Source organism: Platichthys flesus, chromosome 15 (assembly GCF_949316205.1).
Source record: "Platichthys flesus chromosome 15, fPlaFle2.1, whole genome shotgun sequence".
In the NCBI taxonomy this organism is placed as follows: domain Eukaryota; kingdom Metazoa; phylum Chordata; class Actinopteri; order Pleuronectiformes; family Pleuronectidae; genus Platichthys; species Platichthys flesus.
This window is the reverse complement of record NC_084959.1, coordinates 7882490-8026668: the sequence shown is the minus strand read 5'-3', so window position 1 is coordinate 8026668 and position 144179 is coordinate 7882490. Positions and strand designations below refer to the sequence as shown.

General features: G+C 42.2%; 1 protein-coding gene and 1 long non-coding RNA gene across 2 annotated transcripts; both read right to left on the bottom strand.

Annotated features, from left to right (window-relative positions):
* Positions 1 to 43129: 43129 nt before the first annotated feature.
* On the bottom strand, positions 43130 to 44272 carry LOC133969819 (uncharacterized). Its single transcript, XR_009924248.1, has 2 exons — positions 43897 to 44272; positions 43130 to 43308 (listed from the first exon to the last, which is right to left on the bottom strand). It is a non-coding gene; the product is annotated as an uncharacterized LOC133969819 (long non-coding RNA).
* Positions 44273 to 73364: 29092 nt separating this feature from the next.
* kctd16b (potassium channel tetramerization domain containing 16b) lies at positions 73365 to 143857 on the bottom strand. The gene is made up of 2 exons (XM_062405459.1): positions 142266 to 143857; positions 73365 to 79232 (listed from the first exon to the last, which is right to left on the bottom strand). Exons 1-2 carry the CDS (start codon positions 143101 to 143103, stop codon positions 78769 to 78771), a joined length of 1302 nt encoding a protein of 433 aa, XP_062261443.1. The 5' UTR covers positions 143104 to 143857; the 3' UTR covers positions 73365 to 78768.
* Between the last annotated feature and the right edge of the window lie 322 nt (positions 143858 to 144179).

The following is a 144179-nucleotide window of genomic DNA, read 5'->3' as shown; positions in this document are numbered from 1 at the left end:
GAGCTTTGTGCTCGACATCGCACCATTAATTACGCCTCACAGGTGTCTCCTCCACCTGTTTTTCACGTGCTGGTACACCAAGGCTTTCTTGTATCACGTTTTTTTCCTCACATTTGGTATTTAGAATGCATCCACCGACTGACTGTCTGTTCCTTCTGAAAGGTAGAACTCTATCTGTCCTCCATCTTTGGTCGTCTCGGTTTTGAAATATTTTTCAAAACAAATGAAAATAAATGTTTTTGTCAGTGAAGAATTCTCTCAAAGTATCAAGGAAACAGGAATGGACACAAGATCTGACTGAGCCGTGTAAACCCTTCTCATTGGGATTGAAGGTAATGATGGGAACGTTCATTCTGGTCACAATAATGTAACTAATTTCAGGTGTGGGAGGCAGACTTGATTATAAACGACTGTCAACGATGAATTTAATGGTTTCACTCAAATTAATTTGATGGTTGAAAGTCTAACCAAAAACTACTTAAGTCAGTTTTAATGTTGTTTCCATAGCACACAGCCACTATTCTCCTCTGTTTCCTTATTCATTATTAACTGTCTGGTTGTTTTACTTAGAAACTGTTTAAGTCAAATCTGTGCTTTAAAAAAAAGGAAGCCCTGTTCCTCGAAACCCTCGAGACCTGTGCAACAACACAAAGCCACTGACAACAAACAGAGGGATCAGTCTCTTTCCCTGTTCACCAGTCAAGTCATTCACACGAGACAAATAAAACACTTGCACTCATGGCTTCCCTTTGGGGAATACATCCAATAGAAATCGATAGTTCCCTTCACAGAGGCATACGCAACAGTTTGCTTGGGAGTCTTCAGAGACCGTCTCTCTGTGCACATCCCACTTCTCTGGCACGGAGATCGACGAGGTTCCTCCCACAGCGAAGCCGGAGGTTAATAATGTAAATTCCGGACTTCTGCTGCTGTCTCCGTTTACCAACATCTGTCCCTCCACAAACAAAAGTATTAGCAGACAACAGTGGCAACAATATATGGAAATTACCAGATTTTTGTTTGTAGCTGGACGCCCAGTTTTCAGTAGAGTAACCACAGAAATTAAATATCTCCCTTTATAGACAATTTGTTTGACTATTTGTCGGTTTATGTGGTTGTTTGCTCGTTGGCAGGATTATACAAAGGAAACTGAACGGATTCCCAGGAAACTCAAGGATGAGATGTTTTTCTGTTCACTTCAGTACATGACTTTTTTATATAGTAGCTCTGCTGTTTTCTAAACTGACAGAAGGATACCATGATTTGTTTGTTATTAATATAGATTGTGTTATTGTCATATTTTTTTCGATGCAGATCTGATAACATTTTTTTGACGAATTTGTACATGCCCCTCCCCCCTCACTGTCCCCAACCACTATCCCATGCTTACCTACACACTGGTGTGTTTCTGTGCATTTGTTTCAGTTTGTGTGTGTACCCATAGTCAGGGATGTTGTCCTTTTGCCTCGGTTTAGCTAATTACCAAATCGTAAACAGATTTTTTTCTGTATTCTTATGCACATTATCTCATTTTCTCAAGCAATACATTTATATTTTCTTAAGGTCAATTAGAACAAAGATGGGATATCCGCTTTGAGCGTAACTTGATTCAAGCCATGAGGCTTCTCAAGAGAAAGGAGAACAGCTTTTGTGCAAGTCTTGGCACAGCCCGTACTTTTTCATCCATGAGAATAACTCAGAGGCTCAGGCAGTCCAAGTGTTCTCTCGCAGATAATCTGTCTTTTCAGCTCACTCCAATAACCAAAGTGTTTTGCGACCACAGCGGTGACTGAACTCTTTCACTTGCTGATGAACCAATCGCCTGCTCAGGAAGCACACAGAGCCCGAGTGCCATTGTCAAGTCACAGAGATTCATCTCCTTTAAATCGTTTCTGTGGAGCAATGTGCTGAAGTGTCAATGGACATGGAATCAGCACCGGCTGCTTTGCATGCAAATGTAGATGAGGTCATATTTTACCTACTTAAATGCCATTTTCAAGAAGACAAAATTAGGACTGCCAGACCCGCCAGCGAAATGGCCATGAACTGAATTGACAATAATTTGAAATGTCCTTAATCATGATTAAATGTGATATTTGAAATACTAGGGAGTTGATGGGTCGTCATATCTCTGTTGCTGCTGATCCTGTTTTTCCATCCAGCCCTGACCAAGTTGAAAGGGCATGGTGTTCTTTTAATTTGCCCCATTGGTCACTTTCTTCAATGCGTCCTCTCGACTGTACAGGGGGATGTATCTGGGGTGTGTGAACATTGGAACTTTGAAGTCTAAGATCATACAGCAGTCCGTGTCTTTTCAAAGGCTGAAGAGAAATCCTTGGACGCCGGCTCTGCTGAGTGATTTGGTGCTTTCAACTAAATTCCCAACACAACAGGACAAGTCGCAGCTGTGATGTGGCGAATTCTGAAGAATGCATAGATAGAATGATCAAAAACTGTGATCATCAATGATTAATTCTTTTTTCAGTCATCCCTCCGTCTGACCTTTCATTCACCGATCCATGGAGCGATGGCAGCAAACAAATCAACATATTCCAGAAATCCTACAGATGCATTCTCCTTAAAATGTTCGGGAGTCAAGGTCAATAAGTGTGTAGCTCTTCCAGCAGGTCATCCCTATGTCCCCTCTCAGGGGGACATAGGTGAATATACTCTGAAATAACCAGGAGTCCCCCTGATGCCAGCAGGTGCTATTATTAAAGTATATGAGTTTAAACCCTCCACGAGTGTGACCTTCGTGAGCCGGTGTGTGCAGGGCGAATATCTCCCCGTAAGCAGCCCTTAATGCAAAGTGATACGTGAATGACCATTACCGAGACATCAATCTCCCTTCAATACCTTCTGGGGAGTATAGCTTGGTAATAAGACGAGGAAATGACTGCTTTTGGTAGCTGATGGTAATTCGGTATGTATGCAAGCTGTCAAATGCGTAGACGGAGGTCTTTGATCAAAGCTTAAGGGTTTGATGGGGTTCAGTAAAGGAAGGGGAGAGGGCGGGGCAGATGTGGGTGGGTGGGTGTGTGCAGGGTGAGTCACATGTTCCAGACATGTGCACACTGTATAAAATATACAAAAATGTATTCCTTTAGTTTGGAAATGCTTCACTTTATAGACTGAACGAAGTTGTTTCTACCCCAATTAATGGCAGAAGAGATTATAATAATCAAATACAATGACATAATAAAGCACCCACATTTGTAATGTTCACACACATAGCATGTGCATGTCTGTAACTTTTCTTTAAGTGTCAGGGTCATGGAAATATGAAAAAACAATCAAATCAAAATTCATATTAACCCTGGTGGACTAGTGGCAGACAGTGCGACTATGGGAGAAAATCTGACGGTGGTCTCTGGTTCGAATCCACGGAGTGACAACAAAAACAACATACCTGGATGGACATCACCTGGATCTGTTCCACACTGTCAAAGGGCCTACCCCACCCCACTGTCTAAGTGCCACTGAGCAAGGCACCTTACTCCACTGACACCTGCTCCCCGGGACGCCGTGCATGGCTGCCCAATGCTCTGTGTGTCCTCCTGTGTACATCAGATGGGTCATAGCAGAAAACAAATTTCCCCCCATGCATGTCGTGTGTGTGTGCATGTGTGTGGGACCAATAAAGTGTATCTGTATCTCAAGGGTAACAGTGCAATTCTTCTTAAATTCTTCTTCTTAAAACCTGTACAGGAGCAGCAAATTGAAGGAAATTAAACTAAAGATTTGAGGAGAACTTCTGCCTCACATTTGTTTGTGTTTGTTATATTTGTTTTTGGCCTATAGAGAGTTCCCCTTGGCCTGGTGGCCTGTCACACCTGCACTATTGTAGGGGGAGAATTCATATAATTATTTAAGTTTATTTTGGCAAAATTAGTGTGTAAATGATTGTGTTATACCCAAAACATGTTCTGTGTAGTCACAATAACCTTGACCTTAACTTTAAAAAAGCGTGATGCCTTTATCCTTGTGTCCTAATGGACATTTTTGCCGGATTTAATGAAATTCCCTCAGGGCTTCCTGGGATATTGCTTTCATCAGAATTGGATTGATGGACAAACAGAAGAACAGCACAAATACATGATGCCTTCAGCCAAATGGACATAATCATACATCCATAATTTATACTTCCCAGGGTTCAGGAAACTCCAGATTCATCATCATCGTCCAGATTTGAATATAATAGTTTAAGAGGAAAGTTTTCCTCTGTTTACGTCTCTAATCACACCAGGAAGTGTTAAATGAAAAAAAGCAGTCCATATTTTTGTATATATTTCTCATATTTTGGCCCATGTACTACAGTCAGTTACATTTTACAACGCTTTCACACAGCAATGATGTAACTTCACACGAAAAACTGACATGGAATAAGGCTTTTTAGGCAGACATTTGAGCTTTGTTGGAAAAGCACTTTTTAGGGCCCGAGCACCGAATGGTGAGAGGCCCTATTGAATCTGTAAGGATTTTTATTATTAGGGCCCGAGCACCGAATGGTGAGAGGCCCTATTGAATCTGTAAGGATTTTTATTATTAGGGCCCGAGCACCGAATGGTGAGAGGCCCTATTGAATCTGTAAGGATTTTTATTATTATTATTATTATTATTATTATTATTATTATTATTATTTCCCTTTGGGGGGCTTTTTCAGGGTCTAGACATGCTCAAAAAGTTATGAAACTTTGCAGGAAATTCAAGGTCTGCGGATATTTTAGTATTCTGGAGTAATTGGAATTGGGCGTGGCAAAATGGCTCTACAGCGCCCCCTGGAACCAGCCCCTAGATTTCCACATAACGGATTTTCATCAAAATCTGGATATAGGTGTATCGTGACCAGTCATGAAAAAAAGTCTCATGGAGCATTATGAAAAACGCAACAGGAAGTCCGCCATTTTGCTTTTAGTGGCCATTTTGGCAATATCCCACATTTTTACTTTTACGTACTTGTCCCAGGGCTTTCATCAGATCAACTTCAAATTCAGATGAGTGTCATCACAACAAGATGGAGATAAAAAATGATTGAGGGATTTTTTTTTTATCACACCGTGTGACCGTGGCATGGCGTTAAAAATTGGTTACACGCCATCAAAACACGGGCATCTGTATCTCGGACATACATGTTCCAATCAAGTCCAAACTAGACATGTAAGACAATAGTCCCCGCCTGATGACATCTATGCATAAATGATGACTTAAAACCTCAGCGCCCCCTGGTGGCAACAGGAAATGTCTTGTTTTTTGCTTGTCTTACACTTGGATGCATTTCTCCTCATCCACTGACCTCAACCATGTCAAACTGTATCAAATGGGTCCCAAGACATTGACAATGAAGACATAAGATTACCGTGACTTTTCGTCAAACGCCATATGAATGGCGTGGCATTAAAGTTCATCAACTCGCCGTGAAACACGAAATTGCTGTAACTTCAGTGTTCATGATTCTATCTCTCTCAAACTACATGTGTGTAACAACAGCCCCCCCCTGAAGATATTCATATGGTTTTAAGAAATGGGCGTGGCAAAAAAACTGACCAGCGCCCCCTATAGGGCAACCCCGGCACTACGATGGCCGACATTTATACAAATCTATCGGGACATGTGTCGTTTCATAACAAACAAAAAAATATCTTGGATAGGTATGCTTGACCAAACAGGGAGGCCGCCATTTTGGATTAAGTGGCCATTTTTTTTCCATATTCCACATTTTTACTTGATGCACTTGTCCCAGGGCTTTCATCAGATTAACTTCAAATTAAGATCAGTGCCATCACAACAAGATGGAGATAAAAAGTGATTAAGAGATTGACCTTTCGTCACACCGTGTGACCGTGGCGTGGCGTCTTGAGTTTGATTAAACGCCATCAAAACACGAGGTTCTGTATCTCGGACATACATTGTCCAATCGAGTCCAAACTAGACATGTAAGACAAGGGTGCCATCCTGATGACATCTACACAGAAATTATGACTTGAAATTACAGCGCCCCCTGGTGGCTACAGGAAGTGACATGTTTTATACTTTGATGAACTGCTCCTGGCTGATTTACAATATACAGCTCAAATCAGATCAGTCAAGTCATTAGTTAGATCATGGTCGGAATTGTGACGTTTCCTCAAACCGTGTAAACATTGATGTGCGGCGAAGGATTTTCCTTCGCCAAAGGACACGATGTTATCATAACTCCACTGTGCATTGTCCTATCACTACAAAACTTCTGTCACATGGTCAGAGTCCAAGCCTGAACAGCTCTATGTGTCAATATTTCCTTAGTGTCATAGCGCCACCTACTGATTCGCCAGGAAACAGGAAGTACTTTGTTAATCCACTCTGCATTATCCAACCGGCTCCAAACTACTGACCTATGATCACAATACTGATCTGAACAGCTCCACATATAAATATTAGTTCAGGGTCATAGCGCCACCTACTGATCAGTGTGAAAATTAAGTTGTGTTAACATTGTCCAATTGACACAAAATTGCTCACGCTACATCAGAGCGCCTACATGAACAGATATATATGTTTGTGCGTAATAATAGTGATGGCGCCACCTACTGGCAAACCTACTGCCGCAGAGAGCAAAACGCATGCAACGTGGAGAAGTGCATGCTCGATCGATGATGTGCGCTTGGTCATCGATCGCTCTCTCCACCGACCGCAACAGGCTTCAACGTGCGGGTGCTCGGGCCCGCAAGTGCTACAACGTAGCCCTAGTTATTATTAGGGCCCGAGCACCGAATGGTGAGAGGCCCTATTGAATCTGTAAGGATTTTTATTATTATTATTATTATTATTATTATTATTTCCCTTTGGGGGGCTTTTTCAGGGTTTAGACATGCTCAAAAAGTTATGAAACTTTGCAGGAAATTCAAGGTCTGCGGATATTTTAGTATTCTGGAGTAATTGGAATTGGGCGTGGCAAAATGGCTCTACAGCGCCCCCTGGAACCAGCCCCTAGGTTTCCACATAACGGATTTTCATCAAAATCTGGATATAGGTGTATCGTGACCAGTCATGAAAAAAAGTCTCATGGAGCATTATGAAAAACGCAACAGGAAGTCCGCCATTTTGCTTTTAGTGGCCATTTTGGCAATATCCCACATTTTTACTTTTACGTACTTGTCCCAGGGCTTTCATCAGATCAACTTCAAATTCAGATGAGTGTCATCACAACAAGATGGAGATAAAAAATGATTGAGGGATTTTTTTTTTATCACACCGTGTGACCGTGGCATGGCGTTAAAAATTGGTTACACGCCATCAAAACACGGGCATCTGTATCTCGGACATACATGTTCCAATCAAGTCCAAACTAGACATGTAAGACAATAGTCCCCGCCTGATGACATCTATGCATAAATGATGACTTAAAACCGCAGCGCCCCCTGGTGGCAACAGGAAATGTCTTGTTTTTTGCTTGTCTTACACTTGGATGAATTTCTCCTCATCCACTGACCTCAACCATGTCAAACTGTATCAAATGGGTCCCAAGACATTGACAATGAAGACATAAGATTACCGTGACTTTTCGTCAAACGCCATATGAATGGCGTGGCATTAAAGTTCATCAACTCGCCGTGAAACACGAAATTGCTGTAACTTCAGTGTTCATGATTCTATCTCTCTCAAACTACATGTGTGTAACAACAGCCCCCCCCTGAAGATATTCATATGGTTTTAAGAAATGGGCGTGGCAAAAAAACTGACCAGCGCCCCCTATAGGGCAACCCCGGCACTACGATGGCCGACATTTATACAAATCTATCGGGACATGTGTCGTTTCATAACAAACAAAAAAATATCTTGGATAGGTATGCTTGACCAAACAGGGAGGCCGCCATTTTGGATTAAGTGGCCATTTTTTTTCCATATTCCACATTTTTACTTGATGCACTTGTCCCAGGGCTTTCATCAGATTAACTTCAAATTAAGATCAGTGCCATCACAACAAGATGGAGATAAAAAGTGATTAAGAGATTGACCTTTCGTCACACCGTGTGACCGTGGCGTGGCGTCTTGAGTTTGATTAAACGCCATCAAAACACGAGGTTCTGTATCTCGGACATACATTGTCCAATCGAGTCCAAACTAGACATGTAAGACAAGGGTGCCATCCTGATGACATCTACACAGAAATTATGACTTGAAATTACAGCGCCCCCTGGTGGCTACAGGAAGTGTCATGTTTTATACTTTGATGAACTGCTCCTGGCTGATTTACAATATACAGCTCAAATCAGATCAGTCAAGTCATTAGATCATGGTCAGAATTGTGACGTTTCCTCAAACCGTGTAATCATTGATGTGCGGCGAAGGATTTTCCTTCGCCAAAGGACACGATGTTATCATAACTCCACTGTGCATTGTCCTATCACTACAAAACTTCTGTCACATGGTCAGAGTCCAAGCCTGAACAGCTCTATGTGTCAATATTTCCTCAGTGTCATAGCGCCACCTACTGATTCGCCAGGAAACAGGAAGTACTTTGTTAATCCACTCTGCATTATCCAACCGGCTCCAAACTACTGACCTATGATCACAATACTGATCTGAACAGCTCCACATATAAATATTAGTTCAGGGTTATAGCGCCACCTACTGATCAGTGTGAAAATGAAGTTGTGTTAACATTGTCCAATTGACACAAAATTGCTCACGCTACATCAGAGCGCCTACATGAACAGATATATATGTCTGTGCGTAATAATAGTGATGGCGCCACCTACTGGCAAACCTACTGCCGCAGAGCGCAAAACGCATGCAACGTGGAGAAGTGCATGCTCGATCGATGATGTGCGCTTGGTCATCGATCGCTCTCTCCACCGACCGCAACAGGCTTCAACGTGCGGGTGCTCGGGCCCGCAAGTGCTACAACGTAGCCCTAGTTATTAGGGCCCGAGCACCGAAATCGGTGAGAGGACCTATTGAAATTGAAAAGATTATTATTAGGGCCCGAGCACCGAAATCGGTGGGAGGCCCTATTGAAATTGAAATGATTATTATTATTAGGGCCCGAGCACCGAAATCGGTGGGAGGCCCTATTGAAATTGAAATGATTATTATTATTATTATTATTATTTTTCTTAGCTTAAATGAATTGGCTTTTTGAGGGCTTTAATGTGCTCAAAAAGTTGTAGGAGTTTGCAGTAAATTCGAAGGCGGCGTAAAATTACGTATTCTGGAGTATTTTGAAAAGGGCGTGGCAAAATGGCTCAAGAGCGCCACCTACGGAAAAGCCCCTCATTTAGCATTCACCGATCCTCAAAAAAAACAAAGATTATTGTGTATCATGACTAGATGCACAAAAAAGTCCATCAGTGCATTATGAATAACGCAACAGGAAGCCCGCCAGTTTGACTTTAGTGGCCATTTTGGTCATATTCCATATTTTTTCTTTGATGTACTTGTCGTACAGCTTTCATCAGATCAACTTCAAATTTAGACGATCGTCATCACAACAAATTGGAGATCTAAAGTTATTGAAGGATTACGTTTTAGCAAAACCGTCTGACCGTGGTGTGGCGTTAAAGTTTGATGAAACGCCATCAAAACACAAGCTTCCATATTTCAGACATATTTTGTCCAATTGAGTCCAAACTAGACACATTCGACAAGAGTCGCCACCAGAAGACATGGGTGCAGAAATTGTGACTTACAATCACAGCGCCCCCTGGTGGTAACGCGAAATGTCTTGTTTTGGTACGTGTTATGTTTTTATGTACTACTCAGACAGCTTTCATCAGATCAACTTAAAAATTAGATGAGACTCTACAAAACAAGATGAAGATCTAAAGTTATCAGAATTTAAACTTTTCATCATACCGTGTGACCGTGGTGAGGTCTTAAAGTTCGACTAAACGCCAATATAAGCGAGCTTCTGTAACTTAGACATATTTTGTCCAATCGACTCCAAACTACACATATAAGACAAGAGTCGCGACCGGAAGACATCTACCTAGAAATCATGACTTAAAAGGAAAGCGCCCCCTGGTGGCATCAGGAAATGTCTTGTTTTGGTCATCTTACTCTTTGATGTATTTCCCTCCAGCCACTTTACTAAACCATGTCAAACTGTGTCAAATTGGTCTCAAGATATTGATAATGTAGGCATAACATTATTGTGACTTTTCATCATGCAGATTGTTAATGGCGTGGCATCAAAGTTCATCAGCTCACCATGACCAATGAATCCCATTTTAACAGAGTTACCCTGAACGCAGCATGAGACCGCTTTCGGTTTGTTACGTCTCACACTTGGATGAATTTCTCCTCATTCACTTTGCTAAACCATGTCAAACTGTGTCACATGGGTCTCAATATATTGATAATGTAGGCATAACATTGCTGTGAGTTTTCATCATGCGGATTATTCATAGCTTTGCAGCAGACTTCTTCAACTCGCCATGACAAACGAAGCTGCATTTAACACAGCTGCAAGTGAACGCCTCATGAGACTCTGAAAGAAGTTACGTCGTCACAAGCTGCGGAGCTGTGTATCACGAAGAACCGGAGAACGGTTGGCGAGTCTGGATGAGAGGACGGCGGCGGAGTCACTGTGGACGTTGTTCGCTCAGCAGGTTAGAGTGTGGGACTCAAAGGTTTTTGTCCCCTCTCCCGTTGTGTCTTTTCCTGTGTGAACTCTGCCGCTCTCAACAGCAGCACTGGCTATGAGCTAGCTCCTGCTACCTCCAACGAAGCATCTCTCAACTGCTACGTAAGTTAAACGGACACTTCTGACTGACTGTGATGATAAGCAAAAGAGACACTGTGGATGTGTGATGTGTTGTACTGCATTTGTTTGATCTGTTTACTAATACTAGCTCTAATAAATACTGTATAAATTATATTTTGCTCCTGAATTGAACTGTTTTAAAGGGGTTCACATGGAAAATATATGTTCAATTATGTAAAGGGTGATTTTTGTTACTATTATACTAATGGAGATTTAGCACTTGCTACACATTGTAAGAGCAGCTGTTCAAAGGAGCACTACGTCTTTTAAGGCTCTTTATTCAGAGTCACGGTGTTGATGTCCTGTCACGTGTTACAGTGAAAAATAACCGTGTCTCCCACCTTCAGTATTTAAATCGTTAATCTCAGACAGACTTCACTGAATTCTTTTGTTAAATATGAGTAAGTCATAGCCTTGTAACTTTACTAGAACAGACAGTGTCATACAGAGTTGTGGGCTTATATGCACTACCTATTTCCTAATCTGAAATGATTATGCTCTGATTAACTTTGAACTAATATTTTATTTTTACCATTTAAAAGTCTGTTAATTACTTAACCTGGCCCATGTATGACTTTACATATCTGTGTATTGGTTTCATGTTCCTCTAGAAGGTCCAACTTGACACACAACTTGAATCCAACCAGACTGAACACTGACTCCAGGTACAGACCTGATTTCATTACTTAAAAACAATCAAAGTATTGCACATAATACATAATGTATTAAATTATAATGCAATACTTTTAATGTGAAATAGCTCCATTAAAAACATTCATTGTCATGGTAGTGCACGTTTTAATCCAAAAGCATATTCAAATACACAGTTGAATATCCACAGAAAATAAGATTACACACTTTGTTCATATGTAACTCTTCCTCTACAATAATGACGATCACTTTCATGTTTCCTATCATTTTATTAGGGACAGACGAGCCTGAAGGACACAGCTGTGATGACCATGTTCTGTCTCTTATGGCAAAGCAGAAATATAAAACACTGGGTTCTTATCTAAAGTGTATCAAATCAGATCTCCACCATGTTGCTGCTGAGGACATCAGGTGCTGCAGTTCTTCATCTATGAAGAGAAAAAACGCACTGTTAAAGAATGTTTTGTGTTGTGTATAAAGCACAACAGATTTCAGATAGAACTGTTGTACTGTGGTCTTGGTTTATATCCTCATGGTGAAATGTACATATTTTAAGTCCCTTCTGATAAAAGTGCTGAAAGAAATACAACATTGTACAAATACATAAAATGTCTTTCTACCTCATCAGTACTATTCAAGGTGATAATCTCCCACAGACCTATTGATAACAGTCCAAATCAAGTCTTTCCACTTCTCTCAGTGTGAAAACATAATTCTATAATTAATTTGAGAACTGTTTACAACACTGATGTGTGGAGATTAAAATCATACCTAAACTGTCTAATTCACTGTAAAACTCCATGACATTCGCAGGCCATCTGTAGTTAAGGGAGCAACGCATGGAGTGATGTGTAGATTACTAGTTTGATGATGCATGAGGAGAGGCGGTGGTCGAGTGGCAGAAACTTGGACTATGGGCAGAGAAGGTCTCTGGTTCGTCTTTGGTTCGACTCCATGGAGAGACAACAAAAGTCGAACCTGGATTGATCTGTCCAAAAATCCAAGAGTCTCCCTACCCTCTCTAGTGCCCATGAGCAAGGCACCTCACTCCCCCAACATCTGCTCCCCCGAGCGCCGTACATGGTCGCTCACTGCTCTGTGTGTCCTGCACCAGATGGGTAAAAAGCAGCGATGAAATTTCCCTACCTGCATGAGTGTGCCTTTGCATGTCTGTGCATGTGTTTGGGATGAATAAATGGATTTTAATCTTAATCTTTTAATCTTAATCAGTTGTCTTCCAGTTGACCAGCATGAAGCTGCAGATCTCCACCATGTTGCTGCTGGGGACATCAGGAGCTGCATTAATGAGGAGCAGAAGCGTACTGTTATGAATGTTTTGTGTTGTTTATGAAGCACTACTTATTTCAGCTAGAACCGATGTACTAGGGTCTGGGTTTGTATCCTAATGGTTAAATGCACATACTTTAAATCGCTTTTGATAAAACGTGACAAAGAAATACAACATTGTACACATAGATAAAATGTCTTTCTACCTCATCTGTAATATTCAAGGTGATGATCTCCCACAGAGCTGTTGATAACAGTCCACATCAAGTCTCTCCACTTCCCTCAGTGTGAAAACATAATTATATAATTAATTGGAGAAGTGTTTACAACACTGATGTGTGGACATTATAATGTTATCACTACTGTCTAATTCACTCTACAACTCCATGACAGACTAAATAAACGATGTGAAAATAGTAATGGCGGATATACCATCCTGTATCAGAATATTGGTGAAACAGTTACTATCACATGAAACGTACACGTGTAGCGTATTGATAGTAACTCATTAAAAAAAATAATGTCACAACCAAAACAAGACTGTCGAGTTATCTTGCTTCAATCTGTTCATTAGACGTGATAAATAAACGGTAACTTTTATAACAATTACATATTACAAAAAACTTGAGGCATGTAAGCATATGATGATAGATAAAGCAATAGGTTATGTTGGATAGTTTCAAGGTTACTTACCTCTAGTTCAGCACCAGCGGCTGGCCAGAAGAAGTGGAGCGATCTTCCTTGCCGCACAGGGCAAACGCAGGCAATGTGGAGACGAGCGCTTGGTCATCGAACGTTCTCTCTTCCCCGACCGCAACAGACTTGAAATTGCCTGTGCTCGGGCCCGTTAGTGCTACAACGTAGCCCTAGTTATTATTATTATTATTAGGGCCCGAGCACCGAATGGTGAGAGGCCCTATTGAATCTGTAAGGATTTTTATTATTATTATTATTATTATTATTATTATTATTATTATTATTATTTCCCTTTGGGGGGCTTTTTCAGGGTCTAGACATGCTCAAAAAGTTATGAAACTTTGCAGGAAATTCAAGGTCTGCGGATATTTTAGTATTCTGGAGTAATTGGAATTGGGCGTGGCAAAATGGCTCTACAGCGCCCCCTGGAACCAGCCCCTAGGTTTCCACATAACGGATTTTCATCAAAATCTGGATATAGGTGTATCGTGACCAGTCATGAAAAAAAGTCTCATGGAGCATTATGAAAAACGCAACAGGAAGTCCGCCATTTTGCTTTTAGTGGCCATTTTGGCAATATCCCACATTTTTACTTTTACGTACTTGTCCCAGGGCTTTCATCAGATCAACTTCAAATTCAGATGAGTGTCATCACAACAAGATGGAGATAAAAAATGATTGAGGGATTTTTTTTTTATCACACCGTGTGACCGTGGCATGGCGTTAAAAATTGGTTACACGCCATCAAAACACGGGCATCTGTATCTCGGACATACATGTTCCAATCAAGTCCAAACTAGACATGTAAGACAATAGTCCCCGCCTGATGACATCTATGCATAAATGATGACTTAAAACCACAGCGCCCCCTGGTGGCAACAGGAAATGTCTTGTTTTTTGCTTGTCTTACACTTGGATGAATTTCTCCTCATCCACTGACCTCAACCATGTCAAACTGTATCAAATGGGTCCCAAGACATTGACAATGAAGACATAAGATTACCGTGACTTTTCGTCAAACGCCATATGAATGGCGTGGCATTAAAGTTCATCAACTCGCCGTGAAACACGAAATTGCTGTAACTTCAGTGTTCATGATTCTATCTCTCTCAAACTACATGTGTGTAACAACAGCCCCCCCCTGAAGATATTCATATGGTTTTAAGAAATGGGCGTGGCAAAAAAACTGACCAGCGCCCCCTATAGGGCAACCCCGGCACTACGATGGCCGACATTTATACAAATCTATCGGGACATGTGTCGTTTCATAACAAACAAAAAAATATCTTGGATAGGTATGCTTGACCAAACAGGGAGGCCGCCATTTTGGATTAAGTGGCCATTTTTTTTCCATATTCCACATTTTTACTTGATGCACTTGTCCCAGGGCTTTCATCAGATTAACTTCAAATTAAGATCAGTGCCATCACAACAAGATGGAGATAAAAAGTGATTAAGAGATTGACCTTTCGTCACACCGTGTGACCGTGGCGTGGCGTCTTGAGTTTGATTAAACGCCATCAAAACACGAGGTTCTGTATCTCGGACATACATTGTCCAATCGAGTCCAAACTAGACATGTAAGACAAGGGTGCCATCCTGATGACATCTACACAGAAATTATGACTTGAAATTACAGCGCCCCCTGGTGGTTACAGGAAGTGACATGTTTTATACTTTGATGAACTGCTCCTGGCTGATTTACAATATACAGCTCAAATCAGATCAGTCAAGTCATTAGATCATGGTCAGAATTGTGACGTTTCCTCAAACCGTGTAAACATTGATGTGCGGCAAAGGATTTTCCTTCGCCAAAGGACACGATGTTATCATAACTCCACTGTGCATTGTCCTATCACTACAAAACTTCTGTCACATGGTCAGAGTCCAAGCCTGAACAGCTCTATGTGTCAATATTTCCTCAGTGTCATAGCGCCACCTACTGATTCGCCAGGAAACAGGAAGTACTTTGTTAATCCACTCTGCATTATCCAACCGGCTCCAAACTACTGACCTATGATCACAATACTGATCTGAACAGCTCCACATATAAATATTAGTTCAGGGTCATAGCGCCACCTACTGATCAGTGTGAAAATTAAGTTGTGTTAACATTGTCCAATTGACACAAAATTGCTCACGCTACATCAGAGCGCCTACATGAACAGATATATATGTCTGTGCGTAATAATAGTGATGGCGCCACCTACTGGCAAACCTACTGCCGCAGAGCGCAAAACGCATGCAACGTGGAGAAGTGCATGCTCGATCGATGATGTGCGCTTGGTCATCGATCGCTCTCTCCACCGACCGCAACAGGCTTCAACGTGCGGGTGCTCGGGCCCGCAAGTGCTACAACGTAGCCCTAGTTAGGGCCCGAGCACCGAATGGTGAGAGGCCCTATTGAATCTGTAAGGATTTTTATTATTATTATTATTATTATTATTTCCCTTTGGGGGGCTTTTTCAGGGTCTAGACATGCTCAAAAAGTTATGAAACTTTGCAGGAAATTCAAGGTCTGCGGATATTTTAGTATTCTGGAGTAATTGGAATTGGGCGTGGCAAAATGGCTCTACAGCGCCCCCTGGAACCAGCCCCTAGGTTTCCACATAACGGATTTTCATCAAAATCTGGATATAGGTGTATCGTGACCAGTCATGAAAAAAAGTCTCATGGAGCATTATGAAAAACGCAACAGGAAGTCCGCCATTTTGCTTTTAGTGGCCATTTTGGCAATATCCCACATTTTTACTTTTATGTACTTGTCCCAGGGCTTTCATCAGATCAACTTCAAATTCAGATGAGTGTCATCACAACAAGATGGAGATAAAAAATGATTGAGGGATTTTTTTTTTATCACACCGTGTGACCGTGGCATGGCGTTAAAAATTGGTTACACGCCATCAAAACACGGGCATCTGTATCTCGGACATACATGTTCCAATCAAGTCCAAACTAGACATGTAAGACAATAGTCCCCGCCTGATGACATCTATGCATAAATGATGACTTAAAACCGCAGCGCCCCCTGGTGGCAACAGGAAATGTCTTGTTTTTTGCTTGTCTTACACTTGGATGAATTTCTCCTCATCCACTGACCTCAACCATGTCAAACTGTATCAAATGGGTCCCAAGACATTGACAATGAAGACATAAGATTACCGTGACTTTTCGTCAAACGCCATATGAATGGCGTGGCATTAAAGTTCATCAACTCGCCGTGAAACACGACATTGCTGTAACTTCAGTGTTCATGATTCTATCTCTCTCAAACTACATGTGTGTAACAACAGCCCCCCCCTGAAGATATTCATATGGTTTTAAGAAATGGGCGTGGCAAAAAAACTGACCAGCGCCCCCTATAGGGCAACCCCGGCACTACGATGGCCGACATTTATACAAATCTATCGGGACATGTGTCGTTTCATAACAAACAAAAAAATATCTTGGATAGGTATGCTTGACCAAACAGGGAGGCCGCCATTTTGGATTAAGTGGCCATTTTTTTTCCATATTCCACATTTTTACTTGATGCACTTGTCCCAGGGCTTTCATCAGATTAACTTCAAATTAAGATCAGTGCCATCACAACAAGATGGAGATAAAAAATGATTAAGAGATTGACCTTTCGTCACACCGTGTGACCGTGGCGTGGCGTCTTGAGTTTGATTAAACGCCATCAAAACACGAGGTTCTGTATCTCGGACATACATTGTCCAATCGAGTCCAAACTAGACATGTAAGACAAGGGTGCCATCCTGATGACATCTACACAGAAATTATGACTTGAAATTACAGCGCCCCCTGGTGGCTACAGGAAGTGACATGTTTTATACTTTGATGAACTGCTCCTGGCTGATTTACAATATACAGCTCAAATCAGATCAGTCAAGTCATTAGATCATGGTCAGAATTGTGACGTTTCCTCAAACCGTGTAAACATTGATGTGCGGCGAAGGATTTTCCTTCGCCAAAGGACACGATGTTATCATAACTCCACTGTGCATTGTCCTATCACTACAAAACTTCTGTCACATGGTCAGAGTCCAAGCCTGAACAGCTCTATGTGTCAATATTTCCTCAGTGTCATAGCGCCACCTACTGATTCGCCAGGAAACAGGAAGTACTTTGTTAATCCACTCTGCATTATCCAACCGGCTCCAAACTACTGACCTATGATCACAATCCTGAATAGAACAGCTCCATATATGAATATTAGTTCAGGATCATAGCGCCACCTATTGATCAGTGTGAAAATTAAGTTGCGGAAACATTGTCCAATTGACACAAAATTTCTCACGCTACATCAGAGCGCCTACTTGAACAGATCTATATGTCTGTGCGTAATAATAGTGATGGCGCCACCTACTGGCAAACCTACTGCCGCAGAGCGCAAAACGCATGCAACGTGGAGAAGTGCATGCTCGATCGATGATGTGCGCTTGGTCATCGATCGCTCTCTCCACCGACCGCAACAGGCTTCAACGTGCGGGTGCTCGGGCCCGCAAGTGCTACAACGTAGCCCTAGTTATTAGGGCCCGAGCACCGAAATCGGTGAGAGGACCTATTGAAATTGAAAAGATTATTAGGGCCCGAGCACCGAAATCGGTGGGAGGCCCTATTGAAATTGAAATGATTATTATTATTATTATTATTATTTTTCTTAGCTTAAATGAATTGGCTTTTTGAGGGCTTTAATGTGCTCAAAAAGTTGTAGGAGTTTGCAGTAAATTCGAAGGCGGCGTAAAATTACGTATTCTGGAGTATTTTGAAAAGGGCGTGGCAAAATGGCTCAAGAGCGCCACCTACGGAAAAGCCCCTCATTTAGCATTCACCGATCCTCAAAAAAAACAAAGATTATTGTGTATCATGACTAGATGCACAAAAAAGTCCATCAGTGCATTATGAATAACGCAACAGGAAGCCCGCCAGTTTGACTTTAGTGGCCATTTTGGTCATATTCCATATTTTTTCTTTGATGTACTTGTCGTACAGCTTTCATTAGATCAACTTCAAATTTAGACGATCGTCATCACAACAAATTGGAGATCTAAAGTTATTGAAGGATTACGTTTTAGCAAAACCGTCTGACCGTGGTGTGGCGTTAAAGTTTGATGAAACGCCATCAAAACACAAGCTTCCATATTTCAGACATATTTTGTCCAATTGAGTCCAAACTAGACACATTCGACAAGAGTCGCCACCAGAAGACATGGGTGCAGAAATTGTGACTTACAATCACAGCGCCCCCTGGTGGTAACGCGAAATGTCTTGTTTTGGTACGTGTTATGTTTTTATGTACTACTCAGACAGCTTTCATCAGATCAACTTAAAAATTAGATGAGACTCTACAAAACAAGATGAAGATCTAAAGTTATCAGAATTTAAACTTTTCATCATACCGTGTGACCGTGGTGAGGTCTTAAAGTTCGACTAAACGCCAATATAAGCGAGCTTCTGTAACTTAGACATATTTTGTCCAATCGACTCCAAACTACACATATAAGACAAGAGTCGCGACCGGAAGACATCTACCTAGAAATCATGACTTAAAAGGAAAGCGCCCCCTGGTGGCATCAGGAAATGTCTTGTTTTGGTCATCTTACTCTTTGATGTATTTCCCTCCAGCCACTTTACTAAACCATGTCAAACTGTGTCAAATTGGTCTCAAGATATTGATAATGTAGGCATAACATTATTGTGACTTTTCATCATGCAGATTGTTAATGGCGTGGCATCAAAGTTCATCAGCTCACCATGACCAATGAATCCCATTTTAACAGAGTTACCCTGAACGCAGCATGAGACCGCTTTCGGTTTGTTACGTCTCACACTTGGATGAATTTCTCCTCATTCACTTTGCTAAACCATGTCAAACTGTGTCACATGGGTCTCAATATATTGATAATGTAGGCATAACATTGCTGTGAGTTTTCATCATGCGGATTATTCATAGCTTTGCAGCAGACTTCTTCAACTCGCCATGACAAACGAAGCTGCATTTAACACAGCTGCAAGTGAACGCCTCATGAGACTCTGAAAGAAGTTACGTCGTCACAAGCTGCGGAGCTGTGTATCACGAAGAACCGGAGAACGGTTGGCGAGTCTGGATGAGAGGACGGCGGCGGAGTCACTGTGGACGTTGTTCGCTCAGCAGGTTAGAGTGTGGGACTCAAAGGTTTTTGTCCCCTCTCCCGTTGTGTCTTTTCCTGTGTGAACTCTGCCGCTCTCAACAGCAGCACTGGCTATGAGCTAGCTCCTGCTAGCTCCGACGAAGCATCTCTCAACTGCTACGTAAGTTAAACGGACACTTCTGACTGACTGTGATGATAAGCAAAAGAGACACTGTGGATGTGTGATGTGTTGTACTGCATTTGTTTGATCTGTTTACTAATACTAGCTCTAATAAATACTGTATAAATTATATTTTGCTCCTGAATTGAACTGTGTTAAAGGGGTTCACATGGAAAATATATGTTCAATTATGTAAAGGGTGATTTTTGTTACTATTATACTAATGGAGATTTAGCACTTGCTACACATTGTAAGAGCAGCTGTTCAAAGGAGCACTACGTCTTTTAAGGCTCTTTATTCAGAGTCACGGTGTTGATGTCCTGTCACGTGTTACAGTGAACAATAACCGTGTCTCCCACCTTCAGTATTTAAATCGTTAATCTCAGACTGACTTCACTGAATTCTTTTGTTAAATATGAGTAAGTCATAGCCTTGTACCTTTACTAGAACAGACAGTGTCATACAGAGTTGTGGGCTTATATGCACTACCTATTTCCTAATCTGAAATGATTATGCTCTGATTAACTTTGAACTAATATTTTATTTTTACCATTTAAAAGTCTGTTAATTACTTAACCTGGCCCATGTATGACTTTACATATCTGTGTATTGGTTTCATGTTCCTCTAGAAGGTCCAACTTGACACACAACTTGAATCCAACCAGACTGAACACTGACTCCAGGTACAGACCTGATTTCATTACTTAAAAACAATCAAAGTATTGCACATAATACATAATGTATTAAATTATAATGCAATACTTTTAATGTGAAATAGCTCCATTAAAAACATTCATTGTCATGGTAGTGCACGTTTTAATCCAAAAGCATATTCAAATACACAGTTGAATATCCACAGAAAATAAGATTACACACTTTGTTCATATGTAACTCTTCCTCTACAATAATGACGATCACTTTCATGTTTCCTATCATTTTATTAGGGACAGACGAGCCTGAAGGACACAGCTGTGATGACCATGTTCTGTCTCTTATGGCAAAGCAGAAATATAAAACACTGGGTTCTTATCTAAAGTGTTTCAAATCAGATCTCCACCATGTTGCTGCTGAGGACATCAGGTGCTGCAGTTCTTCATCTATGAAGAGAAAAAACGCACTGTTAAAGAATGTTTTGTGTTGTGTATAAAGCACAACAGATTTCAGATAGAACTGTTGTACTGTGGTCTTGGTTTATATCCTCATGGTGAAATGTACATATTTTAAGTCCCTTCTGATAAAAGTGCTGAAAGAAATACAACATTGTACAAATACATAAAATGTCTTTCTACCTCATCAGTACTATTCAAGGTGATAATCTCCCACAGACCTATTGATAACAGTCCAAATCAAGTCTTTCCACTTCTCTCAGTGTGAAAACATAATTCTATAATTAATTTGAGAACTGTTTACAACACTGATGTGTGGAGATTAAAATCATACCTAAACTGTCTAATTCACTGTAAAACTCCATGACATTCGCAGGCCATCTGTAGTTAAGGGAGCAACGCATGGAGTGATGTGTAGATTACTAGTTTGATGATGCATGAGGAGAGGCGGTGGTCGAGTGGCAGAAACTTGGACTATGGGCAGAGAAGGTCTCTGGTTCGTCTTTGGTTCGACTCCATGGAGAGACAACAAAAGTCGAACCTGGATTGATCTGTCCAAAAATCCAAGAGTCTCCCCACCCTCTCTAGTGCCCATGAGCAAGGCACCTCACTCCCCCAACATCTGCTCCCCCGAGCGCCGTACATGGTCGCTCACTGCTCTGTGTGTCCTGCACCAGATGGGTAAAAAGCAGCGATTAAATTTCCCTACCTGCATGAGTGTGCCTTTGCATGTCTGTGCATGTGTTTGGGATGAATAAATGGATTTTAATCTTAATCTTTTAATCTTAATCAGTTGTCTTCCAGTTGACCAGCATGAAGCTGCAGATCTCCACCATGTTGCTGCTGGGGACATCAGGAGCTGCATTAATGAGGAGCAGACGCGTACTGTTATGAATGTTTTGTGTTGTTTATGAAGCACTACTTATTTCAGCTAGAACCGATGTACTAGGGTCTGGGTTTGTATCCTAATGGTTAAATGCACATACTTTAAATCGCTTTTGATAAAACGTGACAAAGAAATACAACATTGTACACATAGATAAAATGTCTTTCTACCTCATCTGTAATATTCAAGGTGATGATCTCCCACAGAGCTGTTGATAACAGTCCACATCAAGTCTCTCCACTTCCCTCAGTGTGAAAACATAATTATATAATTAATTGGAGAAGTGTTTACAACACTGATGTGTGGACATTATAATGTTATCACTACTGTCTAATTCACTCTACAACTCCATGACAGACTAAATAAACAATGTGAAAATAGTAATGGCGGATATACCATCCTGTATCAGAATATTGGTGAAACAGTTACTATCACATGAAACGTACACGTGTAGCGTATTGATAGTAACTCATTAAAAAAAATAATGTCACAACCAAAACAAGACTGTCGAGTTATCTTGCTTCAATCTGTTCATTAGACGTGATAAATAAACGGTAACTTTTATAACAATTACATATTACAAAAAACTTGAGGCATGTAAGCATATGATGATAGATAAAGCAATAGGTTATGTTGGATAGTTTCAAGGTTACTTACCTCTAGTTCAGCACCAGCGGCTGGCCAGAAGAAGTGGAGCGATCTTCCTTGCCGCACAGGGCAAACGCAGGCAATGTGGAGACGAGCGCTTGGTCATCGAACGTTCTCTCTTCCCCGACCGCAACAGACTTGAAATTGCCTGTGCTCGGGCCCGTTAGTGCTACAACGTAGCCCTAGTTATTATTATTATTTTTCTTCGCTCAGTGAATTGGCTTTTTGAGGGCTTTAACGTGCTCAAAAAGTTTCTAAAGTGTACAGTAAATTACAAATGTGCGCAAGTTTACGTTTTCTGAAGTATTTTGAAAAGGGCGTGGCAAAATGGCTCAAGAGCGCCACCTACGGAAAAGCCCCTCATTTAGCATTCACCGATCCTCAAAAAAAACATAGACTATTGTGTCTCATGACAAGATGCACAAAAAAGTCCATCAGTGCATTATGAATAACGCAGCAGGAAGCCCGCCAGTTTGACTTTAGTGGCCATTTCGGTCATATTCCATATTTTTTCTTTGATGTACTTGTCGTACAGCTTTCATCAGATCAACTTCAAATTTAGACGATCGTCATCACAACAAATTGGAGATCTAAAGTTATTGAAGGATTACGTTTTAGCAAAACCGTCTGACCGTGGTGTGGCGTTAAAGTTTGATGAAACGCCATCAAAACACAAGCTTCCATATTTCAGACATATTTTGTCCAATTGAGTCCAAACTAGACACATACGACAAGAATCGCGACCAGAAGACATCGGTGCAGAAATTGTGACTTACAATCACAGCGCCCCCTGGGGGCAACAGGAAATGTCTTGTTTTTAAGACGTGTTATGTTTTTATGTACTACTCGGAGAGCTTTCATCAGATCAACTTAAAAATTAGATGAGACTCTACAAAACAAGAAGAAGATCTAAAGTTATCAATATTTAAACTTTTCATCACACCGTGTGACCGTGGTGAGGTCTCAAAGTTCGACTAAACGCCAATATAAGCAAGCTTCTGTAACTTAGACATATTTTGTCCAATCGACTCCAAACTACACATATAAGACAAGAGTCGCAACCGGAAGACATCTACCTAGAAATCATGACTTAAAAGGAAAGCGCCCCCTGGTGGCATCAGGAAATGTCTTGTTTTTGTACATCGTGCGCTTTGATTTATTTGTCGAAGAGCTTTCATCACATCAATTTAAAATTTAGACGGGTGGCATCACAACAAGATGGAGATCTAAAGTTATCAAAGAAACAACTTTTCGACACACCGTCTGACTGTGGCGGGGCGTCAAATCAGCTCACCATGACACACGAAACCGCTTAAAGGGGACATATTCGCTTTAAAGGGGACATATTATTTCCATTTCAACACAGTTGATATGGTTCCTTGGGGTCTTAATGAAATGTCTGTAAAATATTTTGGTAAAAATACCCCAAGGATAATTTAAAACAGCACCTTTTTACTCTGTCTAAAACAGACCTCCTCAGATCAACCCGCCCCCATCTTACCCCACCCCCTTTCACCCCTCTCATCCCTCCCCCTTCTCACCCCTCCCCCCTCTCATGGAGGTGTAGGACATGTGCTTGAATGTGTTCTCACTACAGAATGCATTCAACATCTATAGGGCAGATTATGGGCCGCGTGAAAATTTACGTAATCTGGGGTATTTGGAAATGGGTGTGGCAAAATGGCTCAACAGCGCCACCAACGGTGCTTTCCCTCATTTACGGAGAAACACCTCATTTAGCATTCACTGATCCGCACGAAATTGAAGACAGTTGTGTATCATCACCAGATGCACAAAAAACGCGCTCGGAGCAATATGAAAAACGCAACAGGAAGCACGCCATTTTCGATTTCGTGGCCATTTTGGTCATATTCCATAATCTTTTACTTTGATATACTTCTCGTACAGCTTTCATCACATCAACTGAAAATTTAGACGAGCGTCATCACAACAAGATGGAGATCTAAAGTTATCAAAGACACAACTTTTCGTCACACTGTCTGACTGTGGCGGGGCGTCACATCAGCTCGCCATGACACACGAAAACGCTTTAACTTCCGTGTTCATGGGTCCATCTCCCTCAAACTACATGTGTGTATCATCAGCCCCCCTCCCTTGAAGATATTCAGATGGTTTTAAAGAATGGGCGTGGCAAAATGGCTCAACAGCGCAACCAACGGAGCTTCCCCTCATTTATGGAGAAACACCTCATTTAGAATTCACTGATCCTCACGAAATTGAAGACAGTTGTGTATCATCACCAGATGCACAAAAAACGCGCTCGGAGCAATTTGAAAAACGCAACAGGAACCCCGCCATTTTCTATTTGGACCATATTCCATGTTTTTTATTTTCAAGTACTTCTTGGAGAGCTTTCATCAGATCAACTGAAAATTTAGATGAGTGTCATCACAACAAGATGGAGATCTAAAGTTATTGAAAGATCAATTTTTCGCCACACCGTGTGACCGTGGCGAGGCGTCAAAATGTGACTAAACGCCATCAAAACACAAGCTTCTGTATCTTGGACATATTTGGTCCAATCGAGTTCAAACTACACATGTAAGACAAGAAGCGCGACCTGATGACATCAACAAAGACACCATGACTTAAAATCATAGCGCCACCTGCTGGCTACAGGAAGTGAAGCGTTTATATCGCAGCAGTGCGCAAATGCATGCAACGCTGAGACGAGCGCTTGGTCATCGAACGTTCTCTCTTCCCCGACCGCAACAGACTTGAAATTGCCTGTGCTCGGGCCCGTTAGTGCTACAACGTAGCCCTAGTTAGGGCCCGAGCACCGAATGGTGAGAGGCCCTATTGAATCTGTAAGGATTTTTATTATTATTATTATTATTATTATTATTTCCCTTTGGGGGGCTTTTTCAGGGTCTAGACATGCTCAAAAAGTTATGAAACTTTGCAGGAAATTCAAGGTCTGCGGATATTTTAGTATTCTGGAGTAATTGGAATTGGGCGTGGCAAAATGGCTCTACAGCGCCCCCTGGAACCAGCCCCTAGGTTTCCACATAACGGATTTTCATCAAAATCTGGATATAGGTGTATCGTGACCAGTCATGAAAAAAAGTCTCATGGAGCATTATGAAAAACGCAACAGGAAGTCCGCCATTTTGCTTTTAGTGGCCATTTTGGCAATATCCCACATTTTTACTTTTACGTACTTGTCCCAGGGCTTTCATCAGATCAACTTCAAATTCAGATGAGTGTCATCACAACAAGATGGAGATAAAAAATGATTGAGGGATTTTTTTTTTATCACACCGTGTGACCGTGGCATGGCGTTAAAAATTGGTTACACGCCATCAAAACACGGGCATCTGTATCTCGGACATACATGTTCCAATCAAGTCCAAACTAGACATGTAAGACAATAGTCCCCGCCTGATGACATCTATGCATAAATGATGACTTAAAACCGCAGCGCCCCCTGGTGGCAACAGGAAATGTCTTGTTTTTTGCTTGTCTTACACTTGGATGAATTTCTCCTCATCCACTGACCTCAACCATGTCAAACTGTATCAAATGGGTCCCAAGACATTGACAATGAAGACATAAGATTACCGTGACTTTTCGTCAAACGCCATATGAATGGCGTGGCATTAAAGTTCATCAACTCGCCGTGAAACACGAAATTGCTGTAACTTCAGTGTTCATGATTCTATCTCTCTCAAACTACATGTGTGTAACAACAGCCCCCCCCTGAAGATATTCATATGGTTTTAAGAAATGGGCGTGGCAAAAAAACTGACCAGCGCCCCCTATAGGGCAACCCCGGCACTACGATGGCCGACATTTATACAAATCTATCGGGACATGTGTCGTTTCATAACAAACAAAAAAATATCTTGGATAGGTATGCTTGACCAAACAGGGAGGCCGCCATTTTGGATTAAGTGGCCATTTTTTTCCCATATTCCACATTTTTACTTGATGCACTTGTCCCAGGGCTTTCATCAGATTAACTTCAAATTAAGATCAGTGCCATCACAACAAGATGGAGATAAAAAGTGATTAAGAGATTGACCTTTCGTCACACCGTGTGACCGTGGCGTGGCGTCTTGAGTTTGATTAAACGCCATCAAAACACGAGGTTCTGTATCTCGGACATACATTGTCCAATCGAGTCCAAACTAGACATGTAAGACAAGGGTGCCATCCTGATGACATCTACACAGAAATTATGACTTGAAATCACAGCGCCCCCTGGTAGCAACATGAAGTGACATGTTTTATACTTTGATGAACTGCTCCTGGCTGATTTACAATATACAGCTCAAATCAGCTCAGTCAAGTCATTAGATCATGGTCAGAATTGTGACGTTTCCTCAAACCGTGTAAACATTGATGTGCGGCGAAGGATTTTCCTTCGCCAAAGGAAGTTATGTTATCATAACTCCACTGTGCATTGTCCTATCACTACAAAACTTCTGTCACATGGTCAGAGTCCAAGCCTGAACAGCTCTATGTGTCAATATTTCCTCAGTGTCATAGCGCCACCTACTGATTCGCCAGGAAACAGGAAGTACTTTGTTAATCCACTCTGCATTATCCAACCGGCTCCAAACTACTGACCTATGATCACAATCCTGAATAGAACAGCTCCATATATGAATATTAGTTCAGGATCATAGCGCCACCTATTGATCAGTGTGAAAATTAAGTTGCGGAAACATTGTCCAATTGACACAAAATTTCTCAGGCTACATCAGAGCGCCTACTTGAACAGATCTATATGTCTGTGCGTAATAATAGTGATGGCGCCACCTACTGGCAAACCTACTGCCGCAGAGCGCAAAACGCATGCAACGTGGAGAAGTGCATGCTCGATCGATGATGTGCGCTTGGTCATCGATCGCTCTCTCCACCGACCGCAACAGGCTTCAACGTGCGGGTGCTCGGGCCCGCAAGTGCTACAACGTAGCCCTAGTTAGGGCCCGAGCACCGAAATCGGTGGGAGGCCCTATTGAAATTGAAATGATTATTATTATTATTATTATTATTTTTCTTAGCTTAAATGAATTGGCTTTTTGAGGGCTTTAATGTGCTCAAAAAGTTGTAGGAGTTTGCAGTAAATTCGAAGGCGGCGTAAAATTACGTATTCTGGAGTATTTTGAAAAGGGCGTGGCAAAATGGCTCAAGAGCGCCACCTACGGAAAAGCCCCTCATTTAGCATTCACCGATCCTCAAAAAAAACAAAGATTATTGTGTATCATGACTAGATGCACAAAAAAGTCCATCAGTGCATTATGAATAACGCAACAGGAAGCCCGCCAGTTTGACTTTAGTGGCCATTTTGGTCATATTCCATATTTTTTCTTTGATGTACTTGTCGTACAGCTTTCATCAGATCAACTTCAAATTTAGACGATCGTCATCACAACAAATTGGAGATCTAAAGTTATTGAAGGATTACGTTTTAGCAAAACCGTCTGACCGTGGTGTGGCGTTAAAGTTTGATGAAACGCCATCAAAACACAAGCTTCCATATTTCAGACATATTTTGTCCAATTGAGTCCAAACTAGACACATTCGACCAGAGTCGCCACCAGAAGACATGGGTGCAGAAATTGTGACTTACAATCACAGCGCCCCCTGATGGTAACACGAAATGTCTTGTTTTGGTACGTGTTATGTTTTTATGTACTACTCAGACAGCTTTCATCAGATCAACTTAAAAATTAGACGAGACTCTACAAAACAAGATGAAGATCTAAAGTTATCAGAATTTAAACTTTTCATCATACCGTGTGCCCGTGGTGAGGTCTCAAAGTTCGACTAAACGCCAATATAAGCGAGCTTCTGTAACTTAGACATATTTTGTCCAATCGACTCCAAACTACACATATAAGACAAGAGTCGCGACCGGAAGACATCTACCTAGAAATCATGACTTAAAAGGAAAGCACCCCCTGGTGGCATCAGGAAATGTCTTGTTTTGGTCATCTTACTCTTTGATGTATTTCCCTCCAGCCACTTTACTAAACCATGTCAAACTGTGTCAAATTGGTCTCAAGATATTGATAATGTAGGCATAACATTATTGTGACTTTTCATCATGCAGATTGTTAATGGCGTGGCATCAAAGTTCATCAGCTCACCATGACCAATGAAACCCATTTTAACAGAGTTACCCTGAACGCAGCATGAGACCGCTTTCGGTTTGTTACGTCTCACACTTGGATGTATTTCTCCTCATTCACTTTGCTAAACCATGTCAAACTGTGTCACATGGGTCTCAATATATTGATAATGTAGGCATAACATTGCTGTGAGTTTTCATCATGCGGATTATTCATAGCTTTGCAGCAGACTTCTTCAACTCGCCATGACAAACGAAGCTGCATTTAACACAGCTGCAAGTGAACGCCTCATGAGACTCTGAAAGAAGTGACGTCGTCACAAGCTGCGGAGCTGTGTATCACGAAGAACCGGAGAACGGTTGGCGAGTCTGGATGAGAGGACGGCGGCGGAGTCACTGTGGACGTTGTTAGCTCAGCAGGTTAGAGTGTGGGACGCACTCAAAGCTTTTTTCCCCCGTCCGTCGTGTCTTTTCCTGTGTGAACTCTGCCGCTCTCAACAGCAGCACTGGCTATGAGCTAGCTCCTGCTAGCGCCAACGAAGCATCTCTCAACTGCTACGTAAGTTAAACGGACACTTCTGACTGACTGTGATGATAAGCAAAAGAGACACTGTGGATGTGTGATGTGTTGTACTGCATTTGTTTGATCTGTTTACTAATACTAGCTCTAATAAATACTGTATAAATTATATTTTGCTCCTGAATTGAACTGTGTTAAAGGGGTTCACATGGAAAATATATGTTCAATTATGTAAAGGGTGATTTTTGTTACTATTATACTAATGGAGATTTAGCACTTGCTACACATTGTAAGAGCAGCTGTTCAAAGGAGCACTACGTCTTTTAAGGCTCTTTATTCAGAGTCACGGTGTTGATGTCCTGTCACGTGTTACAGTGAAAAATAACCGTGTCTCCCACCTTCAGTATTTAAATCGTTAATCTCAGACAGACTTCACTGAATTCTTTTGTTAAATATGAGTAAGTCATAGCCTTGTAACTTTACTAGAACAGACAGTGTCATACAGAGTTGTGGGCTTATATGCACTACCTATTTCCTAATCTGAAATGATTATGCTCTGATTAACTTTGAACTAATATTTTATTTTTACCATTTAAAAGTCTGTTAATTACTTAACCTGGCCCATGTATGACTTTACATATCTGTGTATTGGTTTCATGTTCCTCTAGAAGGTCCAACTTGACACACAACTTGAATCCAACCAGACTGAACACTGACTCCAGGTACAGACCTGATTTCATTACTTAAAAACAATCAAAGTATTGCACATAATACATAATGTATTAAATTATAATGCAATACTTTTAATGTGAAATAGCTCCATTAAAAACATTCATTGTCATGGTAGTGCACGTTTTAATCCAAAAGCATATTCAAATACACAGTTGAATATCCACAGAAAATAAGATTACACACTTTGTTCATATGTAACTCTTCCTCTACAATAATGACGATCACTTTCATGTTTCCTATCATTTTATTAGGGACAGACGAGCCTGAAGGACACAGCTGTGATGACCATGTTCTGTCTCTTATGGCAAAGCAGAAATATAAAACACTGGGTTCTTATCTAAAGTGTATCAAATCAGATCTCCACCATGTTGCTGCTGAGGACATCAGGTGCTGCAGTTCTTCATCTATGAAGAGAAAAAACGCACTGTTAAAGAATGTTTTGTGTTGTGTATAAAGCACAACAGATTTCAGATAGAACTGTTGTACTGTGGTCTTGGTTTATATCCTCATGGTGAAATGTACATATTTTAAGTCCCTTCTGATAAAAGTGCTGAAAGAAATACAACATTGTACAAATACATAAATTGTCTTTCTACCTCATCAGTACTATTCAAGGTGATAATCTCCCACAGACCTATTGATAACAGTCCAAATCAAGTCTTTCCACTTCTCTCAGTGTGAAAACATAATTCTATAATTAATTTGAGAACTGTTTACAACACTGATGTGTGGAGATTAAAATCATACCTAAACTGTCTAATTCACTGTAAAACTCCATGACATTCGCAGGCCATCTGTAGTTAAGGGAGCAACGCATGGAGTGATGTGTAGATTACTAGTTTGATGATGCATGAGGAGAGGCGGTGGTCGCGTGGCAGAAACTTGGACTATGGGCAGAGAAGGTCTCTGATTCGTCTTTGGTTCGCCTCCATGGAGAGACAACAAAAGTCGAACCTGGATTGCTCTGTCCAAAAATCCAAGAGTCTCCCTACCCTCTCTAGTGCCCATGAGCAAGGCACCTCACTCCCCCAACATCTGCTCCCCCGAGCGCCGTACATGGTCGCTCACTGCTCTGTGTGTCCTGCACCAGATGGGTAAAAAGCAGCGATGAAATTTCCCTACCTGCATGAGTGTGCCTTTGCATGTCTGTGCATGTGTTTGGGATGAATAAATGGATTTTAATCTTAATCTTTTAATCTTAATCAGTTGTCTTCCAGTTGACCAGCATGAAGCTGCAGATCTCCACCATGTTGCTGCTGGGGACATCAGGAGCTGCATTAATGAGGAGCAGAAGCGTACTGTTATGAATGTTTTGTGTTGTTTATGAAGCACTACTTATTTCAGCTAGAACCGATGTACTAGGGTCTGGGTTTGTATCCTAATGGTTAAATGCACATACTTTAAATCGCTTTTGATAAAACGTGACAAAGAAATACAACATTGTACACATAGATAAAATGTCTTTCTACCTCATCTGTAATATTCAAGGTGATGATCTCCCACAGAGCTGTTGATAACAGTCCACATCAAGTCTCTCCACTTCCCTCAGTGTGAAAACATAATTATATAATTAATTGGAGAAGTGTTTACAACACTGATGTGTGGACATTATAATGTTATCACTACTGTCTAATTCACTCTACAACTCCATGACAGACTAAATAAACGATGTGAAAATAGTAATGGCGGATATACCATCCTGTATCAGAATATTGGTGAAACAGTTACTATCACATGAAACGTACACGTGTAGCGTATTGATAGTAACTCATTAAAAAAAATAATGTCACAACCAAAACAAGACTGTCGAGTTATCTTGCTTCAATCTGTTCATTAGACGTGATAAATAAACGGTAACTTTTATAACAATTACATATTACAAAAAACTTGAGGCATGTAAGCATATGATGATAGATAAAGCAATAGGTTATGTTGGATAGTTTCAAGGTTACTTACCTCTAGTTCAGCACCAGCGGCTGGCCAGAAGAAGTGGAGCGATCTTCCTTGCCGCACAGGGCAAACGCAGGCAATGTGGAGACGAGCGCTTGGTCATCGAACGTTCTCTCTTCCCCGACCGCAACAGACTTGAAATTGCCTGTGCTCGGGCCCGTTAGTGCTACAACGTAGCCCTAGTTATTATTATTTTTCTTAGCTTAAATGAATTGGCTTTTTGAGGGCTTTAATGTGCTCAAAAAGTTGTAGGAGTTTGCAGTAAATTCGAAGGCGGCGTAAAATTACGTATTCTGGAGTATTTTGAAAAGGGCGTGGCAAAATGGCTCAAGAGCGCCACCTACGGAAAAGCCCCTCATTTAGCATTCACCGATCCTCAAAAAAAACAAAGATTATTGTGTATCATGACTAGATGCACAAAAAAGTCCATCAGTGCATTATGAATAACGCAGCAGGAAGCCCGCCAGTTTGACTTTAGTGGCCATTTTGGTCATATTCCATATTTTTTCTTTGATGTACTTGTCGTACAGCTTTCATCAGATCAACTTCAAATTTAGACGATCGTCATCACAACAAATTGGAGATCTAAAGTTATTGAAGGATTACGTTTTAGCAAAACCGTCTGACCGTGGTGTGGCGTTAAAGTTTGATGAAACGCCATCAAAACACAAGCTTCCATATTTCAGACATATTTTGTCCAATTGAGTCCAAACTAGACACATTCGACAAGAGTCGCCACCAGAAGACATGGGTGCAGAAATTGTGACTTACAATCACAGCGCCCCCTGGTGGTAACGCGAAATGTCTTGTTTTGGTACGTGTTATGTTTTTATGTACTACTCAGACAGCTTTCATCAGATCAACTTAAAAATTAGATGAGACTCTACAAAACAAGATGAAGATCTAAAGTTATCAGAATTTAAACTTTTCATCATACCGTGTGACCGTGGTGAGGTCTTAAAGTTCGACTAAACGCCAATATAAGCGAGCTTCTGTAACTTAGACATATTTTGTCCAATCGACTCCAAACTACACATATAAGACAAGAGTCGCGACCGGAAGACATCTACCTAGAAATCATGACTTAAAAGGAAAGCGCCCCCTGGTGGCATCAGGAAATGTCTTGTTTTGGTCATCTTACTCTTTGATGTATTTCCCTCCAGCCACTTTACTAAACCATGTCAAACTGTGTCAAATTGGTCTCAAGATATTGATAATGTAGGCATAACATTATTGTGACTTTTCATCATGCAGATTGTTAATGGCGTGGCATCAAAGTTCATCAGCTCACCATCACCAATGAAACACATTTTAACAGAGTTACCCTGAACGCAGCATGAGACCGCTTTCGGTTTGTTACGTCTCACACTTGGATGAATTTCTCCTCATTCACTTTGCTAAACCATGTCAAACTGTGTCACATGGGTCTCAATATATTGATAATGTAGGCATAACATTGCTGTGAGTTTTCATCATGCGGATTATTCATAGCTTTGCAGCAGACTTCTTCAACTCGCCATGACAAACGAAGCTGCATTTAACACAGCTGCAAGTGAACGCCTCATGAGACTCTGAAAGAAGTTACGTCGTCACAAGCTGCGGAGCTGTGTATCACGAAGAACCGGAGAACGGTTGGCGAGTCTGGATGAGAGGACGGCGGCGGAGTCACTGTGGACGTTGTTCGCTCAGCAGGTTAGAGTGTGGGACTCAAAGGTTTTTGTCCCCTCTCCCGTTGTGTCTTTTCCTGTGTGAACTCTGCCGCTCTCAACAGCAGCACTGGCTATGAGCTAGCTCCTGCTAGCTCCAACGAAGCATCTCTCAACTGCTACGTAAGTTAAACGGACACTTCTGACTGACTGTGATGATAAGCAAAAGAGACACTGTGGATGTGTGATGTGTTGTACTGCATTTGTTTGATCTGTTTACTAATACTAGCTCTAATAAATACTGTATAAATTATATTTTGCTCCTGAATTGAACTGTGTTAAAGGGGTTCACATGGAAAATATATGTTCAATTATGTAAAGGGTGATTTTTGTTACTATTATACTAATGGAGATTTAGCACTTGCTACACATTGTAAGAGCAGCTGTTCAAAGGAGCACTACGTCTTTTAAGGCTCTTTATTCAGAGTCACGGTGTTGATGTCCTGTCACGTGTTACAGTGAAAAATAACCGTGTCTCCCACCTTCAGTATTTAAATCGTTAATCTCAGACAGACTTCACTGAATTCTTTTGTTAAATATGAGTAAGTCATAGCCTTGTACCTTTACTAGAACAGACAGTGTCATACAGAGTTGTGGGCTTATATGCACTACCTATTTCCTAATCTGAAATGATTATGCTCTGATTAACTTTGAACTAATATTTTATTTTTACCATTTAAAAGTCTGTTAATTACTTAACCTGGCCCATGTATGACTTTACATATCTGTGTATTGGTTTCATGTTCCTCTAGAAGGTCCAACTTGACACACAACTTGAATCCAACCAGACTGAACACTGACTCCAGGTACAGACCTGATTTCATTACTTAAAAACAATCAAAGTATTGCACATAATACATAATGTATTAAATTATAATGCAATACTTTTAATGTGAAATAGCTCCATTAAAAACATTCATTGTCATGGTAGTGCACGTTTTAATCCAAAAGCATATTCAAATACACAGTTGAATATCCACAGAAAATAAGATTACACACTTTGTTCATATGTAACTCTTCCTCTACAATAATGACGATCACTTTCATGTTTCCTATCATTTTATTAGGGACAGACGAGCCTGAAGGACACAGCTGTGATGACCATGTTCTGTCTCTTATGGCAAAGCAGAAATATAAAACACTGGGTTCTTATCTAAAGTGTTTCAAATCAGATCTCCACCATGTTGCTGCTGAGGACATCAGGTGCTGCAGTTCTTCATCTATGAAGAGAAAAAACGCACTGTTAAAGAATGTTTTGTGTTGTGTATAAAGCACAACAGATTTCAGATAGAACTGTTGTACTGTGGTCTTGGTTTATATCCTCATGGTGAAATGTACATATTTTAAGTCCCTTCTGATAAAAGTGCTGAAAGAAATACAACATTGTACAAATACATAAAATGTCTTTCTACCTCATCAGTACTATTCAAGGTGATAATCTCCCACAGACCTATTGATAACAGTCCAAATCAAGTCTTTCCACTTCTCTCAGTGTGAAAACATAATTCTATAATTAATTTGAGAACTGTTTACAACACTGATGTGTGGAGATTAAAATCATACCTAAACTGTCTAATTCACTGTAAAACTCCATGACATTCGCAGGCCATCTGTAGTTAAGGGAGCAACGCATGGAGTGATGTGTAGATTACTAGTTTGATGATGCATGAGGAGAGGCGGTGGTCGAGTGGCAGAAACTTGGACTATGGGCAGAGAAGGTCTCTGGTTCGTCTTTGGTTCGACTCCATGGAGAGACAACAAAAGTCGAACCTGGATTGATCTGTCCAAAAATCCAAGAGTCTCCCTACCCTCTCTAGTGCCCATGAGCAAGGCACCTCACTCCCCCAACATCTGCTCCCCCGAGCGCCGTACATGGTCGCTCACTGCTCTGTGTGTCCTGCACCAGATGGGTAAAAAGCAGCGATTAAATGTCCCTACCTGCATGAGTGTGCCTTTGCATGTCTGTGCATGTGTTTTGGATGAATACATGGATTTTAATCTTAATCTTTTAATCTTAATCAGTTGTCTTCCAGTTGACCAGCATGAAGCTGCAGATCTCCACCATGTTGCTGCTGGGGACATCAGGAGCTGCATTAATGAGGAGCAGAAGCGTACTGTTATGAATGTTTTGTGTTGTTTATGAAGCACTACTTATTTCAGCTAGAACCGATGTACTAGGGTCTGGGTTTGTATCCTAATGGTTAAATGCACATACTTTAAATCGCTTTTGATAAAACGTGACAAAGAAATACAACATTGTACACATAGATAAAATGTCTTTCTACCTCATCTGTAATATTCAAGGTGATGATCTCCCACAGAGCTGTTGATAACAGTCCACATCAAGTCTCTCCACTTCCCTCAGTGTGAAAACATAATTATATAATTAATTGGAGAAGTGTTTACAACACTGATGTGTGGACATTATAATGTTATCACTACTGTCTAATTCACTCTACAACTCCATGACAGACTAAATAAACGATGTGAAAATAGTAATGGCGGATATACCATCCTGTATCAGAATATTGGTGAAACAGTTACTATCACATGAAACGTACACGTGTAGCGTATTGATAGTAACTCATTAAAAAAAATAATGTCACAACCAAAACAAGACTGTCGAGTTATCTTGCTTCAATCTGTTCATTAGACGTGATAAATAAACGGTAACTTTTATAACAATTACATATTACAAAAAACTTGAGGCATGTAAGCATATGATGATAGATAAAGCAATAGGTTATGTTGGATAGTTTCAAGGTTACTTACCTCTAGTTCAGCACCAGCGGCTGGCCAGAAGAAGTGGAGCGATCTTCCTTGCCGCACAGGGCAAACGCAGGCAATGTGGAGACGAGCGCTTGGTCATCGAACGTTCTCTCTTCCCCGACCGCAACAGACTTGAAATTGCCTGTGCTCGGGCCCGTTAGTGCTACAACGTAGCCCTAGTTAGGGCCCGAGCACCGAATGGTGAGAGGCCCTATTGAATCTGTAAGGATTTTTATTATTATTATTATTATTATTTCCCTTTGGGGGGCTTTTTCAGGGTCTAGACATGCTCAAAAAGTTATGAAACTTTGCAGGAAATTCAAGGTCTGCGGATATTTTAGTATTCTGGAGTAATTGGAATTGGGCGTGGCAAAATGGCTCTACAGCGCCCCCTGGAACCAGCCCCTAGGTTTCCACATAACGGATTTTCATCAAAATCTGGATATAGGTGTATCGTGACCAGTCATGAAAAAAAGTCTCATGGAGCATTATGAAAAACGCAACAGGAAGTCCGCCATTTTGCTTTTAGTGGCCATTTTGGCAATATCCCACATTTTTACTTTTACGTACTTGTCCCAGGGCTTTCATCAGATCAACTTCAAATTCAGATGAGTGTCATCACAACAAGATGGAGATAAAAAATGATTGAGGGATTTTTTTTTTATCACACCGTGTGACCGTGGCATGGCGTTAAAAATTGGTTACACGCCATCAAAACACGGGCATCTGTATCTCGGACATACATGTTCCAATCAAGTCCAAACTAGACATGTAAGACAATAGTCCCCGCCTGATGACATCTATGCATAAATGATGACTTAAAACCGCAGCGCCCCCTGGTGGCAACAGGAAATGTCTTGTTTTTTGCTTGTCTTACACTTGGATGAATTTCTCCTCATCCACTGACCTCAACCATGTCAAACTGTATCAAATGGGTCCCAAGACATTGACAATGAAGACATAAGATTACCGTGACTTTTCGTCAAACGCCATATGAATGGCGTGGCATTAAAGTTCATCAACTCGCAGTGAAACACGAAATTGCTGTAACTTCAGTCTTCATGATTCTATCTCTCTCAAACTACCTGTGTGTAACAACAGCCCCCCCCTGAAGATATTCATATGGTTTTAAGAAATGGGCGTGGCAAAAAAACTGACCAGCGCCCCCTATAGGGCAACCCCGGCACTACGATGGCCGACATTTATACAAATCTATCGGGACATGTGTCGTTTCATAACAAACAAAAAAATATCTTGGATAGGTATGCTTGACCAAACAGGGAGGCCGCCATTTTGGATTAAGTGGCCATTTTTTTTCCATATTCCACATTTTTAATTGATGCACTTGTCCCAGGGCTTTCATCAGATTAACTTCAAATTAAGATCAGTGCCATCACAACAAGATGGAGATAAAAAGTGATTAAGAGATTGACCTTTCGTCACACCGTGTGACCGTGGCGTGGCGTCTTGAGTTTGATTAAACGCCATCAAAACACGAGGTTCTGTATCTCGGACATACATTGTCCAATCGAGTCCAAACTAGACATGTAAGACAAGGGTGCCATCCTGATGACATCTACACAGAAATTATGACTTGAAATTACAGCGCCCCCTGGTGGCTACAGGAAGTGACATGTTTTATACTGTGATGAACTGCTCCTGGCTGATTTACAATATACAGCTCAAATCAGATCAGTCAAGTCATTAGATCATGGTCAGAATTGTGACGTTTCCTCAAACCGTGTAAACATTGATGTGCGGCGAAGGATTTTCCTTTGCCAAAGGCCACGATGTTATCATAACTCCACTGTGCATTGTCCTATCACTACAAAACTTCTGTCACATGGTCAGAGTCCAAGCCTGAACAGCTCTATGTGTCAATATTTCCTCAGTGTCATAGCGCCACCTACTGATTCGCCAGGAAACAGGAAGTACTTTGTTAATCCACTCTGCATTATCCAACCGGCTCCAAACTACTGACCTATGATCACAATACTGATCTGAACAGCTCCACATATAAATATTAGTTCAGGGTCATAGCGCCACCTACTGATCAGTGTGAAAATTAAGTTGTGTTAACATTGTCCAATTGACACAAAATTGCTCACGCTACATCAGAGCGCCTACATGAACAGATATATATGTCTGTGCGTAATAATAGTGATGGCGCCACCTACTGGCAAACCTACTGCCGCAGAGCGCAAAACGCATGCAACGTGGAGAAGTGCATGCTCGATCGATGATGTGCGCTTGGTCATCGATCGCTCTCTCCACCGACCGCAACAGGCTTCAACGTGCGGGTGCTCGGGCCCGCAAGTGCTACAACGTAGCCCTAGTTATTATTATTTCCCTTTGGGGGGCTTTTTCAGGGTCTAGACATGCTCAAAAAGTTATGAAACTTTGCAGGAAATTCAAGGTCTGCGGATATTTTAGTATTCTGGAGTAATTGGAATTGGGCGTGGCAAAATGGCTCTACAGCGCCCCCTGGAACCAGCCCCTAGGTTTCCACATAACGGATTTTCATCAAAATCTGGATATAGGTGTATCGTGACCAGTCATGAAAAAAAGTCTCATGGAGCATTATGAAAAACGCAACAGGAAGTCCGCCATTTTGCTTTTAGTGGCCATTTTGGCAATATCCCACATTTTTACTTTTACGTACTTGTCCCAGGGCTTTCATCAGATCAACTTCAAATTCAGATGAGTGTCATCACAACAAGATGGAGATAAAAAATGATTGAGGGATTTTTTTTTTATCACACCGTGTGACCGTGGCATGGCGTTAAAAATTGGTTACACGCCATCAAAACACGGGCATCTGTATCTCGGACATACATGTTCCAATCAAGTCCAAACTAGACATGTAAGACAATAGTCCCCGCCTGATGACATCTATGCATAAATGATGACTTAAAACCGCAGCGCCCCCTGGTGGCAACAGGAAAGGTCTTGTTTTTTGCTTGTCTTACACTTGGATGAATTTCTCCTCATCCACTGACCTCAACCATGTCAAACTGTATCAAATGGGTCCCAAGACATTGACAATGAAGACATAAGATTACCGTGACTTTTCGTCAAACGCCATATGAATGGCGTGGCATTAAAGTTCATCAACTCGCCGTGAAACACGAAATTGCTGTAACTTCAGTGTTCATGATTCTATCTCTCTCAAACTACATGTGTGTAACAACAGCCCCCCCCTGAAGATATTCATATGGTTTTAAGAAATGGGCGTGGCAAAAAAACTGACCAGCGCCCCCTATAGGGCAACCCCGGCACTACGATGGCCGACATTTATACAAATCTATCGGGACATGTGTCGTTTCATAACAAACAAAAAAATATCTTGGATAGGTATGCTTGACCAAACAGGGAGGCCGCCATTTTGGATTAAGTGGCCATTTTTTTTCAATATTCCACATTTTTACTTGATGCACTTGTCCCAGGGCTTTCATCAGATTAACTTCAAATTAAGATCAGTGCCCTTATAACAAGATGGAGATAAAAAGTGATTAAGAGATTGACCTTTCGTCACACCGTGTGACCGTGGCGTGGCGTCTTGAGTTTGATTAAACGCCATCAAAACACGAGGTTCTGTATCTCGGACATACATTGTCCAATCGAGTCCAAACTAGACATGTAAGACAAGGGTGCCATCCTGATGACATCTACACAGAAATTATGACTTGAAATTACAGCGCCCCCTGCTGGCTACAGGAAGTGACATGTTTTATACTTTGATGAACTGCTCCTGGCTGATTTACAATATACAGCTCATATCAGATCAGTCAAGTCATTAGATCATGGTCAGAATTGTGACGTTTCCTCAAACCGTGTAAACATTGATGTGCGGCGAAGGATTTTCCTTCGCCAAAGGACACGATGTTATCATAACTCCACTGTGCATTGTCCTATCACTACAAAACTTCTGTCACATGGTCAGAGTACAAGCCTGAACAGCTCTATGTGTCAATATTTCCTCAGTGTCATAGCGCCACCTACTGATTCGCCAGGAAACAGGAAGTACTTTGTTAATCCACTCTGCATTATCCAACCGGCTCCAAACTACTGACCTATGATCACAATACTGATCTGAACAGCTCCACATATAAATATTAGTTCAGGGTCATAGCGCCACCTACTGATCAGTGTGAAAATTAAGTTGTGTTAACATTGTCCAATTGACACAAAATTGCTCACGCTACATCAGAGCGCCAACATGAACAGATATATATGTCTGTGCGTAATAATAGTGATGGCGCCACCTACTGGCAAACCTACTGCCGCAGAGCGCAAAACGCATGCAACGTGGAGAAGTGCATGCTCGATCGATGATGTGCGCTTGGTCATCGATCGCTCTCTCCACCGACCGCAACAGGCTTCAACGTGCGGGTGCTCGGGCCCGCAAGTGCTACAACGTAGCCCTAGTTAGGGCCCGAGCACCGAAATCGGTGGGAGGCCCTATTGAAATTGAAATGATTATTATTATTATTATTATTATTTTTCTTAGCTTAAATGAATTGGCTTTTTGAGGGCTTTAATGTGCTCAAAAAGTTGTAGGAGTTTGCAGTAAATTCGAAGGCGGCGTAAAATTACGTATTCTGGAGTATTTTGAAAAGGGCGTGGCAAAATGGCTCAAGAGCGCCACCTACGGAAAAGCCCCTCATTTAGCATTCACCGATCCTCAAAAAAAACAAAGATTATTGTGTATCATGACTAGATGCACAAAAAAGTCCATCAGTGCATTATGAATAACGCAACAGGAAGCCCGCCAGTTTGACTTTAGTGGCCATTTTGGTCATATTCCATATTTTTTCTTTGATGTACTTGTCGTACAGCTTTCATGAGATCAACTTCAAATTTAGACGATCGTCATCACAACAAATTGGAGATCTAAAGTTATTGAAGGATTACGTTTTAGCAAAACCGTCTGACCGTGGTGTGGCGTTAAAGTTTGATGAAACGCCATCAAAACACAAGCTTCCATATTTCAGACATATTTTGTCCAATTGAGTCCAAACTAGACACATTCGACAAGAGTCGCCACCAGAAGACATGGGTGCAGAAATTGTGACTTACAATCACAGCGCCCCCTGGTGGTAACGCGAAATGTCTTGTTTTGGTACGTGTTATGTTTTTATGTACTACTCAGACAGCTTTCATCAGATCAACTTAAAAATTAGATGAGACTCTACAAAACAAGATGAAGATCTAAAGTTATCAGAATTTAAACTTTTCATCATACCGTGTGACCGTGGTGAGGTCTCAAAGTTCGACTAAACGCCAATATAAGCGAGCTTCTGTAACTTAGACATATTTTGTCCAATCGACTCCAAACTACACATATAAGACAAGAGTCGCGAGTGGAAGACATCTACCTAGAAATCATGACTTAAAAGGAAAGCGCCCCCTGGTGGCATCAGGAAATGTCTTGTTTTGGTCATCTTACTCTTTGATGTATTTCCCTCCAGCCACTTTACTAAACCATGTCAAACTGTGTCAAATTGGTCTCAAGATATTGATAATGTAGGCATAACATTATTGTGACTTTTCATCATGCAGATTGTTAATGGCGTGGCATCAAAGTTCATCAGCTCATCATGACCTATGAAACCCATTTTAACAGAGTTACCCTGAACGCAGCATGAGACCGCTTTCGGTTTGTTACGTCTCACACTTGGATGTATTTCTCCTCATTCACTTTGCTAAACCATGTCAAACTGTGTCACATGGGTCTCAATATATTGATAATGTAGGCATAACATTGCTGTGAGTTTTCATCATGCGGATTATTCATAGCTTTGCAGCAGACTTCTTCAACTCGCCATGACAAACGAAGCTGCATTTAACACAGCTGCAAGTGAACGCCTCATGAGTTACGTCGTCACAAGCTGCGGAGCTGTGTATCACGAAGAACCGGAGAACGGTTGGCGAGTCTGGATGAGAGGACGGCGGCGGAGTCACTGTGGACGTTGTTCGCTCAGCAGGTTAGAGTGTGGGACTCAAAGCTTTTTTCCCCCGTCCGTCGTGTCTTTTCCTGTGTGAACTCTGCCGCTCTCAACAGCAGCACTGGCTATGAGCTAGCTCCTGCTACCTCCAACGAAGCATCTCTCAACTGCTACGTAAGTTAAACGGACACTTCTGACTGACTGTGATGATAAGCAAAAGAGACACTGTGGATGTGTGATGTGTTGTACTGCATTTGTTTGATCTGTTTACTAATACTAGCTCTAATAAATACTGTATAAATTATATTTTGCTCCTGAATTGAACTGTGTTAAAGGGGTTCACATGGAAAATATATGTTCAATTATGTAAAGGGTGATTTTTGTTACTATTATACTAATGGAGATTTAGCACTTGCTACACATTGTAAGAGCAGCTGTTCAAAGGAGCACTACGTCTTTTAAGGCTCTTTATTCAGAGTCACGGTGTTGATGTCCTGTCACGTGTTACAGTGAAAAATAACCGTGTCTCCCACCTTCAGTATTTAAATCGTTAATCTCAGACAGACTTCACTGAATTCTTTTGTTAAATATGAGTAAGTCATAGCCTTGTAACTTTACTAGAACAGACAGTGTCATACAGAGTTGTGGGTTTATATGCACTACCTATTTCCTAATCTGAAATGATTATGCTCTGATTAACTTTGAACTAATATTTTATTTTTACCATTTAAAAGTCTGTTAATTACTTAACCTGGCCCATGTATGACTTTACATATCTGTGTATTGGTTTCATGTTCCTCTAGAAGGTCCAACTTGACACACAACTTGAATCCAACCAGACTGAACACTGACTCCAGGTACAGACCTGATTTCATTACTTAAAAACAATCAAAGTATTGCACATAATACATAATGTATTAAATTATAATGCAATACTTTTAATGTGAAATAGCTCCATTAAAAACATTCATTGTCATGGTAGTGCACGTTTTAATCCAAAAGCATATTCAAATACACAGTTGAATATCCACAGAAAATAAGATTACACACTTTGTTCATATGTAACTCTTCCTCTACAATAATGACGATCACTTTCATGTTTCCTATCATTTTATTAGGGACAGACGAGCCTGAAGGACACAGCTGTGATGACCATGTTCTGTCTCTTATGGCAAAGCAGAAATATAAAACACTGGGTTCTTATCTAAAGTGTATCAAATCAGATCTCCACCATGTTGCTGCTGAGGACATCAGGTGCTGCAGTTCTTCATCTATGAAGAGAAAAAACGCACTGTTAAAGAATGTTTTGTGTTGTGTATAAAGCACAACAGATTTCAGATAGAACTGTTGTACTGTGGTCTTGGTTTATATCCTCATGGTGAAATGTACATATTTTAAGTCCCTTCTGATAAAAGTGCTGAAAGAAATACAACATTGTACAAATACATAAAATGTCTTTCTACCTCATCAGTACTATTCAAGGTGATAATCTCCCACAGACCTATTGATAACAGTCCAAATCAAGTCTTTCCACTTCTCTCAGTGTGAAAACATAATTCTATAATTAATTTGAGAACTGTTTACAACACTGATGTGTGGAGATTAAAATCATACCTAAACTGTCTAATTCACTGTAAAACTCCATGACATTCGCAGGCCATCTGTAGTTAAGGGAGCAACGCATGGAGTGATGTGTAGATTACTAGTTTGATGATGCATGAGGAGAGGCGGTGGTCGAGTGGCAGAAACTTGGACTATGGGCAGAGAAGGTCTCTGGTTCGTCTTTGGTTCGACTCCATGGAGAGACAACAAAAGTCGCACCTGGATTGATCTGTCCAAAAATCCAAGAGTCTTTCTACCCTCTCTAGTGCCCATGAGCAAGGCACCTCACTCCCCCAACATCTGCTCCCCCGAGTGCCGTACATGGTCGCTCACTGCTCTGTGTGTCCTGCACCAGATGGGTAAAAAGCAGCGATTAAATGTCCCTACCTGCATGAGTGTGCCTTTGCATGTCTGTGCATGTGTTTTGGATGAATACATGGATTTTAATCTTAATCTTTTAATCTTAATCAGTTGTCTTCCAGTTGACCAGCATGAAGCTGCAGATCTCCACCATGTTGCTGCTGGGGACATCAGGAGCTGCATTAATGAGGAGCAGAAGCGTACTGTTATGAATGTTTTGTGTTGTTTATGAAGCACTACTTATTTCAGCTAGAACCGATGTACTAGGGTCTGGGTTTGTATCCTAATGGTTAAATGCACATACTTTAAATCGCTTTTGATAAAACGTGACAAAGAAATACAACATTGTACACATAGATAAAATGTCTTTCTACCTCATCTGTAATATTCAAGGTGATGATCTCCCACAGAGCTGTTGATAACAGTCCACATCAAGTCTCTCCACTTCCCTCAGTGTGAAAACATAATTATATAATTAATTGGAGAAGTGTTTACAACACTGATGTGTGGACATTATAATGTTATCACTACTGTCTAATTCACTCTACAACTCCATGACAGACTAAATAAACGATGTGAAAATAGTAATGGCGGATATACCATCCTGTATCAGAATATTGGTGAAACAGTTACTATCACATGAAACGTACACGTGTAGCGTATTGATAGTAACTCATTAAAAAAAATAATGTCACAACCAAAACAAGACTGTCGAGTTATCTTGCTTCAATCTGTTCATTAGACGTGATAAATAAACGGTAACTTTTATAACAATTACATATTACAAAAAACTTGAGGCATGTAAGCATATGATGATAGATAAAGCAATATGTTATGTTGGATAGTTTCAAGGTTACTTACCTCTAGTTCAGCACCAGCGGCTGGCCAGAAGAAGTGGAGCGATCTTCCTTGCCGCACAGGGCAAACGCAGGCAATGTGGAGACGAGCGCTTGGTCATCGAACGTTCTCTCTTCCCCGACCGCAACAGACTTGAAATTGCCTGTGCTCGGGCCCGTTAGTGCTACAACGTAGCCCTAGTTATTATTATTATTATTATTATTATTATTATTATTATTATTATTTCCCTTTGGGGGGCTTTTTCAGGGTCTAGACATGCTCAAAAAGTTATGAAACTTTGCAGGAAATTCAAGGTCTGCGGATATTTTAGTATTCTGGAGTAATTGGAATTGGGCGTGGCAAAATGGCTCTACAGCGCCCCCTGGAACCAGCCCCTAGGTTTCCACATAACGGATTTTCATCAAAATCTGGATATAGGTGTATCGTGACCAGTCATGAAAAAAAGTCTCATGGAGCATTATGAAAAACGCAACAGGAAGTCCGCCATTTTGCTTTTAGTGGCCATTTTGGCAATATCCCACATTTTTACTTTTACGTACTTGTCCCAGGGCTTTCATCAGATCAACTTCAAATTCAGATGAGTGTCATCACAACAAGATGGAGATAAAAAATGATTGAGGGATTTTTTTTTTATCACACCGTGTGACCGTGGCATGGCGTTAAAAATTGGTTACACGCCATCAAAACACGGGCATCTGTATCTCGGACATACATGTTCCAATCAAGTCCAAACTAGACATGTAAGACAATAGTCCCCGCCTGATGACATCTATGCATAAATGATGACTTAAAACCGCAGCGCCCCCTGGTGGCAACAGGAAATGTCTTGTTTTTTGCTTGTCTTACACTTGGATGAATTTCTCCTCATCCACTGACCTCAACCATGTCAAACTGTATCAAATGGGTCCCAAGACATTGACAATGAAGACATAAGATTACCGTGACTTTTCGTCAAACGCCATATGAATGGCGTGGCATTAAAGTTCATCAACTCGCCGTGAAACACGAAATTGCTGTAACTTCAGTGTTCATGATTCTATCTCTCTCAAACTACATGTGTGTAACAACAGCCCCCACCTGATGATATTCATATGGTTTTAAGTAATGGGCGTGGCAAAAAAACTGACCAGCGCCCCCTATAGGGCAACCCCGGCACTACAATGGCCGACATTTATACAAATCTATCGGGACATGTGTCGTTTCATAACAAACAAAAAAATATCTTGGATAGGTATGCTTGACCAAACAGGGAGGCCGCCATTTTGGATTAAGTGGCCATTTTTTTTCCATATTCCACATTTTTACTTGATGCACTTGTCCCAGGGCTTTCATCAGATTAACTTCAAATTAAGATCAGTGCCATCACAACAAGATGGAGATAAAAAGTGATTAAGAGATTGACCTTTCGTCACACCGTGTGACCGTGGCGTGGCGTCTTGAGTTTGATTAAACGCCATCAAAACACGAGGTTCTGTATCTCGGACATACATTGTCCAATCGAGTCCAAACTAGACATGTAAGACAAGGGTGCCATCCTGATGACATCTACACAGAAATTATGACTTGAAATTACAGCGCCCCCTGGTGGCTACAGGAAGTGACATGTTTTATTTTTACTTATAACATAAACAGTGACTTCAATGCGCCAGAATGGAAAAACTGAAGCAGCCATATCTAATTCAGACATGAAACATTTGATTATTAACACCCCAGTTTCTGGTCTATGTGATTAATAAGGTTGACATCAAAGTCAAACAATCCTCCTTTCATTACCACTCTTCCTTGAACTCTGCTGAAAACCTTGTGAAGTCAAGGGGGAGGAAGTGAAGGAAGGAGTTGGAGAAAGACAATCGCCTTGCACACTTTTTTCAAACCAACTTTACCTATTACACTGCATCACATGTTGGCCTCTGACTTGACAGTAAAAGCCGCTGCCTATGTCTCTCCATAGTTTAGACAGGAGCAACACGCTCCAATTGAGTCTGTGACAACAAGCTGTCTGATCTCTGATATCATCTCAACCTCCTTTTCTGGTGACTCCGACACTCTCTGATAGCTGCAGATAAATGCAGTGACTAGTGGGTGTGTCCCATTTTTCTCGTGGTTTGTTTCTTGTCTCCAACAAGGAAAGCTCTCAAAAGATGGATTCATACTTGTGGGCACAGTGGACATTTTGGTAAGATCGTAAATTGGCTCAAACATTCAATGGCTTTTTTTATCATGATTTTTATATGAACTAAGGTCAGTTCATCGATAATAACATCTTAATAAACCATTATAACATTCTAATGAGCATATGCGTAAATTAAACTATAAGTGAGTTAATAATGGCATCATAATGTTCAACCAGCAATTATAAGAAATTTGTTAACAATTCACAGATGGCTTAATAATACTATCAAAAGCTTCTTGACTTTAATTGATTAAATAATTAACCTCTTTGTTAAATCTTTGATTACATTTTTTGTTGCTTTAGTAAGATTGATATCTATTTATGCATCTATTAACCGTCATTGACTGGCTCTGAGTTGTAGGGTGAGAACAAATCAAACAATTCAAATTAACTTTATTCCCTTAACTTAAGAGAGAAATGTATCTTGCCTTTGAAGAAGCAAACCATCTGACTGAGTTTGTCTGACTTTGTGTGAACAGCTCACTTCCTTCTTAGCATTTCTGGAGCGAACATATGATTTTTTTTTTTACACCCTGCTAGTTCTCTTGAGACACTTAAACCAGTTTTCTGTCCGTTTTGACAAGTGAATTATTGATGCATCAAGAACGATTTATTCTGCCGTCTGCCTGTTGGAGTGTCTTTCTATTCATACTTCTGTTCTTTCGACAGTCAGTATAAAAACCATCCAGGAGAGGCAGTTGAGTGTATCAGTACCTTATCTGTGAATAAGGGGGTCTGAATACTTAAAAGCCACATTTTACCACTGTGCACTACTGCACGTAAATATATACAGAGCAAATGAAACCATGATAAAGTCATTTGGACTTTGGACATGGGAACAAATCTTTAATGATGACACTAAATGAAAACCGACTCTCAAAGGAGACGCAAACAAAGTAGAGAAAAATAAATGGACATCTGGCCGAGGGATCGAATCAACGCAGGGGATATAAAACAAGGTGAGAAGGTCGGGAACACATCATTCCAGTGGTCAAGCTAACGGCCAAAAGGCCTGGGAGACGAACTCATCTTCAGCCCAGAGGCCAAATAATCACTGCTTGTGCTCTTCTCTTCCAATTGGAAATAAGAGCACAGGCAAAATCAAACACACGACAACACCACAAAAACGATGGCGTTCCTGGTCCAAATAATCTTCTCTATTTTATTACTATACTGGCTGTCGTCTCCCTTTGGCATCTCGGGTTCAAAAACAAGAATTTATGATTCTCAGTCTGAATCTATAATTTTACGTTTTCTCTTATAACAGAACGATACCAGTGACCATGAGGAGAACGACTGTTTTGACATGTATCAAACATTTAATTTGTTCTGCTGGCTCATAACATTTAGGGACCAAATTAAATAATATATCATTCAACCGCCATTTATTTTCACCACAGAATTATCTTCTCTAGTATTATTGAATTAACACACTTGTATGAAGCAGGAGGCATGTTAGGCCTTGAGTTATTTTTGTAGCTAAAGTTATTTTCAAAAGTAGTGCTAACTCGATAAGTTTATCAAGTTCGTCTTTGAGTTCCTTGAAATGCTCTGCAGATAAAATGTATCATTATTACTATTTCATTAGATGATTCAAGAACTTCCCAATTCAGCAACAGAACAATTACACAATCGTGGCTGGTAAAATGAGTTTCATGCACTTTCCAAACAGACTCCTTTCATATTGGCCATAATATGAACAAGCTGAATATTTTATTCTGTTTCCACAGTCATAAGATTAAGGGCAGGCGGCGACGGCATCATATGGAGAACTCAATTTACTCAAATTCCTTCAATGCTCTTGAGGAAATTATGTAAATTGTTCTCTGCATGAAACTGATAACATTTGAAATTGTCAACAGATTGCATTTCTCTGAAAAACAAAACATTTGTTTACTCATTTTAGACGTTAGTTAGGTGGTTGTTGTATTATCCATCCATCCGTTCATTAGCTTTTCCTTTTTAGATTGGTGGGGTGGCTGAAGCCGATAACGCTTATTATTCATGAATTTGTATTACTTTCATATAGAGACCCTTTTTTGAGTTGATATTCTTCCTGCGAACCCTGGTGCTGTTCTGTCTTTTACCCTGGCACCACATTTAAGTTTTCACGTACCCTTTAAAATATCTCAACATTTGAAGGTTTGGCACAAAATCTATTATTAGCCAAGATGAAGTCTTCTGATGACACCATGGTGCCGACTTAAGACTTCCCTTAGGTTTTTATTGAAATGTCCAAACAGCTATTAGATTATTTGCTATATATTAGATGCGCACATTCATGCCAGCTTGCAGGATCGACTCCATGTTATATATCATCTAGTTTCATAATACCTGCAACACAAGATACAGACTTGTATATATCTTTATATACATACTTGATATATATTTTCCTTGGCCTAAACTGTACTTACGCATGTATTTAGTGTGAATCAGCAAATACTAGCCTGGTTTATACTAGTATCAGCATGTTATCACAGTTAGTAATAACATTTAAAAGTAAAGTTATGTGGTGCTAACAGACAGTAGCTTAACGGGGCCATCTGTGGGCCACAATTTAATGCAAATGCCATATTGATCAAGGCTGATGATCTGCATTTTAAGTGTGTTCTCAGTGGACTGTATTAGTGTGATATTTCCCAGCTAGTTTTACATAGGGTAGTTGTAGTAAAGAGCAACATAAATATTTAAATCCACTTTCAGTCAACAAATAGGGTTAGACATTGTCGTCTAGTTTGGTCGAGATTGAGAATAAGAAATTCACTCTTTACAAACCACATTAGATGAGAGTTGTTTTGAGTGATTTTAATTGCCGAGTCTGGAACATTGCATTATGAGCCAATAAGAAAGAAACGTAAAAAGAGAAACCTTCACAAATACAAAGAACCCGTTGCCAAACCCTGAGTTGCCCTCCAGGTTCACTTCTGTTTGGACTGCTCCAAATAGGATATTCTGCAATTGTACGACATTATTATGAGCAACAATGCGACACAGACCACGTTTAGCATTGCTTGTGTGCTGGATCATCAGAAATTTGATTTGAGGACACGAAAAATGTATAATTAGGTCCTTTTTGATTATTGAATTGTTTGAAAAAAAAGTAGTTCTGTGTAACTCGGTGTTTGCCTGGACATTTTTATTATTCTCTTCATCTGTGTCGCTCTCGCGTAACAGTTGTGGGCTGATCACTTTCTGAAAAGGAGAACAATGGAGTTATTTGAAGAGATACAAATAACTAATGAACACATCCCCCACATATACAAGCCAAAAGAGTGTGTCATTTATATCTTCCAGGGAAATGGAAGGCGTAAGGAGAGAAAGTGAATCGAGGGAAGAGACAGTCTGTGAGAGAGAGAGACGGGCCCAAAACTCAAATTATCTAATAATTAAAGTTGGAAGCTTATTAAGATGTATAAAGGATGAGAAAATTATGGGATCGGTATCTTCACAAGAGACAAAATGCTTCTTCACGCTGAGATACGACCACGCATCTCCTCTGCAATCCACTGTGACCTTGAAGAATCTCTGCTCTCAGTCTTGTCAGGCCGAAACCGAGAGGACATTACAATCCAGGTCACACACCGGCGCTACCCTTTTCACTCTGTTTCCAGAGTGCGCTGTAGCTCAGAGTCACAGCTAACCTGACTAATCAAAGGGGACATGAAAGCGTTGCTCCTTTTGAACCAGGTCCATTAGCAGCAGCGACCTCAGGGACCGAGGCCGTCGCGAACACCGCCCTGCGTAATAACAGGGATTTACTGTAACTGGGATCAGCGGAAGTCTGACAGTTGTGCAAAAAAGTTTTACACTCAAGGTTTGGTGCATTGCTCCGTGCGGCCTCAGCAACTGTAACAAGGCTGGGGTGACCCCTCGCTACATGCTTGGCATATGTTGCACAGGTAATTAAATATACATTACACATCAAGCTTTAAGCAATGATGGAAAATTAAATTAAGATTAAATTAATCTTCAAGATGAGACGTGACATTATAGGTGCGGCCGGCCGAGCTGATCTCAGACATCTGCATCGTTTCTGCTCTAATGAATGTTTAGAGAAGTATTTTGTTCTTGTGGGGATTTATAAACTACCGGGTTCGTTTTATTTTCAAGTAAAGTGTCTAACTTATGTCGAGACGTGTGTAGTCAAAAACCAACGGAGCTTAACCAGCTGTCAAAAAAATCACATTCAGATTCTTCCTAAGCTAGGTTTCTCTCCCCGTCTCACTCATCTCCCATCTGGAACAGAGCAAAAAAAAAACAGTTTCATCCTTTTCCACACAAGATGCTTCACTGCTGCCTCAGATAATTCTGCTGTGTCACTCATCCTCCACACCTACTGCACCGGGCCGCTCAAATCCGTTTTCACAGCAGTTCTACAAGCATGCGAGGCCTGAGGAGGATTTACTGGACGCTCTGGAGCCCTGTGTTCTCTTACTCTTACATAGATATGAATTATTCAATTATCATCAATATCCCATCTCCATTAAATATTAGAAAATGTTGTTGTTCTCAATGTTGACCCGTTCACCCACCTCAACCTCCTTCTGTGGCTCCATAATAGTGATGAATTACTCCGTCCTCTTCTCCAAAGGGACAACGTCACACTTCCTATCTTCGAGAGAATTTTTTATGTAAATTGAAGTTATGTCATTATTGTGTCTGTTTAGTTTATATTTGGGATGTGATATACTTAACAATATGTGAATATACATCAAATGTGTAAATCGAGTTACTTTTCACTAACGTTGAATAATCTTTTTTCCATCAAATGTGCTGTTTTCTTCCCTCTGGTAGGTGCTCACATACCTGAATGGAAAAATTTGATTCGACAGTTTTCATGAAAGACTTAAAGGCATATCTATAAGATTTGTAAGTAAAGGAAAAAAATACTACATTTAAGCTACTTGTGCAACCTCAACATGGGTCAGGACAATTTAAGCATTGGTGATTTGAAAAATTTGAATGACCGCATTTAGTTTTTCGGTGGAGAGCAGCGTTGATTTTCCCTTTAAACCAGCACAGAGGCTCGCTTTAGGATGACTTCTATCCAATTACATTCATTGGGTCTGTATAATTTCCCACCATTCCTCTTGTCTTCCCCTTGTTACTGGTCTTTCAGAGGGAAATTGCTTCCCTGACAGTGTTGTGACACCATTTTCACCAGGTCGGACGGCTTTCCTGTAATTATGCAAATCACCCTGGTTCTGGTGGACTGGGAGTTGACGGCCGGTCCAGAGGCTCGGGGACAGGGATCATGAATACTGCTGCAGTTCAAGGTATGTTAGCGCCAGCTTAGAGAGTATGTCCAGTATTTTTGTGTGTGTTTGTGTGTGTGTGTTGTGCTTGGTATGACAATTCTTCACTCAGTTTTGCTTGTGTGACTGGAGCTGTATTTATGAACAGGCATATTAATTTCACATTTAAGACATCTGCTCTCCACAGCTTAGAAAAGACGTCTCTACTCTTACAAAGGCTGAAGAGGTTTTAATTGGTGCATGAGTATTTTCAAGGACATCGTTGGATAATACTCTCCTGAAAAGTTAAGAGGCGTGTGTCAAATCCTACAAAAGCACAGTTCTTCTAGCTGAAGAAAGGGCTTGAGTTCTTATCCCACACATGAGACACTTGCATCAATATACAAACAGAAAGCGAGTGAGTGGAACTGCTATTTCTTGTGGCACCAGCAGCAACTGGGAACTGAAGCATGTGGGGTTATTGCCAGCATTTGTTGGAAAGTGTCTTAACTCCCTCAAACTGTTCTCTACTGTTGGTTTAATTATAGATTATATAATTAACACAATATCAGAAAAAGTTTTTTAGAAAGCAGGATCTTTGTTGTGTAATTTTTGGCCTATTTTGTGTAAATGCTGAAATTTCTGTTCATATTGTACTGGGAACACTGGAATATGTAAAGTAGAAATACTGCTATAGTATTAGTCCATGTAAAATATATTCCGTCTTTATTATAGAGGTTATGGATCAGTGACATATCCAGATATGTTCATAATTGCAGAAAATGATTGGTTTCTCCCACACAGCTAAGAACTGGACGATGTGTGGCTCTCATTCAAAAGCGAGATGAAATGACACGTTCCTGACGCACGTGCACGTCATTCTGCGTATTCCTACCACCTGGAAAACTGCATCATCCTTCTTTCCTTTACATTTCAACACACGTGCACATAAAAGTACATAGCTGAAAACCATCACACTGGTCATTTCCCCTCTTCCTGCCAGCGCACCGTCACCAATACAGGTGAGATCCATCTTAACTGGTTATGGGAAGAGCAGCACTGTAAATATCCCTAACTAAAACTGACAGGCAGAGAAAATATGGCTAAGTAATGAGACTGGACGGACGAGCGGCGAGGAATGGAGAAAAAGAGCAATATGAAAATTGGGAGGAAGCGGAGAGAGTTCAAATGGAAGGATGGAGAAGGAGAGGAGGGGGTGATGGATTGAAGGAGTCGGGCAGAGAGGGAGGGAGGGGCCCAATTGAACGTTGGTATGGATTTCTCTATGTTAACAGAATACCTTGTCATGTCTTCCCAGTCCGACGGCTAAAACCCATCAGATCCATAATCCATCATCAGCTGCAGAAGTGACGATCAATACGGCGGCTGCTGCTGCCGGTGACTGTGGCCTAATTAAAACAGTTTGTGCTTTTTTTTTGGTAAATCAAGTGACTCGGATCGAGTGGAAAGGCCACACTGAATCTAGAGTAACACAATATTGACAAAATGTGAATATAAACCCGGTGTCTCTGGGTTATCACATCTGCTCTCCCAGTGTGTTGTTTGTGAAGTTAGATTTTTGTTGACACTGTCAGTTTCTTGGCTGCACGTTGCAAAAGCAGAAATACAAAAAGGAGTTTCCGGCACATGTTGCTCTTGTTGTTGCCCCGACGGACCAATGTCTTTTCACAAATTGAAAAGAATTACTGTAAAGTTGAATCAAACCCTAAGTGACCTGTTGTCAGATAAAACTGATACGCTTTTTCAGAATGTATCCTGTGTCGCACTCATCTCAGAATCACGTTCATATTGGCCAGTTCCACCCCTTGGACTGTAAGGTTCTAAGGTTCAGGGCCTGAACAGAAATTGCTGCAGCCAGTAAATTTTAAAGTATTTTTTTCAGGAGACGAGTGTACTGGTCTCGTCATAAACCTGAAACCACACATTTGCCTCGCCTTTTTTCCATGACAAATCAAGAGTAAACATCATTCTTTTGTTATTTTTGTATAAAAACTAATATTTGGGGAATCCATTGACTCAAATGAAATCATTAATTTACCTTCCATTTAAACAATTCCACTCACATATGTTAGTATTCAGGGTTATCCGTGAATCTAACCACTTTTTAAACTATTGAGATTTCTTATTCCGAACACGAGCTGGGCTGCATTGTGAGCCACTGTGTGAGCAGCAGACGTGTCTACGTTCAGGGCGATACAGCTAGCCAAACGAGCTTCTAAGAGCAGCTAATTAGAGCTAAGATGAATGCCCAGTGGGGATTGAGCCAAGGTTAGACCCCATCTGGCCCTGTTTCACACAGATAACAACTGCAATAGGCCTTCAGTCTCAACTAAAGATAGCTGTGACCTATACATTTGTGCGTCTGATCAAGTCAGTTTTTTTCCTTCACCCCCAATTTCTTTAATGTGGTGGTGGTGTGTGTATGTGTATGTGTGTATGGGGTGGGGGGGTGGGGGGGTGGGGTCATGGGTTTAGGGTAATTAAATAACTCTCATAGCTCACAGGAATACAGTAGGATGAAATGTCAGTTTCCAGATTGAATTTAGAGAGAGAAGCTGCATGCTTTGGTTTTTAAGTTTTAAATGTTGACGGCAAATTCTCTCCAAAGCAATTACCCATATGCATTGATGACTCCATAATATTTTAATGGGCTCCATTTGAATTTCCTCATGTCCATCATAGGGCCTCCATGTTGAGCAATGTTGCCCTTTGCACAAAAATGACAGCGATGCTCTGTAAATGCGTGTCATGGCCAGGGGGAATAGAAACAAGCCAGGGTGGTTGGCAACTGGAATAAAGGAGCATGCACCAAATCACTGAGACAGAGTCCAAGTGACCATGACAAATACACAATCTGTAGAACAAGAACAGCTGAGGTTTTTATGGTGGGTGTTTGAACAGCGAGGGTGAAAACACATTTGTGTCTCTGCCAGCAGAGACTTGAGTTCTCACACAGCCAGATGGCCGATGCTGGGACTGCTGTTGTCTTCATTCCCTATCTGGGGCAGCTAAAACCGATAATTACACACCTTGGCGACAGAAAGTTCACATCAGCAGAAGTGGACGAATTCGACTGGTACTCAGTATAAATTAAATATCTCACTGGAACTGGTTATCAACACTTTTCAAGGTGTTTTACAATTTAATATTTAATGTATGTATGATGTTCATCATGATATATCCATGACTAAGATTCATGGACTGTATATAAAGATGCACATGTCTCCACTTCATCACATTTGAAAAAAAATTGAAGTCAAAATATCACAGATCAGGATGATGCCATTTTGGGCAGTCTGCCCCAATCACGAATCAGTCTCATCTGTCCATCATGATATTCAAACAACTCCTTACAACCAAACTTACTGCAAAAATTCACACTAGTACAAACATCAGTGTGATAAGAATTACCTAAACAAATTGAAATTCAGACAAACCATGTATAGTCCCATCCACTTACATGGAGGAGGCAGGTTTTATTGTTTTGACCTGCAGCGGTCAAACAAGGTGCATTCAAGACAATTGGACAATATTAAGTATTAACAAAGGACACAGGGTGTCGAAACAAAGTTTTCAAAAGCAAATTTAAATGAAAATCTACTATATGGAATACACATGTATAGTGTTTACAGGATTGAAACACTCGAAAACTCTCGCCATAATTTGAAATATTGAGCCATATGCAAAGCAACAGTGCTAAATAACTACCTTCTTTATCCTTTTAGGCTGAAGAAGAAAGGTGGGAGCTGTCGGACAGCACGTTTTACCACTGCTGGAATGTGCAGCCAGCAAAAACATGTCTTTTAGAGGAAAACAGGTCAGAGGGGCGTCTCTCCAAGTCTCACTGCGCGGGAGACAATAGAGACGATAGAGTCTGTGGTCGAGCGACACACACCATCTTCGTTATGACAGCTCATTTCAGTCCCCTTTTTTAGAAGCCGAGCCCATTGAGGCGAAAATGAACTCCAGGTGAGGAGGTGCTCGATGTACTCTCTCAGTGGGAGATAATACAGAGCTTAATAAATGACTTGTTAACCAGAAGAGGAGTCTTATGAAAAGGAATGGAGCAGAGAAATAAAGCCCAGGAGTTCATCCCTGTGATGGTGGGAAGATCAGGAGGTCGCTGGCTAACTGTGAATCGCTAATGAAGGAGCGGCCACTGAGAAAATACGGAGAAATAAGTCAAGAGGACAGGATATTATTTTGGCAGTCTTATTAAGCCTTTGTGGAGCCCTTGGCTGGAGATAGTAAAGTTTGAACCATCCATCCCATTCTCCCAAATGAGACGTCTCAAGAACACCTTAAGCGCGATCAATGAGATTCCCGTCCAACGAGCGAATGCTTGGTCGAAAAGGGGCCGATTCTCCATCTTTCAATTTTGGTGCTTCAAATGAGCTATTGGCGACAACCCAGGGTAAGGAAACGCTACTCACTAATCTAATCATGTCTTTGCATTGACTTTTGAAATCTCGCTGCATTCGGTGTGAACGCACCATAAATCACTGTGTCCCTCAAAAAAAAAAAAATTCTGGCCATAGCTCAAGAATTCTAATTATGACAAAATACACTTAATACCTTTTATTGAATGTTAAATATATTAATATTCTGGACAGACATCGATGCGAACTGGAAATTGACCAAATAGGAAAATGATTCAAAGCTAGTGAACCAACAACTTCTTCCTCATCTCCACCAACTTCCCAAAACACGTATCCTCAAAGAACCAGTCATCTTAAAGATCTCACTGTTTGCACTAACGAAACAATAGCTCCGAAACGTGCACCTGGACCAGCCCGATAATCAATCAGTCATCTGAAGGGTTCCCCACCTTTCGCTGATGTAGCACCGTCGAGCGGCTGCTCCGTCTCAGTTGTGAGAGAGTCTCATGGGTCAGGACACCAGACGGGGGGGCAAAAGTCATCCAGAGAGTCAGACATCTGTCTCACCAGGTGTGGCTCATAACCGCCTCCTTATCTCGAGCCTCAGAGGACATAGCAGCTAATTGATACGGCCTTCGGGTTCAAACTCTGGCTACACCTCGGTGGACTTCTCCAAACATTTTGAGCCATTAGAGATGTGGGAAGGCACTGCGAGCAAGCTATTAATTAAAGCCCGAGTCAATGAACGTTAGAATGATGTATTGCTGCATATGCCTGACCACAGGCTGTGGAGTTAGAGGATGTATTTCCCCCTCCAAAAAAAAATCTTCCAAAGACTTTACACAGTATCTGTGTGAGCTCTCACTGTGAGCTCATAAATTATGACTTGCAGATAGTATGAAATACGATAATAAAATAAAATTTTACCAGTGCCATGATGTTTCAGTCCCCAGGCCAGTTCGAAATTGCACCACACAAAGAGCCCCACATCTAAGTAGGCAGTTAATAAGGAACATCCATTTTAACGCTACACAATCTTAATCCTGCAATAAATCCTACTTTTCATAAAGGTTATAAAGCTGTTTTTAGGAAGGTTGCGATTCAACTGTGTAGTCATTTCAGAGGATTAAACTCACAACAACATAAAAAAAGAAAGGAGGGGGCAAATAGTGAGTAAGAGGAAATTGCAAGGAGCCTGCGATGGCCACACATTAATCATAACATCATGGTTAGAGTGTTCTCATTAAGGCCCGGTGAATTCAGCTTCGGTGAGTTAGGTATCCAAATTACTCTGTGTCTTTTCAAAGAGCAGGTCAAGATCCTCTCATCTACTTGGGAGAAAAAAATATATTTTCAATGCAAAGACATTTTTAAGTAAAAATATCATATAATCACTTCATGTAATGTGCCGGGACAAGATAGTCCCAGTGTTTATGTTCAAATGGAACCTCTATGTACACTAACGTACCAGTTACTGTGCCGGAAGCTCTGCTGACACAGCACAAGCCACATGGGAAGAGAGGTGTCTAAATAATCCCTCACATTCTGGTCCCATTAAAAAGATGGAGATTATGGAAGACAGGCTAGAGTTCAGAGTCTGATGCTTACATGGGCCAGTTATTTTAAGTTATTTAAAATTGACTCAATTGAGTGTAAATAAGAGGAGAAATGATAAAGAGGCGATTATTGTTTAATCTGGCAGTACATTTTTTTATATGTCACTTTTCTGATATTATATAGATTATATAATCTAATGTTTAATCTGCCCTACACCTATAGGATGTAATGCACTACTCTCTTGTTCTCTATAAGGGTAGTACTGTATAAGGGCCGTCTTTTGTTGCAACGTCAATTTATTCTTCTCATTATTTCCTTTGTCATTCCGGCTCCTGATAGATGGTTATCTGGTTGTTCCCATTACAGCTGACAGGACTCCGCAGTCTGCTATCATTGGATATGATCTCCCTCAAGGTAAAATTTGTTCTCTACCGGAATGAATTGGTAGCTGCGCTGTCGACCGGCTCCCTCGCTTCTAAACTTATCGGTGACATTTTTAATTCATGTACCTCGCTGCCGTCTCCCCGCGGACATCTCTCTTTCTCTCTTCTATTGATATTTATGGGGCGAGTCTGTCTGGCTGCGGGGCCGGTGACAGCTCACTCTCCGAAGCGGTGGGTGGATTGTTTGCTGCTGTGCGCCAGGCAATGATGTATTTGTCACCCGCTTCCAAACCGCACACGCTCCACCGTTCATGGCTTTGTGTTCCATTTTCTGTCCGACAGGGCAAAGCTATGTCCTACTTTCCCGATGGCAGGTACGGAACATATGGGGACGTGCAATCTTTGGTAAAACTGAAAGTCATTATTCCAGAAACAATTGAGCCTGTGTTCCCATTCATGAATGTCCGGAGTCGACCTTTTAAAAATAGCGTTTCCAAAACAAGTAAGACTTCACAAGCAAATATCAGAGGCAACAGGCATATTAAACTTTCAGTAATACGTGACTGATTATAATTACAATATATGTTACCCATTTCACCCAGTTAGCCTGTCTGCGCTTTTTTTCCCTCCACCGTTTATACTGGTCACTCGTAATGGATCATTTTTTATTCATAGGCGATCGCTGCTTAGCGTGAATAAAACGTTAAAAACCCGTGAACATGATTTTCTCAGTTGTGTCAAATAGATTTCTATCACCGGTCGTGATGTCCTCACCAGAGCTGTTTGATGTTGTTTAGATAAAGAGACCCCTATTGAACAAAATAACATATTATACATTTAAGGGAAACATCTCTGTATTAAAAGTTGGGTCTTATTTCTATAGTTTTTGTTTTCACTACTATTGGAAATAATAACACTGCATTTGAAAGTCAATTTGTTGCATTTGGGGTTATGACACAAAATCAATCGGACAGATTCTAATCGAGCCCCAGGTGAGAGGAAGTTATTTGAAAGAGAAAATAAGATGGAAAGTAGATTTCTATTTTAAGAAGTCAGGATGTCTCCTGGGCACCTTCCACTGGTGGTTAACCGGGCAAACCCAAACAGGAGAAAACCCAGAGGTCGACCAGGAACATATCCTATCTGGCCCTGAATATGCATCGGGATCCTCCAGGAAAAGAGCTGGAGAACGTGGCCAGGTAGAGGGACGTCTGGATATCCTACCTCGATGGCAACCTCTGACTAAGCAGAAGACGGACGGATGGAGCTTAGCAGCAATTATTTGCAACATGGAAAATACCTCAGTTCAATCACGTTAACACATTCTCTGTTAGAGAAAAAAACATTTGGCGGAGGAGCCGGGGTTAATGAGGAGGGTTGATAAAATGAATGGACTACTTAGAGGAGTTGACTTGCTGGAGCAGAAACGTCTGGGACTTCCTCTGTGATGGCTGGAGACGGGCGCCGATGATGTCAGCGCTGCAGCCCAGGCGTTCAGATCCTGGTCGTTGGGGCTTGTTAGAATATTCCTCATGTGTCTGTCTCATGCCTCTCTGTCTCTTAAGGGTACAGGCCTAATCACTGAATACATTAAATGTGATTGGCTGGATGCAGATGCAGCTAACCTCTAAAGGGCGTCTCATCCCTGTAATGACCGAGCCGGTTTAATTGGACGGATGAAAGCGACAGATCCGCCACAGTGGCCTGATGGTTAGAGATATTGCGTCCGATTTGTCACCCAGTGGCAGCGAGGACGCACGTCAGAGGCGCCTGGGGTTGCTTTGCTCGAATAAAACGCTTCCTCCGTGTAATTACTGAATGTGAGGGCCGGGCGCTGTGGCTTTGTGGCCGTCCGGTCCTATCTGCTTTCAAATGAAAGCACCATACCATTTTAATATTAAAAGAACTGAGAGTCGTCAAAACATGAAAGCGGATCGTCTGATGTGTTTCAGTTTAAAATCTCACTTTAAACCTTTAAAACAATCTGTAACACCTCCTGTAGCATTTTTCTCTCCATCCAATTCAAGCTTTTTCCATTTTGGTCCAGATACACGCAGTCTGGGTGGCCCTGTGATTTTATGTGACATTTTACAGTTAGAATATAGTGTGGAAAATGCCTTTTGCTGCTCCGCTATTTCTTTGTGGCCTGGTAATACCTTTTTTTGGTCGTAAAAGTATTTTACTGCCATCTCCGAGTAATCCTGTCATAGCACTGCATCAAAACTCATTCCTGTTCTTTTCTTTTTTAATTTTGTTTATGGCCTCTGAGCAGATGCAGCAGAGTAATTCACTGACTTTAATGATAAGTGGATGGACTTATTTGTTTTTCTCTATTAATTTATATTCAATAAATTCCAAAGTTACACATAAAAGGGTTTATAATGTTATTTTTATGTCCACAATCATTTCAGTTTTGTAGTGAAGACATAAATAAAGGGGAACGACTAGAAGTAGGCCCAACAGTCTCATAATCAAGCCATATTTAAATTGGCTAGATCTCGATTTGTATTTCGAGATCTAGCCAATTAAACTTTGAACACCCAGTACAAACCTTGTATCTACTTATCCAACAAGTAGGTACAAGGTTTGTACTGGGTGTTCACAGTTAGAAACATAAAACGACAGATGTAACCAGTATGCTGAGATATTTACAAACTAACAATTGCCTTTTGTTTTTTTTGGTATAGTTTTGCTAAAACAGTTTGCCAGTAACTCAGACACAAGATTTAAAACATGAGGAAACGAGCTGTTGTTCACTGGTGGAGGAGAACCTTGGACTTTCCCTTGACTCAATAGTTTGTGTGCTGAGCCGCAAATGAGTTAAAGGATATTCAATTTGGAAAATGCAGCATTCTGACCCCACTATGGCAAGTGTCAGGCTTTTAGATCAAATTCAGTAGTTCCAGTTACGGTGTATTTACTGTATATCTTGCTGAATCCAAGGTTTCCTGTATTTCAAGGAATTTTTCCAGAGCTCTCAAGAATGCAAAACCGCACAGTTCCAGCTTCAGCAGTAGCAAAACCAGACTCAACATGATGGCATGATGTCATGTTATAGGAGACAAGGTATTCATTAGTTTGACAGTTCCCTTTCTTACAACGCAGCGTTGTGTGTGCAGCCCCCCCCCCCCCCCGGCTTGCTGTGGTAAGCATGTAGTAATCACCGGGTTTCATAAAGTAGCTCCTTCATCATCCAAAGCAGCTTGTGAATATTGTCACTGCAGCACAGTGGTACTGAGCTGCATTAATAATCCTTATCTGTGACACGGGATGACAGATACTTGGTGGATAACTCATGGAAATATTGAACAGGATATGCGCCATAATTATCACATCATCACATAATGAATCCATATTTATATGGATATTGTAGCTGTTGTAAAATATTCTCTTGATTTTATCAGCAATCAGCTCACAATTGCTACTAATTAACATTAGTTACATGTACTGACAGCAAATCTATGTCAAGGCATTATTTACCTGCTCCAATATATTTGACCTGACACAAAATCATGCAGATGAGATAAATGATGTCAGTTTGGATGAAAAAGAGATTATATGTATATGAGAAGGACTTTGTTATAAATTGCCCTGACTGAAAACCGTCTGTGGAAGGAGGATAGAATGGAGGTTTAATGGGCTCACACAGTACCTCTGTGGACTCCTTCTTTGGAACAACAGTCAGCGAGTCCCAACACTTTTTTTCTCCTCCTGCCTGATTTACAATTCATTTCAGCGTCCCATTGTGAGGTTTGCTCATTGCCCATTTCCACTTCTGAGGTGAGATTAAAATGAAACACACCCGAGACTGTGGCCGTTATCCACAATTGATCCTGAATGAGGGAACTCAGAGACACTCAAACACAAAGAGACCTGCGCTATTCCAGAAGCTGTTAAAAAACGGATAAATAACCAGTGGCATGTCTAATGGTGCATCGAATACGAATCCATCACCCAATCGCTGGTCATTGAAAATATGTGGCTCTGCGCAGCATCATCTGCTGATGGGCCTTACATGACGGATTAGGACGTGAGATTTTATCTTGTATTCATAATAGGTTTTTTTTCTGTGGCTCCGGTGGTTAGCGCCTCGCATCAAAGCTTTTATTTCAGGCTTTTCTGTGTCTTTGTTGCGCGTTAAAGCATAAAGTTAATTTCTCATCGCGAAAAAAGCGGTGAGCGTTTTATTTTTATTGTAAAAATCTGTTTTTTAGAGATAGAACAGCTACAGATTTTTCTTCTTGCTCTCTGGTACTGATTTTACAGTCATCACTCATTTTAAGTGTCACTGTCGCCGGCTTCACGGCACAGCCACCGTCATTAACCTGTGTTTTGGTTCATTTTATTGGAAAATGTAGTGAAAAGAAGGAGTTTGTCTCCTGAAAGGGCTTCGTAAATGTCTTCCTCCTTCTCCTCTCAATCGTGTGGGCGTTTAATGTGTCACTAAAAACTAGGTCTACCGAGCTCAGCAGAAATAGAAGAAGAGAAAAGAGCTGGAGAAGAGTCATGGCTCATGAACCTGAGCTTAGTTACTTGAGCGGATTGACTAATGATCAGTAACGCATGTGGTAATAAGGGTAAACCAGAGAGACAATGCACCAATCCATAATAAACACAAGTGAAACCAAATCAGTCAGTTATGCTTCCCAACATTTTTACCATCCACGCAGACAGTCAGACCTCATAGATTCAGCTGCGGCTGTGGCGTCAATGCAGTTCCTCACTCTTCAGTCTGTTCACACGTCACTCGAGATCTTTTGCGCGTGAGAGAGTGAGAGTGGTCTTTGTTTGATTGCACAGGCGCCTGCACCCCTGCTATAGACATATATTTAATTAAATCTTTAAAAAACACTGAGGGCTCTGCTGTTCCTTTGTTTAAGGGCAGGAATATTTTTCCTCAATCGGCTGTTTCCTTGTTTCATCACTCGTCCACTGTAATCTCCAACTCCGCAGAAACAGGTTATACTGAGCGCATAACAAAACACTGATACCATCTGAAAATGTATCTATATAATACAATTTAAATGGAGCAGTGGGAGACTCATTTCCAGCTACGACTTACTCTTAGGTTTCATTCTGAGTGACTGAATAAAACTGAACTGGCCTGAAGCTGCGGGAACCGTCCAAGTAAGCATCCTGTGAGAGCTTTTCTGGGCAGAAGCTTTGCTCAAGCTGAAAATCACACACAGACATTCCACTGTAACATGCGTTCTACTGCAATCATAGTAATTGTGCTCCATTAGGGCATTATGGCCGCTATTTGAATTTCAATGCTAAAGTTGCCACAGGTCTTTCAAAATTGTAGTACTTAGATTCAAATGACTCGTTCTGTGCTGTGAATGCAAGTTCCAAGGACTTGAGCTCACATTCATTTTGGATTTCATACCACTGTGGTACTGGTTTAAGGAACCAGTTTGAGCAATGAGCTCTACTAATGAAATAGTTACTAATTTGTGTCTTCTGCCAAACTCAGTTCATTCACAGAGATTCAATTAATCTACTTTCAAACGAAAAGACCATTACTTTTTGCATTAAGTCTTTTTAACCATACTTTCCAGGACCCAGTAGAAATTAGAAGCAGAATATTTTTGCCAAATACAGTGAAACTGATTTGGATTAAATATTGGTTCTGACAGCTTTAGGGTAAACGCAAAGAAAGCAGAGAGTTTTGACAGCACAGATCAAACATGATTTATTATGCAAGACAAAACTATACCTAACCGTGTGCTGCAGTATTTGTTTCGCAGCCATGCCATGCATAGCACAATTAATTACACTGCTTGTATTAACGAGCAGCTTCTATTAATCCAACAGAGGGTTACAGGAATAGTCACGGCCTTGTAGCGTAGCTAACAGGGCCTGATCACAACGTGTAAAGCTAATACTAAATTTATCTTACAATAATGCACATGCCATAACAGTCACACGCACATAAACACTGGAATACCTTTCTGACTTATGAGAATAAAAGGTGATTTTGCACCGAGTTGATGAAGCATGTTAGATTGTAGTCCCACGGGGCACTTTAATTAACACGTTAAATATTACAACACGGTGCAATATTAATGTTTCACACATGGTGCTGCTCCCCCCCTCCCCCCTTTGTAATGTACGCGTACAGGATGATACCGGACTAACAGCTCAGCAGCCTCCATGAGTCTAACACTGACTCTCCAGAGTCAATCTGATAGGGTGTTTTCATCCAGGTGACTGCTGGACTCTGCCTCATTGTTGCTGACCTCTCTCAGATTGTAATCATCTGAAGTTTAAAGACTTTAAAGAAAACAATTTTTACATATAGTTATTCAAGTTGGAAATTTCACCAAATCAATGCGTTTCATTGCATACCATGTCTTGTGAGCGATGACGTCCTCTGAATAGGTCTTAAAAAGAGATGTAAGCGAAATGTCTGAGAGGGATAGTTCACCCGAAAAAATTTAAATTCACTCATTATACACTCACCCCCATGTGGATGAATGGGTGGGTTAAGTGTTTGAGTCCGAAAAACACTTTTACAGTTTCAACGGTAAAAAGCGTTTAGGCCAAAACCAATACAATTGAAATGAATGGTGAACATGTTGTATATTCAGCTCTAACATAGTCATATAACATGACGGCATGCTACCATTTTGAGTTACTTGTTTCTGACGTTTTCAGGCTTTGTAGGTATTATTCCATGTGTTTGGGTTATTTGTCCCCCTCCTTGGAATGATCTTTGACCTTTGGGAAAGTATCTGGCCTGCTAAGGGAGGAGCAAAGATCTAGCGGGTGACTTCAACTTAAAGGTACTAAAAACATGTCCAAATTTAGGCATAGACCCTATGTGCTACGTCATTTGATCTATAGTTTTGTTTGCAACACCTCCTCTTTAAAAGGCCTTGCCTTGCAGAGGCAAGTCGGATTTTCACCATTTGGCTGTGTGATGGCTCCAGGTCTCTAGAGCTCATCCTGACCTGTGAAACTTCTGTGTAATAAATTCTGTTATGCTGCAAGTTCTGGGTCCGCATCTCCTCTCTTCAAACACCGACTTCGACAAGACACTGGTGCTTGAAAGATATATCCATATAAAGCTACCACCACCAGTTTGACACTGATGTGACATATGCACTGTTAATGTTTCCATGTGAGTCTGAAAATTGTTTGGTCAGCTCTGGTTCGGCCCCATTGAGGTGTTTGACATATTAGGTTGTATTTCGTAGTATAAACTAATTAAAATGTTGGAAAATGTGTTGACTCAATTACAAAAAAAAAAAACTGCCAAAAGCATTGCAGAAATAGCAGCAAGTTTTTATTTTTTTTTATTTGTAGTTTGGGCTCTTTTGAAGTTTGGCATTCTGTCTTGGGCTGGAATAACACGCTCTTCTGGAACACAATCTGTGGAATAACTGTACCCGAGGCCTTCAAACAGCCATAATGGCACGTTTTACTGATTGAGCTGTCATGAGCTTATTGGCTTTGTTGATCTGGCATCAGCGGCAGAGATGCACAAGCTGTTGACAGCAGTGGCAGCCAAGTACTATGAGTCAACGAGTCTAAAAATATTCCAGGTCAAGAATGAGATAAAAATAAAAAGGGGTTTGGAGTGAGCCTGATAAATGCCCTCGTTCCTTTGTCTACATCCTCTCAACTTTCAGAAAAGCGCTCAGAGAATATTTTTACCCTGAATGCTGACGGAGCTATATTTTGTTTCTTTGAATGTTACCAAGAGAAAAAATTTACAGCAACAAGGCAAAGGCGTTTCTGCACATTCTCAGTCGATGCATCCACACCTCATGTTATTATAGTAACTTTAAAGCTGTAAGTTTAAGCATCTGTTTGTCTTGTGTAACTCTACTAAAGATTAATATTAACATTGGGTAGAAATGAAAATGTACAAGGAATTGCAGGAAAACCGCCCATTTCTCCCCACATTGTAGAGATTAAAATAAAAACATCTTTCAATTATGCAACAGTGCAGATTTTTTTAACACATACACATCTCACCCTGTAATTTGTGATTTCATAGTGTGCAACAACAGGCTAATGAAGGTAGTGAGCCCTTTAACTGGAAATTATGCTTTCATCATTTGTGACAAGAGGCACCAAAGTGTTGTGTTAAGCTAATTGTATGAATTGCAGTAATGAAAAACATAAAAAATGTGCCCATCAGGTTTATAATTTAGATTAATGCAAAAATTCATCTTCGAAGAACACCAAGGCATTTAACTGAACAATCAACAATAATATGCATTTTTTAAGTCGGTTTTGAAAATGTACATTTGTGTTAAAGTTATGCATTAAAAAGGAATGTAAAAATAATCATTTTGTGATAATCATTCTTTGTTTTTGTCTTTAAAATATACATTTTCAATTGAAAAAGGATCTGAGTATTTAATGGAACGTCACAAATTTGCATTTCCATTTCATGATTCCTTTCTTGAATGCGGAGATGTGAAAGCAGCGCATGAGGTTAAAAGGAAATCTCCCACCAAGCAACAACAGGAGCTCTGTTCGGCTACTACTACATAGTGTAGGAGACGAGTGGACGTTGGAGGAGAGGAAGCGAGCAGATGAAATGACTAGTCCATATTAGAAATGCTCTAAGAAAATCTATAATCGTACTTAAGACAATATCTTGTAGTGCGCTGTTAAACAGAACTAAAAATATCACTCATTAATATTTACAAAATAAAGTGTTCTGTGGTTGTGTTTATCATATGTTTTGAATAAATAACTATTCCTCCGATGGGGAATGTGGATGATGAAACATATAATTATAAACTTGATCCCAGGAAACCTAAAAGGAATATTAAAGGTTCCCGCTGGAGATCTCTTGGAAACATTGCGATTTACTTTCAGGGTTTTTTCATCAAAATATGTTGTGTATTACTTGGGCCTAACAAGGATAACTAATGAATTTCCTGATTTATAACAACATTTGCAACAGTTTGTTCTGTTTTGAGAGAAACTCGATGGTGTCACTGGTTGCAAACTCCAGGAAAAGAATAGTTTCATAAACACCAACTTAATTAATATTAGTCCTTCCTTCTTTGCAGCCACACTCGCCTTGCAGTTTATTAGAAACACCATACTATTGCTATGTAGGGTCTCCCAATGCAAAAACGCATTCATTCTTCATTTTAAGGATTCTACGAATTGTTTGAAACTTTCCTTTGAGATTCTGGTCCATGTTGACACGATTGCATCAAAACGTTTATGCAGATTTGTCCACTACATATTCATTTCATTTATTTTGTGAGATTTGGGGATTTTTATGCCTCATTCAATGCTGGAGAGAACATTAAGGGGATGACCTGCGGCAAATAGTCCAACCAGAGATGAAGATTCATCAGAGTTGTCTTAAAATCAGCTTCAGGGAAAGTCTTCAAATTTGGTGCAAGCTTCCACTTCAACTCAAAGATGTAGTGATTTGATTTTGGTGCCTGGAGGTCAAAGGTCAAAGTCACAATTACCTCATGTTACTGTGTTTCTGATATCAAAGGTAAAGCTTATAGTTGAAAAAAAAGGATGTAGAAATATGTACATAAAAAATGCAATGTTTGGTGAAGACACACAACCACAGTGCTGTAAATCTAGTTCTTCTCACCACATGTAATCAGTGGTTTTCTCTGTCACCATCGTCTCTCGCTATTCCAACCCGTCTGGCCGCTTCCCTCTGACCGCTATCATCAACAAGACGTTTCTGATCATAGAGCTGCCACTCAACTTAGATGTGAATATAAACTGAAGCTCTTGACCTATATTGTACGCATGCCACTGCTGCCACATGACTGCACGGTTGGTTGGATAATTGCATAAATAAGTGAGGAGGAGGATTTCATGTTCTTGTGCTTTACATGAAGAAGTGGACAAGATGGATGAATACCACTCGAACAGCTCTCAAGACTCACGTTTCCTGTGTTATAGAGCTTTCTCCCTTCACTGACACGTCTGCTTTACCAGAAGGTTGCTCTATCTTCTGCCTCTGAGGTCGCTCTATCTGCTGTGTGACTTCCTTGCCTTGGCTCAGTTCACAGATAAAAGGAAGGAAAGAAAACCTGCATCAAATGTCCTTTCACTAATCTCATCGTTGCGATAGTGGCTCCAGGGCACCACCCAAGCTGGATCAGCCAATTGTGCACAAATGCTTGTACCATTGTTGGCCCCACAATGTCTGGTATTGTGCATCATTCAGGCTGCGTTGCTGAGAAAATCATCCCGTCTCGATAGCGGCAACAATGGCGATACACATGGCTGATCTGATTGCAGTGCAGGAGTGCTCACTTTCATCTGGAAGGCTTGAAAACAGATCATGTAGCCGGGGCTCTTATCTAGGAGATGGATGCTGACAGCCAACACAGGCTCTCTGTGTGTCCTCCTATTTCCCCCCTGAAACCTCTTAATTTTTATATTTCCTCTTTCATTGACATTGTTCTATTGGCCCCTACTCCTCCACCTTTCTCAATACTCCTGGCTATGGTTGTGAAAGCTTCCTTTTCTCCATCTAAGTGCCTTTCTCTTAAGTCACAAAACTTCTGTGACTTAACTTTTTTCCATTTCCTCCCTTTAATCCTCATCCCTCCCTTCTATCTTGTACATCTGTTACCTTCTCCCTCACTCCTGCTGCCCATTGCTTCTGCCCTTATTTCCCTTCATTTTCTCACCTTAATCCTCATGCAATACCATTCCCTCTTTCAACAGCCTTCATCACCTTCCTCTTACACTTCCATCCACACCCCTCATCCACCAATCAGTCCTGTCATTGCAGGCTCAAGTCAGCTCTAAGATCAGCAGGCAGCCCCCCCACCGCCTGATCTTAAGATAGCTGATCCCACTGATGCTATTTTAAGTCTGCCATGCATACTTTCCCTCCTCTTCCCTTCCACGGAGCGCTGGCAGCCACACAGAGAGACATGAAACATGCATCCTTCCCTCACAACCCGACTCTCTCTCCCTGATTGTGACTTTGAAATGGGTATAATTAACTGTATTGTCGGGGGAGCAGCCAGTCTGACGGTCACAGCAGATTTCTCTCCATATGCTGTTGCTAAATAACGATTTAATTTCTTGAAGTTTTTGTCCGAGGACTTTGAGTAGAGAGAGGATGAGCTCTTCCTTAATCGTTAATGGTGATTTTTTTTTTATGTGTTATCGCCATGATCTCTGCTCCATTACCATCTCCTTTATGTCTGATTAGTTTTTGGTCCAGTCCCAGTGGTCGCCCAGAGAAATAAACCCTGATAGACTTTAAAAAGTCATCATCATCTGCAAGATCAAAGAAAGAGCTTAAAGTGGGAGATGTTATTTTTTGAAGATAGGACATCACATTTTGAATTTGTAATAATATTGTTAAACTGTATGGATTTTCTAATTCCCTTTATGGTCAACACAATCAGGCCTTCATTTTACAAAAGACCCAACACTGTGAGTCCTGCTCCATATTTCTTCTTTTATATCCCTTCTGCTTCTCAGATATTTTAATTTGTAGTTTTACATTTTTTTATGAGTCCCTGTAGTGAAATTGGAGTGGGTGCCAAATTATAACAGAAGTTATCACAGGGCGTTTTTCTATATTAAAGTGTTTATATTTTTATTTACAGAGACCCAACATTCGTTCATGAGTAGGCACGCGGCGACAGAACTCCCTCTGACCGAGAAGAATCTCAAAGCAGAACTGGCATCTGAGTGGGCGGCCATCTGCATCAGCTGGTTATGTGGAGTGGGACAAGTTTGACCCTTCATGGGTTCACTAACATTGGGAATAGGGCTTTTTGTCTCTTTATCCAGATCAAGTTAGTTTGTGTTTTTCCTGATCAGTCCAAGGTAAAACTTTTACTAGGTTTGATTTAGTGCAAATCTGCTAAACTTACTTTTAAAAAGTTCTGACAACATCCACAACCTGTGCCGACAGTGTCTCGGCTCTGAATCCAACTTGCACTGAATTATTAATGTTAATTAATTGTCATGACAACCTGATTTACATAATATAATGTTTGTTTATCAACAGACTAACAGAAACATCAGTGTCTGACGAGCAGTGTGCAATTTACTTCCGAGCCCGAGGCCGGGAAAAGGAATGTGATAAAACTTCAGGAGAGGGAGGGACGCTGGTATCTGTTTACTTGAAAGTGTATGTGTTTTTTAGGGGATGATAAGACGAGGAATTTCAGACTTAGTCTAAAAAAAAAAAATAGACAGCGCCAGTATGGCAACATTTTGGATTTGAGGATGACACGTTACTGAGGTTTCCAGCTGATTGTGATGCTGCTTCACCATCTGCTTCCTTTTCTTTACCTACTGTTTACTGGCAGTTGGGAAAAAGTTGGAGCTGAAGTTTCTGTGATCTAGACACCTAGTGGTCAAAACTGGTATCGGTCCAGTTGTTAAGCTTAGTTAGTTAGTTAGTTAGTTAAAGGTTCTGTCTGTAGAACTTAGTGACCTCTAGTGGTGAAGTTGCATTTAGCAGCTGAATACCCCTCATTTAACCCCTCTCCTTGATATATAACCTGTTGTAGCAGTCAGTTGTCATAAAAACTAGGTCGATCCCTTTCACCTAAATTTTACACACTGGACCCTTTAATGTTGTTTTCTGTCATGGTTTGGTGGAGGAGATGGACCCAGGATGCAGAGGTTACAAACAAAAAGGTATTTAATATAAGAAAAGGCTTTAAACAAGACAAAAACAAAACACTAACACTAGCAGGTAAGTTCTGGCGACATAGAACGGAGAACAAGGAAGCAGGAGAAGCTGGTCGAGACAGCAGAAACAGACAAACCATATCTGACACGTGTGGAAACGAGTAGACAACAACAAGTACGAACCGACAAAGGGCTTGGGGAACACAGAGGCTTAAATAGAGACACAGAGGGAAGGCAGGAGCAATTAACCACAGGTGAAACACATGAGGACTGGGAAGACAATCACCGAAAGGAAGTGACTATAGAAACCACACACAAGGATTGGATGGACAGATACTACAAAATAAAACAGGAAACAAAAAATACCCTGATGAGACTGAAATTAACAAACTAAATGACAGGACGTCACAGTTTTCCAATGTATATATAAAATTAAATAACAACAAATAACTGAAAATATTTACCATGAGTAATTTCTTTCAGCTTCCTGTCATTTGCCAATAATGAAATACACTGTACTGTCATTGTGTATCATGTCTGAACTCCATTGTGTGTATTTTGTAGATGAACTGATGGAATTGCACCTCGTTTAATACCGAGTGGGGGGAAAAAACACCTCCATCTTCTAATTCTCAGTTAGAGATATTGGACATTTCAAAAAGACCATACCTCCCACTCTCCGAGGTGAGAAGAACCACAGAGGTGTCAAAAGTGGCTGCAAATCTGCTGGCTGTTACATCTAAATCAAATCCAATATTAACACCCAGACGATTCAGCTAATTTTACACGAGCTGTGCATTGTTTGTATCTGGTTTCCAAAGGTAATAAATCACCTCAGTGCATCATTCAACTGAAGAAGAAGCTGCCTCAGCCTCTGGATCTGACATGGTTTGAAGGTTACCTGTGGGGCTGATCATCTCAGAATAACACGTGTTCCCTCTGTTCTTCCCGTTCCACCGACCCGCAGCACTCTAGCTCAAATCACCCGTCTTTTCCAGCCCTGCTCCACTCACCTGCCCATTACACAGCATTGTCAAGTTCCTGCTTCCCTGCAGACCGCCTGATTGAAGCACCTCCCTGCAATAGATGCCTCTCGTTTGGCCTCTCAGTGCATTAGGAGCAACAGAGGCTCGCAGTGTTGTCGGATTGCTCACCTTGTGCTGGTGCGTTAGCTGTTGGTTCCTGCCTGATCTCCTGCTCCTCCTCCATCTGCTGGCAGCCTTTTGTTTGTTTTCCCCCCTCTCACTGTCAGTCTGTTGACAGCTGTAATTCTGCCTGACCTTTAAGCGAAGGCTCTCAACTGTACCCGCTTCATTTAGAAGATCTAGCTGGAGGGGGGGGGGGGGGGGGGGGGGTTGAGCTCTGCTTTAACCAGTGAGGAAAAAACAAAACAGCAACTTTGTATTTTTAAAGGGTTATTTTGGATTTGCTCTTTATTTTGCCCTGTATGGTAAAAAACACTTTCTTGTCCCCTTACGCACTATTCCATTTATGACTATGTCCCTGGGAAAATTGTGAAAATATTCAGAGACACTTGGTGTATGAAAGTTGAAAACAAAGCTGGATCGCCACCAACATTTTATAGTTTCTTCCCTGATCCATACCATTTACCTCTTTCAAGTGTTGTGGCAATCCATCCAGTAGATTTAGTCCTGCTGACAAGTCGTCCTGATAAATAACAAAAATCATCATTGCGTTCTGTCTTCACTCGTAGTGCACTTTTGCATTTATTACCCTATGTAGTAAAAGTGAGTGAATTTAAACAAAGCTGTCATTAATGTGAAAATGTATCTTATTGGATTTCATGATAAGATCACAATGAAAACCGTGTTATAAACTGTAAACAGGGCATTTGGCTGATTTGATGAAATATATGATGATTTATAAACACTTTCCCACAATTCACAGCCAATCAGTGCTGTGATGCTATCTGAAATGCAACTGAGATGCAGCCGATTAGTCTCCCAGTCATTAATTAACATTTAATCTACAATTAATTAAAAACTAATTTCAGAATGTTATTCTTTCTTGACCTCTGTTGCCCCCCCCAGCCACAGCAGAAAACATCAAAACAAGTGAATTTCATTAATTAAAATTCACTTCTTAACACACAGAGAATAAATACAACTCATGGGGTCGCTGTACAGAATGTCTTGTTTATTGGTTGAACTCATACATTTTTCAAAATGACTATACTATGCTTCGTATCTAAACACTCTCAGATGAGTTGTACTGTCTCTAAAGGCAGACGAAGCAATGGGACCTCACACCTGGAACACAGGGCGACTCTCGGTGCTGAGTGTGAGTCATTGGCAGCTCACGTTCAATTTGAAGTTAAAGTAGTGAGTCTACGTATAATTTAAAGGTTTTAAAAACTGTGATAGCCAGAATTATGTAATTTGAAAGGAGCCAAAATCGTTTTTTTTACTGTCTTTTATTCCACAGCCTCTGGTGAGAATCGCTCTGTTTTGCAGGAGCTCAGTCACCCTGGAGAGTGGACTTTTATCTGATAATGTTACACAACCGTGGAGGAACAGCAGACACTATCGACACATTTGTGCTTATCTTTTTTTTTTTTTTTTTTTTCAAGTTTAGATTTTTCTGTTAAATATCAGTTTTTGACATATTTCTTTTTCCACACAAACAGACTAGGTTAAAATCTGTTATAAGTTTTTGTATACCAACATGCTCACAATGTTTCTGAACCATTTTTTCTTTTCTTTTGTGTGTCAGAACAACATACATCAAAAAACAGACGCCTCCTTTGTTTTTTTCTCAAGCAGCGTGTGCCGGGTCTGCTGTGGTGGTGTCGGGATAATGTGTTTTTTTGTGGTCGGCAGGCTCATCAAAGGCAGGAGGGGGAAAAAGAACAGGGCCTGCAATCGTGTGCACAGGCTTCACTTGCAGGGCACGCCTCAAAACTTCAAGAAAGAAAATCACAGACCCTCCAAAAATAACAGAAATAGACTAAAACTCCTCCCCTCGTCCTTTTCACACGTCACATCAGGCTTAACAGCAGAATTGACAGTCATTCTCCGTCAATAAGATTTACATCATCTGTTGTTCGTTCAACGGCCCAGAGAACTGAATATCATCGCACATGCTCTGAAGGTGTAGTTTTGAAAATGTACAATACAACAAACGATCAAATATCATTTCTCTTTCTCGTGACAGACACGTCGTGTGTTTGTCAGTTTACTCTTAACGTGTGCATGTCTTTTTTCAAATACTTTCTTGTGTGTGTTTTTTTTATCTAACTTTATACTTTGTGCAAAAAACAGCTGAAGTCTACTCTAGAAGGCCTCCGGGTGTCTTGGTTTTTATTTTCACTGCGTGTCTGTTAAAGAGCATTTCATGATGCATGTTTTTTTTTGTTATGGCAGGCAGAGTCAAGCAAACAGGATCCCTACTTGTATCAGTTCGCTCTTTCACTTTAACTTGGTGTAAGAAAAACAGCACAAGTACCTAGGATGTCAAAAATAACATGACAGATGCAAACGGTTGCCTAACAAAAACCTCTCTGGTCTTTTACCTTTCAAATGATTCATATTTGCACCAGTTCATTTAAATTATTTACTGTGTTTGATCTTTTGGACACTTGATTTTTGTAACAGCAACTGCAAACATCATTGTGCTGTTTCTTTGAAAGGCGTTGCAAAGCTAAAATGAACCAGAGGATATAATCGTATATTATTAGTACACTATTTATGATTCAATGACTAAAATGTGTTGGAGTGAACACTTCACCTTTAGTTTAGAAAACATCTTTTAAACTGGATTATAATTATTAATAGATTTTGTATTTAAGTTCAATTCAATTTTATTTGTGTAGCGCTGAACCACAATTGACTTTATCTAGAGTTCTGTTGGTTCCGTGCTCGAGCTGTACAGTTAATGATATAAAGTTCAGACTCTCAGTTGTAGTTTAAATTGAGGGTTTTTACTTCTGAATGAGAAAAATAGTGTCATAAATGCGTTCAGTGGTTTGTTGCTGATCCTTTTTAGTCTGCGTCTCCCGATGTAGCTTTCTTTAAATAGCAATAAGATATTGTCTTTATTTTGTATTCACTCTTCATTTACTCTGGCCCAGTAACATCTAGTCTGATGCTTCAACCTCTATAGAAACCCAAGTGTTACCGTATACAAGTACCAAGATTATCCATATGGACCATGGATATACACTATTCATTTTGAATAGGGGCCCTTGACGAGGGGCCTAGTCAATAAGAGGCTTAGGCTCAACATAGACTTTTGCTGCCTCACCTGTATATGGAGACAGTAAGTCCTGCTGCATCATCCTGTCACTGTTTTCCCAATATGGATGAAACAAAGTGTGTTAAAAGCAAGAAGTCAGCACTTTCACCCATTGTTTAATTTCAAATCCAATGTTCTTGAGTGCGGAGCCAAAACAACAAGTAAATGATCACTGTCCTAACACTTTGTGACCTCCAGGGTTCCAGGTGAAGACTTTGAGTTTTAAACATGCTTTTATCTTTTGTTTTTGCAGTTTTTTTGTTAAAAGGTAAAGTAAACACACTTTTTATTTTTAGCTCTAATGATTAAATTTAGCCGGTGAAGGGTCTTGGTGACCACGGACTTCCAGACAAATGCACTGACAGCTCATTTATGACACTGTATTGAAAAGCGACACCAACTCATCATTTGTTATGGTGGTAAATATACATGTTATGGGTGTGTATTATATTCCCCTTACCCCCTTTGGACCGACACTCCAAATGATAAAACAGGAATGCCAGCATTATATTAGCGTCAGTCCACTGCATCAGAGAAGCAGCCGCGCCTCATAGATTTGCATGTTATGTGAGAGTATAATACATTATTCTGGCTAGGTGTGATTTATTGTGTTTATTTACATATGATATGTAGCCCGGACTAACATATTCCAACTAAAACTGAGAAGATAAATGACTTTAAAATGAAAATGTAATATTCCTAAGATGTAGAAAAATAAGTCATATTCATTATTTTGACATGAGGAAACTGGTTTTTAATCTAGCACCTATTGCAACCATATTGATTTATACTATAATAAACTGTAGCAGACATATGGACACCGCTGAATAGAACTGGAGACCTTTAACAAGCTGTGATCCACTTCGCTCACAGAAATTCATTTTAAGGGAGAATAAGGACATTTGATTGTATATTAGTTAAAGAGCCTATGGATACAAAAATAAGTATATTAAACATTTAGTAATAATCTGTTTCTATTAACATGTCAGGGGATTTTTTTTTAAATAAAGCAATCTTTGAATAAGTATATATTATGTATATTTTATTATTTAGGTGTGCTTTAGATTAAACAGTGTACTTTGTGCTTTGCTTTGATTGTTGCTAAAGCCCGCTCCTCTGTGCCTTCATAAAATATAATCAATCATATAAACTGTTTTCAGAACAAATACATCAAATTTCTCCAATTTACATTTTCCTGTCTGCTTTTTTAAAACCATCTATACCATCAAGGTCATAATATATTTCAAACGCAATAATTCACAGACCACATTTTCATTAAAAGCTGTCTATCACACATTCCTAAACACCTTGGATGTTACCTGAAACTGTGATCGACAAACACGTCTAAGCATTTGATTAGCTTTTTTCTTTTCAGCCATTTCCTCTCGGAGTAACTCATACAAACTTGACGTGGCGAGTGTTTGAAAGCCTTCTACAGTACTTGTAACAGCGTGCCTTTTAATTGCCGACCCACACAGATAGTCCTCTTTTAAAAACATCAGATTTTTTTTGTGTACCAATAAAATAAATTAACATCTTGAACTGGAATCAAGTAACACATTTAGTTCCCTTGGTTGTTGTCACCGTTGAAAAAGTTCAATCATTTCATTGCCTATGTACTTTTCTCCTAAAACAGAGATTGTGATATAAACTCTACGATCGTGAGTCTAAAGAGAACTGACGCGTGATTCCGGCATCAGCGGATGTCTGTGTGCTTTTGTCATTTACCGTCGTCAATCGTTAATTGTCAAACGTTAATTTGCACCGTGGAATCAATTCCAAATCCCTCTGCCACTATATATATGTTCCTTACATTTCAGGATATAAGATCCTAAAATAAATAACAATCAATCTGGTGGGAAATTAAAACTGTGCTCTTTTGAAAATCGCTGTGCTTGTTTCTGTTACAACATCGCATCCCGCTGATTCTGACAGAGCCGGGAGGACGTAAATGAACACATGAAGAATGGCTAATCTTCACTGAATACACGAACAGCTTGTCCTCGTCAGTAACCGAGGGGCTTCATTAATAACTGTAAACGAGAGCCGCGGCCATCGGCTCTATCGCCCGGACCCTGCCATCAATAAGTATTGATTAGCGTGTCACCAGTCGGCCCCGGACGCATCAGTCTGTCTTGACGGGTTTTGCAAACGTATCAAACCTGTCCCAGGCTGTGTGTATTAACTGCAGGTGTCATATTGAGCTCGGTGTAAATGACCTCAGGATTGATCGGCGTGATGGGGGATAAGTGTTTGTCAGGGCTCTTTTCGTGTCGGCGGTGTAAAAGGGGTTAAACGCCGGTGATACAAAGCGATGACTGTGCGTACAGGTGTGTTGAATCAGGGCTTTTCTTTATTAAACCCGTGTATTTCCCCGCGGTTCGACCATCAAATCAAATCCTCGACTCTCCCACTTACCCTTCACACGTTGACCTGGGTATTGCTCCTCGTCTCGCCGACGCAGCAAAAAAAAAAAAGAAAAAATCAATGCAGTGCGCAGCAATTTGACTCACTTGGGGTGCGTGTGCAATATAAATGATATTGTGCGGAGGAAATTAATTGCGGCCACTGATGAAATGGCACCTCCTCCTGCCTCGGAGGTCCGCAGATGTTGCCAAAAAAGTAAAGTAATTGACCCAGCTGTTTACGCTCCCCTGGCAGCAAAGACCTCTGAGTGTATTTATAGTGAGAGCACTGTCGGGACAGCATGCATTATTAATGGGTCCTGATGCAGATTTATCCGTGACCTCTAGGCCACCTGGGTGCAAACACACACACACACACACACACATTCACATACTAAATCACTGTTTGTATCCATGGACTAAAACTGTGGTTCCTGTGATAGTTCTTCTGTGAAACCATGACAGACGACAGCACGTGCAGTCCAGAAACCATCGTTAATTCCTTGTGTGGCCATTTGCAAGCCCTCTGTTCATTTGATGGCTTCATAGAGAATGTCTTTTGCCCCCTGTGATTGGTCCTCGGTGATAAATTATTCAAGCTCTGAAGCATTCAGCAAAGTACAGCACACACTTACAGTACATAGAGAGTGCCTAAACTACATACACACACACACATACATACGTCAATAGGAATCTGTTTTTTTATGTTTCATTCTCCCTTCTTTGTGTATTTTTAACCTCCTGACAAAACGGTGAACTTTCCCCTCAGAACGTAGATTCAAATGAGTTTAGTGTTATCTCCCTTTTTGTTGCAAAAGTCAAGATCAAAAAACATGTAAACGGATCCTTGGCCTCGTGTTGCTGCTCGCTCTCTCCTGTCACCTGGCTCACATGCGGTACTTTCTCAGCAGGTCGGCCTGCCACATGTACTTCCTCTCGGGGAACCTCTCGGGGATCTTGATCTTGCGGAAGTCTTGAATGCACTTATCCAGCTCCTCCTCGACCGTCAGCTTCTCCTTCGCCGGCCTTTTCTTGCATGTGCTGGTGTCGCGGGAGCTTGCCGTTAGCGTACGCAGCAAGTCACTCTTGCGGCGATGGTCGGACTGCTGGAGCATGGCGACGGGGCCCTTTTTTAGTGGCCTGTCGAGGGTTTGGACGTTGGCGTGGGGGTGAGGCTGGCGGGTCACAGGCCCACAGATGACTGTTCCCTGGGGAGAGCTGGCCTCTGACTGGCTCTCGGAGCTTGAGGTGGACAGCTCGTTAAAGGAGGTGCCGCTCTCGCCTTCGCCGTCACCCTTGTGGTTCTTGCAGCAGCAGTCACAAGGAGTGGAGGACCAACGAGACTGGCCACCTGGAAGAGAGAGAAGCAGATAAGAAGCTAACGTTAGATACTTTGCGGGGTAATTGTTCCCACATTTTCTCTCCGAAAAATCACACGGTAGCAAAAAGAGGCACAGATTAGTCAGACAGGAGAAGAATGGAACCCCTGACGGCAGACAAAAACGACAAGTTAGCTAATGCCAAAGGAATATCACCAAGAACAAAGTGACATGACATCAGGAAGCAACTGGCTTGCTTCCAGTCGAATCATGGAAGTGAGCCGGCTGGCTGCGTGACAACCCTGTATTGTTCAAAGAACGACCCCCATAGATCCCTGCTGTCACATGAAAGAAGTGGGAAAGCCAAAACCTTTGACAGCGACATAATGTCTAGATTTACACACTCCACATGTTTTTACGCTAAAACCTAGAAGGCAACGGTATCTGTTGAAAATTGTTAAACTCTGTGGCCGTCAATTTGGAGATGAACGACGTCAAAACTCTACAAGCATTCAACTGTTTTTTCACCGTAGAACTTCCAACTATCAATCCATTTGCTATAATGGTTATCCTTTGAAGAGTAACCTCATTTCTGGGGCCAATTCCAGCTGATTTCGGAAGAGAAATGGGCTACACCCTGGACAGGTCTTAGGATCAAATACAAAGACAAAAATTGCCTTTAGTTCACATCTACTGCCAATTGAACCTTACCTACTCGTCGGAGGAAGTTGAAGAACCCAGGGCATCTCCCAAAGGCACAGGGAGAACATGCAACCTGATTGTCAGGGTTTGAAACCCACAACCATCTTTCTGTGCAACAAAAGACCAAGCAACTTATGTGCCTCTTCATCTGCACTCTTCATAAGGTCTATTAAACCCAGTAACGCTAGACGTTTATGATTTGATTCCAAATAAAAAAGATTGGGAGCGTTGTTGTGAGATCGATAACAGGCGCTAGGATTCATTGGAGACTTTAAAAAGAAAACTGCCCAGTATGTACAATCATTGCTGAATGGAATCAATTGCCCGGCCTAGCCTCTGTGTGAGTGTACGGTGGGCTGAGAGATTCAGAGAGACCAGAGCGGCACCACACCTCTCCCTGCAGGAAACCGCCATTTATTTTTCATGCTTACCTCCTGAATAATTGAAGGGGTATCTGTTGCTGATGGACTCTTCTCTGTTTAGTGAGGCAAAGAGATCAAAACCCTTGAGGTAAACACACACGTGCAACGCTGGCCCCACTCACGATTCAGAGCGCCGCCCCTCACCATTTTTCACAAACACACACACACACACGATTCAGCTTTTCATGTGTGTTCTATTCATCAAGTTCAATAGTACCGCAGTTTCTTTGTATGTGATGCTGAGCATTTCACTTCAAACAAGACAGCCTATAAATAACCCCGCTTAAAATAAACGCCCCCCCCCCCCCTGCTTTTTTAATTCGCTTTGTCCTCAGCAGCATATTCGGTTTGTTTATAGAGAGGCGGCAGGGCAGCAATCGATTCATCCAACCAATACTTGTTCCTCCGACTACCACTCATGAATGGCCGCCGTGTATCACAACTACATTTATGGGGGTATATATAGATGAAATATCTCTTGGATGCCTTTGGTGCTGATTCACACTGTTCGTCAAGATGGCATAAAGACTAACATTCAGTTCAGCACTAAATTTAAAAGCAAATACTTTGCTGCCTACTGTATATGAACTTAACATGACCCTTAGGCTGTGACAAAAATGGAAGACAACATTTTCTGCCGTCATCGCCAGCCCTGAATCTCTTTGATTATGACAGCTTTCAATGGCACATAGACGCAGGTCTAACACAAAGGCACTAAATAAAACACACCGTCGTACTGTATAAGCGTAATTTGAAGTTAAACTTTCAATTAAAAATGCATCAGCCTCAGATAAAGAGATGCTTTCATTATAAAGTTAAACTGCAGGGAGGTGAGAGAACATAACCCGTGATTTGTGCAATGGTGTCTCTTCCAAATCTTTGTCTAGGGACACATAAGATAATTTATGCCATGAGTGGATAGGGGCCCTCTCTGATTGATGGGATTTAGTCTCATATTTGGAGTTTTGAAATGGCCCCATGCTTTTGGGAATTGTTAAATCTGCCAGTGGCCACTCTGCCACTCTGCCAGTCTAAAAATGCCGATGGGACGATGGTGGAGCTGCAGTAATAAACGTCTAAAAGAAACTTGCCAAGCCTGTGAGTGTGTAAGCGCAGGCATTGTGTCTGTACACGGGATGTAGGACTTTCTGATTAAACTTTGGCACTTGGTAATTAAACAGACCTCATTGCGCCTCATGTTGTTCGTCTTGACAGTGACATGTTGCCTGAAAAAACAGGTATTGTGAGTCGCTATTAGCCTCGCTAACACTGAAGTCTACCAGGGAGGGATCGGATTCATCATCTTGACCAATTGGATTCCCTGTCAAACCTTAAGAAAAACCATTTGCTTCATGACAAATAGACTGGCAAATAGTTCCTGTGAGGACACCATTCAGAGAGACTGATGTGTCACTGAGTGGTCTCGCTACCCTCTTCCACACACTGACACCCTCATTATGTTTCTAAAGGGATGTATCAGTATGCAGTGTCTATGCATCATAGCACATATAGTTGTATAAGTAGTAAAACCAATTTCCCCTGATAATAGAAAGGGAAGAAAATGTAAATTTGCAGGGCTACAGTTCCTCCTTGATGTGTGAAGAGAGAAATGTTTTTTCAGTTTTTACCTTTTTTTCCATTTTTGTATGTAAACATTTCTGCAAAGGTTAAAAGTACTCCTGACAGAGAACAAATAAAGCCAGTTAAATGGAGGGCGGAGCCTGGAGTTTCATACAGTGGAGGTAGCTGACCAATCACTAATTGAAATGAAAATATACACTGCTCTTAATGTTAAGTCATTAGATTCATTTATCAATCTAATCTAATGAGAATGTATCCAAGCCCAGAAATAATCATTGCACGAGGCAATTAAGGCTCAAAACATTTGCCTCAACCTTGATAAATCATACACCTCTCATCCAAATTTGCTTAATCATAGCAAGATGACAGGAGCATCTCAATTTACAGCAACAGAGGTGCCATAGTTAAAGGTCAATGCTTTGGTGTTTGAAAGGCTGAAGCTGCTTCACAAGCTGCTTGATTTTAATTATATTGAGGAGGAATGCACATTGTAGTGAGCGACTCAAAGGATGCCTGCAGTCATCACTCAGGTGGACATTTATAATGACCATGAGGTCATTTAAGCTGAGGGAATTGTGATGAGTCCCACTGTATCATGCCTGAGCGGTCCATTTAATAGGCTGAGGTCTTGTTCATGTCCTGTGTAAGTTGGTGGTTTGGCACATTAAAACGCTGGTTGTGCAGATCTTACCTAATTCAATCATCGTCTTTATTCTATTCATTAGAAAAACAGAAAATTATTAGAAAATGTCCTGTCCAGTCATAGACAAAGTATTTGATCTCTATAGCTGCCAAGAATTTTGCATTTTCTCCTCATGACAGATAGACTGAATGATCAACTCACTCAAAAATAACCCGAGGTTTATCGTTCATACCAGTCAGAAGGCGTCATGGGGGGGGCATCTCCGTGTCCTGTCAATCACGCCCACGTGCAAGTCAGCACGTTTGGAAAGACGTTGAATCAATCACAGGAGGCGAGAAGGAGGTGCAAGAATGGAACTGAATTTTAAATGAATAGTTTTTTTCTTAAGTCACCATTCAGTTAACATTTATATCATTAAAATAATTCCACCCACTCATTCGTCGCTCATTTCAATCAACAAGAGGCTGCAACAGAATAATATTAGAGATGTTTAGTTGTCTGGAATTAATTTATTGTCAAGTTTAGAGTTTCATTCCCTTCCAAATGGAGATATCGGTGACAGATTCACAATTATCTGCAAGGAGAAAAAGCTTGTTTAGAAATAACCATATGATTTAACACGACAGGAAAAATACCTAATGAGAATAACGTCCCTGCGTACTGGTGACTGTTTTTGCAAGTTGTCCCATTACTCGTGATAATTCCCAGTCTCACTCGTTTGCATTACTTCATTGACGTCACTGCTACTTTTGGACACAGTGGAGACATGTTTAAGACTGTGTTTTAACATCTTTCCCCTCACAGCCGCCCCCTGCTTTTGTATTATCATTGAATATATTACTGCGGTAAATGTTTCAAATTTATGAAATTTAGAAATACAATTAAGCCAGAAAACAATGCATACCAGTAAACAGTAGATGTGTTTTTCTCTTTTGTTGTCAGCCTTACAAAATCGAATCTATTTAAACTGAAATGCATAATATCTGTATATTTCTAATTTGCGTTGGATTAGACTGCAAACAAAACAGCTGACTAAAGGTCACACAAGCGGGATAAGGAGAGTAAATGAGGAGCGGCTCAGGGGTAGAGCGGGTTGTCCTCTTACAAGAGGGTAAGAAGTTCAATTCCAATCTTCCCCATTCCACTTGCCAAAGTGTCAAGACTAGAAAAGCTCTATATAGAGATGGAGCATTTACTATTTCTATTCAAACACGGACCCTCAGACTAAAACTGGCCTAGGAAGTGATTCAGGAGCTCTTTGCCTTAAGCCGTGAGCAAGGCACTTAATCTCCAAACTGCCCCTGGGACCAAGCAAAAAGATTTAAGTTGTATTGAGCAGCTCTCGTGTGAGATTGTGTTTACTGTGTAAATTTGAGGCAACTTGAAGGGGAAGCTTTTTTGCTTGTCGAGCAGCACCCTGGATAAACGAGGCTTAACAAATAAAATCAAGGTCTGCGATAGATTTTGCTTGTGTCTCAATCCGTCTCTTTTATGCCCACTTTTCCGATTACGTAAAAATAAAATCTCCCTTTGCTCATGAAAAATCTTCTTTAGAATTTAATGTGGTACAGGTTCTGGCTCTGATCCTGTTTTTTCTGCATGCATTGAGTGACAGTATATAATCTGTGTGACATATAGTATACTGTACACTGTGGCATTCTTTCCTCACATTGGGGGATAAGGTCATGCTTTCCTTCAGGGTGGAATGTATGTTTATGTGGGTGTGTATGTGTGTGTGTGTGTGTGTGTGTGTGTGTGTGTGTGTGTGTGTGTGTATAAATACACGTTTTCCCATTCACTGTAAATAGAGTATTCACATGTGACGTGATGCACAATATATGAGAGCCAAGATGTAGGTCGGTTTGTTCCCATGCAGCCTACTTCCCTGCACATACATCAAACATGTTGTAGTGGGTTTGTGTGTAACAGAGAGGTATGCACGTGTGTGTGTGTGTGTGTGTGTGTGCCTATGGTCATCCCTCAGCGTAGAAGTGACATTGGCCTTGGATTTATTATCTGTACGCTGTTGGGCAGGAAAAGGGAGGCTGTTGTCAGGTGGGGTTCCCATTCATGTCATCAGAGGTGTCAGACTGTCGGCTATGCCTCTGGCCAGCATCACTCAGCACGCACACTCCTGCTTTGTGTTGCGTGTGTGTGTGTTTGTGTGTGTGTGTGTGTGTTTGTTGTCTTCTACTGTTATGTGCAGCAGTTGATTCATGTGATCTCATGTTGTTTCTCTTCCAGGGGAAGGGAGCAGGAGGTCGGACAGAAGTCTAATGAGTGTCACACGCTGTTATACACGCACACACATATACACACACACACAGACACACACACATGCACACACACACAAGAACAAACAACGCGTTCTGACAGGTGCTACTGACCCTGATGTATTGATCTCAGCAGGAATCTCAACGTGTGCCAGCTGTGGTCAGTTAGAAGACCTGGCTGACTTACACTACACTTAAAATTAAATAGAGTCAACACACTGACACACTGTACACACTGCACACACTGCACACACTGCACACACTGCACACACTGAATAAATCAAGCTTAAACATAATTCTTTCATGTAATGTCATTGTAATGTCCTCGCATCGGGTGTCATTTAAAGGTCTGAGGATTTTCTTGAATGATCAAGCAGCATGTGTAACAATGCAGGTTGTTGTACATCACAATAAAACACTGATACACACTTTCTACAGCAACACATCTCGTGTCATATTTGTTGCCTGACATCACACTTAAAGGGATAGGTCATAGAAAAATCTAAATTCACTCATATTCTACTCACAACTATGCCGTCGGAGGGGTGAGGGAAGTGCTTGATTCAACAAAGGAGTTTAGGGGTCTCAGGAGTTACTGTTATTTTTGTATGGCTTAAGAAGGGGGGTTCCAGTCACTTGGATTTGGCTGCAACACTGTTTACCCCATGTACTCCAAAAGGGTTTTGTGGACTCAAACACTTCACCCATCACAAATTCAACACAGTGGTGAGTAGATATTGAGTGCATTTTCATTTTTCTGTGAACTTTCCCTTCAAGCTGCTTTAACACACGCACAGAAGTCTCCTGAAATTGTGCAGAGGAGCTGTGATGGAGAAGGCAAATTAAAGTATTCAAGTCAGATTCTCCAGACATTTCTCTCAAACGAGTGGGCGTGTCGATGATGATTTCAAACGGCAGACACAAAACTGCACTCTTTCGACTCTGTCGTTGATTTTACGGATACATGAAAATATTTGTAGTCAATGGAAGAATAAACGTTACGGCGGAGTCGGTAGCTTCTTCTCCCACCATCTAGGATTTGCTCTATGCAGTCACCAGTTCTCCTGGTTTCACTTCTGTTGGTTGTTCTGCTTCCATCCCCACCGCTAAAATTTGTAAGTTCAAAGCGAGTAGGAATAAAAAAAAGTCTTTCGAATGTATCCAAACAACTCGTGCAGCATGATTCAACATTTTGTTCACACAGTATTGAAATATTTGAGTGCAAACAGACTCAAATATTTACCTCATTATGTCGACTCGTTCTGGGGGAAAGAAATAATTGCGTTTTTGTTGTTGAGCAGAGCTGTGAGCAAAACAATGCCTACAACTGCCTCAGTGTTTCGTGGTCATGCAAACACAAAGGGACCTTTGACCGACCGCTGGGAAAAAAACAAAGAACAGTCATTTTTAGGGAAAAACTACTCCCCTCCTTTTCTCCCAGTCCTCGCTTTGAATCTATTTTTGGCCCATCTTTTCTTTTATCTGTATTTGTCATCGCTCTCTCCCTCTCCTTGCATCCCTCCCTCACCGTTCCCCTCCTAATGCCTGTATCGATGGGCTGGCACATCAGTGGCAGTGTATGGACGATTGCCCTCTGATTGATTTCTGTCACACAGCCTCTCAGCACTGGGATGCTGTTCACCGGAGATAAATGATGTTGGCACAACAAAAACAAATAAACGTCTCCTATCTATCACTCCCTCTCCCACCTCGACTCTGCCGTCTGCATCTCCCCGCTCCCGTGTCCCGCTCCCTCTTCCCGCCTTCCTGTCTCTGCCTCAGTCTCGCCCTTCCTCCTCTGCCTTCCTGTGTCAGATGAAGGTTTCTGCCCTCCATTAGAGGCTTTCCATTTTTTTCCCCTCCCCTGTGCTTCCTCAGTTTATTCTCTGAACCATCTGGTCTATCAGTCGTTATTCTTCATGTCGACAGAGGTTTCTTGTTTCGGATGCACGGAGATAACTCAATGGAGGTATTATTTTCCAATTAGCACTGCGCATAAAGAAGATTAACTCATTAATTATTTCTTGAAATAAAGAAAATTTGTTTTTGGGATCTCACATTAAAAGCGTAAGAACATCTCTAAGAAGATGAACTCCTAGATTATCTCAGTGTTTTGTTTACCCACGTTCCCCGAACCTGCATCATGCTATCTCTATATACTCAGTTAGACTCATCACTTTGACAGTTTGTCTTAAAACTTTCAGAAACACCGGAACCTGATGTTCCAATAAAGGTTGCATTAGAAAAGGTCAGTCAAACTCAAAAAGGCTTTGTGGCAGTGACTCTTTTATGGTGGATGTCCCTGTGTGAAGCATCAAACAATGGCAGAGGCACTCATGACTCTCAGCAGCATGATGGTGTTTCATCGCCCACGCCTGCACTCAGAATCCGTTGCTACAGTACGAAACCGTGAATGTCTTTGCTGTAAATTAAATTTTTTTTTAAATGTTAAACAGCTCATGGAAACAAGTTGTTCATTTACTCGTAAAATCCCCGATTAACCTTAAGTGGTTAAATTACCATCAAGGGATTTCTACAAGTGGGCAGCCAGCACCACTTACAGGATAGGAAGATCACAGCAGCTTTGACCTGAAGCTTCTGATATAGTGATGATGTGATTCGGTGGCAAAGAAAAGAGGTTGTAACATATGTGTCTCATTTCTTTTTAAATGATATCTGTTGCATTAATGCCTTCGCTAAAAAGACACTGTCCTGACAATAAACATGCTCATTTAAGTTTCCTCTCTGTCGCTGAAGTGCCGGGAGCGAGTGGAGGTGTGGGTCTCTCACCAAAAGCTTCATTTTGTTTACAAGACAAGATGAAACAACAAACCATCCGGACATTTTCTGATTGACTGTAGCCCCCAGGCTGCCCTGTACAGGTAACACTGCTCAGGCGAGCCAGGGTTAGCAGGGTAGGATTCTTCTTGCTTAAGTCGAGACAAAGAAGTGATGGAAACAGAATCAGAGCAAACACTGATGATAACTGTGTCTTTTCATTTCCTGTTTTATTTTGACATGTTACGCAAATTTCCTGTTGTTCAGTCACTTGATCAAGTTTGTTCAAATGTCAACGCTTGTGCAAAGGTTTTAGGTTTCTGTATAAATAGTTGTCTCTGTCAATACACAACCGGCATTTCAAATGATGTTAATATTCAAGTTCATCCACGTTTTTAAGAGCAAGCAATTCTGATATTGACTGGGCCTGGTTTTGGATGCTTCATATTAATATTGCTGTATGTTGCCTGCAGCAGGAGAACTGATCAGACGACTTAAGAACATTGTACCACAAGGATAACAATTTAAGTCACAAGCCTTTCTCTATAAACCCTCTTGTCCATACTGTGTAAGCCTTAAATCGTGCCGTTACAGCACAGTTTGTACAATAGGAAGACAAATGGCTTTGATGGACTATACTATTTACAACCGAATTACCAATGGCTCTCATGGTATTACTAGTATCCCAGGGAAAGACAGTATGTGTCTGAGGGTTCAGTAAAAAACAAAGTGAAAAAGAGAAAGAAAGCGTGAAGCACCATAGAGTCAATCAGAAAAGAGGGAGACTGAGACCCGGGTCTATTCTCTTGTTCAGAGCTGATATCGCTGCCTCAAGATGAATGTTATTTCAAACGCTCTGTGGGCCCACAAAGAAAGCCTTCTTTGGATTGTTAGCCGAGCAGCTCGCAGCAGGGTGGCACGACCCGATGTCCTCGCAGGTTAAATTAAATAAGAACGTGATAATGTGTTTATCCCGAGGAGGGGACTCCTCTTTCGCGTGTCGTCCTCTTTGCAAAGGTCAAAACAAAGAGCAATTAGAGTTAGCAGTGATTCAGCGTCTTGCCGAAGGACTCTTCAACGTGACGGATGCTGCTGCACGACCTCGCTTTACATCCCGGCTCTTTGGTTTTTAGCTGCGGGAAGAAACGCAGTCAGTCAGATATTGATTAAACTGTCCCTGGCCCCCGGGAACGAGCTGTGGACAAAGATGTCAGCTGTCTAATGAAGCTTCAGCATATACAGAATCCAAGCAGCCTGTATGTCTAAGCAGATTGTTGGTTCCAGCTTTTATTGCAGGGTTTGCGTTATACACAAACAAACAAACAAATATTAACAACTTCTCCCTCCACCCTTTTCTCTCCCTCTCATCTCTGTCTTTCTCTTGATGCGGTATAATCAGGCCTTTTCAAAGTTAAGACAGCAAGCATCTTCTCTTTGCTCACACTCGTTTTGTTTTTCTTGCTGAGTGGAATTGTTTCTCTTCCCTGCAAGCAGGTGCTTCATAGTGTCACTCCAGAGAGTGACACTATGAAGCGGCAGGAGTTTCTCGCAGCACATTTGTCTCCCTCTTACTCTTCCTGTTCCTTATTGGATCCTCACAACAGCTCCTCTCAACAGCTCTGTATCCCATTTAACAAAGCAAGTTCTGCATCAGCTCCTGCCCCATCATCAAATCTAATTCAAGACATATGCTACCGGACATTTTCCAGAGTTTGCATTTTCCTTATGAGGAACACAGCAGAAGATCAGACGCGCTCACAACAACAGACACATTTGCAGAGCAATCAGGTCAGCTTGGGTGGAGCAGATTGGAAGCAGGAGAACTGGCATCAGATCTTATCACCAAAAGTCATCTTTTTTTTTTTTACGTGGCTGGCAGGTCCCTGTTTTCTTTTAGCTTCTGTACAGTTTTGCGTGTTAGAAACCTCATCGACACACTCACCTGCTCACGGTGGATAGGAACTTGATCCTGCTGTATTTCTCATATGGGCTCATACAGACATTCCTCGTATCATTTCAGGAGAATATCTGCAGTTTAGTGCGTATCTAGAAGCAGCATTACTCTAAGTCTTCTGACTCCTGCCCTCCCTGCCTCTCTATTTTTTTTTTTATCTTAAGTGTTTTTCGTATTTAAAGCCTGTGTAATTCAAAACCACAGTTTAATTCACCATATGTCACACGGGCCGGCTCTCCACACAAGAGGTTCTAGGGCAAATTGCCTCAACTTTCGAGAACACGTGTTAAACCAAACCACTGTCACAGGCTTCTATTGTGTGTAAGAAATCCTTTTTGGAGGAGGTGATAAAAAGAACAAGAGGCAAAGCAGCAGGAGAGAATGAAGATGGCAGGAAGAGACGTTTTACAAAGTTTCACATGAAGCAAAAATAACCAATTAATTTGTGACATGGAGAAGTAACAATCGGGGCCCTTTCAGAGAAGCTGTAGTGACGCAGGCTCAGGGAAACATTCCTCTTGAAGACCACAGATTACTAATCAAGCCTCATTTCCACATGTTCAGAAACGCTCCCTTTTTTCAAACAGGCGGCGGCCTCTGCATTCATTAATAATACTTGATGCAGATGATCACTTTCAATCCTCCACATCCAGACTGCGCACTTCAAACGTTCATCGCGATGCAAATTAATGATCCTTTTTTCTGAGAGACTCTGATCCGTCTGTTTCACGCTGAACGCCACGACACCAGCGCTCACGCTGTCACTGGTTTTATTTACCGCTTCTCGTTTAATGAGTCTGTTTATGGGGAAAGATGAAAATATGACAAATGCAGATCTTTTTGGTCCTACAGAAAACCTCAGGGTCCAACACGTAAATAATCCTGCTGAGTGGTAGCACTTGTTTAGTGGGTAAACAACCATATGTATTGATCATCTATACAATGACTTCCATAGAATTATCCATCTATCCACAGAGCTGTCAATCAAACTACCACCTCTCCATTACTACTTTACAATTGATCCTTCCATTGATTAATCATCCATCTATTCTTTGTTACTTTTCATCAACCTTTGATTACACCTTTGGGACAACACACTTCAATGTAACTTAAATGTGTATAAATTAAACGGTGAATAGCAACATGAGATCGATGCAAAGGGTAAAACTGGCCCTTGAGGGTTGACAAAATGCTGACACATTCAAAATGGGCTGAGAAACAACACAAAAGAAGAAATAAGCTACAGCCGGCAGTTCTAATGATCAATAAATCAATAAAATATCATATTCACAAATCACAATTTGTGTCCTAGGCCTTAAATTAACACATCTGATAGTTTCTTATCCATCCTCTCAAAACTCTAGAAGAAATAGCTGAGACTTGACATTGAGCGAGTCATACCTGAGACTTAAGGGAGATGTATTGCTCAACTTATTAATCGTATAATATGTATTTTCTTTTCCAAAGGAGACAAGAAAAATCCCATCTTTTGACTCCTGAGCTGTAGAGAAGCAAACTTGGAGTCATAGAATTTGCCTTTGGGTTCCTTTAAGGGGTTGAATGTGGGGAAGGGGAAGAAATGGCAAACTCTCAAAGTCGTATTTAGTCAAACTCCAAACACGTGTAATGAATGTTAGTAGACAGGAGTAATAAGGAGATGACATGTCCCCTGGTACCCATGAAAGTTGAAGTTATAATATTTCCCTCAGTGATTAGAAAACAGACAAGTTTTAAAACACACACACACACAGACAAACACAAGGGGAAAATATGTGATTTATTACATCTGCAGAGGAAGTTGTTTGTGTCTGTTTGTTTGATGGCAAAAACTAATGATCTGATTTCTATGAAATGTTGTGATCCGACTGGATGCAAGCACAAGATGTTGCTCTCACGTGCAATAGTGTGATCAAGGATGTGGAAAATAGTGCTGCACAGGGATGAAAACCAAACCAAGTTAGAGTTTTCTTTAGTGATTATGAGAAGGCTCAAAATTCTTCTGGTTAATAATGAAAGTCTGGCAGGACACATTTGAATAGATAGATAGCAAGTCTTGATATTTAATGGAAGACATTGTTTAACATGTCAAATTAGTGCTTGAGATGTGCTGCAGGTATGGGCTCTGTGTGTTTATATAGGTTTTATTTTGTGTTCAGGTGTGTTACAATATAAAAACAATGACAGAGTTTAAACACTGAAAATTGTGGACAATATGCGAAGACGTGTACACACACATGCACACACTTTTCCATATTGACAGGTGTTGTATTAAAAGTGCACACTGCATATTGCTCCTGACAAACACAAAGTGCTCTGGTCCAGTGTCCAGTGATGAATTTATCTGCAGATGATGTCAATACAAACACACAGTAGTAATCTGCAGAACAATTGCACAAGGCTTTATCTCTGCCTATGCAGAGCGCTCATCAGTCCCTATCTCTATCCCTCTGTCACACACACATTCACTGATTATCCAACTGAAACACAAACACACACACTCTCACACACACACACACACACACACACACACACACACACACAGTTGGGAAGGTAACTTTGAAAATGTAGATTACTGCGTGTTTCCCCATGACTGTCGTAATCCTGACACTCTGCTGACTCTGTGATGGTTTCAGTTATATCTGCACGACTTCCTGCAGACTGGGGTTAACTGGTGATCTATTTCATTTTAATTCCACCATTATCATCATTTGCAAGAATGGTCGTTCATTTTTCATCCTTTAAACCGATGACGTTTTTAATTTTGCTCGCCATTAGCAGCACTGAGCCTTACTGTCACTTATTTTTCGTCTTCTCCTCTTCTCTCCGATGTGAGATTCAGTCTGTGTCTGTCCCCTGGTTTCATCCATCCTCTATCAGTCGCCATTCTGTTTCCCCAATCTGTCATCTGACCCCTCTTACCCCTCTCTGCCAACATAACAGAGTGTCTTCACAGACTCTCTCTCCTTTCTTCTCTCTTTACCCAGGCTCACTTTTGGGCTACTTTATCATCTGTCCCGCTTCCCCAGTCACTTCATCTTCTCTTAATTTCACGTGGCACAGGTCAGGTTATTCTTCCTATCCTTCAAGACCCATAGCTACTTGAGCAGCGTAATAATAGCTCTCTAGAGTATGGATATGCAAAGTCTACATTATGAATTTATGTGTTTAACAAGTTATACATGTTGATACCAAGGGATGCTGTTTGTTTCTACTCTGAAACTTCTCATATTTTTCTCCTCACCACATTAACGTTGTGTTTTTGATTGTAAACCTGATGATAAAGGTTCTCTAACTTTAGAAAGCCTACTTTCTTTCTGTGTCCCATACCGGTGGACGCATCCTTCAAAGGACGCAGTCTAGTAGTCCGTGAAGGCCAAGACAAAATGAGGTGATCTGGTTTACGGAGCCATCAGCTTGTCCGTCTCCAACCATCGCATCATTAGCCTCATCAAAGTGCGCAATAAATCCTGGGATAGGTCGGCCTAAGAAGGATGCACCCCCTCCTTCGATGGGCCCTTCGTTTGCTCAAGAATGGAAGGACTCATTTGAAGGACACTTTTAAATGGAGCACTTTAATTGTTCTTAAAATGTAGGAGGCACCTCCTGAATTGCGACGCAGCTAATTTAACCCAAACCATGATCTTTCTCTAAACCTGACCGAGCTTCATTTGTGTCTAAACCTAATAATGACACAGGTCTAGTATCCCTGCCTGTTTTAAGGGACACATCAGAGCTAAGGGACAAAAAAAAAAAAATATCCTTAGACCCATGCACCATCCAGTATAGCTTTTTCACATGAGGCAAGACGTGAGCTGTGTACAGTACCCGCCTCATCTTATAAAACATTCATGCCTCCTTCCATGCTCAGTGGCCCGTGTATCACTTACACCTACTTACTAGCAGATAGCTCCCTCCTTCAGCCTGCAGAACATCCTGGATGTTTCTGTCCTGGATTCATCAGTGTGCAGGAACGGTTCAACAAGAGTCACGGCTTTGACTTTTTTTTTGACATTTCTCATCCGTTTGACGTTTTTATCCTCAACCGCGACCACCAGCCGCTGCTGTATACGTTTGTCAATCCTCGGAAGGATGACGACAAGTTGGTGCTGGGAAGCATCCCAGGAGGCTGCCAGTTTCTGAGCAGCAGCGATAATACAGCGTTCAGTTAATTGAGTCACATCCTGTCTTGTTGTGAGTTCAACTTTCAACACTGTCTGCCTGAGTGTCTGCACGACTGAGCTGCTCACAACAACAAGGAGGTGGAATAAAGTGGCACATATGTGTATCCATCCATGCAACATCCTACAGCGCTAATGGCTCGACATGATTGGCCACGTATCTGTGAAGTGTCTATTTACCTGAGCCAGTGGTGAATGGTTATAATTTGACGCGTTTCATCCAATCAATTTTACTGTTCAAACACGTTTCGACTTGTGAGAATGAAGCACACGTTTGAGTATCTCCCTGAAAGCCTCTCTCTCAGTGCTGCAGCCTTATCACATTTGTATACATCAGGGAAACGCATGTTGTGTACAAGGGCGACAAACGGGTTATTGCCGTTCCGCCTTTTTGCTGAATGCGGCTCCTCGGGAGTTCATGAGCCACGGCCCCATGCGACCACTTCAATTCAACAATTCATGGAACTGGCCCTGATTTCCCCGGAGGATTCTGCAACTCGACGCTCAAGTGTTTGGGGCAGTGAATGTGTTGACCATTCCGTGGCCCTGGAAGCCGTTGCATGTGCATGACGGAGGCGAGTGTGAGCACTGTCGGGAACAATCAAGGCTGGAATCTAAAATACAGCGGAAGAGGATCATTAAAGAGAAGAGAAGGCGAGGATGCTCTCTGGATCACAGAAAACAGAGTTTGACAGAAACGCAAGCCGTTCTGGATCAAGACAGAATTGCCGCGGATGTCCTGGGTGGACGTCGGAGTGATGAAAGGATTGATTGTAAAGTAGAAGCATCAAAAGATTAAGGGAAGCTGTTGTTGGCTCAGGAAGGTATACAGACTGCGAGGCGTCTGATCAATACAACCTTATCATGGTATTAAATCCTCTCCCATCCTGGCAGGACTCTCTGTACTTGGCCCCTTTATCTCTGACTCCATCAGGCACTCTTTTTTTACTTGACCCGCTTTGCTTTTTGTTAAGGACGTGGCCACATGGTCCACACTAGCTTTCCTCTATCGAGAGGAAAAGCTGAGGGAGGAATCAGATGCGACGAGCTCTGGAGAGATTGGGTCTGAGGCCACCAAAGATAATTTTCAATTTAGGCATTTAAGGTGGGGTTGTACCACTACACCGTCCTTCAGCATTGTGAATCGCTCTCGCTCTGTGCAGATGGCTGCGGGAGCGCTTGCTCATGCAAGTTTAACGTCTCATCCCCATGAATTCTGCGAAAACAAAACACTGCGTGAACTTGAGAACTGCTCTTCCCTCTTAACACTCCATCCAAGCATCTACTCCACGTGAAGTGCCTCAGTCTGGAGCATCACCGGTGAACGGCTCATTGCGGTTTGTCCCATTTCACCTGGAGTATTCCCAGCAGGGATGGCTTAAAGAAAACAGCACAGGACAGGATGTGCAAGAAGAGGCATGGCCGGTGAACCAAGAGTAATAGGGTACTGCCTGAGGGGAAGTGACATTCTTTAACGCGACCCACTGTAAATCTCTACACGTGGATGCCGGCACATTTTGCAGCCTCGTTCTCTTTCAGTTACTTGTTTAATTTTCCCCAGCCTTTTTTCTCTTTGCTTCTCTGCCAATAAACCATTGTGTTGCCCGTTTGCAGGCATTTTGTTCAAACTGAAGACATTATTTCTCCCTCTGTGTGGTCGCCCTGTCTCCAGTCGCAGCTGCTTCTCTTCTCCTGCCACTCACGATGACGCACAATTGACAAAGTAATGACGGAAAAATGGAAAAGTAACAGCTTGGACAAACTCTAATTCCACATTGTGTGTGTGTGTGTGTGGTTTGTCAGTCTGTGCAAAAATTGTGTGTGAACAAATGGGTTTGCTACATCATTTCAGACATCATTAGGGTATTTAGGCCAAATCTGAGGGTGTTAACGTCAGGAAGGGCCGTGACAAAGTTGGACCGCCGGTTACCGACCATCGTGGTTCAAAGGCTGCTGAGCCTCGCAGGCAACCGCTTTGAAATCGAGTCGGGACAGGAGCCGTTTTTGGAGACCCACAAACTCTGGACAGCTTCCCGGGGGCCTCATTAGGGACTATGCATGATGGGTGGATGGATGAAATGGGGCACAGCTACCGAAGACGCACACACACACACAAATCACAAATTTTCTCACTCATGTAGGCATGCAAACACACACACACACATATGCTGCCTCTTGCTCTCTTGTCCACGCTTATGAATGCAGACACGTAGCAGGGGGCGAGAGACCCTCGGAGCAATGAGAGAGCCCAAAAGTAATTGGCAGTAAAGTGAAGTGTCAGGACTAGTGTGTACACCAAGTGTCCGGCTAGTGCCAGGAACAAGTTGACACTCATGGAAAGAATAAAAAGGGACAGGGTACTTAAATGTTGTTTTCAAAGGTATAGCTAATTATCGTTTTATTTAATTTGTGTATTGTGTGTGTGTGTGTGTGTCATAAGCTACAACAGCTTTGGCTCACCATGACTCTCGGAGCGTCTCCACAGTTGATCTCACGCAAAGTGTCATTAAGCCGCCCGTCTTCTCGTGCAGCTGGTGAGTGTGTGTGCGTCTCAATGCATCTGTGCGTATTTGTAACTTCTGTGTTTGTGTTTGTTCATATCCTGGGAGCAGTCTGCGCTCCCGACACCCTACATTTAGCTCTCCTCCAGCTCGCTGACGGAACTCCATATGTCGTCTCTCAGCTTCTACCTCACGCACCCAGCACAATGTGTGATTAATGCTTTTTTTATAGGCACAATCCCATTCATACACAGACAGGTGGAACATACAACTTATCACTGATGCTGTAAAAGCTCTAAGCCATTTCCCCGGACAGCTTTGATATTGTTGAGCCAATTAAAAGCAGAAACCCATAATACAGTAGATCTATCTAGAGGTACTGTGGACTCTATAATTAATAGCTGTTTTCAAACTGTTCAGTGTCATCCAGAATTTGCTCTGTAATGAGCTTAGATGCCACAGTAGGAGGGTTTGTATTCTTCCCCTCCCCCCAGGAATAAAAGCAAAAGGCAGCTAGGTACTCTGAGGGGGGTTCGAGAAGTTTTTCTATGCCGTTACCGAAGGGGAAGTTAAGACTTCTTCCCTAAATCTGCTTCCAGACATGCACCGAGCAATGCAGATATGTCAGAGTGAGAGGCTCCGCAGTTTGTGCAAACTTTCCCTGCCTGGCATCCAAAGTCCTTAGAAATCCAGGAGAAATGGATGTGAAAACACAGAGGGAGGGAGACACAGACGAGAGGACACGGCGTCTGTGTTTTTAAAGAAAATCATGTGATCTCTGCACCAGAGTTAATACTTTACTTCCTGCTCCACCTCTTGTCTGAGTAAGGCGGAGGATTTTATGTTCTCTGTGCCGAGAACCCCCCGCAGTGTTGTGCACGTGTCAAAGGCAAATTGTGGGTAAAGTCTGTACCCAATTCTCCGGAGTTTATCCGCAAGTCATGTCTGAAAACGGCTTAAGGTGTCTTTGACTAATGATATATGACACAGGCTAAAATAAAGGCCTTTTTCATAGAGGAGATTTTCAAATTTAACAGTTATAGCTCTATTGCATATAGCTGTTTCCTAGCAGCTGCATGTGTAAGCTTTATTTGAGCACAAAGCATAAAGAAATCAGTGAAAAAGTTGGGTGAGAAAAAGTTGGCAAATCCATAGAAGCAGAATCGATACAACAAAGTGCAGCAGACGGCCCATAAATCAAATCAACAAATAAATTATGACAAGAAGCATGTGAGTTGGTTTATGTCCAGAAAAGTTCCTGTGGCTGGGGAGGGTGAAAAAAACCCTTTTTGGATTCTTTTGGATGGTCCACTGATGTGCTGGGATTTTTCTTTCGGGGGCCTGTCTGACTATGACCGACAGCTGTGTTGACAACATACAGGCATTAGGAAGGGCAGAGGGACGATGGCATATGCGAGGGCTGCAGGCCTGCCAGTGACAGGCAGCTGTGAAACATCTTAGTCAAGTAGTTTGTAAACTACATCCATAAATTCATGATGAGGGGAGGGGAGCTTCTTTTAATTGTTTAGGCGACTTATATATATGAAGTTGATGTTTTTTGTAGACTGCATTTAGAGTTCTGTCTTTGTTCACAAAAGATGTACTGAAATGCCATTACAATGTGTGTGCCTACAGTCTACGTACAGTGTAAAAATGTCTCTGTCTGATTGTGGCTCACAAATCTCTTCTCATCTTATTAGTTTCATACTAAAAGTGGCCATTAGCGCTCTGTAGCAGCAGCGGCGTCCAGGAGTCATCAACGTAAGTGGCGTTGACAAGCACGACAACTGAGTTTTCACGACAACGGATTCTCCAGGTCAGGTTCTGCGTTCTGAGTTCAGGTTCTGTGCAGCGGTGGTGGCTTCAGGGTTCTGCGGGGTCCTTTACTGGGAGCGGGGCCAATTACCTCAGGTCACTTTTACAGTTTCAGACAGAAAGCCGAAACCAGCATCACCACAGTCCAAAGCAAACAGCCCATTCCAGACAGGCAGAGTTAGAGCAGGCAGTGCACCAGTCCTCATAAAGGGATTCTGGATTATTGGTGCTTGACTGTGAGCTGATGCTTACGCAGGCTCATGGAGGAATTGCAGCATGAGCCTTGATGGCAGGAGGCAGGTGTCGGTGGCTGCGTTTGCATACGTGCATGACGGATTTTCATGTGCCAGATGTCAGCTCCCTTTAGCAATACTTGTGACTCAGCAGGACAACACGGCGAACGAAAATCCCTGCGAATCACTCCCGTCGTTCTCTTTTACTGTTGCACTCCGTTTGCCATATGTTGCTTTTCGTGTTGGATTGGATTTGGAGGACTCTGACTGGCCTCAATTGCTAACACCACCCCCCCCCCCCCCCCCCACTCCCCCTCCGCTCTCCAGCTGTCCATGTGAGATAGACCACATCCCTAATCTTCTAATTGGTAGGTAGCCTCGGCCATTACCTGAGCAATGACAGGGTGGAATCGATAAGAGGCACAATGCTAAACGATGTGTCCCGCTGTTTCTCTCTTTCTCCTCTTTCTTCAGTTTCTGCTCATTTCGCACTCTGCGTTTAAATTCACCGTATCCAAGGCAACAGCCATTCACACGCGGCGGGCGGAATAAACTCTTTTAATTTGTCTTTATTTCTGCCCCGTGGTACTTTTCTTCCTCTTCTCGCCGTATCTTACACGCGCTCCATGTGACATAGCGAGTGGGTTTTACAGAAAAAAAGGCTCTCCATCCTCCATCAGCATAGAACTAATCAGAGGAAACATGGTTCTCAATCAGTGCCCCTAATCCCCCCCCCCCTCCATACTCAAACGATGCATTATTCACTGTGTCACTGCATGACATGACGCAGGCCTGTGTGATGAACAGCCCTTTAATGGACTTTGATGACTGATGGAAATGGAGAGAACATCATGGAGAAATAGAGCGGAGATCGGCGAAGAGACAGGGTCAGATAGCACACGTCTCTTTTGAAAAATGAGGAGGGTCCCGTTATTTATTTCATTTTTCGGGCAGCGAGAGATGCAGAGAGAAAAAAACGGTGTATTATTTCAGAGCTGTGCTGTATTTCTAATTTCTGCTCATTCAACTTTACAGTAAGTGATAAGGAAATGAGTATAATCAGCACCGTCATCATCACCATCATCATCATCGGACAAATTAAAGCATCCTCCGGGCAAAACCGTTTATGCTTTTCTTTACAGTGCGGTACTTACCACACACACACACACACACACACACACACACACACACACACACACACACCGACCGTTTAAATAAAGGCACCTTCATCCCAAGCTGTGTGAATAGACCGCAGTTCCTTGGACCGTTGTCACGTTTGAGCTTCTGGAATATGTGCGTGCATACAGAGCGGAAAATGAATAAATTCCCCGGGGAGAATTATGTGGGGTTGAGAATCTTATTTGAAGCCTGCAGTGCAACGGCCCCACCAGATTACTCTCCTATAAGCAGAGGCAGGAAATGGTGACAATCAGTGATTTTCCAGCACAGCGCAGAACTTCACACGGTGCTGTAAATGGTCGACGAATTACCAGTAAACAAAAAAAAAAACACACGATGGATGTAGACTTTCCTGGTTGAATGAAAAAGATATTGAAAAAAAAGGGTGAATTCAGGGACAAATTTGTAAAGGTTAGAAAATGCTTCTAACCTATAATCAGTAGCTGTCGATGTCGAGAGCTTAAAGGCACCGTGTGACCGCCGTTGTTCAGAAAAATCCTAAATCCTGATAACTGTTATTTCAGCATCAGAAATAACATGGATATAAATAGAGTTGGACAAGCTGGAGCCCTGAAACCAGCACCGCTTCCCACTTACTAAACATGAGGGTTTGTTATTGAGTCTCCCGATAGAAAACAACCCTTCATTACGGATTGTTCTCCATATGCTGAGAAAACAAAAGACTATGAAACATGTGCACGGTTCAAACCCTTTAAGAACAACAGGAGAGCTCTCCCTAGGACGCGATGATCTTTGCAAAATGATGTCATTTCTGCAATATTACCATTTTCCTTTACACCAGAATCACAATTGAACCCTGTATATTCCCCTGCATGCTCTAAATAATAGCTGCTTCATTTGGAACCGGCCGCTCAAACTCCTCTTTGCACGTCGTCATTTAATTGGGCCTTTTTTTAGCGTTGCAGCCTTGTAATCTGTGAATATTCCTGGAAAGCTCTCGCTGTGCTCCGGACCAATTAAAACACAGCGCACAAAACGGCCTCGGAGGAGCCCCCAGGTAGTCTCGCCCGGCGCTCGACAGGCCGCCTGCTCCATCAGAACCTGAGCAGCAGATATTTACATATCGAGCATCATTATACTGAAACGGAGCCAGTCTGTCTGTATTAAGGTGGTGGTGGGGGGGGGGACTGGGGGTTAATCACAGCAACCGGATCCGTTCAGATTCACTCTGTAGTACTTGGAACCCTAAAAGAAAAGGTATTTTGGTGCGTTTTCAAAGCAACGCCACTTTCACACAGCGGCACACGGGGGGGATTTTAACAGTGGAGAGGCACTTCAGATTTTTTTTTTAGTGGCATTGGTGTTAAGAACATGCAGAAACAGTGATGATTAAAAGCTCCTGTTAATTGAGCTCTAATCCCCTTATCAAGACTTAACAGTGTATAAATGATGAGCGAGGTGGCACGCTGAAATGTACGCTGTTGTTTTGATCTCATGTCTAGTGTGCAAAAATAAAGGTCTCCAGGTGTGTATCATGTAAAGAACATGACAGGATGCTACTTGTAATATTTAGCTTTTCACACATTACAAATATTCTGCATTTTAGGTTTATTTTAAAGGAATAATTCAACAATTTAGAACCAATATTAATCTCATGCTTGTGTGTTTAATGCACAGAGGGAGTCAAGTCAGTCGATACTCGCATAAGTGTTATTTATTGGAGCTATTTCATGTGGATGCATTGACTGTAATTAGATTTTTTATAAGTTGTCATATCCATACATAAAGGAGGAAAATAACATCTTTCGTAAATAGCCCTAATATCTAATATGAGTCTGCACAGAAGCAATCGTTGGGACGGAGCTGTGGTAGCAAGGTCCCAGTGACACAGGTTTCAGCTGTCAATCATGGCATTTCACCCCATTTTTATAGCATCAAACAACAAATTAGACATAGTATCTTTAAAATGATCACTTGAACAAACATCCCTGTGATAAGAAAGCCTAAAAGGATAAAGCCTTTTGGGAAAAATGTACCTGACGTGTGTTTTGACTTTTTAGTTTGGTCCGTGTCACATCTATTAACATGGAGGAGACTGGCTTGATGGACTGTACAGCCATCCACCTGAGGGTGATAGACTCTTTGAGCAGTCATGCCGTCCATCTTTATAAACAGTCAGTGTTCGTAAATGGGACGCTGCCATTGGCTTGAGGGTCGCGCCTCGTTATTGTCTTCCTTCGACATTCTATGCACATTTAGTTTCCCATTTTTCAAATATTCAAATTCTGTATTTGGGCTACTGTTGTCAGTAAGAATGTAGCATCTGTAGAATAATTGCAGAAAGCCCCGTGTTAAACCCGGTATTAGAGAGAGGGATTTGTGTGTGTCAACATGTAGAATAGGTAAACAGCCTCACACTGCCGTCTCCACGCAGCCAGGCCTTCCAGGCTGATGGATGAAATGGCTTACAGAGGACACAAGCACTGTGACATTGATGGACAGTCTGATATTGCCTTCCTAATCTTGCCAGCACTCAGTCACACAAACACACACACACAGACACACACACATTTCTCTGAGTCCCTCTCACTGTTCCGCCGCCCGCTCCCTTTCTTCTTTTCTCAGATCGTCTTTGGCTCATTTCTCTTCTCTTCCTTTTATCTCTCTCTTGCTCATCACTCCTCTCCTCTTGTCCTTATTGGGACTTAACTTGTCTCATTTCTTTGTTTTCTGACTCTTCAGCATCTCAATCACACGGTCCTCTGCTGCCTTTCCCCTCAGCTGCTTTCCTTCTCTGTGCACTAGCATCACTCACTGAAATGCAGATACATGTAATCATTTCACTGGATCAAATCACCACTTCAATTTGCATGAACGACACAGGAAACTGAAAATGAACCAATATTTACTGGACCACATATACAAGCTAAGGTTGCACATTTCTCCTTCATTTCAAAAGAAAACTCAGTTCCATATAATTTGAAGATACCTAATTGTTTACCAGTCTTAAAGGCTTTGTGTCTTATTTTCTGTTTGTGCATCTCCTTTTGCTTTATTTAGCCTGTCTGCTTGGGTGTACCCAGGGTATAGGCCTATAATATCATATACAGAGTTGTTGAAATATTTATAGATCTGCTCACACACTCAAATAAGAAGTTGGCACAACTTTTATTCTGCTAAAAAAACAAACTCCAAAAAAGTTGCTGCACTCTGCCCGTCCAAAGGACAGGATTGATCAAGCAGAGCTACAAGGAAGGGATTATTAGATATCCCGTGTAAAATTACTCCAATGATATAATTGTCATATTGTCTTGTCAGCTTGTTCGGAGACTTAAAGAACTAATTAACACACTTAGAAAACAGTCCTCAAATGTCCTATGACTTGCACTGTATGTTGAATATTAATGCAAAACTGTGTTTTCTTCAGCATTCAGAAAAAGGCCCTACGAGATGCAACTGCAAGATAATAAAATTAAACATGTCTGTTCACTTGTAATTGCATACTTCTTGTCTTGTCTTTATTCAACCTTGTGTGTCAATCTCCTGCTACAGTTTTGCACTGATACACCAATTTCCCCAAGGCAACATTGTGCAACAAAAAGTTGTATAAAGCAATTAGAAAATGTGTTGAAAAATGGGTTGATTCAAGCAACTCTAATGGCACTCAACTAATGTGCCCCTTTTCTTAGGGGGGGGCATTTGACTCTAATCTTGAATAGTCCAGTGCCTGTTTGGAATGGGCTGTGTGCTCGGCCTGATCTTTGTGAAACTTTAAAAGTGACCTGCAGTAATTGAGCAGCAGCAAGTAAAGAACCGCTTCAGGACTCGTGTCCAAATCGTGGCAGATTTGCGAAACTGCACTTCCTGTGTGAAACTGTCCAAGAGGAACGGATCTCCAGATATACGTGAGACACATATCGACCGGAGATATTTGGATTTAGTAAATACTAAATACTCAGTTTTCCAAAAAGCATCAGCACTAGCTTTACTCTGACCTGAGGTTCAGTCTGTTTCTGCACTGAAGCACCTTGTCTGCTACGGCTTCCTATCTGTGCACCAGCTTGACTCTCTGCCTGCCCGATTAACCTGTGTCCCCCGACTGTCACTTGTCTGTCCTCGTGCCAGGAAGGAATATCATTCTCTTTTAAAGATTGAAAATTGATCAAATTAACAGTATTTGTGATGGTATGAAATAAATACAGAGCAAGGCCTAATCCTGTCATAGTTTACCTTTTGTCTTTCATGTACAATTTTCTCTGCCACCCACATAAACTGTGTCAAAAAATATCTTCTCTGCTCTTTCACCAGAGGGAATGGTCTGTTTTTTTTCCTCCACAGTGATAATGTGTGTGTGTCTTTTGTTTCCCCCTATTTACCAGCAGCTGCATTCACCCTGTGACTGGTTGTGTGCAGAAAATGGGAGTACTCCACCCAGCACGGGTTTCAGAAGTGGAAAATGGCGTGGCACTCGTATACGACCACGCTACTGTCCGCTGTTTGATTATAGCAATCAATCGAGCGAGAGGAGAGAGAGAGACAGAGAGTGTGTGTGTGTGTGTGTGAGTTTGTCCAAGTGAGCACGCAAGGGATTGTGGGTCAGACAAAGCAGAAGAGACAGTCACAGAGCACTCTCAAAACGCACTCTACTCCACTCTCGGGCTCATCTGAAAAAAACATGTGGGACGAATATCAAAGGGGCCGCTGGGTTCTTCTGAAGGCAAGATAAAAGTACAACAAGAACACGTTACATCCCCACCGGATAACATTTGGTTTCCCTGACTTTCAGTTCTGCTTCGCCGAGGGTCGGTCAGCGTGGGTGGTTTTGAGTTTGACACCCGGCAGTGATCTCTGTCGACATATCATCGGTTTCCAGTGATGCATTACTGCTCCGCTCCAATAACGGCTTGAATGAGGAACACGGCTCAGGTGAACCATTCGGGAATTGAAATCACAGCCGGTATTGGCAGGCTGTGGTGGTAAGCTGCTATGGTAGGAGAGGGCATGAATAACTGGATGACTGAAGCTTCAAAAATGTTTCCTGAATAAAAAATGTCGACTCCATATCTGCCTCTCACGCTCACATCTCGGCTACAGCGCTTTGCCAAAGTCCAGCTGAGGGGGCTTCATACTAATTGGGATATTACACAATAATTTCTTCAAAGCACGTCCTTAGATTTACGCGAATACATGTACAGACTTGTTAGAAATCCACCGATTCCACCAAATGACTCTAAGAAGTCTAATGATGCAACATAAGAGTCAGAGGTGCGATGAGCTACACCCGTCTGTCAGCAACGGTCCGGGTGGAAACAGCAGCAGAATCTGAATGACTGGATAATGATCCCCGAGACGGATTGATCCAGTCTTCCATCAGCGTAATGAGGGAGGCTAAGACACTCGACGCACTCTGATTGGTGTTCCCGAAGAACTCCCCTACTCTGCTGCTCACTGTGACGGAGAGAGGTCCCAGAAGAGACTCTGGAAACAGAGGGCCTGTCACATATCATAAGCTCTCACCCACAGTGACTTCTGAGGGGCTCGCAGCTGGATCGACAGGTTCGCAGATGCAGCTGTTAAACGTCAATGTTTGGCGCAGAAGTGCTCGATATCTAACGGTGATGTCATTATAAGGAAAACAAAGGATCTGATTCTCAATTTGAATATAAATGTATACTTTGCACAGTGATGGTTCTGGAAAGGTTATTGCGCATATGCAGCTTGACAAGCAAATACTGGATAAAACAAGCTGAAGATTGAATAACGCATCACCTGGTATGTTTGAAACTAGGGTTTGCATCCTGTCAAATTGCATAAACCTGAATAAACTGTTTGCATTAACCTTGTAATATACAGCACAGGCTCCATCACATGACTGGTAGTAAACAGTGGACATACTGTGGCAATGAGGTAAAAATAAAAAGACCTTCAGTCCTAAAAACAAATAAATCTGAGGTTATTCATGTTGCATTTCATCAGCAAATTCACCTTTGAAAAAAAAATTCCCGACAGCTCTGATTAAGTTTGAATGTCAGACTGGTATTGGGTTTATGGGAAAAGTTTTTCATTTTGAAGAAAAAGCTTTGTTTGCATTCTAAGTTACAAACTCACAACATAAATTAAGGCCCATTGATTGGCTGGGACCAGTTATCAAGCAGTCAGAGCTAAATAAAGGATGACCCCAACTCAGAAGCTGTCTGGAGCAGTCGTATGAAACTTCTCCTTGATTTCTGATTCCTATCCAGCTGGCCCAACACAGGAACGTTGTGCATCGTACACTATCTGGTTTCCTTCATCACGTACTCAAGTATTAAGCAGAGCTACTTGTGCTACCGTGTTTCAGTATCTGATGCTGAGCAAATAATAATACATAATTTACTTTACTTAAGCAACTATTCCAGATTTGCAGTTGAAGATTAAATCTGTGGAAAAAGAGAGTCCAGAATGTGTCCAGAATATTAAGATTCATAAGAGGCTTTGGGTTGATTGGCACCGAACATAATCTGCACCCTCACGCTCGGTGCTTGAAATCATGGTCAATCACGGAATAAGTATTCAGTACGACGGAAGACTGGAGCAACGAGGAGGATTTGCATGAACGTGTAGAGCAAACACTTCCCCTGTTCGGTCATGTTACGTGCCCGATACGTTGGGTTTTATTTACAATGCAAATCAACCCAGAGTTCAGTGGCTCGATTGAGAATCAAAGGCCGCTCCATAGTGCTCACTTCAGAGAGAGAGATGCAGCTTTCCATTTCCTCCTCTTGTGATCTCTTACCTTTTCATTTGACACTTGGCATCAACAAAAGGAAGTGGCCTCCTCGCACTTCGTATAGATTTCATTTGCATAAGTACTTTGCAAAAAGCCCTGTAACATGCATAATTAATGCACAAAGCCGGGGCAACAGTGGCAAGTGAACAGAAGATGCAAACACAATTAATGTTTCTTCTTAGGATATATTTTTACATATATATCATACGTTGTGTTTTGTACTACCATAGACTGTAATAAAGATGGACGACATTAAAGCTGTCCTATAGCGAAGCTTCCTGTTCATTACCTCGTGGCTTACTACGGTATAGGTTATAAACACGCTTCCTCCGTGTTAGTGGATGGGACATTGACCAAACCAAAAACTTGCAAATTGCAAGTCACATTTTTCTAGGTACTTCTCATCACACTTTCGGTGCCACATACTCGGATGTAGCCGTGCCAAACCTTCGCCTCCTGATGACTTCTGCTCTGTGCAAGCGAGGGGGCGACTAAAAAATATTCTCATACTGTGGCGAAGCAAATCCGCTGGCTTCATCTCTAGACAGTGGGAGGAGGAATATATGCATCGTCCATTATATACAGCCTGTGTGCTGCCAGTAGGCTACAGAGTTGCTGTGTCATAGCTCAGTAACATTCAGCTTCAGCAGACCTAGGCGACATTATGCAGAATTTAAAATGTTTCCCAGCAGCTCCTCATTAAATAAACATGAGTAAAACAACCGGTAGTTACATTCAAAATGATCTAACAGTTAATAAAGTTGTTTCAATTGTTAGTTCAAACCTAAAATTGAATGTGTTGTGAAGTAAAACCAATCTAAAAGCCACTTGTGGTAATTAAATTGCATGAAAGAGTATATTGCTGGTTTGACAGGCTGACAAACAAACTCACTTTTAACAAGTGAGAAAACAACCTAACCGAGTCCCCCTCTCCTCTCAATATCTTTACCTCCATCCATCCCTCCACCCTATCTCTCCACCCTGTCCACCATACACTCCTCTCCATCACTCTGAGCCTATGCATCACCTATCCCTGATTCCCCGGCACCGCAAAGGATTATTTATTCAGAGGGAACTCTATAAATCATGTCAACCCCCGGCCAGCATGTGATGACTACTGAGAGAAATATGAACATGTGAGAGAATTTCCCTCCATCCGGAACACTGTGACACCCAAGATGTTAGTGATGAGCTTGCATCTTCCTCCAGAGTAAAGCCTGAATGGGGAAAAGGGTTACAGGGCCAGAAATGAAAGTTTTATAGTTTGCACTGCAATATACTGACAAAACTAGGATGATGTACAGCGCCGGATGGGGATGTTTATAACAGTCGTATCCTGCATATGAATATGCAAGGAGATAAAAAAAAAAATTCGGCCAGGATGTGTTCAACCAAAAAGAAAATGAAATCCCCAAAAAAACTTTTCTGGGGATGTCTGTGACAATTTGAAAAATGGTTATGTCTGCAGAAAGAGCTGTTTCTTCGGGGAAACTCCGGGAGCAAGTGCACTAAAGATGTCAAACAGCAAGCAGACAAATTGTTGTTGCTCCATCTGATTGGTGTTGTGTGTTTTTAGTCATTGCACCAGCATCGTCACTGCAGCCACAGATAGGTTAGCAGAGCTGAGATAACTTAGAGCCCTCTCAGACACAGAAGCTAGCACAGACTAAAAGATAAATGGGGAAGAAGCAGAGATGAGATGGCTCCCTTTCTTTCAAAGTGACAAAGTCTGCAAAGGAGACGGCAGTGACTTTGTCAGCCCAAACTCTAAATATTGTATAGTATAAAGAATATAATTGCAGCCATTACCACCATTAGTCCTTTTCTCAGTTTCATCTGGCCAACCCTCACTAGCCCGTCTGCATAACGCCCCAAAATAGCCCCGTGTTTTAAATTATGCATGGCGATAGAAATAGACAAGCTGCAGGAGGACGGTCCCCTTCTCCTCTCGCTGGCATGCTGCTGCTTCACAAAGTTGGGAAACAACGGATGAAAAACCCTCATTAAAACCAAAACAAAAAAACATTACAACTTTTTCTTGTATTTCGAATTTTCTGGCCATTACGAACCGCTCATCACTGCATAAAACGTTTGAGTGCACACACTCCAGAGAACGCACTCTTGATTTATTACAGGTGGAGGAGGCCGGGACTTCACTGCTGGGTGGATGGGCTCTGGGAAATGGAGTGAAAAAAAACAAATTTGCGCAGAGGAGTGATCAAATTTGTCCAATTGTTGTGATAAATGGTGAGGACTGGTTAATGTACCGTCTTACTGGTACAATGGATAGATGGGTTTTTCATACTGAACAACCTCCTGCCACTGTCACTACCTGTCATTAGTAAAGGAGAAGTCTAAAACAACGTATCCGAAGTTCTTTAATAAAGCCTATCATCCACAATGCATTGCAGTAGACACATCATCCCACTGAATGCAACCATAAGAATAGATTTGTCCTCAAAACCGTAGCACGTTTAAAAATGACATATCTTACATTTACACAATAAAATGACATGACCCTATTAATGTGGGTGGTGTTACACGCTGTTAACACAATAATGACATCAAATAACTTTATAAGGACGACATGACAAACTAAAGCAGTCGATTTTTGGACCATAAAAGTAAAACGATAATCTGGAGGATTAAATGCAGCACTGCGGCGGCCACTGGTTGCATTTGCATCAGTTGCATCCCTTCACCCTCATCTCTTGAATCGTTTAAACCAGACTGTACCTGCACAGAGCTGACTCAGCAGCACTGAAATGAAAGACATCAATCTAACAAGTTTTTACCTCAAGAACCCCCACAGGAATGTCGAAGGAGACAAGGCTTTACATTTGTAATGTTTGGAATAATCCAGTAAAATAGGTTTATAGAGCTGGCGTTACCCAATTTAAATCTTAGACGGTTCTTTACCATAGTGTGTACCATACCGAGTTTCCCCCTGGGACAGTGTGAAGACTTCACATCTCGCAGCCTGTGCATGTGTGTTTTGTGTTGATATTGTGTTTTCTGCTGCACCCCGTGCTGTTACAGCAGAGTGCCTTTCGGAGAGCACTCATTAAGAATGCAAATAATGTCAGGTTCACTCCAGCCGCTGCACAGAGGCCTGAGAGCATTAAACATATAATGTGTGAGGTCGAGTGGGGAGAGAAAATGGAGAAGGAGAGGAAGGTAAAGTAGATAGAGAATAAGTGGGGGAAGAGAGAGAGATCGAAGCAGAGATCCCTATGCAGATTTGAACACACCGTTGTTTATTTACAGAGGAAGTGGCTCGGAGCAAGAACATAGATATTATGTTTGTGCAGATACACAGGCCTTATTAGATTGCTCAAGGTACTCCTGGTTTAAAAGTACTGTGTATTCATGTTGTAACACCCGGGCGACACTTCATTCTACTCTGTGTATTCCATGCATTTGATGAAATGGAGGTGGAGCAGGGTTTTCATGTAAAGGGATACTTGCATGTTCATGCTCTTGTGTTCATCCGCTCATGTTACAATTGATTTCCTGGAGACTCTAACCTGAAACCTATATGATCTACATTATGGGGACTTGCTTCCTATAATTCCTATTATGTGACTATACAAACAGATTGACTCGATTTAGGTCCCCACAACTTGTCCTAAACTTTATCCTAAATCCTTATCTTAACCTCCACCTAAACTTAGATCTAAACCCAAACCTGAACTCCTTACTCTATCCTAACCTTAATCTAATACAACAATATGTCCACATCTTTTTATTTAATTGAATTTAATGATTTCTGTAGATGGATTTGCTTTTTTGTCCACAGGGAGGTGCCTATAATGTGACTATGGAACAGATTTAGGTCCCAACGAAATGATTAACACCTCACACACCCACACCCACACTCTTACTTTAATGTTCATTGTAGCTTTGTTTATAGAGCTGCTCCAAATCACAATTCAATCCACATATATACTGAATTGCCTTCAATTTCCTCACCCAAAGATGCACTATTAAAAATTCATGGTCATTCCTTTTCTTTAGTGCAATGTTTGTCATCTGACCATGAGATTCATGACATTCATTTGAGGGACTGAAACCCCCTACTCAGGTCAAGCAGGAAAACCGGAGCGAATCTTTAAAAGTCCAGTTGGAGTTTGCAATAAAACCAAATCTCCATCTGGTGGGAATCAGGATTCTAACTGCAGGTGGTCTTCAACAATCTGACCGAGAGAAATTTTGGCAAACTGATTCAACATGTGTAGGAGTCAGCTTGAGCAAAATGGCAACATGTTTCCATTAGAGGAGTCCTGAGCTTCATCTGCAGATGGAGGCTGTGAGATGTGGTGTCAGGCTGCGGATAAAAGCTGGTGGGAGTCTCTTCAATTAGGATTCTGTCTTTAGTCCACCTACTGTTTCCAAGGTCAGGACTGAACTTTAATGCATCAATTTGTTAGTTTTACATCTGAGTGCAAACCACAGGATTTCCACAGGAACGCTCTCTGCATGTGGGAGTAGCGGTGGCAGTTTATTACAAAAAGATTAGCATCTATGGGTTTTCCAGGCCTGTCTGAACTGCTAAATGAATCCTGTTCTCAGGTTCACTACATTATTGTTTTGTTTCGATAAACCAGTCCACTCAATCACAGAGCCGTGTGTGATGTATCTGAACGTAGATACTCGCCGTGTGTTACAGCCGAATAGAAAACGCAGTGAAAAGATGAAAGCATTTTTCACCAAGCTGATGTTCATCATCTGCTTTGCATCTGAACTCCCAAGCTTTTTGATTTAATATCCCTGCACGGTAGGGGGTGGGGGGGGGGGGGGGGGGGGGGACTGGTTGGACCTTTATTCTGGAAATAAAACTCCCCAGCACTAATTGCTTACATAAGCTGTTGATGCAAATTCAACCAGTGAGGGATTTACTGTTCTGATTCCCTCATCACGCTTTTCTCTGCCTCTCAATTACTGTGTAGTAAACTCACTTGGTCAATGTGCACAGACCGGCCTTGTTGAATGGTATTTAAATGGCATTACATCATTAAGCTGTTATTGTGGCAGAGCCGTATATGACAGCACCTGACCTGCAGTTGCTTGGCATTAGTTAAATGCAGCCTCCAGCTTTATTCAATCATTTGGATATTCTGAAACACGTTGGGACTGTAAAAACTTCAAGCAGCCTTTAACAAATGATGCAAAAACCAAGCAGTTTGTTGAATAAATACAAATACATGCAAATAGGATGTGTGTGCATGTGTGTACCTTACAGGCCAAGACCATTTATCAGAAAGTACTCAAGGCCCAGATCAATGATGAGAACATTTAGGAAATGGAATGAGCAATTCCCTCACCGAGCGTCAACGTAAAAATTGATTTGTGCGAGGAAGCTACTGCTGGTAATAATGATGTTTCCACTGCGGTAAAGAAGCACAGGGAGTGTGTGTTTGTGCGTGTGTGTGTGTGTGGACAGATCCGTCAGTGTGAGTGAGGCCATCGACTGGCCACATAAGACTAAACCCAGCCACGGTGAGCCTGTCTCTACTGACTCATCATCTTGCTCACCCCCCCCCCCCCCCCCGAGCACACCTGGGGTACCGGTGCAGCTGCAGCCTCCACAACAGCCTCCTTGACCCCAATGTGCCGTCTTCAAGAAGCTATCTGTGACCCTGCGGAATCTAGGTTACTCTGATAGTGGTAAGTGTTCAGATATCACACCTGCAGGTTTGGCCGCGGGGTGGGGGGGGGGAACTCAATGAACCATACAGCTCTTTCAGTCCATTTGTGTCATGCTGTCTTTCTCACTTATTGCCCTCTTTTAGCTCACTGTCAGCTTGTCCATCACGATTCCCCTCCCCCTGTCCCAGCTCCCTCCCCTCATTTGTTTCTCCTTGCGTCCCTTTATTACTTCCCTTTCTTCCTCCCTTGATCGATAGCGCTCTATGCCAATGACTTGCCAATGAGAGAGACAGAATCATTGCGGTTACTTCAGGAGGCACTTGACCTTCATTTCTTGTTTTCTTGGGATCAGGGGAGGAGAAGAACAACAGCTATGCATTAACAAGAACACCCATCAACTAGCTGCCACCACAAAGCTGGATATCAGTGTTTATGTAATTGGAACAGTGCTCCGTTTGGTAATTGGCTTGGTTTTCTCAGTCAGGGAGGAAGGGGAAACTACAATACAAAGAGAAGCTAATGGGAGTGTTCATAGTAATTATCACTGTCTGCAATAGTGGCACTCTGCTTTCTGCACATATGTTTTATCTGTTCATAAAAAAAAAAAACAGAGCTTCCCCATATGTGTTTGCCTCACAGCCCTGCACTAGCTTGGGTAACAGATACAATAAATTTGTATGAACTAAACGTGGATGGGCAGCGGCTGAAAACTCAAGTATGATTATTTTCCCTGGAGAAATCTGAAATTGAACTGATTGGGCAGAATGTTTGAAAAAGCTTACATGAAGCCAGAATGAGCTTTATTGTGAAGGCCTACGACTACTTTGTCTTCACCTCCACTCAGATAACTGTCATTACCAGCAGCAAACTAGCAAGTAAATAAAAATAGATTATAAACTGCCAGAAAGTATAAGCTTTCGATAGCCACAAGCTAAGAAAGTCAACACGAAGGAAAGACCAATGCAGGAGAGCATGGGCTGCAACAATTCACAGAAACCTTTCTAGAAACACATTTCAAACTCCAACCCACCAAAACAGGAGGACGAGGAGTCCGTAACCCAGTTAATGTGAGAGACAGGTTATGTAGCATGTGTGTTTCATCACGGATGATGGTGTCAGGGTCATGGGACATATGTTAACTTGCCCAGGCAGGTCCAGAATTGACTGTGATATATCAATGGGTAACGGGTCATGTTCGGTGCGGAGTTTTGCGGATGCAGGTTTTGCAAGAAATTGAATGATGAGGGGTTTGGTTTTTATGTTATCAGAATAACTTTAATTACATTAAACAAGCAGACATTCAGTAAGTGGGTCAAAGAGCAGCTGTGAGGATGTATAGAACTAAACACCAACACCTGAAGTTCCTCCTACGCTCCGTCTCTGCTCTCCATCGATGAAAGAAGCTGCAGAGCTGCTTTGGCTTGCATTAGCATTCAGACACCCACCTTCCACCTTATTTGCTGTCAAAACAGGCACCTCTGACTTCCACAGGGAAACACTTTCAACACTTTGACCACTTTGACCGCACATCACTGACACACCTCCTTATCAACGGCCCAAACAAGCTCGGTGCACGTCAGACCCGCGTACAGTGGGGGATTGCAAGCTTTTAAAGTAAAGACTCAGGGAATGAGCCTCTGCAGACGGAGCCAGACAGAAATACAGAGTCAGAGAGAGACGGAGCAGAGAGTGTGTCTGACATTTCTCGAGCTGGTATTTTGCTGTATGAGGAGACCTACAGGGAGTGAAATTGAATAAGCCCCTCCACCCCCACCCCACCCCCGTCGTCCATGTGCCCACACATCCACTCTGTAAAATGTGTTTGGGGCAGCTTAGCAATGACTTGCCTGGGCCAATAAAGAACGCAGAGGACTGATGCCTTGACAAAGAATTGCTCAGAAAGAAGAAGAAAGAAGGCGAGACAGATATGGTGCAAAACAAGAGGGGAGAGAGAGATGGAGAAAGACCAAGAGACAGCTCAAGTGATAATTGCAAGGGTCTAAGGGCATGATGAAGCACACATCTTGCTGCAGGGGGGCAGTGCCAAGGCTGTATCCTTTATATGCTTTGAGCACAGTAGGGCAACTTGAGATGTAGTTCGGACATGGTGAGAGTCTAACATGCCTTAAGGTGGGACATGGTGTGGAGGGTGTGGTCCCGTCTTTTGATATCTGATGTGCAACCACTCAAGTTTCACAGAATTGTGACTTTATAGTCTTCTTTGATCGTCATTTATTTGAAAATTTGGTTAGATATTAAACAAAGAATAAAACACAGCTACACCCTTGAACCCTTGGCTTATTTCTTCAATCTAATTTGAATGGAGAATACCTCTATTGTAAAATGCAGACGTTAGACTATAGATATATAGGTGGTTATTCTGCATGCCTAGAAAATAATAGTATTGGTTCCCAAAATTTGTGAGCCACATGCAGACCGACAGACTGAGATGTCTTGAATTATAAGAGTGATCATTCAAACCTCACACCCCTAATTTATAACAGAAACGTCATGTTATTTATTTGAAGACTCCAGGCCCAGAAAAAACTAGTGACACATTCATAGGCATCGTTTGTGACAGCAGAAATGAAACAGACAAGATAAACTCTAGACAATTCAGCCCACAGCCTTGTTTCAACTCTTCAGATTCGATTTTTTTACATGTCATTCAGCTTTATCTACTGCTGAATCTGCAGCTTAGACATAAAGTGATTTTAGGGGGGGTGCTCAAATGATTTTTCTGCCGTCTCCAGATCATTCATGGAGGACATGCAATGGGAAAACACCAGGAGTCAGAAGGTTGTGTTTAATGACCACTGTCCTTGCAGATTTCAGCTTTCATGAGTCACTGGCATGACTCATGAAAACACAACAGAGCTCATAAGACACATCAACTGTCAGTTAACTAAATAATACAGATCGTATTTTAGCAAAAGGAATGCAGTGTAAGGGCAGAGCTTACACTTAGAAAAAGATTTCTGCTTGTGCTTCGATGTCTGAGTCTATCATCAGCAGATAGCTGACAGTGATCAATGGGCCCTGTGTGAACTTGCCCTCGCTCATAAACGCTTGCCTCTGAAGTTATCACCCTCTCTTTCCTTATTTCTAAGCCTCCCTCTCTGCATACCGAGCAAATATGCTTGTGTTGAATTGAAGTTTAAAGGTCATCTACAGTCCTTGCAGAGGTGGGGTGTGAGGGTGGGGCGATGGGGCGAATGTTATTCACAGTCTGGGCTGTGCTGCCAGTGCTTGGCTTGGGGGGAGGTCACGAGGTCTGATGAAAACAAATCCATCACTTTGCTGCCTGGGTAACAGGCCACAGAGCTGACGGGCTACAGGGCTGCAGAAGGGCTTTAGGGTTACGGAGGCAGAGGGATGGTCAGGAATGAAAGGAGGTTTTGCGTGTGTTGTGTGTTGATGGTGGGACGCTACACAAGGCTGAGCTGCGGATGTTTAAGGTCAGGGATGAGGAGGGATGGATATTATCACAGCCAGACGGGGCCCTTTCTGCTTATGATTAAAGGGTTCTATGATCCACAATACGGGATGAAAGGGCAGGAAAAAAAAACTAACTCCATTCAAACACATATTACATATTGACATAGTTGTGCAGGAACCAATTGTATGATGTTGGCTCACATTCTTAAATACTTATTCAAGGTAATGCTCAATGTCACAGCCCAGTGACTTCTTAAGAGGCATTACACAGCTTTAATCTGCCTCATGGAACAAAGTTTAAACTTTAAACTCTGTTGTAAACATATTTGTTTACAACAGAGTTTAAAGTTTCCAAGAGGTTTGGCAACGACTCTCTTGCCAGAACAAAACTAGGGATCAAACCAGCGCGTGTGAAACTAAACTACTCTGAATTCCAGAGATTACTATGTGTACCCACGCATCGCCTTTAAACAAAAATGACCAAAGAAACCAACCATAAACCTGGCGAGTCTGCCATCCCCTCTCAGCCATCTCCCTGACCCCCCCAGCCCCACCATATGTGTGGCTAACTAAATTGCACGATCTGCCGTTTACTTTCAAAAGTTTAAGCCCCATGGAACTGAAAAAACAACAGAAGGAAACAGCCCTTTGCTTCACTCTCCCTCTCTCTCCTGCAATGATTGTCTGTGGCCGTCCATAAAGATTTTACGGTCTTCGGAAGGCAGGCAGAGTTCAGCATTATCCCGTTGGATACCACGTTCAGTGTGCACGTTCACACCCAGCAAGCATACGAACCAAATCCCAAATCTCCCCGAAAAAACACACTGACCGATCTACTGTGCGTAGCCAAATGAAGAATACAAAATGTTTTCAAGCTGCCACTCTACAGCAGTGGTGTGGACCACCTTGAGCTCTTACTTTGTTGGAGGGTGGCTCATTTAATTTACATGACTCTGAGCATTGTACAACCCCCCCACCTCACCCCCCATGCCCCCAACACACACATCCAGGCCCCCACCTCTATGTCTCCATCTCTCACTCACCCTCTCTCTTTTTTCTTTGATCCTGTCTCTAGGTGCTTACTCATCATACTAAATTCCGTGGCCTAGACGTGCTCTCATGTGAAAATTGCCCTGAGATAACTTCTGTTTTGACTTGGCACTGCATTCGACTTGACATCCGCTGATTTTGCATTCGGGTGGCATCATTTTCTGTGAAAAAACATAATAGAAAAAGCCATCCCCACCATCAAATGCTTAGTCACTCTGAGGTGGAAAAACAACTTCATCCTGATATCTGATTGGACAAGCGTGCTGACTCCATCAAATCCCAAGAAGTTTAGCCAGACAGTGTAATTGCTAATCGTTCAAGCTTGAGACACACCTAACAAGGCATGCCAGGCCCCTCGCCTTGAGTACCAGCCATTCTCTATGGCTCTCTGGCTACAGTGAAAGTGATAGGCTGGCCCCTGAGACCAGAGTAATGTACATCTTGCTGCAGCCTCTAATGCACTAATGGGGGAGAGTGTGGAAAAGAATGGAGAACATCCTCCACTTTGACTCATCAGGATAAAGAAAAAAAAAACAGTGAAACAGGGGCGGTGGAGAGTAAAGAGCATGAAAGTCGTGGAGTAAAAGTTTGATAGAGAGAGAGAGAGGAAGGAGAAATGAAGTGATACGGGCAAGAAATTTAAAGATTCAGAAGTAAAAAAGAAGGTAGATGTGCTGCAGCATTGGAGACAATATAGTGGTCTTAAGAGGGTGAGAGGGAGAAGGGGGAAAAGGGAGGGGGGGGGGCAATAATTATAGAAAAAGAGAGTGGGTAAGGCAGATACAGAGAAAGCGAGAGAGAGGATGAAAGCAACTGAGATGGGGTGTTAAGGGAGAGAGAAACTGTTAAAACACTAAAAGGTTGAGCGGAAAAGCAATTTAGAGCTCTAATCAGATTGCTATTGAATGTGCAGGAATTATGCTTTGGCCCCGAAGCTTTCTTGGCTACAACCAGACACACTTGGTGTCCAACAGCCGGGCAAATACAGTTGGAACTATGTCAGACAGACACTGTGTGTGTGTGTGCGTGTGTGTCAGGTAAATGTGTGTATTTTCCAAGCGTGTGAGCGTACGTGCCTGTGAGTGTATTTGTGTGTGTGTGTGTGTGTGTGTGTGTGTGTCTGTTGTCATATGAGAATGCTGCTGGGGAGATTAGCGGATTATATAAATGAGTTTAGCCTATTTGTAATGCAAGTGTATAGTAAGAGAGATAAGATGCTAGCTGTGGAGTGCTTTGTTTTTCAAATGTGCAGGGGAAAAAAAGCAACGGAAACAAGGAATTCAATTATTCATTGCTCAGTGTTAACATTACAAAAGGGTCTTTTATTTTTATAAAAGACTTGATGAAAGCTCAAGCTATGAATGCAAAGCGGACACCATTGCATTCTTTGGGCTACTTTCAATAAACAAACGTGTTGCTGTGACGTTTACTGTACTGGTAAATTGTGCGATTTAATCCTGTGTCCAGTTCTGGCGCTGTGTTTTTTCCCTGGTCGCACAATTTCTCGGCTGACAGCCCTTCCCATCATTTCCTATCTGGCTGAACCTCAGCCCAGTACAGGCCGCTCAGCATTGGGAATTCTTTTCAACACAATTCACCGTCGGGGAAAATTGGTGCAGTGGGCTGAACTTGAGCATCATGGATGATGGAGAAGGATAATGAGGAGAAAAGACGGGGGGGGGGGGGGGGGGAGAAAGGGGAAAAGAAAGATGGATGGAGGGGATGACGGGGGGGGTGCAACTTGGGCCAGATGAGGACAAAAATGGTTTTGAAGTGGCAAAGACGAGAGGGAGATGGAGAAATAAGAAGAAAAAAAAGTTCACGGAGGAATAGACGAAAAACTGGGAGTTGTTGATTCTCATTAGCAGGATCAACTGGTTTGTACTGGATCACTGAAGACTGTTGGAGAGGTTGCCTCCCAGCTATACGTCACTTTTTCTCTACACTTTCTGTTGAAGTGACATTGTGACACACCTACAGTGCGTGTGTCTGTGTGTGCACGGGGAGAGCGTGGCCTAGGGGATAGAGCGGGTGCTCTGCAACAAGAAGGTTGCCGGTTCGAATCCCACTCTGTCCCATCTGCATGCCTAAGTGTCCTTGGCAAGATACTGAACCCCTAAATGGCCCCTCAAAAATGTTGAGTGTTCTTAAAAAAATGTAAGTCGCTTTGGATAAAAGCGTCAGCTAAATGACATGTAATGTAATGTAATGTAATGCACGTGTACATGTGGAGGAGTGGATGGTGTGAAAAGAAGAGGCGGCGAGAATGTGGAAACAGAGATGCATTCAACTGGTGAGCTTCACAATACATTCACTCTCTCTTTCTCCCTCTCCTTCTTCCTCTCCCTCGTTCTTGTTCTCTCTTCCTCTATCTGTGCGTAACTGGACGACTTTGATGTGCGTGAGACTCCGAGGAAAAAGCCTCAGCTCCTTCCACGGGCCCCCGAACAGGGGGTGACACATTTGAAGAGAGAAGGCAAACTTGCCCTAATGGTGTGTGGGCGGGTGGAAAGCACAGATCCTGGCTTTGAAAGCGGAAGGATTTTTATTTCATAATCTAAATGCTGTGAAATCCATGGTATGATTGTAAAGCTCATCAAACAAATATTATTTATATTATATAAAGAATTATGCTTGGATTGTAACTGTGAATGACTCAATGTGTGTGTATGTGTGTTTACATACACACACATTCTGACACGTGCTTAAAAAGACAGTCTAGGTGTTTTTGTTTAGATGCGTTGAAGAAAGACAGCGTTTGAATGTTTCAGCACCACGGAGAGCGACTATTTGAATATTTCAGCACCACGGAGAGTGACAGTCAGAGCGAGATAAAGGAGCTCTGCCCCAATTCCAAACTGCAAAGTGATTTCAAATAGGGTTCAAATTATGCTGTGCATTCAGACTGGTAAACAATGACGATGTGATGTCATTGTTGACCTAACCTACTTCCCAGCAGGCGCCAATGAGCCCCACAATAAGACCTGCAAAGAGTCTGAGAGCGGCAGAAATGCTGAAACTGATTTCACAAAAGGTTGAAAGAGTCGTGGTGAGGGTGGGGCTGCGGTGCAGTGGTTAATACCGTCAGCTCACAGCAAGAGGGTTCTGGGTTTGAGCTTGATGGACGGCTGGGGCTCTTCTGTGTGAGGTTCATTTGAGAACTGTGCAGGTTGTCTCCTCAATGTCAGCTGGGATCAGCTCCAGCCCCACCCTCATAGGATAGGCTGTATAAATAGTAGATGGATGGAAGTTCTAAAGGAAGTAACTTAAATTTTTGTTGCTAGGTTGTGGGGTCGAGCACTATTTTTTATTATTTGTCTTTATACTTTGGCTGTTCTCTGATATATTATGAGTTTTAAGCAAACAAATTCTGAGACATGCTTCATGTCAAATTAAGCCTTGAAGACTCAAACAGTCTTTCAAGTCCAAGTCTTTCAAGTTTCATAATTCTGAGTTTGCAGTAATTAGAAGTCCCAAAACCATGTATGTACTGCATAGTACATACATGGTCTGCTATTTAGGGGATGGGGGGGTTGTTAAACTAAACCTTTCCCTTGATCAATACCCTCCAAGTTTCCATTTAATCATTCGTTTCTCCCGGAGGTGTATCCCTAAAGGTCAGATGGATGGTCATTCTCATTGTGCCCTTAAACCAATGTTTCCACTGAGGCTGCTCAGTAGTGAGCTGTTGTTGTGGAAAGCTCCCTGAGGTGAGGATATAAAGTGTCTGGCTGTGAGGAGCCTGCTCGAGGAGTGAAATTAAGATTAATTAACTGGATAAATGTAGATTTTGTTTATAAAGGGACGGCAGCTTCACTCTTCACTGTTCTTCAGAGAGGAGTCTCCCTCCAGTCACAGAGGCTATCAGAGACATTTAGCTTTCGTCTCTCTGTCTCTGTGTGTGTGTGTGTGTGTGTGTGTGTGTGTGTGTGTGTGTGTGTGTGTGTGTGTGTGTGTTTCTCTCCCCCCTTCTTGTTGGGAGCCGTCTAGTTAATTAATAGCATGTGACTGTAAAATTTCTTCCAACCGGAGCTCTCTATTGTGATCAATGGCAAGTCTCTGTCGTAATTGAGGTATTGTCAGAGAAACAATTGACCATTAGCTGCATTGTTATTATGATAACTCCTTTCCTTGATGTTTTCTAATGCATGATAGAAATCATCTTGAGACCTTTTTTTTATTGATAATTATGCTTATTGTGTGAGTTTGTGCACATATGGCACTTGGAAGCCCATTCACCTTGACACATGGTCATATTTATGATGTTGATAAAATAAACTTTTCAATGTATATCTAGAAGTCACGGGCCATGTAGAACTTTTGCTGAAAAGCTGTTTTCTGCTGTTAAGGTCATAATAAAAGTGAAACTGAACCAAAATGTCAAAGTTGAACGTCATACAACAAAAACACAATGAGCTGAAAGACGCTCGGAGCTCTGTGAAGGTAAAGGGAACTGCAGAGTCAAGTGATTTTAGGTACAAGTAGCCATTTTGACCACAGCCCGTGATGGTGGAAGCACTCAAATTCAGTTCTAGCTAAATCTAGTGCTGTTGTTTCTCAAGAAGCTATTGATTGATTTTGGCAATGCTCGTATTTCTGAACATGCCACTGCTACTACCAGACAAATAAGACATGAAGTATTGAATCCTATCGTTCTGAAATGTACTGGTCAGCTGTTTTAGAGCCGAATTGAGTCACAAACCAAATATCTCCTGCTGCTGCTGCTAATTTAAAAGCTGTCTATCCACCAACAGGCTCTAAAATTTGACTGTGAATCATCTTTAAGAAATGATGTGTTGATCATTGAGTCGTTGGAGCGTTTCTTAATCGTGCTCCTCTGTGAAATTGTAAGAGAAGGGGTTTGATTATTGCAGAGAAGACTATTGCATGAAGGAGCAGCCACAGTGAGGTGTCACGCGGTCAAGTGGAGAAGACAGAGAGCTGCTATTGGTAAGGAAATCTTTATTAGCTATTGCCCTGCAATCATTACCGACTAAATGCCAATGACATGTTCTGTAATACGATGGCAATAGTCCTGTTCCTCTCCAGAGCACACTATTGAAAAGAGATCGATATTTATATATGACCACTCATTGATGTAAAGGCCACATTTTGCCACGCCTGTGATCCATAGCAGGCTGACAGTGCATGACGATCTGGAAAAGATTTGTACAGCCACGAGAAACGAAAGGGATAGAAAGGAAGATGGGATGGTTTAGTTTAGAATAGGTCAGGATAGAAGAGGAATGGGATGGGAAAGTAATGGAAAAGAATCGGATTGGATGGGAATAAGAGCCCAATGGAATATGGAGCCAGTCACAAAAGCACGAGAAGTGCTTTCTTCACTTGGGTATTTATAAATAGCATTGAGCTGTCATGCAAGTCAAAGTCAAATGAATAAGACATTAAACAAACAGTTCAGAATGCATCTTTTACAGAGGTGGAGCTGCTATGACTTGTTCCCACTTAAATTATACTGACAGGGTGATGGTTAAACCCGCAGTTCAGAGGCAGCCGGGTGGAACTACTCCTCAGCGAGTGTGGCTAAAAGGTAGACTCCCCCTCAGACGACAGCACTCAGGACAAGTGGGTCAGGTAATTGCACAAAATGTCTTAATCCCGTCTTTTCTCAGCACTGCGCAGTGTAGACTTTTTCCCTGCCGGCAAACATCCACTCGCTCGCTGATGTCCAGGGGGACGGTCGGTGCTTATCCAATCATGTATTTACATGCAAATGAGTTTGTCCAGGGTATAATTTTGTGCTTTTATGAAAAACAAGTTCCCGTGACATCCTGAAGTTGAAACAACCTCTCGGTGCCGCGGAAAGACAATCACCAGATCCAGCGGTGAGGACGCACACGGTAATTACAGCTTACGTTTTACCTTATGACCCAGAATGACTGAGGTGACAGGCGGCAGCGTTCAGTATATTAGGGAACACTGTGGGACTCTATTTATCTCTTATTCGCAAGACAACCAAATTATTTAATAGCCCTCTTAAAAAGTTGCATATTCTATTTGAAATAAATACATGAGAGCAGTTGGAGTGAAAACCTACTTTTTCATTTTACCTTAACCACTTACTGATTGCAGCTGTAGGGAAGGAGCACTGTTCAATACAGAGCACCTTGCAATTGATTAATAGTATGACTGCAGGTCAAAACAGTTCACTTAATGAATGAGAGCCGAACAAACTTCCATAGTCCAATAAATAATGGAGGACCGGGTGATTCAATATAATAATGGCAGCTATAAAATGTGGGCTGATAAGTTTTAATTGCAAAGGACATTTTGTTTTGCAGTAAATGTTAATTATGCTGTCAACATTCCGCTTGATTATGAAATGACTTTTAAATCAAGGCGTCACTGTCACACAGGCAGAGAGTGAGATCACCAGGCACTTTTACTCTTGTTTACAATAGAGCCCGTTTGAGTGGTTCAAAGGCATCTGCAGCTTTTCTGACTCTCGATTACTCAACTGTCAGCACGAATCCCTGCTGTCGACCTCCCTGCAGCAGATGTTCGCTTTGGGCTCAGGCGTTTGTTAAAAGTTGAAAGGATCACATGTGTCACCGGGGCTCATTTCCTGAACAATTTATTTTGCAGCAGTTTAATGATGTTTTCTATTTTTATTCGCGTTTTGATAAAATCCATTCATTAGCTACAGTGCGAATCCTTTCGAAGGTGCTTTTTTTTTGGGGGGGGGGGGCACCCTGAGGCAACGGTGCAAACCACTTTTCCATCGTGCACACAAGACCATTTACTCCCTCTAATTTAACGAGGCACTGCTAGAATCAAAGAGGACGACTGTAACTGTGTAGTGACGGAATGAGGCCAAGATACTGTAGGTGAATATTCACAATCTGTGGGTGAGGGACGATTTGAAGATTTGGGCCCGGAAGCCTTCAGGTGCCCATTTCTAGTTCGACCAATCACATCGGAGCAGGCTTTGGTTGCCTGCAGGTCCGCGTGCAGAGCAAAAGATGTGGAACACAATTACCCAAAGTCATCGGCTCTCAGCTTCTATATTTATTTTATTTATTTATAATATGTCGTTTAGAGCTGAAACACCTACAGACCCTATCACTGTTTGGTTTGAGTAAACGTTCAACTCGTGTGATAGGAGAATTGAGTTGGTCTGTGAATAGTGTTGGTCCTGGATATCAACTGTTTACATCATTTCCCTTGGGGAGTAAATCATCCTCAGACGATATCCGATGGGCTCAGTGATCACTTTATACAATATATCTATCTGTGGTGCATTTGTTTATAAATGTCACAATTACAATTCTGGAGTTTCAAAATATGTAACAATCTGAAATTGTCTTTCACCAGCTCTTAAAAAGAGAGTTTGCACCAGGTGATGTGCTCTGTGTGTCCGTGGCTATTCTGGGCCCCATCTGGTCTCATCCACATCATATATCTCTTTCACTGTACGCGATGGAGCCAGAGGTCCCCAGAGCACGCAGAGACACACACAAATTGAATTCCGTAGAGAATTCCATTTGGGAGCAGACGTTTCCTCGAGCCATCGGCACTGGTATCATAATGTGCAAAAGACACCCAGTGTGTTTCCGCCAGAACAATCGCAACTTCAAAGGCCCCCGAAAATAATTCTTCACAGTCACTTTTCGGGCGAAGCTCAAGGTCACGTCCTCCTGAAAGGTTCCATACCAAAGAGTTTCTTCTGGATGCTGTTACAGTATCCCTCAAAATGAACGCGGGTGAAAACAGCACATCATCTCTCTTCTTTCATCTTCTCTTTTCATAACGTCCCACCGGATCCCTGATCGTGCTGACTGAGAAAGGGAGGAAGCTATTAAATCTCCATGCTGTATCTGTAAAGTTGTCATTGTCACAACTCACTGAGTTTGAGATCATGACCGTTTACCAACAACTCTCTAGGTTACACACCAGCGCTGCATCTATCAATTGTTGCCATTTTTATTATAATTGATTGACTTTTCAACAACTTGTTCAGTTATTTTGTTCATAAAATACCAAAGGAAATTGAAAAATGAGTTCCTGCTTTGATTATCATAATTTTGTCTACATTTTAACTACTGATTGGTTTAAAATTTGAAAATGTTCTCATTATTGTTTTGAAATTACTGCAATTAATGTTTGATCACCAACATATTTTGGGAACTGCAAAGAATATTGACACTAGCAGACACACTAGTCCTTGTTGCTTTAAAATGAAGTGTATAATTTTAAATGTCAATTTTTATTTCATATGATCGTGCCTGAAGGACTTGACACATTCACATTTCAAACGTGTGGCTCAGGAACTTTTTGAGGACATTTTAGGATTTGCCCTCAGATTCCCCATTTCAAACACATCCACTGGCATGCGGGCTGCAGGCATAACAAGTGCTAGCGTTTTGGGTTCAGTGCTTCAAGGACATGTCGACGTGTGGAAAGGAAGAGGAGGAGATCGATCCACAAACTGTGTGATTAATGTGTGACCTGCTCCACCTCCTGAGCCAGAGCCGCCCCACTTACATGTACACTATATGCAGTGGAGGATTTCAATAATTCATCCAATGTTGTGCCAGTAACGGTGCATGTCCAGCAGGTTATTCTGTATCTGCATTTATATCTCGCTGCGTTGTGTTTGTGTGTGTGTGTGTGTGTCCGTGTGTGTGTTTGTGTGTGCGTGTGCGTGTGAGAGTTGTGGAGAATCCAGCGGCTCTGCCAGCCAATAGCTTCCCTGTCGGAGCGCTGCCCTATCTGATGATCCATGAGCATGTGGAGCAGCAGTGAAAGCCAGCCCATGTAGAGGAAGTATCACTTGATCATACCAGATCAGCCCAACACCCCACCCCTCTCTGCCTTAACACATGACCTTGCAATTTGTGGTACATACAATGCTGGGAGACGCATCTGGGAAACTTCCAGGTGAGACAGAGATTATGTAGGTTGGCTTGATCCGTTGTTCGTGTCAGCTGGGAAAGAAAAAGACTGAGGAGTGGAGGTGAATGAGTAATTCTCTCCTGCCCTGTCGAGGTGCCTTTGAGTAACACTTGTGACTTAGAGCTAGCCCAGTGGAGGGCCTTTGGTGAAAATGGAGGAAGACTATTGACTTCTGTCCTGAGAAAGATCTTTTCTTTGTGGATAAAGGCTAAAATTTTGTCTTTCAGCTGCTCCTTTTTGTTGATGAAATGAATCGCCCACCTTTTTAAGACTTAAAGGTCCAGTGTGTAAGATTTAGGTGAAAGAGATCTATTGGTGAATGTTTGCACTTGTGTGTTTCATCTGAAGTATGTGAATTATAGTGTAAATTAAAGTTGTCTTTTCCCTAGAGAAGGTCCTTTCTATTGAAATACATCAGCACTTTCAACCACTTTTAAAACATGATTTAAATCCATTTTCGATGTCCGTTTGTATTTTTCAGCCAAATACTTGTTTGATAACATATTCCTAAGTCTTTTGACCACTAGGGAAAACAACTGTAGGCAGAGTAGTACACGGAAAGGGCACCGCCTTAGGGTTATGGGCGGGAGAGGCGGTGGTCTAGTGGCAGAAACTTGGACTATGGGCAGAGAAGGTCTCTGGTTCGTCTCTGGTTCGACTCCACTGAGAGACAACAAAAGACAAACCTGGATTGATCTGTCCAAAAATCCAAGAGTCTCCCTACCCTGTCTAGTGCCCCTGAGCAAGGCACCTTACTCCCCCAACATCTGCTCCCCGAGCACCCTACATGGTCGCTCACTGCTCTGTGTGTCCTGCACCAGATGGGTCAAAAGCAGAGGTTAAATTCCCCTACCCTGCATGAGTGTGCCTTTGCATGTCTGTGCATGTGTTTCGGACTAATAAATGCATCTTAATCTAATGCATCCTAATCCTAAGGATTCTTCATAAAGATCTTACTAATATATTGTTTGGTAAAGTAGATTCCATATCTGACCAAGAAAATAGGAAAATCTAGTTTTTAAGAGTTTTAAAGGTCTTGACACATGAAGAGTCAAAACAGCAACATTTCTGATTGTGGTGATTTCTTTTAGACATTTATAATAAATGCTGAGATCAGAGGATTCACTCGATTCAATCAGCCCTGACCCTGATGAACTTTGACCTTTATATTTGCGCTGCTGACCAAACGCAAGCTGCCTCGACATTGTTGACCTTTGAGGGCACAGAGGAGGCTATTGTAGCTTATTAGCTGGTGTAGCACTTTTCATCTTGCAGTATGAATCCCAGGTGGTTTGCCCTGTTGGATTGAAAATACCAGCCAAGCTTGAACTAAGCGTTTACCTCAACTGTTGTACCAATGATAGAGTCCATTAGACAAAAGGTAATCCAATATCCCAGACAAGTAATAATAACAAATGCATCCATAAACAAAATGAGGACCTGCAGCCAGTCTGTCACTTTCAAAGTTATTCTCGACTAAATTCAAAAACAGAGTCATCATGTCTGAGCTTCCTGCACCTCGCCCCCCCCACAAACGAAGTCATACTGAAATTGCATTCATCACACCGTAACCAAGTTGATCGCAGGAAGTCCTCCGCTCAGCGTGAATGCACAAAGTCATCATTTCAGGTGGCTGGCAGCAGCATGCAGTATATGAGAGGCATCCATTCATATTAGCACCCCATCCACTCGGATACCTCATAACTCACACTCTCTATGGGCTACTCCAGACTGATAATGGATTCCTGTCTTACCGTAAGCATTAGTGTGTGTGTGTGTGTCTGTGTGTTTGTGTGTGTCTGACTTTCTGACACTCTGACTTTCCTTATGGTCACTCCGTGTGTGGCAAGCCAAACAAGCTCATGAATACAAACTAGCACAGATGCAAACAGAATCAAACTAAGATGAGAAAGGAACATCACAGACATATTCCCAGGTCAGTTGTGTGTGTGTGTGTGTGTGTGTGTGTGTGTGTGTGTGTGTGTGTGTGTGTGTGTGTGTGTGAGTGGGTGTGTGCATGCTCTGCAGACGAATGTACGCAAACACACAAAGTGACAATTTCAGTGACATTTAAAGTGGGAGGCTTTTTCTGTCTGTGTTAGGAGAAAAATGAAACAAGAAAAACCACTGCCACAAAGATGGAATGAAATAACCCCCCACAAAAGGTAACCAATCTACAATCGTAACTGTTAAAAATTCAATTCAACAACAGAACAAAACTCCTCAAAACAAAGACAACAATCCACATGTTCAACAGGAGAAAAAGGAAAAATTACCGAAGTAGACCAGCATAAGAGATTCATCTGAATATGTAAAGTGTGTTCTGGGTCCTGGGTGTTCTGAGGCCATGAAAAGCAAAGGGAATTTAAATTTCCAGCTCTCATCAGCGATCTTCAGCTTCAGGTTGTGACCAAAAGAATGAAGTGAAGATCCAACAGCCGAACATTCTACACTTTACTTGTGAAATTCTGTGCAGCTGTCAGAACTGTGATGCACAGTTTCAAATCGATGCAGCAGAACCAGAGACGTTGTCTTTGATATTCCACATATTGTGGAAACTCAAAACCTGTCACACACAGTGCAACTTCCCAGTCGACAGTCAGATGTTTAGTTGTGTAACGGATGTTGCACGCACACTTGTGTCTAATTTTCAAAGCAACTCAAAAAAGAAATCTACACATCAGCGCTACGTCTCCACAGAGGTGTTCGATGGAAACCGTGAGAACTTGGGCTGCTTGTGATTAGTCGTTTGCTGAGGCTGCAAATTGACTCTCCGAGAACATAAACATTTATTTTGGGTTGTAAGAGAATCCGGTTATACTTAAAGATGTATAAAACACCAGTATAGTGTTGCACAGTGGATGAAACCCAACACTGGGCTATAAATAAACTCCCACTCTGGGGGCGTCCATATGGACAATTGCTCTAAAGAGCCCAGAGTAGAATTACTCTTGCTTTGCATTAAGAGGAGCCGGTTTGAGTGGTGGATTTTATCTGATCAGGATGCCGGTATATGACGCCTCCCTGCAGAGATATTCCGAGCACGTCGACCTGACGGGAGACGCCAGGGCCGACCCAGAACATGCTGGAGGAATTACATGTCCCATCTGGCCTGGAGAAAACCTCGGGGTCCCCCAGGAAGGGATGGAGGACACTCATTGGCTGAAGGGCATGAGGGTTTTGAGTTTAGTTTGCTCCAGCTGCACTAGATGGATGGATCTATTGAGGTGTGTGTGTGTGTGTGCGTGTGTGTATGTGTGTGTGTGTGTGTGTGTGTGTGTGTGTGTGTGTGTGTGTGTGTGTGTGTGTGTGTGTGTGTGTGTGTGTGTGTGTGTGTGTGTGTGTGTGTGCGTGCGTGCGTGCGTGCATGTGTTGGGCACCGATCATTATTTTTAAGCTCTGCTTGCATGTAAAACACACCGGACTCAGCATGTCATAGGTCATCATCACCACCGCAAGGTTAAAGGTCAAAGGCAGGCAGAGGTCACTTTTAGGGTCATATGACCAGTGAATAATGACACCAATGAGGAAAACCTCTTAGGTTATTCCAACAGTTTTTTCCCTGTGGTTTCATGTAAGCAGAGTGCACACATGATACTGGGGCCACTGATGGTCGGACTTCCCTCGAGCAAAATAATAGCTTTGTGCAGTAGAAATTTTAAATGATGCAGTTATTTTGCTGTGGAAGGTACTTCAGTTTGCAAATATGCCCAAATTAAGTGAGATAAATTCGAACATTTACCAGAGAGACCTGAAAAACCTGAACCAGAAATAGTCCTAATGGAACCGTTTCTCCTATTTTCACACAGCGGAGCCTCCTAATCGATTGTGGAAATACACCTAACAAGAAGAAACACAGCCTCGGTTACAAATGACTCCCGGTCCCACTCGTCCCTGATAGGCTGACCTTTCCAGGTTTATTTTACGGTCTCGTCAACGACTGAAACGTTCATTTAGTGAGGTCAAGTATTTATGTTATACAGGCTTTAATGTAAGAGCAGCAAACGACCAAGAAGTGCATCTCTTATGCTGAGCTGAACTCTATTTCCATTTCCCTTGCTGTGAAGTGTCTACTTCTCCCTCTTTGGAAGTAGCAACCAATGAGGATCCGGTGAATAGACAAAAAAAAAAAAAAATGGAGCCAAGTGAAGAGGAGCAGAAAATAAAATGGAACAGAATAAAAAGGAAGGGAGAATGGGACCGTTGTTCTGGCTGCTGTTGATTTTACTTCTCCTCGGGCGCTCGGAGAGAGAAAAGGGATAAAAAAACACACCAAATAAAGAGGCACAAGTAGATAAAGACAGAGCACTGAGAGCAGTGGTTACAACTCTCACAGAAAAATAGATTAGAGCCAAATCACAAACCCCTGCTCTTTCAGACAGGAAGAAAAAGGCAGAGAAGAGGTGAATGTATAAAGAAGGACAAACACAAAGAGACAAAGTCCTGGAGCAGTGAGAACAGCAGCAAGCAAACTCTTCACTCCGGCTGTCGGAGGGAGGCATTAAGGGGGAAGAGGAGGTGGATGTAGGAGGGTTAATAAGAGAAAGGGCTACAGAGTGAGAATGAGGCTCGGAGCACCGACGGCAGCCAAAGCCACAGAAACCGGAAACATCTCGTGGCAGCCAACGTGGCACTCGGTGCACTCCAGGTGAGATGTTGCAGATCAACACCGTGCCAGAGATTGTTTACAGGCTGAGCTCTCGGCACAACACCTTGTTGCTTTAAATGCTCCGGAGAAAACCCCAAAAATATGTATATATATATATATATATATATATCTGATCTGTACAGCTGGCACAGATTCAAACGCTCCCAGCAGCAGCAGATACAGAACAGGAAGGCGAGACCCCGGGAAGAAAAAACGAGAAGCAAAGCAAAATGTCAAAGGTGCTCGATGCCAAAACACGTTTGTATGCTGCAAGTGAATCAAAACTAAACATCTATTTGTGTTTGTTAACCACTATGGATTTGCTCACTCAGCTGGCTCCACTGCCCATAGCTTAAAAAATGGTAAGAACCAAGAGGCAGAGAGATACACTGATAGCATCGCAAGAGATCAAGCTGTATGCTAGATTGTGTGTGTGTGTGTGTGTGTCAGCGTGTCCGTGTGGGTGTGTCCGTGAGTATGTGTGTGTCTGAGTGCGTGTGTCCGTGTGTGTCTGTATGTCCGTGTGTTTGTGTTCGTATGTCCTCTGCTCTTCATTTCTACTGCTCCTCTTTCTGCTTCCTCTTCTCCACGTTCACTCTCTCAAAGCACAGAACATTTGGTGTCATGTTATATTTCACTTGCTATATAGAGGACAATTTACTGAGAAAATCCCAGAAGGCCCATGTTGTGTATTTAACACCACCAGCGTTGAGATGCAAACCACCTGATCAGAAAACTCGCTTCCAATTAAAAACCCTACGAAGATGGAAAAATAACAAACCTTTTGCCCTTGAGGAGTTCAGGTTTTAGTAGATGAGTCAAAACCAACTTTGAAAAAAGATTTTGAGTTCCAAACCAAACTGTCTCCGACAAACATGTCCTGAATATTTATTCCGACTCCGCCGTTTTGGCTCGTTGGTCGACGATCTCAATATGCATATCTTTCTTTTGACTTTGTCTATTTTTCGTTCCTATTTTGGGTTTGTTTGCCTGCACACTGTGGCACATGGATCGTCTTTTTGCGGGGGGATAGCTAATGGTGTATTCATGAGGGGAATGTGAACTGGCGGTGAAAGAGAAGTGAAGCTGGGTGAAGTGGAGGAGAAGAGAGGAGGAGGAGGAGGAGGAGGAGGAGGAGAGCTCTTCCAGAGGGTGAGTGATGTCTGAGGTTGGAAAGCCAAGTGACATTAGTTATTGGGTGTTGCATGAAAACAGGAGAGTGAGATCTGGTAAAGACTATGTGTCCTCTATTCCACCTCACAAACACACACGCACACGCACACACACACACACACACACACACACACACACACACACACACACATATACACAAACAGGAAAACATGCAACCCATATGAAATCCTAATCAAGATAAATGAGATTTGCTCTTCCAGGAGATTGTGCAATTATTTAACGAGACAGCTACATTATTGCTTCAATACCAGCATTTTAACACAATGAAGTCTAGTGTGTGTGTGTGTGTGTGAGTGCGCACGTGCACATGTGTGTGTCTGGAAAAAAGTAAACCCTTCATGATTAAAGGGGAGAGTTGCACCTAAATGTCAGCCTGTAACGCCTGTAATTGGCTAAATGAGTTTCTGAAGTGATGGATGTGGATAATTGTCTTGCTCCATTTGGTTGTTTGTCGTCCCAGCACGCACGAGTGCATGCCCGTGTACAAACGCAGCCCTCGTGCGCTCCCGAGATCCGATCTCCACTTTCAATCTGGCTGCAGCCTCCATGCAGAAAACGTTTTACACTGCAGGTCTGCAGATTAGACTTTGTGTCGGTTCGTCTGCTGTTTGGATTTTATCGAAGACGCAGGCTGTTTACTAATCCCTCTGCAGCTCTGGCCAGGTTAATCTCATAGTGAAAAAATGTGTCTCTCGGCTAAACCATGTTGTCTGATCTTATCTACATTATGTGTGCGAGTTTGTGCGAGTGTGCGTTTCTGCATATGCGCCACCGAGTGTTTACACAAAACTAATTTACCAGCATTACTTCCCGTCTGCGGACCGACATCACACAGGTTCACAGCCAGCAAATGAATATCCGCACACGGCTAATACACGGCTCGTGCGGATGTGAGGCCATTACAGAGGTAGGATGTGTCAAAGGACCCCAGGTAGCAACCCATTACATTAGCAAGCAAACAGTCGGGACCCCTGTGTGGCTACCACATGCTGTGCGGTGCCTTTGTGAACAAGACTCAATAATTCATTACACCGTGAATGGTAAACAGGAGCTGGGGCTTATCAACAATGACAATAGAGGACGTTGTCATTTTTCTATAAATCATGTTCACTTTAAGACAGGAAACACTGAGTGATTTACCATAAACACTTCAGAGTGAAACCAAACGGTCGGATGCCGACGTCTTTTCTTTACTTGTCTGAATAAAAAGACAATAAAACCATCTCTAATGTTTTACCCCAGCATGTTTAATAGTTTGTTTGCCGCTGATATTTCACATCCACTGGATTCACTGTGTGTTAGAAACACTAGCTCCCTAATGTCTTTGATTTATTTTGTCCCTCCGACTCGCCCCAACCTGCCCTGTTCCGTTTGGAGCGTGAGCTACTGATTGCGGATAATTGATTATAAAGACATTAATGAAGAAACGGTGCAGCACAGTAAAAGCTCAGTGCTGCTCACATGAATCCAGACTGAATGAAATACATCTCATCCATCGCAGTAAAATTGGAAGAGGAGAGAAATGAACAGACGGAGAGGATCCAGCACCACAGCGGGAGAAGAGGTGGATCTCTGCAGACACAGTGAGTGTGTTTAAATGTGCCATCTGATCTTTAATCTGTCATTTCTCACCTGTGAGCTGTTTGTACAGGTTAACTTCCCAGGGTGCGTGTGTGTGAGAGTGGGGCAGGGCATGTGTGTGTGTGAGAGTGGGGCAGGGCATGTGTGTGCACGCTTGTTCAGCAAATGTGTGTGTGTGTGTGTGTGTGTGTGTGTGTGTGTGTGTGTGTGTGTGTGTGTGTGTGTGTGTGCTTTAATGGACAGGGAGCTTTACAGCCACTTAGCAATAAAACGGTGATGACATTATGCTCGAGCAAGCAGCTGAGCACTCTGAAATGACACAGATGGATTACTGATGGGACGCAGGACTGACGCTCATCCTCAGCAGTGACACCAAGACCATAGAGGCAAACTATTGTAACACAGGATAAAGCTATTTTCAACCATTAAAATATGTTTTTCCAGGCCCAAATACTGTTCTATGGAAATATATGTGGATTTTTTCTACTCCAGTATCATTTAAGTTGCCCTCAAGTTAATTATTTGTCAAATTTTGACATCATCTTTCAGATATAAAAAAAAAAAGATCTAAATCAAATCCTGTTTCAGATTTGTATCTTTTAAAGACCTTTATTTGTATCCCTGCAGTGGCACGTCCCTCTTACTACAAATATGACAAAAGAACAGTTATACTCAGCTTAAGACTCATTAAGCTTTTATCACAAAGTACCATAGGTGGTTTCCGTAATTTCCCCCAGAGTTAATTTCCTCTGGAGTTGCTACATTAGTGCGCCTGGCTTTCTTAATGGACATAAAGTCTTTATTTCCACTTACAAATGAAATGCCACTGACACCCTCTGCCCTGGGAAGCCATAAAGCACGGTGGAGTGAGATTACAGCGTTATGACCATATGCTCCATCACGCTGCGGGACCACTGCTGTGTGAGTGACACTGTGTGTTTCTACTGAGGCGCCGGGGAATAAGGAGCTCTCCAAAAACACAATCAAACTGGGGAGTTTCATAAAGAAGTTTAAGTAGTAATATCCAGAGTATTGACCCGCTACTTCATCAGTCCCCAGTCCCCTGCAGACGATGGATGAGGTGGAGGCAGTTGGAGGTGAATGAGGAGCGAGGGGGGGGGGGGGGGGGGAGAAAACAACAGTGCCGGTGAAGCAACACAAATTCACTCCCAAAACACTTTTTGTAGATTTCTTAGTTTGTGCCAAGTTGAATTTTATGAGCTCTGTTGAGAATTTAGCTCTGGGTTGCTGAAGTACAAACAAGCACAATGGCACAACCAGGAAACCGGGTTTGAAGCTACCACGTGCCCTGCAAACACCAGACGTGTACAGCCACATAGTCAAGTTTCAGTTTGAGTTGAAATCTCCACTGAAAATGTAGAAATGCACCCAAACCACACTAAGAAATTAAAAACCTCATACTGCAGAAAGTCACCACCAGTGGGTTCATATATCAGTATCAACTAGAATCTGACTCTTCCTCTGCCAAGGCTCACAGTCTCCTTAAATGAAATCAAGCCGCACCATATTTCACACACACATAAATATCAATCTCTTTAAATGTGTCATGACATCCTCCCATCAAGATTCATCAATTGTTCCCTAGGAAATTGGTAGAAATTTCAAAAAATGCTTGATCCTACAAAAAGTTACAGTATCGGAATCCATGACAAAATGTGATGGTTTCTTCTAAAAGCTTTTGAGAAAATCCACTTAGTTGATTTTCGTAATCCTGCTGACAAACAAAAAACCAAGCAACAAACAGACGCACGTACGGGAGCTTAGCAAATATCCTCTGATTTCCATCTCTTTGTGCCAGATCCTCAGTTGGAGAAACTTTAACGGGCGGCAGCATTATTCTGACGCGTGACCCGCACCCCCGCAGTGCCAACAGCCATTGGTTTGATTATGCTGGTCAATCACCGATGGGATGGGGATTCTGTGCGTGTTTCCCAGCCAATCTGGACTCGCACACAGCCGGGACATTAAAGCATTGATGCATCACGGCAGCCAGGCGGGCGGATTGAGCGAGTGAAGAGGCTCTCCAGCTGCAGCCTCTGTCATTATGGCGACGCTCCACACCTCGTCGCACCGCGGAGAAATTATTCCGACACAACAGGGGGGGGAGAGCGGCGGCATTGTATCAACTGCGCCCACCGCCACTGAGAGAAAAGAGTGTCAAGAGTCACAGAGGAGGAGAGAATGGGCTGATCGACAGCGAGGAGAGAGGAGGGAGTCTCAGAGGGCTTTAGGAGCTTGTTGACGCTCTGGTGTTCACTCTCTCTCTCTCTCTCTCTCTCTCTCTCTCTCTCTCTCTCTCTCTCTCGCATTCTCTCCCAGAGCTCTGCACTTCCCTGTATTCTCCAGAGACTGGGGATTATGGGAATATTCGCTACGTAGCTACGCTAAGCTTCCAGGGGAGAAGGTCAAGGGGAGACTAGACAAACAAGAAAGTCGATCTTATTTTCATACGACCCACTCGCCCCTTTTTCATTCTAGCTTTTTAGAGTGTTCTCCCCTTATTTTGTTATAACCCCACCTGCACCTCCCACCGTGAAATCAATCCAATGACCGCAATATAAATGCAAATAAGTACATTGTTTCGGGTTAAACTTAATCTACATTGATATCCATGAAATGTAACTCACTTTCTCTAACAAACACCGTAACTTGTTTTTCCCCCATCATCGTGTAAAGGTGAATAAACTCACTTTGAAAAGTGAAAATTGAGTTCACTTTCTCTTTGCACTCGGCTGCTTTTTGAGTTTCACCTTCAATCGCTCATGTGTCACTTCTCCTCTTTTCTGTCGCTGCTTTAAATCCGTCGTCCTTTCATGAGAAGAAGTTTTGTTTTACTTTACCTGGAAAAATCGCAGTTTACGATTTTATCGTTTTGACGAGGAAAGGGTCATGTGAGCTTTCCATGTTTTTTTACACCCTCTCTCTTTTGTCTTTCTTCCTCGCCCCAGTCCTGGGACAAGCAGTGGGAGGTTTGTTCCAGACTCTGAATTGTTCATAGGTGTGAATGGTTGTTTGTCTCTGTATGTTCGCCGTGATTCGCTGGCGAACTGTCCAGGGTTTACCCGCACAACGTCAGCTAGGATTGGCTCCAGCTCTCCCCTGTGACCCTCACAAGGAAAGGTGGTAAATATTAATGCTATCGCTTTTATGGTTCAAGTCTTGGTCGAGTGTGAAATCCAGTACTAGTTTTAGAAGTAGAAGTCATCGGGAACAGAGTATTCATAGTAACAGAGCTGTAGAAAATAGCAGCAAATAGCAGTTTTTGTCTCTCCCTTCATAAATCAAACCGAGTTCTCCACCTGCTTCCTCTCCCCTTCCTTTTTGTCTGAATAATGCAGAGTTGAGGTGTGCGGCGGCGGACTCCCCTGTGGAGCTGAGGCCAGGGTAGCAGCTGTCCCCATCAAGACTCTCCTCAGAGCTGTCACGGCCTGTCTGCTCCTCAGCTAATCACTTCCTACAGGCCTGCAGCATGGGACCGCCGCGGCTAATGTCTTCACCGACTGGGCAGGGAGAGGCTCGCAGGATGATCGCTTCTTCTAGCGATGGGTATTTGTGTCTACAAGTGGGTGTACGTGTGTGTTGGTGTGTGTGCGTGTGTGTGTGTTTGTGGCTGCTTGGTGGATTGCAAGTGTGTTTGGCCAGAGGCTCAACGGGTGTGGAAATGCTTCAGGTAGTGCAACATGGGTCACATTATGACACACAAACACACACACACACACACTCACAAACGCCATAACCATTATCATAACCCCTTTCTTCCCACCTGCCAAAACACATTGGCCATACAAGGGGTTGCTCATCTGCGTGTAACAGGCTAATGGCACAATGTGTCACACACCAACACACATGGGCCGCATCGAAGTGGCCATTTGTACACTTCGCCCTGGCATGTTCAGCTGGGGTAAAAAATAAAGCCTGGGGAAACACATCCTGAGCCAGGAAACATGTTTGTTTTTCGTAGTCTCTCAGCAGGTTTTTTTTAATGTTTCCTTCTTTTGCCCCGAGGAGGATGTTGTGTCGGATGGTTCTGCTGTGGCACGGGCTCTGTCAGGCCCTGCGGCGAGAACCACTGAATCCACTGTTCGTAGAGATGATTAATTATCGTTCTTGCTATGCAACACATTTGTAAATATATTTGCCTAAAGGACATCAAGAATCTGACTAACTGCAAACAGAGCACAGAGTGATAGGTAGAATCAGAGCCGCGTAGGAATCCAGGGCAATAGATAACAGGAAAAACAGAGGATTGAAAGACCTAATGCAGGTTCAAGCTTCTGGCAAAGGAAGGTCGTATGGGGAAGTCAATCAAATCGGGCAGAGAAAGTGAAGTTGTTGTCTTTGAAGCTACTGTGGAAGTGTTCTTGATGCACTTGGCTCCATTATAAATATACCTGAAATGGTTGTGTTGTGTATGTAGATTTACCAGTCCTCCATGTTAAAGAGGATTCCTCTAACCAGGTGAGTTGTCCCCAATTCTATAATTTGGCGACACCATCAAACTCTAATCTCTGAAACTCTGAATGGCTTATTTAGTTATTTAGCGACCAGTGTGATATTTTAGCAGGTGAGTCTCAATCACCAATGCAAATGAAAAATGTCCCATTTTTCTTCAGATCAAATGTAACTTAATATAGTTCATACCTCCACCAAGGCCTGAGTATGTCCTAAAGACAACAAGATCCTTGAATTAACTCCTTCTTTGGAAATAAGTCAAAACACAATGTTAAAGAAAGTGAGCAATGAATTTCTGGACCCGCTCCCTGATCTAGAAAATTGAATTGGTTCCTCTCTGTCGAAGATAGAATCCTCCCGCCAAGTTTCAAGGTAATTAATCCTAATCATGCTTACAAACAAACATACAAACCAATTTACAAACAAACCCACAGGGGGGAAAACACAATCTCCTTGGCGGAGCTATAAAGGCAGATACAAGGGTAAATGGATAGAACCTCACATCCTTATGTGATTGTTGCAGATCTCATTACAAATCAATGTGCATCAATATGATGCAATAACAGATTCTACTCTTCTAGGAGACTTTCAACAAGACTTTTTAAAAACAACTGCCTTTGTGCAGAGGATCACCGGATCGATTGATTTATAAGGAATATTATATACATGAATCTATAGATTTAGTCCAATCCAGTAACAGGAACATTAGTGGGGTTGACTTCTGAACTACAGCCTGACTCACATTCCTAAGAGGTATATGGTCAATGGAAGGCTTTTATATAGCACTAAGTGACCACTTATCGAGCTCTTCTGAACGTACCATTCACCTGTTCATACATTAGGAGAGCCGGCTCGCTCCTGGGTCCCCTTCTGGATTTCAATGAGGAAGTGGGTGAGAGGAGAATGCCCCCCCCCCCCCACCCCCACCCCCACCCCCTCTGCACGACATTGTGGAGGCCCTGAACAGCTCTTTCAGCAGCAGCAGGCAGCAAAGATAACATGTGAATACATACCGGCTGTTTTCTTCCATCTCCTGCAGACTATCTATGTAGTATAATCAAATCATGTTGCATATCATATCTTTTTATCTGTTAACTAAAAATCTATTTTCACATCAGTTATTTTGCCTATCTCAGTATCACCTTATGCTTTTACATTCTTGTGCAATTATCCTGTAGCCTACCACCGCTTTTTACTGAATTCTTTCTTTATATGAACAATATTTGTTCTTTATTGAAGTGAATTTATTATGTACAAATTCTGTACTATTTATACCCTTTTATATTTGTATTCTCTTGTCTACCTCATTCTGACCTGTCTGCTGCTGTGCTAAGGGAATTTCCCCGGTGCTTGATCAATAAAGTTGTACCTTATCGTATACATTTCTCTGTATACTTTCTCACACAATTTGAAGTTCATTGTCTTGCCTAACAAGACCTTCACATGCAGACCGGGAACCAACCACCGACCTTCTGTTCACCTCCCTGATGTTCAGTGAGTTCCATGTCATGGGTCCAGATATTGTGCATCTCGAAAGTGGAGCAAGAATTTCCCTCAAATATCAGCACCATGTTTAAAGCCCACTTTTGCCTCAAGCATGCAAAGAAAATGAGCTTGTCAAAACCCTGTCAAACCGTTGACAGGATCCAATCACAATGTGAGAAAAACAATGAGTTGCCGCTGTTGCCAAAGACCTTAGGACCTCCAAATATGGCTGAGAGAGGGCCAACAAATAGAAAAGACGCACACATTGTGAGTGTGTAATGACAAGAGGCACAAACGGAACGGCAAATAAAATCCCAAAATGTGGAGCGACACGGCTGAATTTGAAGTAATGAGTGAAGCATCGTGGAGATGGACAGGCAGAGAGACAGAGACGTGAATAAGAAGCGAGACGGGAGGCGTGGTGGTGCATCGAGGCGTGTGAAGGTAACTGGTGCCACCGCGCTGCTCCGTGCCCCTGAGGCACACACAGCAAATTGAAGAAGGAGAGATGGAAGGTGGGGAGCTGAGATATGAGAGAAAGGCTGGGCGGGATTGACTAGAGAGAAATGTGGAGCCGTGAAATGAGAAGAGGGAGAGAAAAGACAAGGGGGGGAGAAGGAAAAGATGAGCACACCAAAAAATATGATGAGCAGGTAAACAAAAAACTGGGTGTCAGGCCCTGGGTCAAGGGAGTTCCCAAAAAGGCCTCTCACCTTTAAATAATCTGCTGTTAAGCTGCATCTCCACAGGTCAAAAAACCCACCACACCAATCTTCTGCAATGGGAATGGATATAATCTGCACTCACTCCCGGGTCAAATTACTTTTCAGTAGAGGCAGGTTTTAATCAGAAAACAGGACAACCAGGTGAAAACACTATTCCTTTTTGGCTTCATTTTGGCCGTCTGCTGCACTTTCTGTACAATTTTATGATATCGTGTTGAACATCTGGCTGCTCATCACAAAAAACCAAGAGGCAAAGTCATTGAATGACAATTGGAAAGGATTCCACTGATCATTTTGGTGTAAAAGAGTGAAGTACGTTTGTGGAAACTCTATAAAATATTTGTGAATCACAGACATCTCCCTTTCCTTTCCTTTCCTCCGGTGGTTTGGCCTGTCACACTACAGTACCGTCAAATATCTGACTTCATTGACTGCGCTTAATCCACTGGATGACTGCTTCCTTTAGCAGACTCCCTGCATGCTCACCTGTGTGCACGTGCCTCTCTGTGTGTCCTCATTTGCACCTTTTGCCTCCGAGAGTGCGCCTGGTTATCTGTTTGCTTAACTCTGAGTGGGCGTTATCATTATCATTATCATTTTTACTCTTGCAGTGTAGGTTTTGTGTCACCCGTGTGTGTTGAGGCCCCGACACATCTGCTTCTGTTTGTGCCCCCGTCTCTGAGTGTGTGCCCTCGAACACGCTGAGCATTTGTCAACAAAGCAAGGAAGCAGTCGTTTGTCGGTAAGTAAGAGGTCTTTGGAGGCCGCACACACACTGTCGTATAACACACAAGGAGACTGAGCATGCATGTGTGTGTGCATGTGTGCGTGCCTGCGTCTCTGCATGAGTGTGTAAGAGTGAGTGTGTGTGTCACCATCCCCCACCACGACTTGATTTGGCTTGTTAGTGCTACTCCTGGGGGTTGTGAGAGCCGAGATCCATCCAGTTGTTGTGGCTGCTGCATCCGGACCATTAATGCAGAGCTCATTTAGCCTGGAACCAGCACAATCGTCTTCTATTAGCTGTGTTTGCTCTGTGACCATGTGATCTTTTGACTTGTGTGACTTGTGTGATTTATGGGGCCAGCAGGGGTTTCCCAAAGGGACAATTTAGTGAATTCCAACCAGCGCTCCTGAACCCTCATGTTACTCTTTACAAGTCAATCGTGGAGCAATTCGAATAAAATATAATTTGGAAATGTGAAGAATGTTACGGCGATGTTAGAATGTCATCCTCTGAGACATGTGACAGATTGAAAATGAGCCTTTAGAAGGATTTCTGATCATAACTGTTTTCATTGGCCAAACATCTGGAGCACTGGACAGGGAAACCAATGGGCAAAGTCCAAAGAACTTGGGCAGATGTCTCAATTGGAACTGAAAAGTGCTCCACATGAATAAGAGACGGTGTCTGCTGCGTCATTACGACTGACAAAAGAACCAAAAATGTCTTCTCTGCAATCAGAAATGACTTTCAAACGAGAACGGGGCCGGAATTCCAAACTATTACGGCCCCGAAATGCCAAAGTCAAATAGTTTTCTCTGGTTTTATTGTTTGTTTGGTGAGATGTTTTGGTACCTCAATGAATGTAACATAAAAGTCTGTATACAATATTCATATATACAAACACCAATAATCAACAACATATTATTTTTTGGGGTAAGTACAGAGAAAGATGAGTGAACGTCCCCACCCCTGTTTGAATTGAAATAACCATATTTATTACATCACTGAGCTAAGAAAAGAAACTCTTCCTCTGTGTTATCAGTGGATATCATATCGCTGCCTTGACACATAGATCTCAGAGCCTTTGGCAGCTTCTCCAGTTTATTTGCAGCAACAGTCAGCACATTGTGCACTGATGTTTCACTTATGTAACTGGACTTGATTGGATCTATTGGGGATTCTAACATCAATTCCGTCTGAAACAAAGTCCAGCAGCAGTTTCAAATATTCATGAAGCCACAGTCTACTTACTGCAGAATTAGATTTTTGTAATCACAAGTTTCACAGAGTTTATTCTGTGTTCTTGTGATTCACAAGTCTGTCTAATGTGCCTGGCAGTTTGTCAGTGTCTCACATGTTGCCCTATTAATGGGGGTCTCCACACAAGTTAAAGGAATCAAATTCCCAAATTCCAGTTTATTTTTGGTTCTGTTTCTCCTTCTCAATATTTAATGACATTTCAAATATGGCTGCTTCTACAGGGTCAGAGGTTATTCTATGGGAGGTTTGTCTTGTATGGTCCAATTAGTCTCAGGTGCAGAGGCAGTGAACAGGATCGACACCCTGGCAGCTGCATCCTGGCAGTTATCGCCGACATAAATATATATGGATTATTTTGTTGCATCGTAAAACTTTACAAGGTGCAACATAAACGTAACAATGATCTCCTCTTCTTCACCACCACCACTCTCTCGCTGCCAGATCCTTGTCAGCCCCAAAGACGGAGTAATTGCAGGACGACGGTGCACGAGCGCCAGAAGGAAAGGCTGGGAGATGAAAGGATGGGCTGGATGAAAGCAGAGAGGTGGCGTGGATAATTTCACCATGATGGGAAGTGGCAAGTGCCATTGTCAAGATGATTACTGGGGCTCAGATTGGAGTGAAGTCATTCAAATCTGGTTTTGTTCGACAGGGTTCGGAAAAAGCTTTGCACACTAAAGTTCGGTGATTTCAACCAGTGGAAAGAACGCTCCAGCTGTAAAAGAAAGGTGGAAACATTTCAAATCACCACAGGGGGGCTTTCACTATTGTATCCACTTATTCAGACTACACTGCCCCCTACCAGAAACGCCCTTCCGTCATCACGAGAAGTTCCCCCCCTCGCCAGCAGCCTGCAAACCAAGCGCGCCCACTAGCGGCAACTCCCAAGTTCGTCTGTGTGCGTGCATGCGCGTCAAAGGTGTGACTTACGGTAAAAGACGTATTCTGTGTAGCTGGACCAGACCTTGTCCTCCGTGAGCTGGTTGACGACCGACGCTGTGACCGAGGAGTTGCAGGCCACCATCTGGAACCCGCACTCCGACAGCATGTCAAAGGATCTCTCCAGGTGTTTGAACTTTAGGTAAAACCGGGAGGTGTAGCGATCCGGGGTCCGGTCCGGGTCCCGGCTCTCGTTCAGGGTCTCCCCAAAAACTTCTTTGGCCAGGGCCACGCGTCCGCATATAAGTATCCGAGGGACCCTCCTGAACTTGGCGTCGCTCTGGCTCTCTCGCGCCGTGGTGCACGACCCTCGGTACCCCACCGTGATGAAGCCGCTCTTTCTGTCCGCGGGGACAAGGGAGGGCGGCGGGCACTGCCGGTGGTCGCTGCCCTGGGATCCATCCTCGTAGTCGCTGTGGAAGAAGTCGTCCGGGCTTTGCTTGATGTCCTCGGGGCTCAGCAGCTTCACCAGGTCGGGCAGCTGGAAGTACTCCGCCTCCTTCCTGAGCCGCCCTTTCTCCGGGAAGTGGTCCGGGAGGACGACCTGTCTGTCTCGGAGGAAGTCCAACACATACCGGAACAAGAACCCGTCCCTGTCGATGAAATAACGGCCCTTCGGGTCCCTCGCCAAATCGTTCGACGCCTCTTTCTTTGAGGAGAATAACTTACCGAGCAATGAATTCGGGTTGTTCACCAAAGTTGAGTGACGCGTGTAATAAACCTGCCCGCCGACGTTTAATTCAACCACATCTGGGAAGCTGTTCTGGACGGACGCCTGGTCTTTGGGGTTAGTCCTGCAGTTTGTCGTCAGCGCCATCCTTTCCGTCATTGAACACACAGGATTCACACCTTTACCTCTGCCGCAAGTTTAAAACACCATGGATCAGGAAAAAAAAAAGTTATCTAAGCTTTGCCCTCCTTTAATCTGCGCCGCAGGGCCTCCAACTTCATCTCACAGCGAAAAACGCTCATCCATCCAGGGCCATTATCACCTACCAGTCTTCAGCAGGGAGAAAGATGGCAGTGCCTCTGTGGATGGTGAATGAAACAGACTCGGAGGAGGAGGAATGGATCAGGAGCGGTGCAGCCAGAGAGGTGAGGTGGATCCGGACGCATCAGAAGCTCGCGTCATGGGGCTGTCGGTCTCCCATCGCTGTACCGGGGGGATGGGGGGGAGAGTATCGCACAGGGGGAGCGACGAAGGACGGAGAAGCCTATTGCACCGGAAAAGATGAGAAACTTGTCTTTTCGGCCCCTGCTCTGCTTCTGGGAGTATTATCCAACAGGAAAATGGCAATCCCTCTGCACACGCGCGCAAAACCAGACATTTACGCATGCAGTCGAGCTGGTGAAACGAGGATAAAAGTCCAGCAACTTCTCCACGGATGTGGTCCACACAGAAATAAGGTGCGGACGTCTTCTCGCTTCAACTTCCACCTGAACGACGAGCAGGTGTCCGGGTCGGGACGGAGGCAGAGCGCCTTTTTCAGCGGCGAGGGAAACTTCGCAGAGATTGCACACGCTAACCTTCGGGAGTCCTGTAATGGTTCTGTCCGTAGCCTGTCACTACAAATATGTCGCCTTCTCGGGATTGAATTAAACCAAATGCTCCAGTTGTCCGGGGGTGTTAAAAAAAAAAAATCTCTGATGTTGGATGAGGTTTTTATTTCTTCTTCTTCTTCTTCTCCTCGGAGCAGCGGAGAGGAGCGGCTGCTTTCACCGGGAGCTGCCCGTGGTGCTGAAACGAGCATCTCACCCTCAGAGCTGGGTGGTGCCTCAACGGCTGCCTCCACCCCTCTCTCTCTATCACACACACACACACACATACACGCACACAAACATACACACATGCACGCACTCACACACTTTAGGGGCGATCCCAGGCTTCTGGTGGATGGTGGAAAG

Excerpts from the sequence above, each read along its gene's own strand:
- kctd16b (XM_062405459.1), bottom strand. The coding sequence starts at position 143,103 with ATGACGGAAAGGATGGCGCTGACGACAAACTGCAGGACTAACCCCAAA. Across the intron at positions 79,233-142,265 it reads CACAGAATACGTCTTTTACC|GTGGCCAGTCTCGTTGGTCC; the intron begins GTAAGTCACACC and ends TCTCTCTTCCAG.